We start from the raw sequence: 116118 nt of genomic DNA, 5'->3' as shown, positions 1-116118 counted from the left end.
CTTCTTTATTTCAGATACCTGCTACCTGAAGAGAAAGCTAACTGTCCCGGTACCAAATCAACCCAAAACACACACAAGGACACACGCACACATGCGCGCCTTCTGTATTTACTAAAACAGTCGTGTCCTATCGAGGCTGTTTAGTAAACGGTAGCAGGGGACGTCAGGCCTGAAGACATGTCGTCATGCCCACTGCCACAGCTCCGCATTAGCAGCTCGCTGTTATGTGTAAACATCCACACACACTCCAGACACACGCAGGCAGGTGATGAAAGCAATGAAAAAAAAAAAGGTTTCATTAGTCTTGAAGTCATTGAACAACCTTTCGGTTTTTCCTTGCTCTTTAGAGGTCAGTGGAAAATGCCAGACTCCGTGCAGCTTCTCTGATCGCAAAAGTGCCCTTGGCAAAAGCTTCACACACACACACATGAAACGCTCTTACATTTAAAGTTTTCCCATTTCCAGGTGAAAAATTCTTAGCTATACAGGTCCTCACAGTGCCTTAATACTCATAGACTCCGCAGGTTGACTTCACCAACGTCCAAAAGTATTTGTCCTTAGAAAAAGTCCCATATTCCATCAGTGTTCCAATTTTTTTAGGATAAAGGATAAAAATGCAGCGGCCTCTCCCCTGTAAAACAGTCCATCCTAGTGCCTCAGAGTCCTGAGAATAAGGCAGTGAGTGATCGCTCCTTCCTAAACATGGTTTATATACACGATTTGGGGAAAACTGAAGTTTGAAGACAAACACAGAAGGTACTGAGACTGTGTGTATATATGAATCATTGCTATTTCACCCTAAAATATTTTCCATGTCAACATACGGTAAACATGGCGATATGAACAGGGCTTCGCAGTGAGGGAGGGAGAAGAAGGGGGGAATGAAGTGTATACATCTGCCGAGCTGAATCTAAGAAACTGGAGCTTCTTGTTCCGTAACACCTGTATCTTTTTTTCTTTTTCTCTCTTCTCAGTTATGACTAATGGCTCGCTGAGCATTTTCCTCTGACTCAGTTTATCATGAGCTAGATGCAGGCATGTAGAGGTGGTTAGAGGTGGTATTAATTCTCAGAAAATGGGACTAAGGATTAAGAATAAATGCCTGTGTATGTTCTCAGTCATCCGTCCATCCACCTATTATATATTACTGCTCATCCTCTAAAGGGTCCTGGGGGGCTTGAGCCTATCCCAGCTGACTATGCACAGGTCGCCAGTCTATCATAGAGAGATGAGGAACAATTTATGCTCACATCCATACATCTGGACAGCTTGGAAACCAATTAACCTAAGATGAATGTCTTTGGAATGTGGGAGGAAGCCAAACTCAGTCATTCTGGTTGTTGTATATGCAAAAAAAAACAAAAAAAAACAAAGCTAAAACAAAGGCAACTGGACAAAGGCAAGTGGCTTCTTCAATTTTGGATTTAGAACCAAAGCCCAGATTAGTCTTCCCAGCAGATCAGACCTAGAGATACCAAATTTTGGGCAGATATCCATCTTGGAAGGTCCCATTAAATACAACGGTAAGAACAAAAGCAAAAGTAGTACTGTTTTCTCTCACGCTGTATATCGAGGTACTTCAGTTATTGTCTATATTATGTGTCTCTCCAGCAATTCCTGGCAACCCAGATAAAGGTGTGGAGGAAATACAATAACCACTGTTGCCATTATTATTGTTTCCAGGGAGTTCTGGCTAATATCATTCCTTCTGGAGATAAAATTATTGTCTGAGCTCAAAGCTCGGCTGATTACATTCAGGTCCTGTAGATGCCAGCTGATTCTCACAGACTCTTTGTGGCTGTAGCGTAGCGTGCTGTGTGTGGAAGGTGTCTGTTAAGTAGGCAGTGCGGCCAGAGGAGATTCGCATTTATTTCAATTAGCCACATCTGTAACCGAACCAAGCACCACGACCAGAATCCAGGTCGATTAGATGATAAATGGCACAAAAGAAATCTAAACCGAAAAAAAAAAGAAAAAATGTCACAATTAACCTTTAGACACGAACTCTCCATCGCAAGCAGGTACAGCACATCTATGTGGTTGATTTAGCAGGTAAACACCTGGAAGAAAGGCATCATTAAGGGTGGTAATGCAAAGCCGTAACCTAAACCCCTCTAGACTATTTTTTCTTTTTTTTTCTTTAGATAACTGCCATAGCCACAGCAGATGGCAGTGACATCTCTCTGCTTCCTCCTCCTTAATCTGTATTCAGACATATCACAGTGTATTCAGATATGCGTGTGATACAACTGAGACAAGACATGTTTACAAAAATCTTGCTTTTTAATTTCAGTTGAATTTATGTAACACCAATAAAAAAAAAAAAAATGCTTTTTCTAAAGAATATTTAAACAACCCAGAGAGCGCAGTCCCCAGAGCGAGCACCAAGGTGACAATGGTGAGGGGGAGCTCACTTTTAATTGGAAGAAACCTTGGAAGAAATCATAAGCAGATGGGTAAATTATGCGTAACCGTAGGCAAAATAAGAGCCAGTACTAATGTGCACAGATACAGATTTGTTTTTTGTTTATTTTAAGTTGGCTGAAAGATTATTTTCTGCCGCTGCAGTCACATCAGCAGCCAAGAAGGGGCTACTCAGTTCTGTTTCAGTTTGCTTTACCAATGTTTGTGTTCAGTATCTTCCGCGGAACTATTATAAGGCCCAAATGAGTTGCCAGTCATCTGCACAGGCTGCTTTGTTATTTCTAGTTTTTCCAATTCTTTCAGCATCAGCTTTAAAAAAACATCCTCCTGTATCCTGTCACTTGATCCCTGGCAGTCATACTCATACCGATGCGGTTATAAAGCCTGTGCATGCTGAATGTTTATTGGCATAGACCTGGACTACGGCTCATGACGCAGAGAAATCAAACGACTTACCACAGTGTGCATGAATACCACACACAAAAGCGCACGCTTTTACTTCAACTCGTTCGTTTATAGTACGCCTCACCACCAGAGAGGACATCACTTACAATCATAAAGCCTTCAGAGGGAAGCCATTCCCTTACTGACAGTGCCTGAAGGTTACCTGTCAGGGATTATATTTACTATGTGAATAACAGGAAATGTTCTGGCGAAACTGTTGGTCTCGTCTGCTCAAGAGCAGGTGGGTACGTCTTACAAGCCCTCATGGCCTGTGTGTTATGACACACTGCTCTGACTTCAGGGAGAAAAACAAGGTTCACTCTTTTCCATAGTCCTAAATAAAGAACATCGCTTTGATACTTTTAAATTCAGTGATGAATGATGAAAGATGAATGATTACTGGCAAATATGCTTAGTGCATAATGATTATTGCGTTACGATACTCAAGCTGGAGCCAAGTCCAAATCTTGTTTGACACAGGTGTGAAGGGAATTGTAAAAGACTCGTGGTGCCACTTTTCTTGCTGGAGTTAAATGTTTATCATCTGCCTCCGAGGGTTTGGCTTGGCAAAACAACTGAATTTTTATCATTAGGTTTGTAGGTGCAGACTGACAGTATTTTACAAGCCCATATGAGATCTAACGGGGTGATACAGTCGTTGTCACTCATGCAGGAAGGCTGTTAAATGCTCAGGATGAGTCCGTTGTTCATATTGGGGGAAAGGTGAGCCTGTCTTAACCCTTGTGTGGTGTTCATATTTTTGTCACTCAGCCAGTGTTGGTGGGTCTGGTGGACCCGTTGCATTTTGGGGCTTTTAATTCACCACAATCAAACAATTTTATGTTAAAATACTCAACAGATGTTTACTTCATTCTAATTACAAGCAATATAGACATCTTATATGGTAAATATTTGCTTTTTGCCTTTGTTAGATCACATTTATGAATTAAAGTGCGACTCGTTTGTTTTTTAATAAAATGTAATTAAAAAAAAAGAAACTCAGTTATAATGAAGATATGAGTGGGTAAAGTCAACACGTTTGCAACTGAATCAAGGTTTTCCATAACTATTTTATTTATTTGAACTTCATTAGAAATTTTAATCCACTGAGGTCAGTTTACACAACACATGAGGGTTTCATATTGAGTTCTTCTGTCCATCTTGGGTCCACACACTTCCACAACGTCTCTCTGTTGTTGCTGACCACAACCTAGCATAATGAAAAGATCAGGAATTTTACTTAACACCCCTCTCTCTCACAAGGCATGAGTGTCAGACATATGCTGCAACAGCATTACAAACTTACTTCAGGCTCCGCAGATGGTGGCTCTGTAGGTCGGGTGGATGGGGCACTTTGAAAATATGTGGAAGTTCTCCTTTGAACCTAAAAACTCCAGCAAACTGACATCCATGTTTTTTCACTTGCTAGTTAATGATGGTCATGTTCTGGTCCTGAAGCTGGCTGCTGACGGGCTGGTCCTATGTCTTCATTTTGCAACTAGCCGATGCTCAGTCTCATCCCCTTCTTCAAAGTTACTGTCAGACTTTGACTTTTCAGAAATGCGATCCTCACATTCTGAAACCTCTTCCTCTGCATCATCATAAAAAGTTTCTCTCTCTTCCAAAATAAACTGCAAGGCCCTGTGAGTAGATAATCTTTTGGCCATCTTGATCAGTTGTGATAAGGAACTGGCAAAGCTAAAATAAAGCTATTTATATTTATGTGTCCCGCCTCCAATTTGCAGCTGTGATAGAGTATGAGCAAATAAAGATAGATGGTAAAATGTGAGTGAATGAGAAATGTGAGCAAACAGGCTGCAACAACGCTGCAACCATATGAGGGAACAGCAGAAACACAAACCTTACACACACACACTAACAACAGGCCCAGACAGGAGACAGAAATTAAAGTTACAAAGGACCTACAATGTTCACACTTTCCAGTGACCCGAACATCCTGTGGGGAAAGGCCAAGGCCAATGATTCTGAGTTTGAAAAAAGAATTAATAATTAAATAATTAATAATGAAAATGGGTCCCACAGACCCGAACACCATAGTTCTTGAAATGCTGAATAATAGCATAAGAGTTTTTGCATTTTACTGACTAGAATTCGATTTATGTGAAATATCTGACGTGTCTATCCGTCTAACAATATTATTATTCACCAAAAAGTTCTCGTTAGATCCATGCATTTCTCAGAATGTACTTGTCTTTTCGAGGGAGTGCATTTGTCTCTCGGCTGCAGACTCTTTGCACATGGGTATCTCAAAACACAAACAAATGAATACAGTCAGTGGTTTGGTTTTGCTCAGTTTGGCACATGGAACTCTTTTTAAACAGAGAGCCACACCTACCTGTCTTTCCATGGGTGTGCAGTAACCAGGTGTAGGGACAGGTATATAAAATGGAAAGAGACCATCTAGTGGTTGCTGGAAGAACTTTCACTAAAGGCAATTTAAGGGCACAGCAGCAACTTGGTGTGTGCTTCCCTGAACAGTATATATCGACCTCTGTCATTGTTATTTCTGTGAAATGTTAAAAGGTGGCAATACAGCAAAAAGGTGCCACACTACAGTACTGTAACATCCCTTAATGAATGGAAAGATAAAGCAAGCCAATCTTTTTTAACAAGCCCATTTACTTTTTCATTACTTTGCAGATCTGTAGGGGTCAAAGTGGAAATCAATGGGAAATTAATTGCCTTATTTGTCCTCGTGGAAGGAGCGTTTCACACATGGCTAATCTGGAAAAATAATCAATCCACTGGAAAACTGGGCTCCTTATACGATAGCCATTTCGCTTGTCTGTAAAACCATCACAAACTAGATTTTAACAACAGCAACATGAGGATGTGTTGCTGTAGCTGCTTTTGAGTTTTACCTCTTTGTGCAGGTTGGATTTGAATTCATGGGTAAATTGTCTGATGTTACACAGTAAACTGTTTCATCATAGCGTTTGACTGGACAGCTACGGCCTCCGTTGGAATTGCATACCCCCACGGACTGTACATGTCTTTATTATCCATACCACACCCGGCACTGCTATCACATTCCTCTACCAACTCATTTCCATATAAATAAAGCGCACGAGAACATGCAGAGAACATTGCAACATTGGTGGGCTGTCCCAGGCTCTGGGGGTTTGGAGGCGGAAGATGGGGAAAATTAGGCAAGAGAGGAAGAGCGAGGAAGGAGCCTGGAGGATTAATAAGTGGGAGTGGAGGAAGGAGAATTATTCACAACTGTTCGATAAGGTGCAACTGAGCAAGAAAAAGGGAGCGGGACGATTGGAACACGAAGAAAACGAGAATAAATATTGACGAAGGCCACTGAAGTGTGACCAGCCAGACAAAACACCAGGGGGTACAAGTAGCGCCCAGAACTGGAAATAATTGAATTTCCTTTCCACATGGCAGTTGTTAAATCAAAATATATTTTCCCAAGATCCTAATCCTCCAAGGAGTCCACAACTAAGTAGACATGCAACCACAAAGTGTAAGACAAACTTATCAGTACAATTGCTTCATGTCAGAAGCAGGATGCTGTATATCCACAGAGCTATTCTTTTTAATGTGGGATATGTCAAATCTCTCCCTCTCTCTTATAGATGAGACAGTGTCGACGGCATCTGCACAGGAAATATTTACCATCTACCGTCGTGGAGTTGTGCATAAATAGCATGGCACATACTGCATGTCATGTCAGTGCTTTTTATGCTTTTCATTTAATATCATGAAATCACAGGCGAGAGGGTCAAGAGTAAAGACAGTAGTAGGCGGTTTGTCATAAAGATACCACCACGACATGAAATAACATGCACAAAACCACAAAATGCCCACTGATAGCACGCAACACGACCTGGCGCACTACTAATACGATGTTCGATGATACTAGGCTCTCCGCTAAATTATATAGCAGACATCCAAACACACTAGCTGAGCAACTCTGCAACTCCAATGAAACCACACATATGAATAGCTGTCAGTGACTAGACTATATAGGGGTTGTACAGACTAGTCAACTAGTCGGTTTGACGACTGCAGAATATGTAAGTCAGTCCTAAAATACAACAAAAGTACTACTGCAATGCAAACTCATCTGGTAATGCTTGCAGAGGAACGGTGCAAATCCTCTCAACAGCAGTCAATTAACAACATCACCAAAAGGCCTGCGGTAACAGATAGAAGGAGGCTGCAGTTAAACAATTCCCTGGTGAATTCCATTGTCAAAGTTATTAGACCTTTAGCTGCAGTGCACAGGGAAGGCTTCAGAAATACGCTGTTGTTAAATGCCATTGATGGTGCTGTGTTGCAGCTTGTTTTTATATAGGCTATGCATATCTGCAGCGTGCAGTATGTAGCATTTGAGCTGTCTGGTCTCAGCACATGTATTCAGGTCAAGAATATAGATTTCATTGTTGCAAAGCATTCTTTTCTACTGTGTTTTTACCTCATCAGCAACTAGTACAACCCCTACTACACTGACACTGTTTTTGCCATTATTCCTGACTTGAGATATTCGTGCGTATTGGAATAAACCTGTTGCACTTCAAATCTTTCATAATGTTCAAAAGTGGGACAACACACAAAGAAAGCAACAAAACGATTATGTGTGTCACAAACTGTGGTAAAAAACTGCAATTAAGACACATGTTCTGTATGTGCTCTATAAGGTCCATTATATATCGACTAAAATTGGCATATCACACATTTTAATTGGAAAATACTACGTTCAAAATGGGGTTTAATCCAAGATATCCGTCCGCGTGTCCCGTGTCAAGAATAAGGCTGCGAGTGAATGAGGCTGTTTCTTGATTCCTGAAAAGCTAGTAATTTGGTCACATGCCACATGAAAATGAATCAGCCGTATGACACAGAATTTACATACTCGGTACACTGATGTGGGAGAACCAGCACAGGGTATAATTGATTGCAGCTTCAAAAAGGAGAAAAGGCATGACAATGACAATGTGAGTTTTAACGCCCATTAGCCAGTAATTGGCTATTTAGCCTAAATTCCCTCAGAAGTCGTTTCACATCCGAGAAAAAAAAAACGTGCGTCTAATTATTCTGGATCCAGAGCAACTTTAATCTCTGTCTCGGCTAAGCGCACACAGCCGCGGCCTTCTGAACCTAGATCTTCCCACTGGGCTTTTCCTCCAAGTCTTGAGTAAATCAACTGGTGCATACTAATTGGTGGGCCTTTATCCCCGTGGCAAATGAAAGAACGGTAAGCGGTCGGGGGTTGTATGTGTGTGTGGGGGTGGAGGAAACTACAGCACCATGCAGATGCAGATGAGTTGGGTTCCACGGCTCAGGAAAATGTAACCCACATCAGTATAGTAAATCTATTTAGAAACCAGCTCCTTATATGCACACAAACACACACACACACCCATACACACACACACATTCCAAGAAGGTGAATACCATGCCATTGCTAGTATGGATAAATTCATAAAATACATAATATACATACTTGTGCCTTAAATTGCCCCCCGGGGACAAATAAAGTTTTCTGAATCTGAATCTGAATGAATATACAGTATATGCTCCAGCAGTGGCCTTCCTCTCATATTCCGTTTCCAATTATCAAAACTCATTCTTTTAAAAAATTATCTCAAGAGTGGATGAAACGGGGCGGCACAGTGACGTTGTGGTTACCCACTCACAGCAAGAAGGTTCCTGGTTCGAATCCTACTCGGGATTCGAACCAGGTACCAGTACCAGACGGGTAGTCCAGCTTCCTCCCACCGTCCAAAGACATGCTCGTTAGCTGATGATTCTAAATTGGCCGTAGGTGTGTATGTGAGTGTGAATGGTTGCCCTGCGATAGACTGGCGACCTGTCCAGGGTGTTCTCCATCTCTCACCCGATGACAGCCGTGACAGGCTCCAGAAACGTTGGCCCCGCAGCCCCAGACCCTGAAACTTAAGAATGCAAATGCAAAACAGTGACCACCTTAAATGACAATAAAACACAAAACTCTTGGCCGTGTAATTGCCACAAAATTAAAACAGTTGCCTTAGATTCGATTAGTATCACATTGAGCTCATATAGAAATAGAGAAAAGGCCATTTAGCAGATTCACACAAAAAAATAAAAGGGGAAAAGAAAGGAAAAGAAGGAAACCCATTAAATACACTGCACAATAAACAGAATACAGGTGTCCCGAAGCAATATGTCCTGCTTCTCAGAGCAACTGGTCCATCAGAGTTGGCAGCAGTTGGCGTCTGAGGAATGAATTTCCTGTTCACCAGGCCTTCCTGTGGAATTAAATGAGATGCCACCCAGGTCCAGACGATAACCTGGCCTGACACTCCACTCATCTGAATTTCAAGTGGAAAGGCTAAAGGGACAGGGCTTGCTCCAGGGAGAGGGGGTAATTCTGGAAGAAGAGATCGTATGGGTCAATGGACTGATTTGATCAAGATAAGTGCCACGATAAAGAGAATGAAGTGGGGAAATTACGTGGGAGGACAGTACTGCAGCAAATCCCAAGAATCCAGAGATGGACATCCGGTAAGCTGAGATAACCATAAGGTTTCAACAGTTGTGCAAGCCAGTAGTGTTTAACACCCTTGACCTGCCCTTTTCCCCATTTGTTGCCAAGGTTATAGCTGATTAGGTGACACAAATTAGCTTTAAGTCTCATGAGACTGGCTGGTTGATGGATTCACACTTCAGTTACTCAATAAAAACAAACTAGAGCACTCAGAGTAGGGACACAGGGGAAAAAACATTTCACATGACTGGATAAAGTAGGTTTGACTGAAAATGGAGACAACTGGGACAGACTGACCAAGAGCGAGAGAGAGAGAGAGAGAGAGACTGAGTCAACATGTAGACAGGGGTACTATGTTATGCTTTTTGACACTCAGCGTTGTGGTGCTTGGTGAGTCTCCAGAGAGTTGTAAGGAACCAGATTTTGCTCGCTGATGAAAATCTAACAGCGAATGGTCAGTTTAGCACACAGACTAAAGCAGGAGTAAGGTGGCCCTGGCTGAATTTTCTAACCAGCACAGTTTATATCCCATTTCTGTTTTCACGGAAAATATTAAAGTGTAAAAACAATACATTTTCACCCAGCCAAAAGCATGTTTTTATACCACAACCATGGCAGTAAGTTGATAATGGAAGACAAAAAAATGGAGGCAGGATGCAAATTTGTGGAAACCAAGGTATTGGTAATGGCAAGATTTCCCAGCACGGCTAATAAAGGTACGATTATTTTTCCCAAACCTCCATTCAGGAAGCTCTCACCTCTGGCAGTCCATTATTCAGAGTTCCACCTTTTTCCACATCCACCTACATTTAACAAGTCCCACTGGCGCCATGCAGTTCATCACATCCGTGTGCGTTTAAAAAACGTTCCCCTCAAATGTAAAAACCTTGCTTTGACATTTTCCTCGTGTTTAGGCCCAGCGCTTGGGGATTCAGCCCATGACGGAGGAGATTGATTGATTGAATGAAAGATTTCAAATTCTAATTGGCCCTGAGCTGCTTTAGATTCCCAAGCGGTGGGCAAGTGTGATGGCTTAAGGGAATAATTTAGTCCCAAAGCGATGCAGGGGGGAAGGAAAAATTGAATTTCTGATATGAAGGGCGGACTTTCCATCTTGGTGGGTCTTGATACAGCCTGCCCATAGAGAGGAACATTCAGTCTTCTCCGTTGCTGACATATCTAACGACAACCTGAGCTGACCTTGGGCAGAGAAAGCTTGGCAGATACGTATATTCCCTTGAATTATATATATATAAAAAAAGCTCAACTTCCCCTTCCAAAACATTTAAAATATACTGTACAACAAATGCTGTGTGAGAACATACGAAAAAACTATTAATCAGACTAAACAAATTACCATTATTATCATGGTTTACTACAGCTCTGCAGCTCTGAAGGAACCACTGTTGTGCTATGTGATGCCTTCAGATTGGGTTCCATTGACCATGTTCCTGGGAAGAGTCCATATGATCAGCTCCCTCTTGTGGATTTCACAATCTTGTTAAGTGCAGGTTTTTCAGAATCTTTTTCAAATGCTGGAGCTGGAGCTAATAAATGATGGACAACAGCTACTTCTACCGAGATCATTTAAACGCAGAAGATGCTGCAGTTGATGGTGTGTAGGTGGTAGAAGAAGAGAGAATTTTCTGTCTCTGTTCAGCCACTGATGAGGACAAGGAAATTCATTTCAAGTCAGTCTTGCAGTTTGCATTACTGCGACTTGGAGTTAAATTTCTGAAGAGATGCAAAGAGGTACACTGAGTAGATCTGGTGAAGAAGAATTAATCTATTGCTGCCTTCAAATGGTGTCACGTTTACTTCGTATGAACTCTGTGGAAGTATTTGGAGAGATCTAATTTACAAGTGTGTTTAAAGACATAGCAGTGGAGTATGGTAAATCGATATGGTATATTGTAAATTAGTCACACTGTACAGTGTTTTCTTCATAAGTTTTAAATATGTCTGAGTATGCAGTGGCCTTTTCTTGTCATTACTCCTTTGCATTTCCTACATCATTTTACCCGGCCGTTAGCTTGCTAAACTATTCACCTCAGTGGCTTCTAGGAAATGAAAGTTGTCTAGCAGTGGTGTTTGCAGGACTTTTGGCTCATGATTCGCATTTGAAGGCAGCATATCTTCATGGGGTTAGGATTACCACTAAAACGCCAAGCATTTTGTGTACTTTCAAAAGTACAGAGTAAAACTATAATGTAATATGTGTTTCGCTGTAGATTGTAGTTGTTGATTTTAATGAGAATCATATTTTTATGAATCTCCTAATGATAACTTGTGTTCAAATATTAACTAGCTACCATATATTCTGTGCACTGGCGAGCAAGTGGCCAATATTCAGAGCATATTACACTTGCTAGCTTTGCATAAAATTCGAATGTGTTAGTGTTTCCATCAGCCGAAGCTGGGAAGCAAACTATCAAACAAGTAGGTAGGGGGGTGAGCCTCCTAGGCTTCTTCCCCCGAGCATCCCAATAAAAGCAGTGTGCACAGTGTTAAATCCATTAAATAGGCAAAATTTGCCTATTACTGAATATAAGTTTTGTCCCTGAGGATAAAAGTATCAATGGAGGTTTGATAAAGATAGGATTTGGAGGCAGATGGATAATTGCTTGTTATTATGTGGAAACTGAGATTAACAGTCTGTTAAAATCATGCAAATTCTTCTCTGCCCTAACAGCTACATTTCAGATCAAAGAGCGAATGGCTTACCATTTCACATGGATGCCTGACTTTATAGCATGCCGCAGCGTCAGTTTGCCTTTTCTCAAGATAATTATCTCACATCATTGGCCAGTGGCTTTTGCATGTCCTCAGCACTCTAGATATCTTGCAATTTGGGGGATACCAGAGTTGGATGCTTGAATAACCCATTTCAAGCAGCAGTTGGCCAAAGACAGAAAATAAGACATCGACATTAAGTATTAAGCAGTTTATTTTATTTGGGATGATTACTTTTTTCCTCCCTCCTGGGCTGAAACCCAAATCCCCCAAAGTCTTCACAGCACAGCAGCTCTTCTAAGAAATCCACTAATTTCTAACTTCAGCGCTTCTTCACAGATCAAGTCGTCACTCTTCACTCTATGCTATGGGCAACACAGTAAATCATTTAATGTGTACAGGAGATATAGGCGACAAAACAAGGTGGTATTTCAACAGTTAATTCAAAATTTACTTCACCCTTTTTTTTTTATGTGTGTGTGTGGGGGGGGGGGGTAGGACTTTCAAATTAAGCACTCCTAAACACACACTTTTGTTTGTCACATAAAGTCTTGGCAGTCTTTTATCAACTTATTTTTATTATACACCAATCAGCCACAGCATTAAACCACCGTCAGGAGTTTGACCAGGCCTGTGTTGACCTGGCCTCCAGATTCACTAGATCCCAAAGTGAGCAAGTATCTCTGGGATGCAGTGGAACAAGGCTGATCCACAGAGGCCCCTCCCCTCAACCCTCAGGACTAACACCATTCTGTTGCCAGACACCACAGGACAAACTAACCCTAACCCTAACCTTCAGAAGGCCCATATCCATTCTCTGATGAGTCACAAGGGAGACCTACACAATATTAGGAAGGTGGTCATAATGTTATGCCTGGTGTATTTTATTATGAATTTAATCTGGATTTTTATAAAATTTGCCTTTCCTGCTTCTTGTACACAATACACACAATTGTTTTGTCGTAAAAAAAAAAATCTCTCACACAACAGTAAAGTGTACCCACTTAAATTTGAAGTTCATATATTCAGTTTGTCCATCAAGAAAATCAGCCAGTGTACCTACCATTGGACCCTTACCCGTAGTGATTCATGCATTAGGTAGGGCAAAAAAATTGTGTCAGACTGTTGGAACATTGTGGCACTGTGTGAGACAGAGTTTTACATGTCATACTTTTAATAAGATACTGATCAATCAAATACAGTTGTGGTTAGCTGTGCCGAAGGTTGATTTTTGCTCCCAGTCCCAAACATAATGCTGCGCCATGCTCTGCAAGTACTGTATCCATTTGTGCAAATTTTAATTATACCATTGTGAATACATTGCTCCTGAGAGACACAAGGAGGAAAGGAGAGGAGTGAAATGGATTCAAAAGAATGAAACTTTACCCTCAAAGAGACGAAAGGAGAAATGATGTGGAAATGTTGGGGTAATAATAAAACGGTCTGTTAGATTTCAGTTTTGGAAAATAATACAGGGACTGGAGACTAAAGCGAGTGGATCATTTGAGATCAACAGATGCAGTGGCAGAAAAAGGACCCGAACAGAGTAAGAAACTGTAAAAACATAAAACTGTCATGGAAAGAACTTCCTCAGGCTGTGCCACAGGTGGAACTTATGATACAAGCCAAGAGTGTGGGTGAGAATACTGTAAAGCTTTCACTTGAAAAAATAAAATTTCTTGTTCATATCTGAAGAGGGACAACAGAAAACACTTTATCTGCCTCACAAGCACGAGACATGACATGACATCTGGCTCAGAGCAGAAGAGTCTACTACGCCACATTAATTCATATGTCTTCCTCCTGGACATGGCAGCCGTCACTGTCGTTTTGGAGAGATTTATCTCCGTCCCTCTCATGGAGCAGCCCCATGACATTTCCATTCGTCACATGACAGAAAATCGCTGGGCCAATGTGAGGGCGGCGGCATTCCCATTTTCTGGTGCCTCTGTGCAGATGGGGAGACGAATGTTACCTGAAACGCGCTCTCGTCCAAATGCCGTATGGATTGATGTGGAGAAGAGGCAAGATGAAGGTTGTAAAGGTAACTTGATTAGATACAGGGGGGAAGAACAGAAGACACCAATACAGATGAGTGACAGATGATTGAAGGAAGATCGTTGTGGCAGCGGGGTACTGTCAGCAAGGTTAACCGCTGGTTTTTAATATGAGAAATGAACTCAGGTTGTGAGTAAATTGAGCAGTTATCGACATTTGGACTTTAATGATTGAGGTGGACACTTGAGAGGTGCAGCATTAAACAGAGACTCTATCAAGTCTAATACAACCTTCGATTTTTTATGATGCGGATAACCAAAAGAACCCCTTTTAGCTATTGGCTAATCCTAGCTTGTTTCAGACGTTGGACCGCCTTTAGCAATGTCACAAGACTTATTTCCATCCAGTGGTGCATTAATTTTTCACCAAGATCTTATATTGATGATGGGAGAGTCTGACCACTGCGCAAAGCCTTCTCCAGCACATCCCAAAGATTCTCAATGGGGTTAAGGTCTGGACTCTGTGGTGGCCAATCCATGTGTGAAAATTATGTCTCATGCTCCCTGAACCACTCTTTCACAATTTGAGCCCCATAAATCCTGGCCATCAGGGAAGAAAAAATCCATTCCAGTCATTCAGTATATTCAGGTAGTCAGCTGACCTCATTCTTTGGACACATAATGTTGCTGAACCTAGACCTGACCAACTGCAGCAACCCCAGATCATAGCACTGCCCCCACAGGCTTGTACAGTAGACACTGGGCATGATGGGTGCATCACTTCATCTGCCTCTCTTCTTACCCTGATGCCCCCATCACTCTGGAACAGGGTAAATCTGGACTCATCAGACCACATGACCATCTTCCATTGCTCCAGAGTCCAATCTTTATGCTCCGCAGCAAATTGAAGCCTTTTTTTCCGGTTAGCCTCGCTGATTAGTGGTTTTCTTAAGGCTACACAGCTGTTCAGTCCGAATCCCGTGAGTTCACTTGACAGTGTACGTGTGGAAATGCTCTTACATAGCCCTGAGTTCTACTGCTGTTTTTCTTCGAATTTGTTTTCACCAAATGTTTAAGTGATCGTAGATCACGATCAATCAGGGTTTTTTCCCGACCACATTTCTTTCTCGAAGACGATGGTTCCCCACTATCCTTCCAGTTTTTAATAATGCATTGAACAGTTTTTGACCCAATTTTAGTAGTTTCTGCAATCTCCTTAGATGTTTTCTCTGCTTGATGCATGCCAATGATTTGACCCTTCTCAAACAGACTAACATCTCTTCCACGACCACAGGATGTGCCTTTAGACATGGTTGTTTAAGAAATGAAAAGCTACCCACTGCATCAGTTGGGATTAAATAACTTGTTGCCAGCTGAAAGATAATCACCCATGCAGTAATTATCCAATCGGAGGCTGGTACCTATTGGCTTAGTCAAATCCAGGTGGCGACTTTTTTTTTTTTTTTTGGCCAGGCAGTGTACAAAGTCAAGTTGAGCAATTAACTAAAATATTTTATTCATCTGGTGTCACTCTTATGCTGCCGTACGTTGCTTGCATGACAACCTTTGTCATAACAAACATAACTGCAGTTGCAAAAGCCAGTTACTAGTAATTACTGACACCTGTTCCCTGCAAAAGAAAATGTTTCTGTTTTCTTGTGGCGCTTTAATTGAGTTCTCTCTAAATCCCTTCTTAGAAAACACTAGAAAAGCTTAGAAAACACTGATTGTTTGCACGTACAGCTGGTAGAACCGGCTCCCGGTCTAGGCGCTCATTTGTTTGGCTTCTCAGAATCCTATTTGTGGTGCCATTTGTACCACAGCCAGATTCAGCCCTCATCAGCACCCAATACTCACCTAAAACCATTTGCTTTGTTTGTTGTTGCATTAGTACAACTAAATTGGAAATGGCACATCTCAAACAGTGCAACTTTAAAAGGACCTAAGTGAAACAGGCATCAAGGTTTATAAATAGAACCAATAAATAACACCATTTAAAAAGAAATATTTAAAGGTATTGCTCACTGAATCATGGACATTGCACATGGTAATTACTGCAACCACTATCAGACCTCCCCCCTCGTCTCCTAGATGAGGCATCTGAGGTTTTAGAAAGAAGTCCAAGTTGATTTTAAAGCAGGTTTGATCAAAAGCGGCCTTAGAGGAATGAGAAACTGTCAAATAATTAGTCAGAGGACGCAAGTCGGATCCTGAACAGGCAGTGGCAGAGTGATTAGCTGTCAGAAAAAAAAATGTGTAACACGAGCTGGCAAATAAACAGCAGACAGTCAGCAGGGGCAGGTTATCCAGGGTTTTGGAGACGTATAATTGGTGTGAGGATTAAAATGAATGCATGCATACCTTACCATTGCAGGTAGGATAAAGCCGTCAGCTGGATGCCAACTGAGTTGTCTACCATCACATGACTGCTGATGATTATTCATTAGCCCCCCTAACGCACAGATAAAACATTTACATCCTCCCCTTCAGGAGCTTCACGGACGTCTCCATTGGTGCCTGTCACTGTCAGAGACTGTGCGCACTGCAGTTCTTAAGTTGGATGCAAATCAAATTGCCTTGTGTTCCTTCCACACTTCTCATCACCATCGTCATTAGGAGAATGCAGGCTGTTTATTCATAACATGCAGCCATTAGAGCATAGGACCGAGATAACATTGGTTCACTAAACGAGCTGGGATAGGACTGTATCATGTATTATTGACCATCATTGGCGCTTACTGGGAATACCGACTGAGAGACAAGCGAAGCAGGTCTACGAGCACTACACTGAAATCTCATAAGGACTTGTTAGGCAGTATGCCCTCAAGGCTTTCCTCACACATGCCGCAGCCCTTACCAGCGGGTTCTCGGAGGTCTGGCCAAATAATTAGAGTTAAAGCCGGAGCCAGAGGAGAGCGAGGGATGTATAAAGATTAATCACACAATTTCAGCAGGGCAGGAGATGAAGGACCGAGCGCTTAGCACACAAAGCGCGCGGGTCTTTTGTGCTGCGGCTGCCTGCTGTGTGTGTGGACAAGCCTTCACCAACACCGCCATCGCAGTCATCGTCACCATTACAAGTACCGGGATTGCTGTAATCGCCACCGGCAACATCAGTGTTCACTCAGCAGCTTTTTTTTTTTTTTTTTTTTAGGTTATACTAGTGTCAAATGTATAGTTCATAAATTGTGAGCTGCAGTAAAAATGGACAGACATGGTGACAGGAACAATAAAAAAATAAAAAAAGCCACATTGATATTTTATGGAAGTCAAGACAGAGATAGACCTCAGAAGAAAGTAATACACATGATGACGCTGATGCAAGGGAACATAGTTGGAGGTGAGGATGGAGAGGGCACGGAGGAAGGAGACAGAGGAGAGCCTCTAAGCCCAGAAGGAGGTGCAGTGTCAGTGTAAATTGGAGGAGAGTGAGGTAGATAGAGATTAAGGGCCGAAAGAATGAAGAGAATGAGATAAAAGAGGTGAAATGGGGGATCAAACTGGATGTTAATGTGTGTGTGTGTGTGAGAGAGTGTGTGTGGAGGTCGTGGTTGACTGTGATAAAAGAGAAAAAAGAAAAAAAAATGTTGCACAAATGAGATGCTGAGTGGCACAAACAGAGAGGGAGGGGGTCTTCTGCACGGAGCCTCCGTCGGTAGACGAACACAGCTGCACGGAGAGACGGAGGGAACTGCAAAAACATCCAGCAATAGTCATAGCCACTCACTGGGAGCAGATATCAGAACGCAAGTGTGGTTCATTGGTAGACGGTGGAAGAAACTCTTGGGATATAATTGCAAATAACCGAGGAAGGTGACCAATCTCGTGCCACTGGCAACACTTGCGATAGAGGAAGGCAGAAGAGTGGAGGAGGAAACAAAGGAGAGAGCTGAGCCAGAGGAGGAGTGACCTGAGGTGGGAAGAGAAGAAAACCAGAAGATAAGTGTGCCAAGACCGAGGCAGGTAAGAGAAACAACAGTGAGCCCAAACTTGAAAAGGAGAAATCAGTATATAGATAAATTTTCAGGGCAAAAAGGTAAAATGTAAAATAATAGTAATAAAAAATGTATTTTGGTTTGCATGCACATATGGTTGAAAGCAAAGGGAAGAAAACAAAAGATGTGGTACTGGTCTGTGTGCTGTTCTGCAGCTCAGCATGTGGCTTAAGAGGAGGAGGTGGAGTAGAATAGAAGATGAATGAATAAAATGAAACTTGCATGAAGTAGCAAAATAAAAAATGAGACTCTGCCACGGAGCAGCTAATGTGTGAGAGAAACAAAACAGAAGCTAATATCTTTCTATGGCTGTTTAACTTTCATTGAGGCCATTAGGAATGGCAATCAAGCACGCATGATCATTTAGAATGCATAAATAATACACTGCATATTAAATCCAACTATAAAAGATGCTTTGGTAAAACAGCTCAAACACGCGCCTGACAGTTTTACATAATATGTCCGAAAGTAAGAGGCGAGAGGGTCAAAGTCTGTTGGAGGCAAGGAGATTTATCTCCGAGAGGCGGAGGGAGGGCGGCAGAGCTGGTGAGTAACAACTAGACAACAAGGAATAATGAGTCAGAGGCGGGATCAGGGAGGCTTTGTGAATAAACCATGAGGCAGTGGTCTCATAAATCAGCAGCAGGTGACAGACCAAATGTCATACATGCATGCACGTCACAGGACTAAGTGTAAATAAAGCAGCCTTCCTAGACGCTGTCATTCATTCTTTTTACGCTCTTACGTGAGCGCACGTGAGTGTGTGGAAGCCAAATGAGGCAGCTGTTCATTTATTAGTGGAAGGCAGGGAAGTTTCCAGAGCATATTACACATGCCAGAGCGGGGAGAACACAGGGTTTTGCAAGATCAAACAATGGGAATTGGCATTCTCCTGCAGATTTCCCCAGAGGTTTGTAATCACATTCAGTTTGGTGCTGCCACCCTATGGTGAAACCAGGAGAGAGGCTATTAATGGTTTTTGTGTTTGTGTTTTGTCACATCTCTCCGAGCAGCACTGCTGACCCCTGCCTGCTGATCCACAATGTGTGTGCAGCTGCATGTGCTACTGGTCTTCTTCCTGACCTTCACACAGGGGTGAGATCTTCCATATGTGATATTGATACTGGTACTTGCATCAATTAAAAATGCCGTTCCGATCTCCGCAAAATGACATTCGTGGTCCTCTTCTCCTCTCCCGTCTCATTCCATCTCTCTGCTTTAATCAGCGATTGTATGTTCCCCAGCAACCACTGGGGTGAATGGAACGACTCTCAGCTTCTGCCGACAATTCAGAAGCTCATGAAAGGATACAACCGCTATCTCAGACCCAATTTCAATGGTATTAAAGTAGCTTGCAAAGTCATTTTTGTGCTGAATTTTAAGTTTTCTTCATCAAAGCAGTCGGTGCTTGTGTGCCTCTTGATTGAAAGCTGACCCATTTCCAACTGCATCTGTGTCTCCGTCTTGTACAGAGGGTCCTGTGGAAATTGGAATGAGCCTTGATATCGCCAGCATTGATGCCATCTCTGAAATCAATATGGTATTCCGCTTTTTCTCCTATTTTTGAGACAGTGGGTGAAATGAGGGTGCCGATTGAAGAAATAAAAGCTTCATTTCCTTTGCACCATCTCATTAGGACTACACTGCGACCATCTTCCTCCGTCAGCGCTGGCGCGACTCCAGGCTGGTGTTCCCAGGAAATGAGAGCGTGAGTGTGGACGGCCGCCTGGTGTCACTGCTCTGGATCCCTGACACCTTCATCCCGGACTCCAAGCGCTCCTTCCTGCATGACGTCACCGTGGAAAACCGCCTCATACGCATCTTCAGCAACGGGACCGTTCTCTACGCTCTTCGGTCGGCCTATTGATTTGACATTTACTGACATTTGATACAGCACCTGTTAGAAAACAACTTTTTCACAATCTGCTGAGCTTGAGAAAAGTGATCTGGAAAAATACAAAATCAATCCGTGCTGGTCACAAAATGAAAACACAGAAGGCAAACACATATTTTCTTGTTTTTTTCTTTCTTTTTCATGTGGCTTTCAAGATTGTAATCAACCGTGAACTGGCCTCGGGTTCTACTAAAAAAAGAGTCTTTCTGTAATGTCACATTTTCACACAAGTTTTATTTTTTTTGACTAGACAGCATGGCTGAGGACAGAAAGGTCAACTTTGTGGTGCTGATTGAATATTGCATGAGTCAAGCCCTTGCACCAGCATTACATTAAGACTCCGTGAGTCTTAAAAGTAAATCAGCAGGAGCTTTTCAACTCTGAAGGATAGCACTGAATTCCACTTGTACATAATGAATGAATCAGATACCAAAATAAGATGCTGACTCTTCAGAAATTAGTCTTTGTTCTCTTGATTGTTGCTCAGGGGAACACAGTTGTCTGTCCTCACTAATAATTGATTACCTTTACACAGATCAAAAGAGAAGCCATTTTTAGGGAAGTTTTATGAAGTTTTCTAATGATCTTGCTATAACTACCCAACAGTATCACAGCTACAATCGCCTGCAACATGGACCTGACCAAGTACCCAATGGACAAACAGGTGTGCACCCTGCAGCTGGAGAGCTGTGAGTACTTCCCGTGGGCCCTCCATCAAACCTCCATCAAGTCATGGACATAAATCATCCTCACCCCATCACCACTATCACCATTTTCATCATCATCAGTTTAGTGAGTATCAAGCTGAACGGGGCGACGTTGCTGCTGAGCAGGTCAAATTCGCCACAGCTTAATTACTGTTTCTGTTGCCAGGGGGCTATAACCTGCAGGATGTGGTGTTCTACTGGACTAGAGGGAATGATTCAGTGAAGGGTTTGAACACTCTGCGGCTGGCTCAGTACAGCGTGGAGAGCTACTATACATCAGTGTCGGAGGCTGTGTATGAAACAGGTACCACGCTACCCAGGAGTCCACTTGACTGTGGAGTTACATGATGAAAAAAAATCTTGAAGCGCACAATTGTAATACAACACGTTTGTGTCTTTTTGCATCTCTCCACAGGACAATACCCCAAGCTGGTGCTGCATTTTTCGCTCCGTAGGAACGTGTTGTTCTTCATTTTGGAGACATATGTTCCATCTGTTCTGCTAGTGGTTCTCTCCTGGGTCTCCTTCTGGATCAGCCAGTCATCTGTACCAGCCAGGACCTGCATTGGTCAGTACCAGAGTTTATACTTCATGTTTATGTATAATGGTTTTGAGTTCATATACCAGTATAAGGCTAGTAACATACTGATTTCAAAGTTGTCTCTCTTTCTTTCTCTTTATGTTTGCTAGTGTTATAGCTCATTATTTATTGTACCTTCATCTTGATTGGGTTTAATATTATTGCCTTAAATTTTGTGCTTTTTGAGTGAATTCTAATAGGCGGTTTAGTTTTCTGCGGCACTTTGGCGCTGGTCTGCTTGATAGTAACGTATTTCCAGCTGCTTCTCCGTCTCCGCAATTGTCTAATTGATCGTTTTTGAACAATAAAGATGGAACACATTGAGGAAACTGGGGAGGTATGGAGATACAAACATTTGTATGACTTGTCTTGAAATTTTGGCGAAAGTTTCAGTCGCCATTGTGAAGCAGGAAGTTGAAACAAAAATGAACCCGACTGGCAAAAAAAACCACAGCGCCGACTAGTGTTTGGGTGGTGTTTTTACAGAGCAAGCCAGACTGACAAGCGCACAAGTAAAAATGGCTTGTGTTGGCTACTTAGGTTACGGCATCTAGTCCCGCAGTACCTTAAATGAGACTTGAGTGGCTGATACAAGACCAAAGTTGAGGCTCTAGAAAGATTCTGTTAAAGAGAATTTTTTTTTATTAATATATTTCAAAATTGTTTCAATAAAATCAAAAGGGAGCAAAAGAAAACTGAAATTATGGAAGGTATGTAGAGGGTGTATGGTTGGACAAACACAAACTGCTACAGCTGTACTGATTGCTGATTGACGTAAACCATTACCATACATAAAGAACATTCTGATGTGTCCCTCAGGAGTGACAACGGTCTTGACAATGACCACTCTGATGATGGGTGCCCGCACTTCCCTGCCCAACGCCAACTGTTTCATAAAGGCCATTGATGTTTACCTGGGCATCTGTTTCACCTTCATCTTTGGTGCACTGCTGGAGTACGCCTGCGCTCACTTTTACAGCATGCAGAACCAGACCATAGAGGATTTACACCGGGTGAGCAAAATGCATGCGCTTGAACACTAATTGAAAAGGCAAAATATAGAGCATGTTGTGAGTATCAATCCATTTGTCTATCAGGAGCTTCTGCGGGAGTTCAACGAGTCTAATGGAAACGGCTCGATCCCCATTGTCAGCTCCAGTCAGCCAAACCAGTCAGTGGAGATCGGCTCAACTGCTGAGGAGCCCACGGAGCAGTCAATGAACAGTGACGCTAAGAACCACTCTGGATCGAAAGAGAAGGTGCAAAGCCAGGGCTGCGGTTTGTCATATGTGAGAGATGCATCGCGCAGGGCAGCGTCCGTCTTCGTCGTGGAAAACCCACACAACATTGATCGTCATGCTCGCACCGCTTTCCCCGCGGCATTCCTCTTTGTCAATATCCTATACTGGCTTTACTACCTCTTTCTCTGAGCGCAAGCTGCAGATGAGTTCATGTCACCATCCTGAAGCTGCTCTACCTCCTCATTTGAGACCCAATACCAGTCGTCACTGCCTGGATCTGATATAGCCTTTTTGTACCTTTTTAGGACAACAAATTGGTGAAAAGCCATTGGTCAGGACTGCAAACCATAAATTATTTCTAGGGAGTATATATGCGTGGATGGCTTCCAACATATTAGCATGTAAGAGTGTTGACACAAAGCTTCTTTTATCCATAGATCAAATGAGGATGAGTTAACTACTAGAACTGCACCACATTATTCTTTGCTGCATTTAGTTAAGCCTTTATTAAGTGAGTCAAATGTAGATGTTTTTTTTTCTTGTTTTGGCTGAATCACATTGTTTATATAATGTCAAATTAAAAGGATATATAAATGACTGGGATGTGTTGGTGCATTTAATGCGGAGTAAATTACGTGCACGCACGGTAACAAACGATAAAGGATCAAATGTTTGGAAACAAGACATATTTTATTATTCCCTTATCCAGGTAGGAGAACAGTAAAGTGCAAAAGTCAACCATAGGTTCAGCAGAAAAGGTGTTAAATCAATTTCTCCTCAAAATTTGATTTGTATCACTGAATAGCACCACTTTGTTAGTAACTCACTTATCTATAACAGGAGTGTTCAACTGTGTGCCGATAAAGGTCAAGAGGATTTTGGTCTGACCAAGGAAGTAGCACAGCTTCAATCTAAGAGGAAAAGCAAACAAGTGCAGTCCTAAAAGATAAGTCAGTTTCCTCCGTGGTATCTAGGTGAATACCCATGTCACGTAATGTCATGTAGTAGAGTGATGCACAAAAGTTTTAGGCACTTGAAATATTTAGATTGTCATTCATCACCCAACACCTTCAGGAAGTGATCTGTCCCAAACACAATAAAAGAAGAGTCATGGAGTCTGTTTGTGATTACGTGAACAGGCAGGTGCAACTGAGACATCTACCAAAGAATAGTTGCAAGGTTTCCAAAATACCTGAACAACCCACCTCTCGAGTACCCAGCAAAACAGATTTTCCTTTGGTACTTCGTATGACATAAACCGATATCTTTCTCTTATCTTATGTCTTGTAAGAGATTAAACATTATAGGAACAGAATAAAAGATAGTAACTCCATACAGAACAGTAGTCGTGGCTCATTATGTACAGTTTTTCATATAAAAAGGCACATTAGGTTTTAAACTGCCTCTCATCCTCTAATTTTCCAACACATCACATTACTCAGGTTGTCTTCAACCGCATGGCGCGTCTCTGGCGCCAACGCAATCTCTGCTTTCCAACACTGCATTTGATGCACTTGCTGTGCTTTCAGTACACTTCACTCATTCCTTTCTTTCATAAACTCTGCCTTCTTTCTATTTTTTTTTTTTGTTGTTGTGGATTCCCATATTTTTAACAGAGTCACTCAAGTCCCTCTAATCCGAGTTGTCCTTAAAGGGAGTAAATATATTCAGTATGATGTACCTCCACCTAGTGGCCGATTCATTTAATTACAGTTAATGTATTTCCTCAGTAAGCCAAAATGAAACAAGTCAGGGTTTTTAGGAAGATGTCCTTAGCGGGAGTGAAGGTGCAAATCGTCCCATCCTGATATCCATTTAGTCTCCAGTCATTTACATGAAACTCCTCTTAGGTTCCTTTCTTTGACTCCCATTCCTGTAGAAACAGTCAGGTGATTTAGTAAAAAAAAGTAATTGTACGAAGAAAAATCCACTCATAAAAGCGTAGCACTAGGCAATAATGTTGAAACACAATAAGTGGATATTTGTTAGCCTTAAAGAAATGTCCTCAAACATGCTTTGTATAGTTAGACCAAGACTAAATAATTACATTAATAACAAGAGGTAGCTTTATCAAAGTGTATATATACTGTTATTATCTTGAATCATCAGCACAATTATCATTAGATTATTCAATATTCAAAACATGAAGCATATCAATAAACAGTTTTTGATGCTTCCTCTCAAACATTTGCAAAATTGTTCAGTGCGTATTCATTTAATGTCTAACCAACACAATACACAAAGCTACTTTAGTATTTTAGGTTTATATAACGGTCCACAATAAGGTAGGCCGTCACACAGGCTTCTGTTATATCTGTATGAATATGAATGACCAAGAAAAGACGTGAAGTGAATTATGAATTAGCAATGCCTCGACTAAAGCATCATGTGCAGTGACCAAAACCCATTTGTTAATACTCAAAATACACTAATACATATGTAATTTTCCAAAGCATACAAAGCGTACGAATCATACAAAGACCCTTTGTTTATTTATGTATGGACTGTGAAAACCTATTAGATGACGGCACATGGTGCTGTGATTCTATTAACCCCCCGTGGAGACTAACAGGAAAATCTGTCCTGAGTGACAGGGAGAGGAATTGAGTGTGGGAGGATGGGTTTGATACCTTCGCTTTCTGCATGACAGTTCCGGTAGAAGGCGCGTACACAGATGGAGGTCTCTTACGCATCTCTGCAGCACAGTTTACTGGTAAAGACTCGCTGTAGATATTCTGGATCTTTTTGCTGCATGCCTACACAGGAAGAGGACATAAAGAAGTAAATAAAAAATCTGAATGCAGACTGGTGTCTATCTTACAACATTAATCCACAAATGTACCTTAACAGGGGGTTTAGCCTCCACCGGGGCACCCAGCGCTCCACCTGCCAGACTCTTCTTGAGGTTTTCTTTGACCTGAGTCAGTCGGAGCTCCAGGTCCACCCTTTCTGCCTCTTTAGCTCGGCAGGTTTCCTCCAGCTGGGAGACACGCTTGTTCAGGAAGGGCTTCCTCTTATCTGCTCCACAGAGACACATCAGCACATAAGCAGTCCGCCTTAACATGTCCGCCTTAAGAGTCTCATAATTCAGAAAAACTGAAAGTACACGTACTCAAATAACGCTATGGCCAATACAATTATGGGCCATTACTTACTATATACTTTTATATTTCACTACAGTTTCAAGTTAAAATTTGAAAAGATGTATAAAAGTGAGAAAATATGAAACACATATATAACATATAACATATAAAAACATGAAAACACTGCTTGTACTTCTTGTAAGTCTTTCACATGAAATGGCTATACTATATTGTACAATTAAGATAAAATGCTTTGCTGGCATCATACTACATGCATCAAGAGGAAATTAGTTAGACATAGAGGACATTTTCATAACCTTGTTGTTGGTTTTAATAATAGTTTAATATATCCCCGTGGGGGAATTCTCTTCTCACATGGCCCTCTAATAATGGAGGTCAGAGTGCAGGGTCAAACAAAGAGCAGTGATACAGTATCCACACTAGAGATGTCACTATGTATATTTAAAAAAACAAATACTGAACTTTCCATTGGAAAAACAATATGATTTGATAACTAATATCTTGAGATTGTATTGACTAATTACATTTTCCTGATTCACCAATTCACTTCATTACCAACAATCGTCTGCTCTCTTTTTTCCCATTATCTGCTTACCAGAGGCCGTCTTCAGCTCTTCCTTCAGCTCTCTCTTCTCCTGTCGCAGGGTCACTAGTGCATCTCGTATCCCATCCTTTTCTCTTTCCAGCTCCTCTTTTTCTTTGAGGTAACGCTTGGCATCTTCCTCTGCTCGCGTTTTCCCATACCTTCCGTACTGGTTGGCATCTGGGCAGGAGCAAAGGTGAGAGGTCAGACGTGCAGGGGTTATGGGAAGAAGACAAAACCTCTTGCAGTGATCTGTCTGCCTGCCAGTCGAGTGAATCCCACTCTGTCCATGGGAGTATGTTGAACATGAAAGTGCACCACACTAATCTGATCTTTTTTTTAAAATTATTATTCAAACAAAAAATACTTGGGAAAAACAACGATAAGATTCAAGAATAAAAAAAAACACTACACACTCCTGCAGAGTAAGAGGTCAGGAGGTGAGACAGCAGATCTAATGTGAGTGTCCAATAAATCTCAGGTTACATCCTGGAGCTCTCTGGCCTGGAAAGCTCTGTCTCTTTGATGTGTCAGTGAACGCCACACTGATGACATCAAGAAGCGTCAAGAGGAGCACCGTGCTAGCCCAGCACACTGATATCACTTTCTAAAACCCATGACACTCATCTTATGTACTTGTATAGCAGAACAAATGAAACAAAGGAGCATGTGGGAGAGGCTAGAGAGAGAGAAGAGACTACGGATGAAAAGTGAGAAGATGATCGAGAGGAAAGAGGAAAGGGAATATTGAGCCAGGTGGAAACTCAAGTTTTATGACTGTCAGTAAAGTGAAAGGAGTGTATGAACAGTGTAGGCTTACAGCACTAGATCATTGGAATCTATGATTATAGGGGACATGTGTATTACTTATTGTTTCCCTCGAAAGGCTGCGGCTACCTCTACTCATGCTCTATTGAACGACACAGATGGTAAGTAGGGATGCATGCAATCCTGAGAAACTATATGCCACATAAACCCATCTGCATTAATAAAGGGATTCCGAGCCTTGTGGAATCCCTTTATTAATGCAGATGGGTTTGCAGGTCTTCTTATCTTCTTATCTTAACAAACTATATATCTAAAATGGTGGAAAACAACTGTTTCAACATACATTCATAAAGTCAGAGTGAGATTTGTTTCATCACTGCTGACAACCAGACCACCCAGCAAAGTTTCCTATAGATACTCTCTCCATTCTGACACACGCTGCTTCCATTTAATTCACAAAAAAACTAATTACATACTTCTTAAGTATGGTGATTCCATGTAGACCACATGTGCACAGTGTGAACTTCTGCAATCTGTAGACAATCATACAATTTATACCACGTCTCTAGGATTTGAAAGAGAAATGCATTTTCCCACAGTTTATGTGTCATTAACAGACTAGCACCAGTTGTATGTGAATGTTTTAATTGGTAACATTGCTCTTGCCATTGCAGTTTCTGAATCAGGGCTCTCCTGCAAAAACTGCTTGTGTGCTACGTTTCAAGGTTTCAACCCATCTGTCATGGTAGTTTATGAGGACATGGTCGGCACCACTGGAGGAACTACCTTCAACAACCATCTACACACACTCACTTGAGCCAGTTCGCTTTAGAGAGACCAACGGCTTGGTTCTGTCGGAGTCGCTGCTTGAGAAACTTGAGCGTCGCTTCCCTTGGTTCCCAGACTGCTGCCTGCGGTTCTCCCCTGACTGGGTGGAGCAGAGAAGGTTGGGGGGGAGATGACAGATGTGGGAGGATGAGGGCAGAGGGGAAAAAAGAAAAGCAAAGTTTGTATATAAGGCCAAGCAATAAACTTCTCTCCAGATTTACTGATCCGAGGCCGCTGAGGTGTGTATGTTCATGGCTGTAGGCGGTGAGAGGTTTGTGTTTAAGTGCATGTCAGCGAGGTTAAGGAGGGGTTTTACAGGCTGTAAAACTGCTATGACCTCTTACCTTCTTGTCATCAGTCTGACTGCTTTGTCTTTTTTGGTATTTTTCTCCTCCCAAGCTATCACCCTGCTTTTTTCTAAGACCTACAAAAATGTGGAATGTGATAGTCGTGCGGTGTGTGTTCATTTGGGTGTCATATTCAGACAGTGGCAGTCCCCAACAGCTGCACACACACAGACATACAGCTAATCTCCTCACATCAAAGTAAAGCGTCACACATAAGATTTAATTAAAACTGAATAATGTATGTGCGCATTTGAGCATGCGTCCTCATCCCCCACCTGCATGTCCTCATTAGGGACCTCATCGTATGTTCGGGAATCCGTGGAGGTGCTGCTGGATGAGGTGGCCCACCTAGGATCAGAGAGGAAGCAGAGATTTAGCCTGTGTGAGGTCAAAACATCGCCGTGCTCTGATCCGTGGCCCTGCTTTGACCTCGTCCAAAAGTCCCAACCCCTGCTTTTTTACTCACAAGAAGGAATGCCGCGCAGCGTCGCGAATGTTGGCAATGGTGTCCACGTCGACGTAGTCGTAATGCAAAGACTCTGGGTCTGTTGCAGAGCCTGTTTCTGCCAAGAGGACACCGAGCCACCGTCCAAGTTCGTCAGAGCTGCTGGCCTGATAAAAGAAAAGGGAAAATAATGAGGGCAGTGGAGCTAGCTTTGACACAATATTGACATGTTGTCACTAAGAGTTTAATATTCACAACTTTGTTTTGGTTTCCACCCATTCCCGAGAGACAGCACTAACTCATTAGCTAATAATTGCTTCACAGTTAGTTTATCAGAGATTTCCAAGTGAAAACAGCTGCCTGGTGCGGGCCAAGATAAAGTTGATGAGAAGAATGAGAGCGTATCAAAACATTAACTAAACAATACGCCTAAAATTTCTAAAATGTTCAAAAGAGCAGAGGGGAACTGGAATGTCTCTATTTGTCCTCATGAATGCCTATTTTCTCTAGGGAACACAACGGCACTCTACCTCCAAAGCAGCCACCTCTGCGCTGTTCCGTAGTATGCGGAAGGCGAAGGGGTGCTTGGGTCCGAGCCCTGGAACAACCTCACAGCCAAGGAGTGGAAGGGAAGGGAGGGCAGTCCGAGGGTCTCCTTTGTCGTGGTAGAAGTGCAGGGAGCCCCGGCACACACAACACCACTGTTCCCGCCACACCTGGTTCACTAGCGCTGACAGGTGGCCTGCATGGCGAGGAGGGTGAGGAAAAGAATGACACATCTGCAAACTTGGGGACCGGAAAGAGGGACAGTGAATCTGGCTCTGACCTTGTCGCGGGTTGATGTGGTTCGCCCGGGGATCATCTGGTCGAGGGGGTTTCTTCTTGGAGAAGCTGATGATACGTGTGATCTTACGGCCTGCGGCTAAAGCACCCCGCTTCACTTTACCTTCATCAAAAAATTAAAGGATTAATCAGGTTATTTTTAAGCTCTACTTAACTTTTTTCCACCAGGGCTCTCGTCTCCATCTCAAAACGACAATACAAAGTGGCGGATAACTTAACATTTCTTTGTAATAACAGCAGCAGTAGTGTGTGTCTCACCATTCTCCCTGCAGTTATCTCCAGCTGACACACCCACACTGTCTGAATCCGATGTGTTCCGCTCTGCAGATAACCTCTGTGGAAGAAGCACACAGCAACAGCTGAGGCCCACACTGGACTCTTTGTCTGCAGGGTTCGAAGTTGAGCTAAGCCTGTCTTCACTTGTCTTTGACTAATAAATTGCTTAATAACTATACTTAAGACAATTCTTCCCATATGTGTCCACCTCTCGATTCTTTCACTTTTTGTATTGATACTGTTTCATAGTCATGTAAACATGACACAAAGAGACAACCAGACTCATCCTCTGCTTGTCTCTCCTTTTAATTCTGTTCCACTCTTTCCTCTTCACTTTTGTGTCTTTTACAGTTTATATAACCGAGTGGTTGAGCTCTAAAGAGGATGTGACTCACCGCCGCCCCTGTCATTGTTGCCTTAACACCCAATTACAAAACATAAGTCCTCTTTGTTCTGCAAGCCAAAAGCAGGTATCGTGGTAAACTGTGTTGAGCGTACCAGTTGTTAAGGAAAATTGATGGTGACAGGACAATTCCTGCACGCCGCCAACTTTTCCTCACCTCAGCTGTTAAGAGGAATGACGTACCGAGGACAAAAACAACAGGGAAGTGCAGATGTAAACGTCCTCTGGCCCGCACTCACCTTGTCAAGTTCCTGTTTTCTCGGAACGACGGGAGATGCAGGTTCCTCGGGCCCGGAGCTCTGACCGCTCACCTCTCTGACAACCTGTGGGGATATTTTACACCCATCAAAATGTCCTTTCTTTCCCAATTTCAAATCCACTTCCAGTGATGACTGATGGCTGTCCTGCTAATCTGCATTCTGGAAGAAAATACATTTCTTCTGCACACATTCTGTAGCGTGTTAAACTTACCTTTAGCCATCTGTGAGCCTGCTCCTTGCTTTGTACTGCTAGCACCAGTGTATCTCCATTGGGTAAGGTGAAGCGAAGCTCGTGGTGTTTTCTCTTGCTATCCTTGGGAGCATAGACTACAGTGCATTGGGGCAGCAGCAGGTCCACATAGGGGCATGTGTCCTTAGAACTCTTATAGCACTGTGGAAAGGAGGACACGTGCGGTTAAAGGAGAGAAATAAGTAGGTTAAGAAGATCCTTTAATTAAGTCGAGACTTCTTACCTGCAGTCTGTTCTCCCGTATGACGGTGAGCTGTTTGGCCCACTGGCCAAAGCGTTTCTTACGCAGCAGGAATGCACAGATGCGACAATCTCTGGCAGGAGGCATGGAGCTCTCATCCGAGGGCCACTGATGAGTAAGCTGCACTCCGGGGCTCCTGTCTTCCTCATCCTCCTCGTACGACTCATAGGAGCTGCTCAGAGCATCGGAATCATTGTCTGAAAGAGCCACAACACCTTCATCATAAAGTGTGCATCAGTTGGAGAAAAGAATGTTTTTATTCTGCATTTCTAGGAATTTAAGCGGGTTCTTAGCTCACAGGAGTTTTTGCGGTGGGAAGTTATGCAGGTAGTCGGGTAGTGGTTTTCGGCATCTTCATAACCATCTTCTATGGAGTTGGGAGGGCTGGGCCTGACTGAAAATTGAAGAAAAATAAATCCTAACTATCCTATGTTCCATCGTGAACTTTTATATAAGTTGCACTTTGTAATTATGTTTGGAACTTAGCGAGATGTGTTTATATCGTTCAAGGTCTTAGAGGTTTTCACTGAAAAATTGACATCACCGAAGCGGCAGCATGCTAACCTCGTGTAATTATGTACTCAGGCATCTTTCCAGGGCTGAGGGGCACAGCCTCCTCGTAGTAGTCCTCAGGAGGAGGCGTTGTGGGCAGCGGGGGAGGGGAGTCAGCTGAGTGTGGGGCTGGGGAGTCTGCACAGCTCTGCTGAGGGAGACACATAAACACAAACATCACTCTCAAATGTCCTCCACAACCAAGGTTTTTTTTTTTTTTCTCAAAGCCAATGAACTGCATAATCAAAGAGATACAGAGAATAAACCACTAAATGATTTCCATAAATTAGACATATGGGCTCTGGGCGGATCCCCTAGCCTTCCCTATTCCAACAGCTTGCAGAGTGATGAGCATGAGAGGGGAAGGGAAACCCCCACAACATGGAAGACAGTCTCCGTTTTTCATCGCCTCATCAGTCATTAGTCATTTGAAGGAGGTTTAACAGTCTTTTGCACATTCGGATTGGAACGGTGAAGGAACACAAGAAAGATGGACATGCATGTGTCATTCCCCCTCCAGGATTTAAAGCCAGTATTTCATACTGAAAGTGACAAGCAAGAAATTAACTCTCCACTTGCCTGTTTTGAAGTGTCGGTTTCTGTGTTCTTGTCTTCTCTCAGATCATCTGTAACATCCTTTAGGTCTCCAAGCTCACAATCTGTGAAAGACATGCATTTTAACTCACACTTTGCATACATTAGGAGCAAGATATATGTATCTCATATCTATACATATATACAGTGTGTATATGCACGTACCAAATGTCTCAAAGAGAGACTCCACAAAGCTTGTGCCATTTCTGTACACTGATGAGTTCATGTAGATGTAGTCTGGTCTTGACACTGGAAGAGAGGAAGAAGGAGATGTGAAGTGAATAGATGAAGGGGGTTTGTTGCTTGCATGTTGCATTTCATGACCATAAAGTCTGCAAGTAAATGGATGCTCCCACAATCGCCATGTCTTTACACGTACAAACTATTTTGTGCGAACGGATTAAATGAACGTTTGTTTTTAGTGAGTGGACTAAAACTCTGACTAAAAATACTACTCTGACCTGATGGTTGTATCTGCTGCAGCAGGTTCCACACAGAGGTCTTCTTCTCCTGAGCGGAGGAGCTGAGGTTCTCTTGGTCCAGCATCTTCAGCAGCGCGCCCAGCTCACTCACCAACACCTCCATCGCTGCACAAGAGAGAGGGGCGAAAGGTCAGGGCGACACGGACTCGGTGTATAAGCAGAGAGGTCAAAGGTCAAGCCGACAAGTCTAAACAAACCCCAGGTGTGTTACCATGACCCCTTTTTCTGCTTTGTTTTTCCTATGTCCTTCTTTCATTTTCTGTCACTTTGCTTCACAGTTTGTCATTTTCCTCCTGAGTCTCCCTCCTCTCCAGACTAAACAATGACAAGAGGCTACAGCAACAGGAAGCATGGTAGCTAATTGCCCATTAACCCAGAAAGAAAGTAGATCTGAAGCTACCAAAAATAACAACATCGTATGAAGAGAGCTTCCTGCAGAAAAAAAAAACAGTAGAGGAGCCTCTGAATCCTGCTGGCTCAATGACAGATGGGCACAAACACAAACTGTCGCTCTCAATATGAATAAGATAACTTTGCTGCAAAGACTGCTAAAGATTTTGGCAGAAATATTAGATTATGTCCCATGGCCCTCTAAAAGCATAGCTAATTGTATAGTGCGGTAAGAGATTCTGACAAGAATAACCGAAGGACCACTTTACAGAGCCCAGTATGAGCCAAATGTACCAGCGAGCAGACTCGTTCACAGGGACCTGATCTTTATCAGACTCAAAAAACACAAGCTGACGTAGGGCTCTCCAGGTTCTGTCGTTGTGAGGGCTACGATTATATGACTCACATCATACGTGATGATAGACATGGATACAGTTCACTCCCAATCCTGGGCTGCTGGACGCCCTGTGAAAAGGTCTACCTAGCCAAGCAATTTTGCCTGGAAGCCAGACCAATCTCCCCCCACCCATTTTTTAAATTTTTTTTTGTGGTGGAAAGTTGATCTGGAGTCGCTCTGTTCAGAACTGATTGTGCGCCGGCAAAGATCTGCCCGGCCAAAGAGTGACATAGTTCTTCACGTCATCTGAGTGTCCTGGAGTTGAACACAACACAATCACTGTTCTTGGCGGTAGGACTATCGAACTGCGTGCTGAGGTATTTCTCTTCTGTATCAATTGAAACACGCTCCATAATGAAATCCAAATGGCGTGTTACCAGACACATAAGAATCGAGTGTGGCTATCACATATTTATTTCTGTATCCAAAATGTCACGTATCACTGCACCTCAATGCAAATTTTTCCACATCTTTAATCCTACAGTCCTCAGTCAACCTGACAACTGGCTGAGTCACTGCTGGCACACTTGTCTGCAACCCCCCCACCCCCCCACCCCATCACCACCACTCACTCCACACACATACAAACACTTCCCACTCCTTCCATCTCACTCACTCACTCCCCCGTCGTCACATTTTCACGGTCCAGTCCAGCCCGCTGAACCGTGCGTCTCACTGGGGTCAGCCACGGGACAGCCGCTGAGCCAGAAAACTATTTGTTAGGTGGGCAGTCGCAGGGCAACGAGACCTGCCGCACTAACCACACACGTGGACGTACGCGCAAAAATCTATAACACGCACCCGCCCAGCTTATATGTTGTGTATTCGGCGAGGAGTGTCATCGACAGCGGACTTTGTCTCAAGGAAAGGCACTCGAGCCTTTACCGTGTGTGGGCGTGTGTTTGAAGAGCATATGAATGAGTTCAGACAGAATGTTGGACTCTTGGATGCATTTCTCTAACGTGGACATCTTGTATGCAATCACCACTGACAAGTAGAAAGTCTTGATAAACTGGAAGATTTATCTGTTGGTTGTCAGCGATGTACATTTCACATGTCGTAGGGCTCCCACTCCTTAAAGATAGACATACTTTCCTAAGGTGGGTCTTCCTATGGGATTAACAATGCTCTGCCAAGGCTACAGTCAAGAGCAACAAGAGCTAGAGTAGGTGTGGGTTTGCCCGTGTCTGTTTAACCACTTTGTCTTCCGTGCTTGTGTGGTTTCCTTCCATTGTAACGATAACATAATCGCAACCCAAGAGGTGGGCATGAGGGATCAGTCCATGCAGAGACCTGGAATGTCTCCTTCATTAAGCTCCGATTCACCCTGGGGAAATAAGGAAGTGGAGTTTATGGAATGAGAGGAAACTCATGAGAGTGGGATGTCTTGGCCTGGCGAGTGTTGCCTCTCTGCCAGAGGTTCCAGCTGTTTAGATTCTGGCTCTGGCGCACTGCTGGGCTTCCCCTAACCGAGTGTAAGACAAAACCTTATCCACAGCATGACTCATTCGTTGCAGAGAGAAATTGAAATTTACACCAGTCAGCAGTAAATCAAATATAACACAGAAATCAAGACGGAGCTTTCAAGGAGCTGGCGTGAAGCGGGATGCCGCGCTCATAAAACTATGTCACAATTTTATTTGGATGAGCGCTTTGAAAAGCTGATTATCCAGTTAGATGATTACAGTGTTGTCCTGCGTGTGCCAAAATGAGCGAAGAGGAAATATTTTGTAGTATTTGGCATGATAGGCGCATGAGACCACCCAGTCATGACTTCATAATTAATACCACACTACTCACTTGGGTTATCTAAAACACAATCACTTAAATATAGGCTGCCGTGTGTGCGTGTTTGTGCATGATGCACACCTTTGATGTACTGTAAAGTATGATTATACTAATGTTTAAGCTTAGCACCTGAGATAAACTACACACTAGCCTCCAAACTGTAATGATCCTCAATAAAAACAAGCTGGACACCGTTTAAATAAAGTCAGATTGAAGTGTTTGAAGCGGCAAGAGGGACAAACCATACTATTTTTCTATTACAACTCTATTAAGGAAAGAAACCTTATAAGATAGAAGTCTTAAGTGCGGTGTATACTTCTGTGCGAGCCATTTACACTTGTGCTCTCATCAGTCTGGCTCGCTCTGTAAAAACGAGTCAGCGCTGTGTCTTTTTTATGCCAGTCGGGCTAACTTTTGTTTCTACTTCCTGCTTCACTTCCAACAATGGTGACTGAAACTTTCACAGAAATTTCGCCAAAGACGAGTCATACAAATGTTTGCATCTCCGAATCTCCTCAGTTAACCTTTCCTCGATGTGCTCCATCTTTATTGATCCAAAACAATCAGTTGGAAAATTTGCGAAAACCTCTTGTGACATTTCTGGGGAGGTGCACGTCAGGCTTCGGCAATAGGGTCTGTGTTACCGTAGCTATAACGTCAAATAGACGCAGAAGTATAAACCCCGCATCATGGACCAGAAGAGATGCAGGAATGCGTAAAGCTTGTGAAAGCTTTGAATACACTCACCTTCTCACACTTGCCTGACAATTGCCGTTAAACACCAGACACATTCCTCACGTTGTTAATAGAGCAAGACTCTGCATAGTGCATTTGTGTGAGTGCATGTGTACACTGCAGACTCAGGCCTTTTAAATAAGCTTACACTTGCAGACTCTGAACAAACTCTGTGAAGGATGGGGGGGGGTGATGTCAGTGAGTTGAGCACCTGTGCTAACACGTCCAACAAACTCCGATCTGAAGAATAATGTGACCTCAATCGGGTGCACAGTTTTTCTTTCTTTCTTCTTTTTCTCTCTCTTCACAGCAAACACGTCCTTCGTGCTGAGCTTGGTTTTTCTTGCCACGCAGAGCATGCACACGAACCACTTCTCAGCGTGTGGAAAGTGACAAAATCAAGTCGTTTGGGAGCGGGTCTGTTTCACAACATTATCGCAAGCAGACATTCCGGCTAATTATCCAAGAATCTGCAGCCCACAATAAAGAGTCTTTAGAGGATTAAAATTACAATGTTTCACTATTGAGTCTGGCTGGGAAATAGCTGCTTTCTCAACAATTCAACATGAGACTTGCCTTTCTCCAGCGAGCTGGCATGATGCTTAAGGTATGAAGTAAACATCACCAGATTTCTGCTCTGCTGTGATTGAGAGCGAGACGCCTTCAGTAGCCTTACATCCTCACAACTTGTATGCCCTTCCCCTATATATTTCTATATCCTAACAAATCCCTGCACCTCATTTAGCTTTAGAAACCCGCTCTCTTAACAACTATAATTAACTGACATTCTTCCGTCTCTTTCTTTTACTCATTATATTCATTTCACTTATATTTTATTCTATTTAATCTTTCTCATACTTTTATGAGCAACTAAGCTACTGCGACCAAGCAATTTCTCTTGTGGATCAATAAAGTTTCTCTAAGTCTAAATCCAATCTACATAAAAAAATAAACTTTATTCAAAACTTACCCTCAACAGCAGTGGATGAGAGTCCCACCATTCTCCAGCGTTCAAGAGGAGACAAACCGGTTCATTCATACACAAAAGAGATACTGCAGGAGATATTCCAGAGTCAAAGCCTCCCTGGGAAGTCTTTGTAGTGGAGGTGAGCTGTAGTCTGCTGAATTCACACTCCCTGTACCTCTCCCTTCCTCCATCTGATCTGTTATCTCCCTCCACCTCCCCTCTCACGCCCTGCCTCCCCTCCTCTCTTTCCTCTTTGTGGGGGGGGGGGCAGAGCGCAGGGAGGCGGTGGGGCTCTTTGTGTGTGTTGGTTGGATCCCCCTCCACTGTAATCCTAGGGATCGTATAGCACCTGGGAAAGGCTTGCTGTGTAAACACACACACGTCCACTAGCAGCTATCTCACATTCTTTATTCTTTACACATTCTTTCCCTCGGTTAACATTATTAACCTTTAACTAGCCGTGGACAATGTCGGCCATGGAGAGTATGCCAATGAACCCGCTGACATACCAGCAGTAGAGCAGAGCATATAGAAGAGCACTGCTCTCTCTCTAATTTACATTAAAGCACCTTCTCTATTATTACTTCGTCATGAAGACACCAGTAAAAAGTTCCCCGTGAAGCTGTTGCTGCAAGTGGGATTCTTCTATATTGCATTTATTTGACAATATCATGTAAAAAAATAAAAATAAAAAAATTACAGGATTTGGCAAGATCTGAATTGGAGTTAGGGGCAAGTTGAGACCTTTCAGCGTTTCATGTGGATGACTTGTTGCCTTGAGGCAGACTCATGTGTCTCGACACGATGCAACACGCCGCCTTCAGTCACAATGGTGCGCACACAACCCTCAAACACAAATGGCCTGATTTACAATTGTACGCATGACAATGCAGAAACAAAGACAACCCTCTCTGCTTCTTCTAATTGTAGGTCTTTACTGATTTGCTACAATACCTCACAACAATGTCATCAAAAACTCTTGCATGACCACTTGCTTATTCAACTTCTTCAATACACTTTAGGTAAAGGAATTCTTGTTCATCTTCTTAATGTTCTTGTTCATGATGAAAAGCTCAATACCGCTATCACACTTCTAAGGGACATGGTTGGTTTAGCTTAGCACAAAGACTGGAAGGAGGGTGAAACATCTAGCTTGGCCCTGTCGGATGATAACAAGATCTGCCTAGCAGGAGCATATCTGATCAAAGGGTTAAATCTCTCTTTTTTTTTATTTTCTTTTTTTTTTTTTTAAACCATACAAAAAACAAAGCAGGGAAGACTGCTCATTGTGTGTATTTGTATGTATATTTCATTTACTGGGCAAACAAATATCTGTGTTTGGATGAGAGGGAGATGCTAGAGAGAAGTAAGGGGTGGATCTGACTCAGGATACATCACCATAATAACGTGTGTATTTCACTCTAAACAGGACTATAACAGAGGCGGTTCAGCCTGATTGGATTGTGGACGAACTTTGGTAATGCATACATAGTAGTCTATTATGATAGGTTTGCTCTTCCCCGCTCCCCACTCAGGTGGAACGACCTGAAATGAAAACGCCCCTGTCCTTGCCTCCCACTACGTCTGTGACCGAGATCTTCAGCGAGCAAAAGGCTAACCCACCCATCAGAAAATGTTTAGTGAGTTATTAAGTTGGGAAGTAGGGGTCATTTTATAATTTTTTCTGAAATGGAATTGCCCTCTAGTGGCCATCCCAAATAATGCATTAGCGTCGCTTACCAAACATGGTTACGTACTCATTTTTTATACAGTTGAAACGGACACACAAGCCCCTTTATAAAAATAAATCTTAACACAATTTTGTACAGATTGTCTAAAAAAGAAATCAACAAACTGACAAAAAAAACAAGCTAGTTGGGCTGTGATAAAATTAATAATAGCAATCTTGTTTCCATTTTTATGAAACTCTTGTAAAGAAATCACAAAATTGTGAATCAAGAAATGGTTGAATTTAAGTCTAAACATTTTTTTAAAGATCTGGGCAGCAGGCATGAACATAGTTTTAAAAAACAAACAAGAAAACAACATTTTTTTAAAACGCATACTAACCGAAGTTAGTTTCAAATGTGAAGGGCTGTCAAAACACGAGCACTAATTCAGAGCATTCAATACTTGATGTGATTGATTATGGTTGCTATCCAAAAAACACAAAGAGTCACACTGTACATGCAGACACAGAGAATTTTAAAACGTTCACTCCCAGGAACATCGGTGAAGACGAACGGAAAGTTGCTTGCCTAACGTCGCAGACAGGAACCCCTCCTAAAATCTAATTTGATACAAAAAGACAGACGTTCCCCGAGGCATTTGTAGCCGTTCCCTGCTTTTTTTCCCAAAACCGTCTCTAGCTGTGATAAATGCCACAGACACAAACCACTCCTCACTGTGACTAAATGTGACCTCTGACCTCTCCTGTAAAGCCGTGACCCTATACAGGACCATGGGTGCCAGAGGAGGGATGGGAAAGTCACACTAAGCTATATACTTCACATCACTTTGCCCTTTTTTTTTTGTAGAACTACAGCATTCAGGTCTGAAATATTCATATAAATGATAAAACAAAATCTTTTTAAAGTGAGTAAAGTGAGTCCACGATACAAATCAAAGGTAAAAGTCCTGTTAGACAAAGGTGCTGGGAGAAAAAGGACTGTACCATCTGTGACTCCACAAGAGATCTGTATCTAATGAAAACTGCTGGATTTTTCTTGGAAGTCTCTCCTTCCTTATTGTCTTTGGACATGTTGGACAGAACCATTTCCCAACCTGATCTTACATGAAAGAAGGCAGCAGGTTGAAGACAGTCTTTCTTTGTCAGCTGAACAATATGACCCAGCAACTCTTGAAAGTTAAAGAAAAGCATATTTTTCCTGTGAAACAGCACAATAATATCTCATGTTAAGTGAGTCACAGCTGAGAGTCAGCAGGGTTGACTGTTATCTTCATGCCGTGTGAGGGTTATCTAAATACCACTATCCAGCTCTGTCATCAAAGCTGGGACGTACATGTTGAAAGAAAATAGCTGAATCATAAGATGAGAAAATAGATCTCTGTTCAAAAACCACAGGATTTATGACACCCCTTTGCCTTGTATAGCTCACTTAGGTGTGTGTAACTTACATGCCAACAGAGGTGAGGTAAACCAGATGGCCAGATGTAGTTGAGGTTTTTAATTGGATTAAGAGCTGTGCCAACAATGTCTTCTCTCACCAGCATGTGCCCTATCATGATGAAATCCCCTCCCACCCTACTCCTTAGATTCCAAGCATTTCCCAAGAGTGACGGCTTTCCTCTCCTCTCTCCGGTAGAAAACATGTCTGGGCATTTGTAAACCGATATCGCCGGAGCCCAGCGCAGGTAAACAGAGACAGCGTTGGTGCCGATGATACAAATTGGTATGACGGCTGCAACTGCGCTGCCCTTTTGCATAATTTGTGGCAGGATTTGTGGTGGAGGAACAGATCCACAAACATGCTGCTTGTTTATTTCACATCCACTTATGCTGCAGTTTTTTTTTTTAAATGAGCTATTATTATATTTTTAATTTGACAATTCGTCAAATGACTTAAAATGAATGAATGAATGAAATTAAGTGCTCACAATTACAAACCTACAGCGAGCTTCCTTAAGACATGTGGACATGTCATTTTGATTTTGAGTATGAAAACTGTTTGGTTAACATTGGTTACCATTTCGATGCTTAATGTGTTTCAGGATTTGGCAGACGGCAAAATGTTTTGTGTTTAATACGCGTTTCCACTGAGGTTTAAAGGACCAGTGTGTTGGTTATAGTGACATCTAGCTGCAAGACGGCAGATTACAACCAAATGAAAAACCCTCATCTTCCGAGCATATAGGAGAACCTACAGTGGTCACTGAAAATGTGAAAGTCCCTCATTGAGAATTGACAATATGGTAGACTCTGTGTAAGACGACGCTCTCTTTCTATAGATATGAAGTGTGAATTCTCAACTAAAAGAAATGTGATTATTTTCAGTTGATTATACGAAAACACAATTTAGAAAATTATATTCCATTTCTGCCAACACATCTTACTAAAACCTAGACAGTGGACCGTTGAGTACATTTCATTATTATTGCTGAAACTTTTCCTTATCTGCCAAAGAAAAAAAGAGAAAGCCCATTAAAGTTGATTTCCTCCATTAATTACAGGGAAATTAGAGTAGATTCCCAGGGGAAACAAGAAAATTGACGAACACTGGCAAATGGCCATCCCATGAGGTAGAAAGCCACACAAAAAACATTACCACATACTGGAGTCTTGTCCTACTAAGATAAATATCCAACATAAAATCACCAAAGGGGAAATTTAAAGGTCATGCTAGCACTGATAAGCAAACGGCTGAAGATCCTCAGAGACTGATTTTGATCGTATTCTCAATGCTGCCAACTAAATGCTTTTCCTGTCCTACATTAGGTAATGGACTGACCAGCTGTATGGGGTTGCCCCGTGTGCCCCCTATAGAGATGGACTTCCTCCCTCTGCTGATGACGTCACCTATCACCTCCGGCCTTCTGTTTCCTCTTCCTGTCAGCTGACCCGCTCCCAACTTTTTACTGTACCATCTCTGGTGACCCCTATTCTCATTGCACTGTCTAGATCCTACGCCAGATAAAACTGAATGCGTCTGGCTCGGCAGCCATATTTCAAAGGGGAGACAACATAATGGAGCTCCAGAATGTGCCATTATTACAGACCTTTATTTAGAAACGGCAGATTGACCCCCTGAGAGTGAGAATTCCTTTCACATGGCTTTGACATTTTCAGTACGTTTATTATGTGTCTGGAGCTTGTATAGACTGTATATAGGAAATGCAGGGTACAAAACTGGAGCAGCAGGTGACTACAACATGTGGAAAAGCTTATATGGTTTGGAGGAGTTGTAAAGGTATACAATTTAAGGGGAGAAGGGAGAAAAACATGCCCTCCCCACTGTTTTTATTGCATTCGGGAAGATGCTTCGGGAGATCATAAAATGCAGCAAGGATCCGATACTCTGTGATATTCTGAATTACAGGAACACTAGAGATGGGAAGGATATACAGTGGGTGGGTCGAATTGCTTCTAGCCAAGATGTTTCACCAGGACCTGACTGGTTGACTTAAAGAAGGACATTTCAGAAGCTTAGTTCAAAACACCATTTCACAATCCGTTTGAAGTCCGCGCTCCTTAAAATGAATGACTTCCCAACCTTACCTTTAATGCCCCTTTAGGAGAACAAGGCTTAAAGCGCGACTATCTTTGCAAATATTTGTATACGTCATTTAAATGTAGCTTGTTCTGTAATCAATGCAGTCAATGTCTGCACCAAACATTGCATTCTCGCTCCTTCTAATTAGGCCACCCTAATGAGCTCGTCCCGGAGAGAGAAATCTACGCGAAGTCATTAGGCTGGGGCGTTTCTATGGTGACGGTGTGGGGAGAATTATGGGTTTGTTCACTCCCACCCACCTGTTTAAGCATTAACTGGCTTCTGAAGGCAATCCACGGAGCACCGGAGCTTTTGATGTTCAGACGCAAATGCATGCGCACACACAGACACACACGGACCACGGCTTCAATGCAGTCCTCTGGGAGGCAGGGCTGATAACAGGAGCCGTTATCTCAAAGAGCCAAGAGCCCCAGTTACAGCTCAGGTCTGCTCCAGCATTGGTGCTCATATTCCCATCTGACGTCTACCATAATTGTTCCGTGGCTTTTGGCATTGTTGTAGTAGGCTTAATCCTGGGATGAGATTACTTGACATCAAGGATGTATGCATTTACATGCACCAAAACATCAGTCAGAATGGACATTTTGACATGCGCAAAGTGGTTCTTCCTGCTGTGTAATGTCAAAGATTGAGTCCATTCAATGGAAGAAAATGGCAAAGATGGGACCCAGCCCTGGCTTCGCTCCTATTTTCTCTTTTCTTTTCTTTTTTTTTTGTTACCACCATATTTCCTTCCCCCTTGGAAAGTCGTCACATTCCTTGATGTTTACCTCGGGCAAACATGCTCAGGAATGTATTTATTCCTTCTAGAGCGAAACGTTCGAGTCAACCATTTACATGGTTATTAGGTGATAATATTTTCCTACTGAACAGACTAAACAAGGTTTACACCACCTGCCACAATTTCAACTGAAAACTGCACTGAAGTCTGTTCCATTTCTGTTCGAAACACGGCAACTACTGTATGAAACTGAAATTGTCTGCAACTATTTCTCGTCCTGAAATAAAAACATCACGTTGTTTTGTTTTTTTTAGCGTAGCAGTGTTCTCTTCACCTAAAGAATTCCCGACATCAGATTCATGTAAGACGTTAATACTTGTAATACTTTGAGTCAACACTTCTATTGCGTCTGATGAGCAATCAAATCAACAGATGACGATCAAGTATGTCTCCTTGTGTATTACAACTGTGACACTGGCAAACCCATCCAGGGAATTTCCCTGTCATTCCCTAATGCACTGTGAGCTAGGATAAGTGGTAGAAAATGGACAGATGGCTAGACGTCGTCCGGTAATGGAATAGTAGAACGGACCAGGTGGCAAAACTTGTATCTGGGTATTTTTCAATATGGAGTGAGGTCAAAAGTCAAAGGCCACAGAACTGACCAAGATGTGGGGATGCACGTCTGCTGAACCTCCTCACCCTCGCTCTCATTTTTCATCTTGTGCTCCGATTTATTCAGCTCCGGGATGGCACAGAGGGCTTGACTCAGCCTGCTTCCAGACAAAAGCCCTACAGTGCGGTCTGTATTATTCAGATCCCGTATCTGCCCTGACTCCTATGAGATCACCACAATGCTATGTCTCCCTCACAGAAAAGTATTCACACGCTGAGAAAGATGCTATTTTGCAAGTGGAAGCACCGCTTTACTGATGTTGCACAGACAAGGGTAACATACACAGAACAGGCAGGCTGCAAAATCACACACACACACACACACACACATGCACAACTGGAGAAAAATGGCTGCTTTGTCTCCATTTGGGATTTTACGTGTTAATAGGATTTTGACTAGAGCACTGTCTTCAGCTCTTCACCAGAAAACCGAGGCTGGCTCTCCATATCTCACTCCTCTGTCTCAGTTATCTTCTTTTGCTTAAATCTGTTTGCCGTTAGTAGTCCTTGAGGATTCTTGTTGTATTGTGTTTCTGGAAAGAGGAAATCCTTGTTCAAAAACACTCATGCGGTATGCTGCAGTTTAAGTGGTATCATGAGCCTCAACTAAACACAACACATTCTTTTTATGCACACTGGTTTTATGAGAATACTAAACTAAACAGATTGTAGACTTTACAATCGTTACTCACTGCTAACAATCTTTGTTTCTTTGTCTCCCTAGTCACATCAAATACCAACAAAAATGACTTCAGTCGCGTTTGATTTGGTGACATCTGCAAAACTTGATATGTTGATAAAGAAGTCAGGCAATAACTGGATTTTTTCTTCCATGCATGAATCTGCAAACAGCCGAGTACAGCTGGTTACATCACTGAGAAGTTGGACGTGTGCCGCTGGTTGCCTGCAGCTCTTCATGTAACAGCTCATTGTGGACGCTTCATCGTGTTCCATTACTCCGAGCAATATTTCTAACCGCCCCGCCGTCAAAGAATGACAAGGATGACCATTGTGTTGTTTTGCAGACATCTTAAATGACATGTAATCCTTTTATTGTGAAGCTATAGCAATAGGACATGTTCCATTAGCATTTATCTCCGATCAGTTATCATTTGATGTGGATTCAACATTTTGCATTCACATCTAGAGATGTTTTATGAAGAACACACTGGCAGGACCTTACTACAGCATTTTAGTCTGGGGAACGCCATTACAGAGATTGTGACTTAAAAGACATAGAATTAGACGAAAAATCTTCAAGATTGCCTGTTAAATTTGCCACCTGTGCCATGTGTACAATGCACCTTTTTGGCTTCTACATTTATCCCTCAGGCATTTAGAACTAAATCTATACATGCACGTTAACATAAATCACTCCAAATTGTGACTGTTTTCAAATAAAACACAGAGCCTAACTGATAACAGGCTAGGCAAGTCTTATTCTAATGAAGACATTCTGCCAAGTCTTTCCAATAAATCTGAGCTCTCTCTTTGACGATTGCTTGAACCTCTGTGCTTGCGCACCCCAGGCAAAGTCCCTTTGTACCCTCTGCAGCAGAAGAAAACACATTTCTGGGTGCCATATAAACTCCTCAGTCCCCTGCTGCAGTGTTGTGCAGCGTATCTCCGTGGAAACCCTATATAAACAGCTGTGAGAGAGGATGACCATCGGCGATACACAATGCACATGGGCACGCCCACACGTGCACACGCATACCCTGCACGCACCTCGGCCATATGAATCACAGTGATCTCCTCATCTCCTCGTTTGGGTTAAAGAGGGGAAATTCCACTTCTTAAAGGGCTGGTCTGCAATCACCCGTAATTTACAGTTCTTGCATGATGGAGCAGAGATATGAAACTTCCTGAATGTCTTATTATATATGCCACGTCTTACCGGCAGAATGTCTGAAAATATGGTTTATGTCTAAAATCTTCAGATAAAGTCTTATAGAAAAAACAAAACAAAGAACCTCATGATGCACAAGTGTGTAAATTTAAAAAATGCATGCAAGGGAGATACATTACATGCATTGCAGTATTGTAGAAATAACTGAGGAATGACTGGATACAGATTTACAGCAGGGAATAGAGAACTTCAAACCCTAATCAGAGTGGTTATCTGATCTGAAAATCAAGGCAAACAATTGCTTTTGTTTCCGTCAAATTTGAAATTAATTAAAACTGTCCTTTCCTTGGTTGCGTTGAACCACTAGCTAAACTGGATGAGAAATTGATACTACACAATGTGTTTCATTGTTGTGAAGGTTCCTTGGGCTCAATGGATGCACTTGGAAAGTGCACCACTGAGCAAAATCTCAACACGCCGACAGTAAGACACAGATTTTAAAACAATAGAGCAGTCTTTTTTAAGGACAATAAAACACTGGAGTGTAGTAGCGTCTATAAGCTTCTGTGCAGATCACAGAATGCATAATGAGAGCTACAGCATAAGTGCACACACACAGTGAGGTCCCTGAGCACTGGCCAGATGACGACAGCAGTCTGCATTTTAATCGTGCACTTTTGCTCTTCTAACTTAATCCCGCTGAAGTCGTGATTTAATTCGGCCGCTACCGATTCAAATCTTTGTCGCTTCCCAACAAGCCGAAAGACTCAGCTCTGTGTCAAGACAAAATAAATTGTTACTCATGGCCATTTCTGCTCTATGCAAATAAAGAAAAAAAGTCAAAAGCACAGGCACACTGATGCCCTCCGACACACTGGTTCTGTTTTCAAATATTTCTCGTCGGAATGTGGAAATGCGGTGAACTCTAACATAGTGGAAAGGCATAGATGGAGTAGAGATATGCAGCAGACTTGTTCTTAAATGAGTGATATGTTACATTTATGCATGTTTTTTTAATCCAAAGCAGATTTTTTTTTTTTCCACAAGTTCTTCCATATGCTCCAAAAAACAGTGCTAACAATAACCCGGATTCATTGTATCTGCTGGACTTAATCTCTGACAATCCCACCAGTGCAATGCACCTCTGTGGGGACGGCCTCTCCCCTCTCTCTCTCACACCCACCTGATGCTCCGCTTCTCACAGTGTACACATATGTGGAAACAACAACCTTTATCACAATGCTGCTCCAGCTGGCTCGGATAGAGCGCATTAAGAGGCTCCCACCGTTCAAGCTCCTACCTGCCTCCTGTCAATCTCACCAAGCCTGAACTCATGAAGCTTTGCGTAGAAATCTGCAACAAGAGTCAGATTTCAGTTAATCACTACAAGAGTTATTTGATTAAGTCTGTCATTAGAAAATTAATCAAACCCGACGCCATACCTACTGCTGTATTTTTATATTAATCAGGTCAAGAGACTTGGCAATAAAGGACTCTCCTTGCACCACTCTATAGAGGATTTTAGCATCTTTCAGCTCATTGTTTCGGTTTTACAGCCCACACTCTCACTGCTCTCATCAGGCAGCTGTTTTAAGCAAAGGAACAAAGCTCTTATAAAGTCAAGGTACACGATCTTCCCAGCACAAAACAGCAAACAGGCAATGTTAGTGAACAACTAATGTGGCATTAAGCAGCTAAAGTCAGTAAAAGGTTGGTGGATGGAGACCAAAACAGAGCTGAAAGGGAAGATGTATCAGCTCTATATGCTGTTATAGTGTATGTTGGGCTTGTTGTGTTTGTTCTGTTGCCCCCAAGTGGCCAAAAATCAATGAACACAGCTTTAATAATCCGTTCTTTTATCAAATAAAAACATCAAACATTTGCAAGATGCGGCTTCTGCAATGGGAGTATTTGCAACTTGTATCTGCTGCATGTGAAATCACTTCAAACTAATTCCAGATGTGTCTTCAAACCGGACAAAATGAGCAGCTGCACACTGATGCCTTGAGTTCTGTGCACTTATAATTGTCTTTTTTGCTTGGTATGTTAGAAACTAGATAATCAATTGATCGGTTAACTGTCAGATTACTTGGGAAGGGTAATTTAGCGGCGGTCAATCAGGTTTCAAGACAGTGTAAACAGTGGGGTGATTTCTTGGGCTCACCAGGCATCACAGTTTGTTTATCCAAACAAAAACAAAGCTCAGATAGAAAGTCAGTCAGTCTGGCTACATTCTTGTGTGTGTGTGTGTGTTAGGAAAGACAGGAGTGACAGATGAGGGTTTCACCCAGCATGGATAAGACCTGAAGATGCTTCCTTCCTAAGATACTTTGCAAACTTTGGTAACGGCAACAGAATCCCCATAAATTGACGAGGTGAGGAACGATGGAAAACTGAAGAAGAGAAAGGCAAATTGGATTTTTTTCTTGTTGGCAAAATGTCTGTTAAGGTAAATCAACCGTTTGTCCCATTTAGTTTCAGCTCTAGTAGGTTGAGTGAAAAACTACATTAAGTTATAATCATTATCACATGTTTACCTGCCTGGTGGCTGGCAACGGGTCTAGGAAAAGCACTTTACAGCTTAAGTGTAGAATGAGATCAATCAAACGTACACCAACTATAAACTGAAATCATATTTGAAATGCTGCGCTGGGTCACACCTGGCCTCGCTAATGCTTTCACTTCTATTTCTCTTGTGAAGCCCAGAAGGGGGGTCGTGTGTCTATTTGTTTTTTCGTTGCAATGTGGAAAAATTTTACTGTGCGGGGGGCCAGCTGCACCGCTCCCAGAGAAAACACATGGCGCGGAAACACATTTTGTATTTGTAGCCATTTCGCCCCAAAAGCACTGCATGTCTGCAGGGGTCTCCGCTGGTGGTGTCCAATATCAAACACCCAATCTGTGCATATCTCATCTCCGCGTCCAGATATTTGACTTGACTTGGGATGAATGAGATTCACTTTCTAGAACAACAATCAAACCGTGGATTTGCTCTTGGCTTCTTGGCTTTGAAAGCAGCTGGGAAGGAGACCAAAGCGTGGTTATTTATATTTTAAAGTGCACTGCCATTGTGTTTTCTTAGATGTACAACATTGAGGACAAATTGCAGGTGAAAGGAAGTGTCCCAAGCTTCATGGGTGTTCCCAACTGATTTCTACACCAGTGAAATACATGCAGCCCAGTGAGAGAGTTCTCATATGATTAGGATATGTGCAGCAAGAGCAGAAAATCTCCAGCAGTAATATCCTAGTTCATTAAACCAGTGAGGTACTGCCAGAAGTGAGAGAGGGAGTTAACAGTGTGCTGTGTGTGCACCAGCTGCAAGAAATGATCCATTAACAAACTCAGCAGACATGCATATCTAATTCTGCTCCAACAAACATCTCAACAAAACTGCACAAACTCCCTGTCAAGTCACGGTTCTGCAGCAGTGCCTCATGATTAGAAAAGCAGACTTCACTTACACTTTGTGCCGCTTGAGTCCATCGCCCCGGTGATGCTGTCCATGTGAGAGTTGTTGAAAGTTCAGTGCGGGCCCATATGAGTGACTGAGCGTGTGAAGGCGTGTGCAGGGCAGAGGGAGAGCTACTGCTGCTGACAGATACTGCTCATGCGATACAGGATCCGCAGGTCGGGGACTTGTGGCAGGCTCCTTCTCTGCTGGGTCCTAAAGTCAGCAGGCTTTAGGACGTGTTCCTGAAGTTGAATAGGTTTGACAAGTTGCAAGTGTGCTGAAAGGGTGACACCATTTTTACATTAGTAGTGCAAGTGGCTCAGGAAGGGCAGACAGCATAGCCTGTCAAATGCAACAAAATACACTTGTTGCCTCCAATAAAGAATCAGTAAATTAACATGTAATTATGTTAAAGTTGTATTAAAGATGATATGTATCTACCAGGCAGCAATCTGGGGCTGAAAAACATCAGCAGTGAATGCACCAAAAAGAGGGAAGTGCCAAAAATCTTCTTGAATGGCAACATGAGGCAAAAGTGAATAATCTTCCACAGAGCCCAACGCTCCCCCAACTAAATTATATTGCTTAAAGTTAAGCAATATAATTTAGGACCTCAGTGATCGCTAGCTGTCTACCTAGATATCACATGGACACACCATCTGTACTCAGGATCCACCTCTTGGCTCGTTTTTGAATAAAATGTGATTAAGCCTTGTTTGCCGGTTCTCTTAGCAGACACCGCCTTGTAGCCAACAGCTAGTCACTAGCGGGCGTAAGGTCTGGTTGCCCAGGTAACCTTGTACATTTCTTACCCCGAATGTTTCCTAATGAAACTAGCAAAACGTAAACTGACATTACAGACGCCAAGAACTATCTCTTATTCCATTCACCTCGCTCTCTTTGAAAAGTCAACGAGAACGCAGCTCCATGTGCTCAACTCTCCCAGCCTCAAATCACAAGGTGAATTTGGTGAGAGGAACCAAAGACATGTCTTGCGGTAAACTTTTGGTCGCCTCAAAGTTGACTTCAGTTCGACTTTCTACCTGCCTGCTTTGCTTTGCTTTGCTTAGCCAAAGGTTTATTTGCCTATCATTTCGATGATTCACTTAAGTTTCCGTGGTCTCTTGACGCCGCATTGAGTCACATGCCTCTGACTGAGGGCACTACCAAGATGGCGGAAGCCGCAGACGCAACGCTAAGCATCAAAACCTATGGATGACGTCAACAATGGTTCGTTCATCTTTATATGCAGTCAATGGTTTGTACCTGACCATGTCATTTAAAAAAAAAAATATATATTTCATAGTGAGAAAAAGGTAACTAATTCCCCTAGTTTCTAGCCTTCATGCTAAGCTAATAACTTCTTGTGCTAGCTAGCTACATGACATGGAATCAGCTGAATGAGTAAATGAATAAAAGGGAGGCCGGTGTTCATTTGAAGTTTAATTTTAGTGACAAAATCAAATATAACAGTATTCAAAGGAAGTAAAGTCTTCAACAACCCTGGATCTTTGTCAGTGTGTTAAATACCTTGCAGAGCATGTCTTTGTGAGTGAATATAATCTCTGTAGCTACAAAATTATTGGATTATCATTCTAAAACAATATAAATAATAGTGTATGCAAACGCGTGGATGACTACAACCCTCACCCGAAAACATTTAGTCATCGTTCTATTGCAATGAGAAGGAAATGTGGAGCAGGCGGACAGGATTAGCGCTTCCTTCATCTTCATTAAATCTACTGGATTGCACATTCTTTTAGGTTACCGCACGGCTGCAAAGAGAACTGCATCCTTCGGTACACCTTTAGCCATTTCGCCGGCATTACGTGGAAGTGATCTGCTAAAATGTGTTTTTGCATTCTCACTTTGGTTTTCAGTTTCACACAAATCGATGGAACAACCGGAAAAGGTTTTGTCCCCCTCAGATGGTTTGTTTCTGTCTATGTCAGTTAGTGTAAACTAGGAGGGACACCGTCTTCCGTGTGAAAGAGCTAAAAAAAAAAGCAACAACAGGGAAAGAAAATGCATCCTCAAACCAAATCGAAGTGATGCTGCAGGCCCACACTCACTCCTCTCGTCTAATCATTCGCTCCGATAAAGTGTCATAAACGATATACTGTATCTACATTCTACTCATTCAGATTGCTGGTGCCGCACAGTCATAACTAAGAGAGCGTAACAAATAAGGCAAAGCCAAAAATTCTCCTCATTATGTTCTAGTCCTGCAGCTCTGGACACTCTCACGTGGCCTTACAGGGGCACAGGCATGTCTTAAGAAAACCACAACACTACTGTATGACAGTCTCTATTGCTTACACTCCACTCCCGCACACAGCTGCACCGGCAACCGTGGAACAGTTTATCAGTCCGTCTGTGCATAAAGTCTCTGCGGCCTTCCTGCCGCATCCCAGAAGTCCACTCTGGCGTGACCAGAATTTGGTTTGTCATGCGAGGAGGTCTGGAAAGAGATCTCGGGCATGGCAGTGTAACTGAGAAGAAGCGACTCCAACCTTCTGCATCTCCCACAGTCAGTCTCCGGCTCTGTCGTGGCAGTGTTCAACACAGGTCCGCGTGCTGCTAAAACAGTCGGGCCTGTTTCTTTAGCTCGTTCCTCTTCCACAGGGCCAGACGGTCGAAGTCTTCCACGGTCATACCGAACACTTGGACAAACTCTTCTGGGGACAGGTGGCGCTGAGAACACACGGGATTCAAATAACTCATATTAGAAGAACCACTTACATTCATCTACTATTCATTTGCAGTGACATCCCATTAGTCTAAGTACACTATATATTACACATACTTGCATCAGAGCATACATCTCTGTTTCTGCTCTAACTGGACCACAGACAACCTTCTCCATGTCACATTCATAACTTACTTCCAGTCTGGCTCTGTCTACATCTTTGGGCAGCCTGTTGCGCCCTCTGGTGGTGACAATGAGTGACTCATATGGGTAAATCTGAAGGGACGGAGAGGCAACCATGCTTAGACAAAATCACCAGGATTAATCAACATATGGAATGAATTATTTGAAAAGCGGTTATGTTAGGACCTTACCTTGTATTCTGCTGTGAGAGAAGACCAAGACAATCGGGTCAGTACAATAGATTAAACTATAAAAACATTGAATTAATTTCTCCAATCTAATAAAGGGCAAGTGATTGAATTTCATATTAAATTACCTCTGCTTCCCCAGTTGACCTCGCTGCCAGTGTCGTACTGGTACTGGTAGCAATCTGCACTCTGAGGCTGCAGGTGCAGAGAAGGACAATGAAATTAACTAAAGCAGTAAGCTTTAGGAATCACAGGCTAACAACACAGGAGGAATGTGAAAAGAGGTGAAAGACATAAGAAATGATATATGATACATAGTAAAAGATAACTATGTTCACTGCCGTCTCACCCTCTGGATGCCGTTGCGTCCATATCCTGGTAGTGAAGCCGACTTACAAACAAAATCTGAAATACAGAAAACAGCAACAAATCTGCTTTAAATGCTCAGTGATTTTAATGCGCTCTCTCTGGCACATTAAAATGAAACAGAAGTGGCAGATCAGTGCCAGAAGATGGCGCTCATGACTAAGCAATAAAATTCTACAAAGTTCCAGATGTGAGCACATGATACTGGGGGCTTGGTTAATTTAAGGTCACCGAACACAAAGACATCATTTACGATTACAAACCAGCCTTTACTAAAATAAATAAATAAATAAATAAACTAATAATAGTTTAAATAAAACAGCAACACAAGTAGGAATTTAAAAAAAAAACTCACCACTATCGGTGCTGTACTGAGATCGAGGAGCTGTCAAATAAAAAGGGCACAGAATTAAATGACATGTTTAGGCTACACAGAATCTACATGACATTCCTCAAAGAATATTCAGTAAAAACCGCTGTAGAGATTCGACCGCCATCTGTCTAGTTAGAGGCTTGTTTAGTCTGGTGCTCGTGCAGCCATGAGAGGAACACAAAAACATCAAAGGAGCAACAAGGCAGAAAGAGGCCATGCAAGACTCAGGGAAGATGGGGTAGGAAAAAAAATAAATAAATAAAAAAACATACACACCAGCGCTAAAAACTGCATGCTTTACTATGTAATCATACAGCAGGGCTTGCGTGGTTACAGCGCTTTGTGGCTTTGTTGCCAGCCCATTCAGCTGTGCCCCCTCCCATTTGAGGAACGGCTCTAATGAGAGATCTTACTGCTCATAAATAAAACAGGATATGGGACACCAGCTGTGAGAGCGAGAGGGTGAGAATGATAAACAGATAGATGGATGGATAGATCGAGATTCAGATGAGTAGAGTATAGAGAGCGGGCTAGAAGCTTTAATAAGCATGCAAGGTAAATGGGGTTGTAGCTTGAGAGTACCAATACGCATGCATGAACGGTGAACCTTGGTCCTTACAAACAGAGACAACTCATGTAGCTTCAAGTCTGACTTTTTTTTTACACTTTTGTCTCCTTTGTGCACATCTGGTTGAACAATTTTTTCAAATGTTCAAATGTTCAGAATCAGCGTGATCAGATATCTGTCCGCAACAATGGCAGGCCACATCTGCTGCGGCTTCTGCTGCTGCTGCTGCTGCTGCTGCTGGCCTACCACAGGTTTGGCAGCAGCTGTTCAGCTCACTCATCATCTTTCCATCTCAATAAACCGCCCAGCCCGCAGCAGCCATGACCTTCTGCGACCTGCATCCACAACCTGACTGCCCTCGCCTCAAACCCCAGCGACAGCAGATATTGAGGCTCATAAAAAGGGTTGTGGCATCATATATGATGGCACCGGGAAGGACATGGCTGCTTAGCAATGCGGATCGGAGGTGCGGGCCTTCGTGAACTTGCAGAAAGGACAAAAGAGGGAGGCAGGTAGGGGGGCAGGGTGGATCCTTACAGCCGTTGATGGTGTTGTTGTACGCCGTGGTGCCGTAGCCCGTAGTGTTCAGTGTTTCCTTGCTCCCGCTACGAGAATTCCTCGCACTGCCCCAGGGGTCGTTGTCATAGGAACCCGATCTGGCTTTCATCTCCTCCTTTAGGATCATCCTCCCAATGCCACTCCCAATCTGAGAGGAACGAGGCCGGGGCAAAAGGAGAAGGGGGGAGAAAAATGGAAATGGAGACGTTAGGGAAAACGGATATTTCAATGTACAGCTAAGACGGTAAAGGAAGATATTTTCGGTGGCGTACCATTAAAAAGTACATTATTTATGGGTATGTTTGAGGAGGGGGCTCACTTCAGTCTGATGATGATGAAGAAAGCGAGACAGAAAATAATGAAGCTCTTACTCTTTGAAGACTGTGACTCCAACTCTCTTCATCTCCTCCCGTCGAGAAGCGTCTTCTCGGCGCCCGATAGGCTGAGAGAGGAAAGAGATAAAAGAGATTCCCTTATAGAGTTCCAAGAGGAACACAGTAACAGAGCAAGAGAGTGAATAAATATGACAACACGATTACAAAATGAACTGCACTCCTGTGTCTGCATTTGGTTCAGTGAAAATAAACTTGCTGCTCGCTACAAGGGAGAAGACAGTGTTTCCTACCCTTGGGGGAGCTGGTGTAGGGGTAGTAGTCAGACTCTGACTGGGCGTATGGCTCTGGAGAGTAGGTGGACAGTCTGGAGGACCTGAGGATGTCCTCACTGGTCCTGCTTTTGGTGGCTGCTTCCAAGTGATTGTCTGTGAAAGGAATAGTTTGACATGTTGGAATACACTTTATATACATCGAGTTTCTTGCAGGTAGTTGGATGAGAAATCAGGAGCGGTGTAAGTAAACCTTATTAGTACATTTCAGCCAGGAAGTCAGCCTGAACTTTCCCCGCCCACAAAATGTTTTGTCCGGGTCAATCAAATGGGCATGAATCTGAGCGCTGTGTGAGATGACTGTGTTTACAACAAAATGGCTCTGATTGGACTATCCAGCTGCATGCAGAGGTTATTATTTTCTCTGCATCGGTTGAAAGACGCCCCATAATGAAATACCACGGTAGGTTCACTTTAATTTTACGCTACTTTCTACTTTGACTCGCCTTCATTTCAGAGGGAAATACTGAACTTAAGATATTTTATAGGTGTTTTATAGCAGATTGGGACTCATCAGTGAATTGTGAATGAATTGAAACATTTATAATAACGATCCAGTAGTGGAACATGTTACACGGACAGGAGCCATTTCAGTGTGTAATGAATACAAAATACTTTAGGTGCAATTTGCAGACAAAAACATACTTTTATGGAAGTATGGTTTGCAATACAGGACTTTTACTTTTAAGTGAGTTGTTAATATTTCAGTTGTTTCACTTCTTGAACGACCGGAAATTAGAAAGCATTCCAATTTCTGTTGGTTCAGTGTGAAACTGGAGTCATTAGACGGTTAGCTTAGCTTAGCATAAAGACCAGAAACCTTGCCTCAGTTTATTTTACGGATAGACCCAACAAGTTATTATGTATGAAGCTAAACTGCCTTCTTGTCTCAGCTTCATATCGTCTGTCTCATCTAACTTCCACGAACATAATTATATCTTGTTGATTTCTTCCATAAAAAAACTGAGTGTAAAAGCTAACATGTTCTTCCTCGAGGACAGACAACATGCTAGCTAGCGAGCTTTAGAGGCGTCTGTGGATCTTGCTGTTTCTACTTGCTTCTAGTCTTTTAGCTAAGCCAGCTGTCTCCTGGCTTCATATCGAACACACACGTGCTTCATAAGATTGGTATTGACCTTCTCGTCTTGCTCTCAGTGAGAAAGTAAATTGCCAAATCACAGCGCGAGAGAGAAAGAGAGAGGGAGAGAGAGAGAGAGAGAGTGCATTTATGCCACCAATTCATCCTCATCATATCCTGTCAGAGGAGATCAATATCTCAGGCCAACAGTGGGAAAATAACATTAAAGTGAGTTCAGTTACTGCTCAGCCTAAGGCACGCAGTCATTCCATGAGCGGAGCGAGGCAATGATATTGATGCCACTAAAGCACAGTCAATGGAAGTCAATGGGGGTGACATGCGGTGTAATGTCGCATAGATCGCTCCTCACTCTGTTAGCCATTTACCATGCCAGCCCCGATCCATGAGCCATTGAATTCCTTTGTGCATGTTGCATGACACCGATGCCAGACATTCGCATCACTTTCAACTCAACCGAGAGCCACACACACTTTGCTTTCAGTCACATAAAAATCTGACAGCAGATAGATATTTCTCTTAGAGGACGTATGGCCGTACGTATTGAGACACTTGCACACACACACACAGAGACACACACAGGAGTATGATATATCTATCTACCACTAGTGAGTGAAACAGCGAGACGAGGGAGATACTTACAGTGGCAAGGTCACCGGGTAAAGTGGAGCAGAAGGTGGAGGGAAGTGAATAAAAGTGATAGGATGCAATAAAAAAGAGGCGAAAGAAAAGGGAAACATTATTGGAGCATCCCAGAAGGAGGCGTGAGAATGTAAGAGCTTTGCTACCCATACAGATCACAGGGACAAAGCCAAATGGAAGAAGACGGGGCTTTTAGGTTCAGACGCTCATCCGTACAGGTAGCAAACGTGTCAACTGATTAGTACATAACTGGCCTCCGATGCAGAAATGTGTCTGCTGTGGCTTTTGATTTGCAATAAACTGTGTTTTAGTGCTGAAACAAGAGAAAATGATGATCAATAGCTCTTTAGGAAGATGTAACGCGCAAGGAGGATCAATGTGGCTGATGTAGAGTTAAACGTCAGTATTCTAACAAGGCAAGCTGAAAGCCTGTGGAACTCATTTACAGCATCTGCTGATATGTCCATTAAACTTCTACGTAAAAAAAGAAAGGAACATCATGGCCAGTGATGTAGTAATTTTACAGACGGGTGAAAGTGTCTACACACTGTCCATTAAGTAACCCACACATATACAAGTAGCACAGAGGAGCATGCAGGACGACAACAAGAGATAAACTATCCTCGATCAGAAGCGTCTTGTGACTCTCAGCTGAACAGGCCTTTTGAGAGCGGCTCTTATTCTTATGCTCGTTTGTCCTCAAGCACGACATCCAGATGGCTGAAGCGCGTGTAAGTTTAATGACTTGTAAAAAGAAAAGAAGGGGAAAAATAGCATCTTGTGTTAACCGTGTCGCCGCGCGGTCGTTTGGCCGGATAACAACTTCAATACACGCAATTAAGAAATCGGCCTTCCTCTCTCACATAGTCCATCTGCTTTCTATAATTAGAACAGTGTCTGTCTTTAGGTTCTGTACAGTACAGTAACATCTACTTGAACCAGAGCCCTGACCAGCTAAAGTAGACTACACAGAAAAATATAGATTCCTATCATAACACTGCTTTGTTCCACTGCACTGCTCTATTCTCTTGAATTGTGCGTCCTCAGAGTCCAATGCACTCAACACTCGTCACGCCTGAGCAGCCCTCACTTCATTCAGCGGCCCGTTCCAGCCCTATTTGCCAGCGAGAACCTGCCGGGATCTGCACGCAGAAACCAGGCGCACACATATGCTTGTGGGGCGTACAATTAAATATTTCTCTTTTACATTTAGCGGCTAATGCAATAAGTCACACTGATCCTTTTACTCAAGCTGTGCAAGTCTATCTGCTTTGTGCTTTTCCTAGCACGGCGTCAGTCCTTTCCATCATTTATTTCGCTTCGGTTTCAGCGATAACCGGGGTATTAATACTAATCGATGCAAAATCACGAGGGGCGGCTAAGAACATCAATAAGTCAGCATAAGAAACAAAAACATCTACATCAAGTATCAAACACAGCATGACTAAACTGACAGGAGGACAGGCAGGCTAAGGCGGGGCTAACTGCACTGTACCCGTTCTCCTATAGATGGGAGGCTTCCTGTAGATGTTGGGGTCCCCTGTGGCTGAGGAGAGAAAGAGGAGATGAAGAGGTGAAACATGGAGGAGCAAAGTAGGGGAGGATGTGATGTTGCTGTTGGCGCGATGGGGCGGCGGGAGGAGGAAGAGATGGCTGTAAAGGAAGGCGCAGCGTGAGGGGAAGAATATGCCAGAGCAATTATGTGCTGTATAAAAATACGACTAAGTCACATTTTCACACGTTCTCTTACCCGACTTAAAAATGACCTTTCTGAATGATTTGCATTAGTTAGTAATGGCTGATGAAGTCTCCTCTGTGAAGCGAAGAGTCTAGAGTGAGTAGTGCAGCGAGGAGATGAGGAGTCCTACCTGGCACATGAAAATGTCTAGGGGGCTGGTTTGTGGTGGGCGTGCTTGACCGCCCGTCTTGACCGTAATAAGGTGAACTCCTGCCACTCTCAGAGCCTGCAGCCAGCCGCAGCCAATCACAGCAAAGGAAAGGTGAGCGTGGAGGAACAACACGTGCAGATGAAAAGGTTTCTTCAAATCGCAAAGTAACTTTTCCACTTGTGTAATGACAAAGGCTATTGACCTGACAAAGGGTTATAGTGTCACTGCACATGTGTAAGAGTTGAATGAAATGACAGCCGAGGAGCAACTCCAGCACACGAGACAAACAACTATGTTGATAGCCATTTCTACCCTAATGCAATGAATCTATATGTGACATCTGACATCATATCAGGACTCATTTGTTCTAAGTGTAATATTAGCAATGGCAAAAAAAGGTCATGATAGGTGATATGATTTCGACTAAAGGAACAGTTTGATTGTTTGGGAATAATACAATTGGTACTCTTGGAAATAAATACGAGGCTTCTACTATTACTAGAAGTTGCAATGAAAACCTGAAGTCTCCACTGACAGGTATATACTGTAGAGCTATTTGTTTCCATACTTTACACTGAGCTAAGCCACTCAGTTGCTGGCAGATTGTCACAATAGCATCAATGTTGGCAAGAAAACAAATAGGTGTATATATTACCTAAAGCTCTTATTGAGCCTTGGCTCAGGGACCCATAAGTGTTTAAACATTAAAGACTTAAGTTGTTTTACCCAGTGGATAAGCCCTAAACACTGAGGTCACAAGCAGGCGACTGGAATTAAACGGCACCTGTCTTACCGGGGTAGCCGTAGTGCTGTGGAGATCGGGGCATGATGGGCGACATGCCCTGACGACTATACGTCGGCGAGTCGATATAGCCTGGGCTGGAGCACCGCCTCTGCTTTATGTCCAGGCTGTCATAGTCCTAAGAGACAACGGAGACAAGTTTAACCAGAAGGAGAGAGCAGGAGGAGGCAAATAGCTCAGTGACAGGTCAGAATGGCAACAGTTCACTTGTTTGAACACGTCCCAAACGTGGAAGCTGTTTATATTTGAAGCAGGAATGCTCACCTGAGAATAGGGAGAAAGTGTCCCGAGTGACTGCAGAATTGGCGGAGACAGAAAATTAAGCATTTAGACAAAAAATATTGATGCTCAGTTTACAAATAATTATTTCAAAGTCAGTTTAAGGAATAGTTGGACATTTTGCTTTCTTAGGTGAGAACATAACACTTACGTCTGTTTAAAGCTCATAGTCACTTTTTATTTGCATTTTGTTTGATCTGTAACCAAACCAAACTATAAGAAGATTAAGTTGGGTGTTTTTATGGAGCATTATTTTTTGGTTGGGCTTGCAATTGAGAAAATTTGGAAGATTTCATGGACAAAAATTTGGACAGTTCTCCATGTTTCCGGTCTTTGGGCTGAAATAAACCAGTCACCTGCAGGCTCTGTCTTCACAATGAGCACTTCCATCTAAATGTGGAGAAGAAAGTAATGTCCAGCTATTCCTATAGGTATGGTTTAATAACATATTTGTCAGAATTTGTTTCTTTGTTTTGTTCTTGCCAGATTTTATGGAAAAACAGTCGCAATTTAAAAAGTACTTCTATGAACAGACAGTAAAGAGAAAAGAAGAGTAATCTTATGCACTCTCAAAAAACATTCTCCATCTAAATTTCCAATGTATCCAATCTCTTTTTACCAAATAGTCAAAACCAATTCAAATATATTCCTGAATAGTTTTCTTTTCAAGCAATATAGAGGTCTAATGAAGACCCACACTTTCCTTCCTTCTGAAAAGAGACCTCGGATAAGAACAATGCTGCGTTTGGCCGGGAGTGTGTGGCAGTAGTACCTCCCCATAGCTGTAAGTGTCTAGCCTTTCATCAGAGGTGTATCTGTGGTACGGCTGGTATGAGGAGGATATGAGGTCTGGCTGCTGGACCTCGTATATGGCCTTGACCTTTGGCAGGGCAGCTAGGTCCTTATAATCTAGGATCTCATTCTCCACTGTGGCCTGGAGAGAGGACACACACACACGCACACACCCACCAAGGACAGAGACAATAGCCACAAGAGCCAACATCAACCACGTGGACAACACACAGCAACAAAGTCAAATGGAAACTCCACCAGTGATAGCGAGCGGGTCATGCAACGGTGAGACAAGTGGGGGCGCGGCAGGAGCTGATGAAGCGCGCGCAGATGTGTACATGCAACCCGACAGCAGTGTAAGCTGTTGACCTTCAGGAGATCAGCATGTGTGAGAGGAAAAAGCAGAGGAAGCAAAGGCATAGAGAGAGAGAGAGTAGTGGAGACAGTATGGACGACAAGCGTGCTTACGCTGCATTTCTCCCTCATCCATCACCTTAAACAGAAAGGTCATTGATTATGAGACGAGAGCAGAGTAGGACAGAGAGCTGAGCGGATAGCAGTGACTCCTGCTTGCATGCAGACAACCGCTGACATGCTAATGCCGCCGTCATACAGCAACACTCAGCAGACTGCCAAGCAGCAGGATTCATCCTGGATTTGAAATGGAACTGGTCTACAGTAGATCTGCAGGGCACAACCAGTCACAACCTTTTCAAACAACTGGACGAGTTTGGGCCCGGAAATGGCACGAGGTGAAAAGAGACACGCTGCTGGATTTGCTAAAAATGTTACTTTTCAGCACTTATTTGGGGTGTTTTTTTGGTCCCGGATGACTGGAAATAGACATCACAGATACAACACGTCAGTGCATGTGTTAATCTTGATTTGCTGATGAGAAAGAAATGAGTAAGACATTGCTGTGTTGGCTTAATTTCTTGCTGTAACAGTTGATTATTATGTAACAACAAGAAACATGCCTCTTTTCAACATCTTGCCGCACCATTAATAAACAGGACACAGACAAGTGAACAGGCCAAGGGAGTGAGCAGCCTCTCGCACTGGTGCTTAACCTTTCAAGCCTACGGGTAGTGCTTGTGTTTCTGTTGCAGCAAATGTGCCTTTGAGGGTAAGGTTCAGTGGCAGTGGCGGCCAAAGGTGACTAAAAGTCGCAGACTCATGGATTACTTACACATATAACTCTACTGGGAGAGCCTATGGAGGAGCCAGGCGGAGAGATGGAGGTCTCTGACAGGCGTCTGTGCTGTGAGATACAGTCAAGCAAAGGAGGTAGCACACGGTGAGGATTTATTTTTTTATTATTCTTTTTTTGTGAACATTTACATTTCAAACTCTAACTCACCCTGAGCCTCCTCTCCGCCCTCGCCGCCTGCTTGCATAATGGGTGCCACACCTCACATCCTGAGGAGCAAGAGAAAAGAGGGACATGCCATGCATTTGTCTACAGTGACATATGTGTGTTGTCGGAGCGTGGATGTGGATGTGGCTGCGACGGGCTTCACCTGTCAGGTACATTTCCTCTCCCTCTTTGAACATCATGTTGCAGCGGGCGCACCGAGCGCAGGCCGGGTGGTACTGTTTCCCTCCTGCCTGTGAGGAGGAGTGGAGAGAAAAGAAGAGAAGAGAAGAGAAGAGGAGGTGTGACTGAACATAAAGTATCACCACAAAGATTTTCACACGCCGAGGGGCTAATCTAGAAATTGCGCCCCCGCCTTGAGGAGGTCGGCGTCTCTGTGTGGTTTTTACCTCGTGACCACCAGCGGCCTCATAAAGTATTAAGACATTATTGGATGACCTGTGGCGGTTTCATCACATGCTAGCCACCACCCATTCTCCCCCAAGCCGCAATTAGAGCGAAGATCCCCGCGGGTCAGTCACATGAGGAAAAAAGTGTGTGTGTGTGTGATACAGAAAGAAAGAAGGCGGCCATGTACGCGAAGGACACAAGATTGTGAAGCATGTCCTTGGACATCTGGAGCACCCACAGGGAGCACATCCAAACACGCGGCGCAGGTGAAACGGGCACATAAAACGATGCAGTTCACGGTCCTGATGTTTCTCCCACGTGTCTCTGCGGTGAGGGCGGCCGAGGTGTGGCCCTGTCCTGTCACCTCTGCCTTCACTGACACGCCATTAGAGAGAAGTTCTATTTATGGAAGCAACTGCTGACAAGGAGATCTGAACTGTGTCGAGTGAACACACCCAGCATGCATGTTTTAGAGCGTGTGCTCGGGTGTTATATCATTTTATGCTGCGCTGACTTTTCCTGCTCCCCAAAAAAACCACACAGATGCTTTTATGTGATCTGCAAGCAATCTTTGAGCTCTCCCCAAGAGCTGCCTTCTGCATGGTTCTTAATTCTATCTGCGCTGCATCTTAGCCGATACCCGCGCTCCCTACTGTAGCTGCTCAGGTTACTATGAAAGGAAAGCCAGGAGAGGACGCAGCATTTCCGCCTCCTGCTTTCCGAGCAGCAGAGCGTTTACCGTCTGTGGCCGTACGGTATCAGTTCAGCGCCTGCTGTTGCCGTCTCTAACGAGGCCCCCCATTCTCTCCGGTGGCATTAACAGGGCTGCAAAATTTATTGCGTAACTGAAACGTGAAGTGAAACTCAAGAAAGGAAGGCTTTTTACGAGCTTCTGTCTACAACTTCCTCCCTTTATTTCCTCCCTTCTCCGTCTTCTGTAAAACTGCTCATTAAACTAACAACCTTTGGCTCTGGAAAGTTGGGACTGAAGAGGCACCCTGTGGAACGAGGACTAATCACTGACACGGATGTGGACACAGGCCGATTAGCCTCAGTTTTTGACACAGGATAGAGGAGAAATAATTCAGTATCAGGCCAAGATGAGCCTCATGTGATTTTCTCATCTTTAACAGACTGTATTCTTCAGGTCTAGGTATTAACTCATCTACATTGGGCTTCCCGTGAGTCAGATCAGTTGCGTGCTGCATCATAAAGAGGTGCATCATTATGTCATCGAAAACTGACAGGAATAAAGGGTGAATGCATGCAAGCACATGCAGGTTCACAGAGCGAGCGAGACAGACACGGAGGGAGAAGAAGGAGAGAGAGAGAGACTTGCGTATAAAGGCTGACATGTCCCCATGTCTATAAATAGCCCAGAGAGGCTGACAGTCAGGAACAAAGCACTTTACACCAACCATTCTGACAAGCACAGGAGCACGGGGACAACAGCGCACCGCGCGTGTGTGTGTGTTTGTGTGCATGTCTGACAAAGTTTTACTTGGACTGTTCCCTTTCCACAGGTCCCAAAAGGCGAGAGACGCACTCCAGGGACCCCTCCCTAAACATTTAATTAGCCTTTGCACTTCATCACTTTCATTATTTTGAACCCCAGTCCCTTCATCGTTTTCCCCTGCACTTCTTTCTTAATCTTTTTCTGTCCGCGTCCTTCTCCGCTGTCGCTCTCGCATCACTGTTGACTCCCATCTCCTGTGCAAATGTGCATTTTTATCAGCGCAGAATCTGCTCTCTCTGTCTTTTATCTTTACTTTTTACCCTCTGATCTTTAGATAACCCTCCTTTCCTCTCCACTTGTTACACAATGCTAGGATTCAGTCTTTTTTCTCCTCCCATAAGCGCAGGTAGGCCTGTGTTTTGCCCGACATCGAGATGAAGCTGTGAAAAAGTGAATAAGCTCTGATGTTGGATCAGGCTGAGACAGTACAGCTGAATTTGTTTTGGTTTGATAAAGCAGAACTTTCTTTTATCGCCCCTCGATCTTAAGTCGCTCGCTCCCTAAAGCACGTAGCGGCTTAAACAGAGATGAGGATATAAACCGGCCGTTCAGTTCCGATAATGCCGATTACACTCAGTTACAACAGCCGACTCCCAAACCGGAGTCCTGTGTTTCTGCGGATCTGCGCAGCTACATCTTTGCCGGAGTCATTTCATGTCGAAATCTGGTCTCGCTCTCACCTCCAGGACCCTTCCACTGATGTATCTGCTGCAGGTCTCGCATTTCACCCCGTACTGGGCGTGGTAATCTGCCTCACAGTACGGCACTCCATCCCTGCAACAGAGCAAATATAAAAGAAGCCGCTGTAGTGTGTCAAATGCACCGTTCACCTCATCTGGCAAGCACAGTATGCTTCATCAAAAACAAACTATGTCTGCTTTTTCTGAGTCAGACATGTTGCTTCACTTAATGTTTTTTTTTGTTTGTTTTTTTCCACTCACTTGCTGATGTACTCCCCGGTGAGGACCATGCTGCAGGTCCGACATCTGAAGCAGCTGACGTGCCACTGTTTCTCCAGTGCCAGGAGGGATTGACCCTGCTTGATTTCGGCTCCACATCCGGCACAGTCTGGAGCAAGAGAAAAGAGGACAACGAAAGAGACGGGAGGATGGAGTGATGGAAACAGAGCGGGGATTGTACATCTTTAAACACTTAATGTGAACTGAAGTGTAGTTGTCTACTTCATAACACAGCCACCTCCTCAATAAAAAGCTGCACTGATGTGGGACAGTGTGGATTTATAAGGCCTCTAAACTGTAAGCAGTGTTAAATGTGAATTTAATGCGGGCAGGACGCAGACATCACTAAATAGCCACGGGGCAAAAACAGCTGAATAAGATCTCTCACATGAGACGTGGATGAATCTCCGTCTCTTTTCCTTACACACAAAAACACAGAGCACACACACCGTGTCTACAAGCATTCTGTACATTCTGTATTCTGTTTCCCTCAGCCCAGTGGGAGTTATTGAACACCGCGAAACTGAGCAAAAGAAAAAGAAACAGAGAACCGAGGCTACAAATGATGCATGGCCGCAGAGTGTTTTGAAAAGCCGGAAAAAACAGGGTCACCGCTCCATTTGTTTCCGTTTGGAAGATATTTGGCTTAGCTTAACCTTTTCTGACCCGGTCTACTGCCCCGGAGAGGAGCACGCAAGCAACCACCAGGGACCACTCCACTCTGCCTTGTCAGCCAAGACAAACTGTGTTTTTCAGTAGAAAACTGCAGTGTATTGAGTCGTGCTTCTGCAGAGCAAATAAATCTTAACTGTCATTTGGTGGTGATAGTGCTGAGTGTTAGGGGCCGGGATCTCAACGCCACAGTATCGCCACCCCGTCTGTCAAACGCGGTGGCGCTTTCGCTAAGGCTTGGGAGCAGACACGCTGGCATTTATTGATGATTTTACGGCAGACACGTACACCTACTTAAAATAACAACAGCCGCTGTCATGGGCGCTATCGTTTTGTGCAATGACTGTACTTTAGAGGGGTTGTTCTTTGATTAGCGACACATAAAAACTATTTTACAGCCTTTATTTTATTGAGTGCATAGAGTGGAGAGGTGCCCAGCAAATGCAAGGAGAGAGTGATGAGGATGGCATGTGGAAAAAAGCCAACAGACCGGAGATGTTGCGTTTTTGTGGAGCCCATTGGTCACTGTGATGTCCCCGATAGAAACTTTATATTTTGATGTTGAAAGAGAGGTATTGTTATTTTCCTATGCATTACATTTGGACAGAGACTTACTAAGTCATAATTCAAGGATTAGATCATAAAACTGTGTTTAAGCTGGTTAATAAATAAGCAAACCTCAACAATTAGCACGTCCCTCTGGGGCTACTTTAATACCTGGCATTTGCATTTTCCCCTTAAATAATCATTTTGTACTTGGCAAATGTATATCCGCCACTTCTGCGCGCTGAACACACATTTACATTCTCTAATATTGCGCTCGTTTGAGGCAGCGCGCTCCGTTTAGCGTCTGTCCCGTCTCGCGCTGCATCCTCATAAGGGCAGAGTGATGAACGTGTACCCGGGGAGCCGTTTGGATTTTATTCTCCTGAATGGAGCGATCTGGGGGGGACAGTTATTCACTGCCTCTTCGCCATCTGTTATTACTGCACAGCCAGTGAGCAGCAGTCTGCTGTCTGTATGCCACGCTTAACTAAACGATTCAGTCACTTCGCTCTCTTGTACCATCATAATCTGTCATTTTGTTGCTTCATGCTCAAAAAAAAGTTGGCCTGCGCGCTCTTCCCACACATGCGTGGCTAATGTCTAATAATCTATTTAAGATTAGGTAGATTTATTGAGCTCATTATTTACTTATGTATGTTTGCTACTTTAGCGCTGACGGTAATGAATGAATGATGTGTCTGTTTGCGTAATTCTCAGCCGGAAGATCAACTCGACAGGTCGGACCACTGATCTGACAGACCCTTGATTAGCTAAATTAGCTAAATGGCCTTCATGGACGCATTGCATTAGACTCAGCACACTGTGGCGCCTGGTGGCCCTAAGCAGAACGGACAGAGCGAGGCGGACGCTGGACTTACGGCTGGGCCCGTGGATCTTGATCGGTTCATTTGACTTGACAAGTGTGTGGGAGCACTGCTGGCACACGCAGTCCTTTCCACTGAACGTTACCCTGTCTCCGATCGGGAAGGGCTTACTGAGGAAGAAAAAAAAACACACACAGAGAAAGACAGAGAATTAGGAATCAGAGGACAACAAGAGAAAAACCGCCTGCAGTGAGTTCTGTATGTTTACATCTGAGTGTACTGTACACATGAAAATAACAAATAGGTGGCGGCAGGAACATGGTCGGGCGACAGACAGGCCGTAATCCCGCTGACACGAGCCGAACAGAGTCTGACATCCTCTATGGACCTGAAAATACAATTTGCAAACAGCTGAGATGACGGGTTAATAGGACGCTGATTGCTGCAGTAGCACCGGGCTGCTCTGTGATTAAAGAGGCGATAATGTGACGCTGCCACAGGCCTCTGAAAGGAAAACTGGCTCTCTCGCCGAGAATAAAAACTTATTAGGGAGTCTGCGTGGACTGCATACTGATCTTAACTGCCCATTTTACTCTCAGTCTAGCCATCCAGTTCTTTCAAGCTGCCGCCTCTGGGTCACCGTTTCCTACGTGGCTTTGAAGCCGCACTACAACAGAGTGGGGGAAACACGCAGACCCGCATGCTAACAGGCAGAGAATACGATGACGCCTGTGAAATCAAATTCCCCATGTCACACTTCATGTTTTAACTCTCTTCCCTCTCCTTTCTGAGGAGAAAGATTGATTTCTTTATGACTAGGGAGGATGCGAGAATGAATGAGGAGCTAAAAGGCTTAGGGAAGGCTGTTTAAAAGACATAGACGGCAGTAATCCTTTTACTCCCCTGCCGGGGCTTGGAGCGGGAGCCAAGACCCAGAGGGAGGCTTGAGTCTCCATCAGAGCTCGCAGTCAGCACACATGAGTGCAGTACATCTACGTACTCACTTAGAGATGTTCAGAGGCAGGAATCTTATGCTGTATGGGTCCGGCGAGCTCTAGTAAGTGTGCCTCTATGAAGCTAGAAGTATTTTACTACAGTTTCTGTCTGACAACTCGTGTGTGCGTGGAGCGATCTGGCACACACGCTGTTCTAGATTCGTTCCTTTGTGCCTTTATTTTATTCAAAGAAGGACAATGTCCATACATAAAACAAAACGAAGAAACAAGTGAGCAGAGCAGCTGAGCCGGCAGAGACACTACAGCGCACAAATTATTCAACAAAAGCTATGGTAAAAACCGAAAGGAACACAAGGCCCTGAAATCCGACAACGCAGATTTTTCATTTCGCCATTATTTCACTTTCATCCTCAAGCTGGTCCCAAGGTTAGACACGTCTTTTTAAACCACGTCTTTCATTTTAGTTTAAAGCTGAGCAAATAGCCAGACGGCGCTATAATAAGTCTGATTTCAATCCTGTTTTTTTTTGAGTGTCCAGCTTCAAGTGTGACTCACTGAAACTTCTCCACCTTTAAGTGTCTTGACCATCGCTCTCAGTGCTGAGTCCAGCTAACTAAAAATGCTGTAATGGTGCAAAATAAAAGTATCTCAGTCTGTGCTTGACCTTGTCTTTACCTGTATGTTACTCTCACTCCCTCAAGAAAACTCTTGCCTTGTCAGCCTTTTTCAGCGCTTTAAAAATTTACTCTGTTTACATATTTAATGTGTGGTTTTTTTCTCATTTTTTTTTTTTTTTTTTTAGCTGGCCACAAAAGTAAAGCTATTTCTGGCTTTAGAGATATGCCCCCTGGCTTTGATCACCACTGCTCTTCCTTGTTTTGTTTTTTTTAAACATCAGCACAGAAAAGTTGAAACTTGCAGTCTGCCTTTATTAGAGCTGAGGCCGCCGTGACAGAGAGAAAGAGCGATGATGAAGAAGGCATAAAGGAAGTCGCCGCGACGTGGCAGATGATTAAGAGCACAAAGATGACGAGGGCAATAATGAGAACGATGAAGAGGAGAAGACAGTGGGAGGGGAGTGGTTGTCGGGAAGACAGGCAGGAGTGAAGGATGAGGAAAACACGAGGTACAAGGAGGAACGGTGAGCAATGTGACAGGGGGCAGACGGAGCACGAAAGAAGAGATTCACCCATCGGCTTCTCGCTGTCTCTTCCAGTTGATTCCACAAACACTGACAACACACCCACACACACACACACACACACACACAGAGAGACATCCCTGTCACTGCCAGGACTGCTCCACTGACTGTCTCTGGCCAGTTGGTGTCAGTTAAATATATATTTATTTTTTTGCCTACAGCTGCTGGGCATGACCGTATGTTTATCAGCCAATGCCATGCACATACCCGACTACAGATGAGCATTTCTCTGCTGAATGGAAGTAAGTAAAGATCACCCCCACGTGTAAAACCAATAAGACATCAAAACAGACATGGACGGAAAGTAAATAAGAGATTCGTGTTTGTATCTGCATCTGCAAAGCAAACAGACCAAAGGAGAGCAAAGGTCTTCGTTCAGAACGAAACGCAGCAAAAGAGGGAAAGAGCAAACAGTGATGCTGACGGTTCGTTCTGGAGGAGCTTAACATGAACACTGATGGAGGTCAGGAGAGAGGTGGCCTACTTTTACTAAATCTTAACAGCGTGAAACACCGGGTCAGCTCTCCTATTGGAATCGTGTCTCGACTAAGCAAACTGGCCGACTGCTTGAAACTCCAAAATCAGACGTTTGTTGATTCTCAGAGGCTGACTCACCCTGGCATTAATTATTAAAAGCGCCTTAATAAAAATTAGTCTCCTCGCGATTTGTTATTTTTGAAAATGCAACTTGTGCAGCGTCATTGCACGCGGGACTGCGCGGTCATGAGGCGGAAAACAGTGAGTCACGGCAGAGAAATAGATAACAGTCATGCATTTGATATTCAGATCCCCCACAATTAGTTCCCTGTTCTCCATCCTCTCTCTTTATCACGCTAGTCACTAACAGGCTGCTAATGAATCCTCAAAGAACTGATACAGATAAAGAAGTCAACTGATGTGCACAGGACACACACAATGACATTGTACGATATAAAGCAGAAGGCTGAATGTGTGCAACTAGAAACACTGATCCACTTTACTTGCAATTTCAAGATAATCAAAGATGAGCCAATAATATTGATATTAACAATACATTGTAGGACTGTGTGATACACTATATTGCCAAAAGTATTCGCTCATCTGCCTTTACACGCATATGAACTGGGGAATTACCATTTTTTAAAACCTGGACCTTATTTCTGGCATAAAACACAATCGTTTACTCACCCATATAACTTTGGTGTCATTTGGAGTCGTTCGGACGATATTTAGATCAGCGTATATCCATATAGTGGGAGTGAATGGGGCACCGAAACGAAGCCTCTAAATAACGTATAATCTGCCGTGAAACTCGTTCATTTCACCAATATTTTGTTATGATACGCTAGAGCTATTCCCCGTTGAGTCCAGAGTTACCTGCTATCATCATCCGGGGTCTGTAGATTAACCTACTAACCTCTGACCTGGATGATGTCATCTCAGAGATGTTGTCTCTTGTTTACCTGTAATTTGCTACAGCTAGTTTTTTGCAACATGGCTGAATATTTTTCCGATTTTGAGGTTGTGGACGACGACTTTGTTTATGATGGACGTCCGTACCGTTTTGAGCCAGAGTATACGAATTAGGAGCTCGTTGAAAGGATGATGCGGAAGCAGATAGAGAGGAACAGCTGGCCAAAGAACAACAAACCGCTGCATGTCCGCGAATAGATAACAGGTAACTCAGGACTCAGCAGGGATATAGCACTAGCGTATCATAACAAAATATTGCTGAAATTAACAAGTTTCGCGACAGACAATGCATTATTTAGAGGCTGCGTTTCGGTGCCCCAGTCACTCCCACTATATGGATATACGCAGATCTAAATATCTTCCGAACGACTCCAAATGACACCAAAGTTATATGGGTGAGTAAACGATCGTATTTTTTGCCAGAAATACGGCCCAGGTTGTAAAAAACGGTAATTCCCCTTTAAGTGACATCCCATTCTTAATCCATAGGGTTTAACATGACATCGACCCACCCTTTGCAGCTACAACAGCTTCAACTCTTCTGGGAAGGCTTTCCACAAGGTTTAGGAGTGTGTTTATCTAATCTAATCTATTCTAATCCAATACATGAAACAGCTAACAGATGGCAACAGTTAGCAAATATCTGATAAACATTTTGTCAAAAGAAAAATAATGAAAATAATGTTTCCCCAGTTGCAAAGCCCAACTCAGAATAAAAGCTTTTAAAGTGTCATTCTCACTGGCAACTGTGTACTCGTATATATTAAACACTTTGCCGTGTGTATGTGTCTGGGGGTGCGCGCATACCTGCAGACACTGCAGACAAAGCACTTGGGGTGGTACGTGCGTCCCAGAGCAGAGACCACTTCTCCTGTGATGAAGCTGTCACAGCGGTCACAGCGCGTACCGTACAAACGCTGATAGTCTGCCGTGCAGATGTACTCGCCCTTCTTCTGGAAGAAGCCAGATCGTGCCAGATCACAGTTACACACTGTGGAGAGAACAGGAGAGAAAAAGTGCAATTTAAATGTGCAGTAATGTCTATGAAATAACTTCTGGATATTCGGCTTTCTACTCAATATATTTTCCATTTTCTCTCATGCATGTTTAAAACAGAATCCAATAAAAAACAGGGTAGTATTATTATATGTATGTATATTTTTGTTCCAGTACCTACACTTGTGTGAGGTGTATTTTCCACCTGAACACCCTCCTTTTTAACCTGTTTGTGTGTGCATGTGTGCTTGTTTGTGCCATGTGTATGTTTCTCTTCACACATGGCTGCTGGGGAAGTTATTCAGTTCCAGACAGTGGTGAGCCAATTTGCTCTGATGGGAATATAATGATATAATCAGTGGAAAAGTAATTTTGTGCTAAACAATGTGAAGAAGAAGACAAAACAACAAACCACAAGTTCCCAGCATCCTCAGAACATCAACTGCAGTCTCATTACTGCAGGGCAAGACGGAGAAATTGCTTGTCGTGCGTGCACAAGGTGAGTGTACAGTTCTTGTATGTTTTTGTGTCTCTTTATTGTGTGTCCTGAGCAGATAACATATACAGCGCTTTGCTATGTAACTGAGAAGGAATTCCAGTGGCTGTAACAGTATAGCTAAGTGGCGTTTTCGCAGATCGGTGGCCAGCGTGGTTGCTGGTCTCTGGTTTCTCTAATTGTATGTGGTTTACCAACAGGAAGAGTTGACACTTTTTGGTAGCCTCTGGCGATGGCCTGACGAGCGAAGGTCACGTATAAGCCAAATGCCACGCATTTAAATAATAAAAACTGTTTTAACCACGACACAAAGTTAAAGAAAACAAAAACCTCCACCAACCCGGATCTTCACTTTCTACTTGAGCATCACAGCCCTGACCCAGTGATTACACTGCTGTGACAATGGCACTGTAATTACTATACAACTACAATTATCATGTAACTGCAGCCGTCATGAAACAAGTCAGCTGGTAATGATACATGCACAAACAAACCGGTTCTGTCCATAAGAGGATGGAGTCCAAATGAAAAGAATGGGCTTTGGAAAATACACACATTTTCTTGAGAGACTTGCTTATTGGAAATTAGAATTAAGACTGGACATAAGTAGCTGTTCAGTCTAGTATCAACATCTTCCTACTCTTCTGAGCACATGTCGTGTCATGGGAATCAGAAGCAAGAAAAACAGCAGAGACTCCTGGAAACTAGAAACTACATACAGGAGTTTATCTATGATAAGATATGAGAGTGGTATCAGTCTTCTCCCACTTTTCACAAAATGTCAATAAGCATATTTCCTATTTGCTGTAAACATGAATGAATTACACCAATCAGCCACAACATTAAAACCACTGACAGGAGAAGTGAATAACATTGACCATCTTGTGACAATTCAATGTCCTGCTGGCAAACGTTTGGACCTGGCATTCATGTGGATGTTACTTAGACATGTACCACCCACCCAGACCAGACCAGACCAGACCAGACACTCCTTGATGGCAGCAGCCATCCCCAGCAGGATGCAACCACAAAAACGCTTTAGGAACAACTCAAAAAACAGTGTTGACCTGGCCTCCAAAATTCACTAGATCCCAAACTGATCAAGTATCTGTGGGACAATCCCCAGAGTCCCCTCCCCTCAACCCATAGGACCCAAAGGCCCCCACTAACACTCTGTTGCCAGACACCACAGGACACCCTCAGAAGACCCATGTCCATTCTCTGATAAGTCATAACTGTTCTGGAGGCACGAGGGAGACACAATATTATCAAGATGGTCATAATGTTATGCCTGATCGGTGCATGTGGCTCCCTACAGCCACCTAGTTTTCAGTGTCTGCTGACAGGCTGAGAGTTCACAGACACACACATGCACATAAACCCTTCAAAGGGGCTCATTTAATCTCAAGCTGTTTATGAGTGGAGCGTATTGACTTAATGGTGTAATAAAAGATCAATGGGCTCTCACTTAAAAACAAAACAATCTAAGCTCCCTCAGGAGGATGGAAACACATAAATCCATCCCTGATGAGATGACAGTGTGCGTATGCAGAGGTAGGATGATGAAATGGGACAATGCGTGCGCTCAGACGTGATCATGGATCTCTATTATTGTGACAGGTCACTGAAGGTGGCTGCAGAATTGCAGAAGAAGGAAGAAAAGGGGAAAAGGGGACGCCTCAGGAAGACCAGAGCTCCGAGATTTAAAACAGTCTGTGTATAAAAATGTGTGTGTGCATGAGCTGACCACATTTCCATAACCACTGAACAATGGCACAGACCTTCAAAAAGTGTCCCCTCTGCATTTTGAACCAGACCAAGGCTCTTACCAGAAACCCAAATCACAGGCTATGCAATGCCTTCGTGGAAAATGGGAATGACAGGGTAAATATTTCCACAGCTATTAAGCTCTTCACCTCGGAAAAAATCTTGGTGTTTTAAGAAGGCATTTATTTAACAAAAGCGACGTCTTAATTTTCCAAAACTAAATAGTTGTAAAGTCCCTGCTGTCGTTTTCTCTGGTTCTCTTTTTTCTCTCTTTGGTTTTTCCTCACTCTCTCTCTGTCAAAATGATCTGCTGTTCAGTCTCCGCCCAGGCTGATTCTCAAATGAGTGGAATCTGCTCAATTAGCCCAATGCACTGTATGAATTAGCATACGGACGCCTGACCAAATCACAGCCGGCTGGCTGGGTCTGCTCAGACTGGATTGGATGGCCAGGGTGGATGGTTCACCTGTTGGCTAATCACAATGTTTTCCTCTGACTGGAATGATTGGCTGGATGCACTGCAAAGGACGTCCCCTTTCCTCAGTTGCCATAGGAGAAGTAAACCTTCCACGGTTGCCCTAGAGACAGCTAGGTCCCAGTCTGAATGATGTGCTGGTGGCGGTGGCACATTTGGTGGTTGAACCAGGGGTTGTTGTTAATGCCCAATCTTCTCTGTGATTCTAACCTGAAACCCGCAATGGTGTGTGAAACACGGCTGAATTTTCGCTTGAATGTGACATAAACGAATAATTCTGTTAATGTCCAAGTTGTTTATTTATTACCTCTGAAACAAACTGGGTTAAAATCTCAGCACTGTTAATATTCACATGCACTGTTTGACTGTGAAGTAGGCTATATCCCCGGTGGAAAGTGATAAGATACTGCACCTCTACTCATCTACCATCCAGAAGCACATATTGGAGGTACGTATACTTGAGTATTTGCAGGTTATGTGGATTTATAAGTCCATTACACACCCAAGTCAGAGGGAATTTTCTACTATTACAACATCACATTTGTACTTTACTTCACTTTTAAAAGAAAGACACTGAACAGCTGCACAAATGCCTCACGAATTACAAATACTGATCAAAATTTTAATTTAAATGACACATTTCACACAAAAAATGTGTCAAATACAGTGAAGAATTAACTGTTCGAGGTCATTTTGTGACAGCTTTTTCACATTTGATAAACCACCATTCTTCCAGCCTCCCTAAAGGGGCCTCCACTTTTAATAGCCTGCCTGCTATTTTTCAAGATCTCCCAGTTCAGCCCTAACCATCGAGCAGAGGTTTTTAAACGTAACCCTTCACATGTTAGTTGCCAGCACAGTGGGTGGAGCCGGGAGCGAGCTCGGGGTCTCCGCTGCTGCAGAGTCGTGGCTTAGCTTGGCCCGGAGAAGAAAGGTTTCGGTTACAGCCGCACAACCGGCACCACATGCTGCGGACACGCACTCGTAAAATGCGACAGCCCAATGCAACCAGCCTAGAACCAGCTTGGTCTTTTTATACTGTCCTATGAATGGCCTTGGGGGTTCCTGCTGCAGCCTGTCATGGGAAAGCGCACAGTTGTTGTTCAAAATGCAGAGTAATGCAGAATTCCTAAGTAAATAAAAAACCTTGGTTCATATTATTGCATGGAGATGCATTCAGATATAAACCTAAATCATAGAAACCTAATCAGCTTTGCAGAACTAAACTACATCAAGGACTTCATCTCGTCTATTTGCTCATTTTATGATCTTTCCTTGAAAGGCACTCTAATGAGGAAAACTAAAAGATGCCCCTTCTCTCCTTCATATTCCTTTTTTTTGGTAGTCAGGGAAGTTAGCATCTAAAGATCATAAGTCCAGTGATTAGAGGTTAGCATGTACGCTGGTGTCTGCAGCTGTGGTCATTAGAACTGCACTGATTAGGCATCCACAGGGGGTCTGCCTGATTGGGTATTTATCTCAAGCCAACAGATGCAATTAAAATTCCCTTCTCAAAGTCGGCCCAGGCCGGAACCCCAAAACAGTCCCGGCACCCCCCGCCGCCTCCTCCCCTTCTCTTTCTCTGTCTTTCCGTTTCAAGACCGCTTCCAAATCTTTGTGGCTCTGAGCACAAGGTCCCCACTTTATCTCAATTTGCACCCTCTTCTCACTTCTACAGGACTGCACCTCAATGCAACCTTTCCTTTCCTCTCCCATTTCCCTTCTCTCTCTGATCCCCCTCCAGTCTTTCTCATTGTTAGTCTTCCCTCCAGCTCATTATGCTACTGTTAGGTCTCATAATGTGCTATTAAGTAAATGGATATGCTTTTTACAGTACATCAAAGTAGGCCCATTGCATGTTGTAATTGTTTTAGTGCTGCTGCCAACAACATTTGGATGTCTAAGACCTTTTCAGGATAACACAGGCAGCTGCGGACACAGTTTAGCAAAGGGGCAAGTACGTATTAGTATAGTGACAAGTTTCATCGGGGTAAGCACTCACCTATTCACCCCCACATCTGTGCTACCAACAGAGGGACCAGGCCTCTCTGACCTCTCCCCATTCCCCGGATCTGAGCCCCTTTCACAGGACGAAACACTTGAAGGGTAAATAATGGGTTTTCTCAAGTTGTGCCAATTTTTCTTTGGGGGGGAGGTAGAAGTGGTTAGACTGACAGGAAGAAGAGAGAAACAAAAGTCTACAATTGCACAAACAGCTCTGTGAGGGACTCGATACTACCGTCAGCATGTAAAAAGGAGTAACTTTTACACTTTACACTTTTGCGTCAAATCAGACGCTGTTGAGTCCTGAATGATCACATCAGAAGAGGTCAGCATGAAGTACGTGAACACACCCATGATGCATTAAGGGGACATTTGAGATAAAGTCGCTCAGACAACCTTTGGAGGTGGTCTAGGCTACCTGTTAATGAACATGTATCCTGGACATGTATCCTTGTGAATAACTTATCTGTTTATTAGCAGCCTTTTCATATCTTTTGTCCTTAGATCGGATCACAAGTGGTCACTCAGCGACATATTTCAATGCTAAGTGTGTTCTCAGAGCCGTACACTTGCGATCAGATCACTGAGATCGTAGCCTACCCAAGCTTCCCATGTATACTGTGCTTTTGTGCTTGGGCGCTGGCAAGCCTGCATCACTCCTACAAACTCGTCGATGACGTGACTTCTTTGACACCGCGTTGAGCCTCTTTGTGTAATTGAAACAGTGGCGCCTGGGACTGAGTGGAACATGCCGGAGCCTGAGCTAATAAAGTGTGAACAACAGTTACTTTTGCTGAAATCAATATGGCGGAGTAGACAGTGTGTGTGTGACCACTGAACTCGCTGAGGCAGAGGGAGGGTGAATTTTCTGTGCTTGTCTGGCCACTGAGAGAGAGATGGACGAGGAAATGCATTTCGGACGGTCGCGGCCTGCGTCGACTGCAGCGCACAGATCCAACAGCACAGACGTAGCAGATATTTATCATGGGCAACCGCTCAAGCAGACATTTCAGCATTTTCTCCATTTAGTGAATGTGTTCGTTTGCAAACATTTGCTGATTGGCAATAAAAAAAGCACAGCTGGTGTTGATGGGAAACATGAACAGCACTGGACAAATTGGAATTCTGAGCTGACGGTGGCGCTAGAGGAAAAAATCTTGTAGACACTTGTCTGGGGAGCATGAATGTCAATCAATCAATTAATTTATTTTAATGAATTAGTTAAAAAAACTATGCCACAGCTAACACGTGTGCAAAATATTACGAAAATCCATCCAACAGTTTTTGGGTCGTTTCAGTCCAGACTGTCTGACCAACACTGCCATCCCTAGAGCCATGATGCTAGCATGATTAAAGAAAAACAGTAACAGAAAAGGGCAAGGGGAGAGAGAAACACGAGCAGCTAAAGGCTGAAGCAGAGACAAATCATGCATGAGTGGCAGGATTCCCTTCGTATTTGGCTGCTGTAGTTGATGGAGACAGATGGTTGCCCAGTGGAGTCCCTTCATACCAGCAGACCACGCTGCCGAGGCCTTCAGCTTTTAACCCTCTGAGAGCTGATAAGAGACTCAGCTGAGAGGAAAATAGGTGTGAATGAGATCACAGACACACGGAGATAATCACACGACTCGAGACGAGCCTGAGTAATAAGCAATAAAAATGCTCCGGCTCTCCGAGCAGATGATGCACTGGATTAGTGCAATTATGTGCGAGTGTGTCCAATACAGTGGGGGCTGTCACTTAATGATCTGCTTTATCATTCAGAAAACACTCCTCCTCTGACCCGGACATCCACACATCTATAAGCAGCTCCACCCCACCGTGGACACACACACGCGCATAAACACACCTAGAGACAATAGGGAGCGTCTCAGTGCGCGAAAAACCCCCCAGGACAGTGACGCTCGGAAGAAACAAGCAGAGGAATAATCCCTGTCATCTATCCCGAATCCAGAAGAGTCGCCAGGGAAAAGCGCCGCTTCCTGCCGCGCTCCCTTCTCCCGCTGACAGAATCTCTCCCTAGCAACCACGCAGTGGCGTGGTGATTGGACCAGCGTACCAGTCGTTGCTATAGCTACAGGAAGCTCCCCTTCCCTGTAACCCCCCACGTTTTTTTTTTTTCTGTGCTGTTTCTCTCTTTCTGTTTCTCTTCATAACTGTGCCCTCTTTCTCTGTATTTCTCTCCCCGTTTGTATTTTCCACTTCCCTTGCTTTCCAATAGCAGCACAGTTGATGCATGGATACACAGAGGTTGAGTGATGGCGGCTAATGCCATCCAAAGGGAGGCTTGACTAACTGAGACACCGTCTGCAGAGAAAAAGCCAAAGATGCTGCAATTTATAAGAGCCCTGCTGAGAATACCAGCTAGAAATGGAGCATTAGCACAGGAGTCAAGCATTTATTTGACCTGTCTGTGTAAATCTGCTATTCCCTTTAGCGCTGTTTTATGAGCGAAATCTGTTTTCCCTCCAAAAATAAATAACTACTGGGAGCAGCTTGGCAGTTTATGAGAGAACATGTCTGTGTTTGTGTCTGTGCTTTTATATCTGTGCTTTTATATTTGCTTTTCTGCCTCCGTGCTCTTTGTTAGTAGAGCGAGTTGGCTGTGAGTTGACAAAATGCACCTATTTTGCCTCCGCGTAAGTTAGCTCTGCGCTCGTGCCACTGCGCCCCGCTGTTTTTGTTGGAACGCGAGGGTGCCCATTTTGCTTCGGAGGCTGGGTGAATGTGGTCACTATGTCACTGGGGCAGTATGCACGAGTCAGCCCATAAGGCGGGTAATACAACACCACACCGCCCATACGCCACAGCCCGCCTGCTAGACGGAGAAGTGCCGCTAGATCCACATAATCCACATGTACACCCCCACTGCCTTCTCTTTGTCTGGAGTTGATGCATCAGTCTGCGCTGATTTCTGTCTTTTGCATTTTCCAGACTTATTTTTATTTTTTTTTGAGCTGACTGTGTGGCTGCTCCACCATTGTATAATCAGCTGCTGTATAATGGGTTCAAAGGAGAGGTTAAATGCACATGATTAGTGATCTGTTCCTCCTCTGACTAATGCATGAGAGAGGAATTATGATAATGTGGCATCCAGAAGGTAATGCATCTTCATAAAGTGTGGGCAAAGAAAGAGGGCGGATAAAATGATGGATGGGGCGGCTGAATGTATTTTCACATGCTAAATATGTGGGTGAAAGTAACTTTGAGTGTCTCCGACTGAATTATCATGATCCGTTCACCGGGGCACAGTCAGCCCTTTTGAGGAAAAATGCAACTGAAATAAAGACAGAAAAAAAATAGGAGAAGCTGGAAAAAAAAGGAGGAAATAACTAAGATTGTATGTCATGGTTTTGCAGTGGAAATTAATGTGAACTGAGACGCGCTCAATATCATTCGTCAAGGTCAATAACTGGATACCCAGGCCGATTATCTGGAAAACAAATGCCCAGCAAAGAACAAAATCAAATGTTAAAACACACCCCAGTCACAGAGCTCATAAGCACGTGTGATAGATAAGGCAATCGGCTGCTGGCAGCGGATTGTCACAGTGGTGAAATTGTGTAATACAGTTTAGCCATTAGCGTCCAAATCGCACACCCCGCATGCCAATGTCATCCTGTCCCGAGATGAGAAATTGATTTCATGCTTGGGTGACTGTCATCAGGAAAGACAGGGGGAAAGCAAATTAGAGACGTGGACGGATGTGATGGGAGAATATGTAGTAAGTTATTTGTGCTGTTTCAGAATCGTTCAGCGCCAGGAAATATACAAAGAACCGATGAGGATGAGAGAATATAAACACGGACAACAGAGAGTAGATGGAGTTTATGAAGTTCAAAAGAAAATGCAACATGCTTGTGTGTGAGGGAGGTTTCACACACGGGACAATGACAGCTTTAGAAAACTGCTGGTTGTGCAGAAGCCCATACAGGAGAGCATATTACGGGCAGGGATGTGGCAGATTCTGGCCGCACAATAGTGCCCCACAGCCTCATGGGAAGAGGGAGAACTCTCTGGAACATGAGAGCGGAGGGTGGTCTGTTAGGTGTACTAACACGATAAGATCAATGACAGCTTTCCATTACTGTACCGCCACTGCAAGTGAGAGGGAGAGCAAACGCAAGAAAAGAAGGTGAGACTCAGATTGGCATTATGCTCAAGTGATGATGTAATGTTTAGGCGACACAAACAGCACCCCCATCCCCCCTCTCCTTCTCTTTTCTGCTCGCCTTTTTGGTGCTCCCCCCTTTTTCTCTGGGGCACGGAGCGGAGCCTTCCGATTGGTTGATAGCACCATAGAGATGCTGAGAATATCCACCAACCAGGGCCCGGGTGCCCCTTCACATGGTTACCACAGCAACCCCTCACAACCACAGCGAGCGTGTGCACATGTATAGATGTGTGCATGCTTATATGCACGGGCGCGTGAGTGTGTACGTGCTCACAACAAGGTTGTGTTTTCGCGTGAACGTGTAGCAGCAACCCTCCAAAGAATAGCCTTGAGTGAGTTTATTTACTGTAGAATGTCTGGGCGCTGCGCAGACAGTAGTAAACACAACTACTGCTCGGCTTTTTCCTCTCAGGCTTTAGGTAAGATTTGCATGCACAGTAAAAGCCACTTTAAAAAGATGAATAACATACTATGTGCAAAAACAAAATGAGCAGGCTTGTAAAAAACAAAATTCAAAGATATCAAAACAAGTTCCAAAGGAGAAAAAAATTATTTGTAGGCAAAATAATTTTATGCAAAATGGAAAATGCTGACAGAAACAGCGCCAGGTGTGCCTGTTCTAACTAATGCGGGCTATAACGCTGTGATTCGATTCATTCTCCATTCATCTTGTTGCTTGTTTACCTCAACTCAACTGCGACTGACTTGAAAAGTAACCCATGACTGGCTGTCTTAAGCTTTAGAAATGGGACTATTAACATAATACCGAGCACACTTCCTCCAGGCGGTACAGCGGCATGACAAATAGCATTCCTCGGTTCTTTGATTTCTAATTTGCACATGCACAGACACTCCACCGTCACAAGCCTCTTTCAGAATTGCCCTTAACTCCGCAAATGCTGCCTATTTTACACCCCGCCGTCGCGTTTGAAAAGGGACCCTGAGTCAGTGCGATTTTGCTGAGCCAAACGAACAAGCGCATCCCATTCATCGGGCCGTCAGCATGCCTGCACAGTACCACATGTGACCAACGTAGGCATTAAAAGACAGCAAAAAAAAGTTAGCTTTGATGTATTGTTATTTTTACCTATAGCGTCAAGAACTTCGTTTGTCACTTTGTCATTTCTAATAAATTTAGCCAAGAAGAATAGTTTGGCTTAGTGGTCAATTTCTCAAAATGTTGAACTGTCCCTTTAAACAAATGGCTGCAAAGCGTCTTACACTGTTACCCTAATAGGATGAGTGATTATGTCAACACTGTGTCTACTGTAGGTCACCAGTGCTCACCCGTAGCACTGCCAAGCTAGTTACTATAAGTCAGTCTCATTAGCCCACCGCATACAACCAAATGAAAATCCCCTCCAAGTTGCCTACACAATAACAAGCTAGCTTAGCAGGAGCCTAAGGCCCCTGCAAGGCACCTCTGATCCGTTCCGATCCCCACGGTGGGCTAATAGTAGCACTCAGCAGGAGAGGGATGAAGGAGTGCAAACGGTGTATCTGTTAAAGTGTGTGTGCGTGTGTGTGTGTTCTCTGTGTGCTCGGTGGGTAACGGATGGGATCAAGATAGACGTCTTGTTTCTGGCTTACCGGTGGAATTCCCATCTTATGTAACTTTAACGACTTTTCTGACTTGCCAGGCCCGGGGACTGTGTAAGACAACACCAGCTGTTTGTCTACTCTAACACTTGCAGTTTTGTTTCGCTGTGGATTAGTTTTGCATTTCTTACCGGTGCAGGTGAAACACTTGACATGAAAGTGGGTGTCTTGTACTCGCACCACCTCTCCCTTGCATACTTCCCGACATCGCTGGCACCGGATTGGTCCAGAGCTCCGCTCACCGCCTGTTGATCCTTGGTGATAGGCTGATGAAAACATAAAAAAGTACACTTAATATACCAATATAATATGCCAAACTAAAACAGATATTTTAAACACTATTTTGCAAATTGGGTTGACTCTTCTCTGTCTTTTAGTTAAACCTAAATGGGCAATCTGGATCTGTTAAATACCTATCTACTGCCAGATGAGGAAACATATGGTGCTTGAGCCTACGGCCCATTGTTGAAAGTATTGTAATTTATTCATACATTATTATGAACTAGGGTTTTGTGGCAATATTCCTGGGGAAACTGGTGTATGAAGCTACTGCTAATGTCATATCTATAAACAAATATCTGGATGTCATCGTTAAATCATCATCTAAATCATCTGCCAATGCAAAACAAACATTTCCGATAGCTGCTGCTGCACTGTAAAAGCATGAATGAACTGACTGATTCTGAAGTAGTGATTTTTTTTTTTTAAAGCAGTTCATTTTGAGAAATTTCAGTGGAACGAGAAGGAGCAGCAGCAGTGAGCTATTAGATGAAGAGCTGCAGGTGACAGGCTGCACACCTCCAACAAACTGCTTTTGCCGTGCCCTGCTGGTTGCAGATCCACGCGCCATGTGCAGCATTCAGTCGGATCATGTTTGCACACTGAATGACGGAAAAGGATCAATTATTGCCTGACCTTTGATTAAAACAAGTCTGTAACCTGTTTTATTAAATTGCATTTTCTGCTACCACCAGTGACTTACAAGTGTCACTAAAACAACCAAGACTGAAATGCTTGAGATTTCCACTTTAAGCTTTTCATTCAGCACATTTTTGCACTTCACAAAGATAAAATAAAGTGTAAAATCCGAAGCTTCACAGGCCCGTTGAATGGTAGATTATGTAACCGTCTCAACAGGAATCATATACTCACTCAGACATTATGCAGCCTGAACCAAATATAGCTTAATGGAAACTAACAAGGTTTCATATTGGCACTGTCGGTCATAAATATGATTGCAGGCAGACGTTAATCAGCAGTTTCTGAACACACACACACACACACACACCATCTATTATAAAGGGTATTAGATCTCTGGATTAAACTAATTTAAGATGAATAGTCTTACCGACCAGTCCACCACCAGAACTGCGGGCCTGACTACACTTGAGAGTGTGCTGTGTGCAGTTCACACAATAAGATCAGTGTGGAGCTCTGTCAACACTTGTTCTGAAGCTGTGAGGTCTGACACCTATGTAAGCTGGGTAAGCTCCAGGCTTTTTCTCCCGCTGTCTCTATTTTTCACACACTCATACGGGATGACACGCGCGCAAACACTGCTGCGTCAGTTGAGAGAGTGGATGGATCCCCTTACCTCATTAAGGACAAGATTCCCGCAAGTCCGATACCTATTCCACACAGTCGGGAAAGCAAGTTCTCACGTACAGCCTTCATAGAGCTGGAATAAACACTATCACCAGAAATAAAAGACACATTAAGTCAATTTTAAATGAGTGAGAAAAACTCTATTAAAGGTCCTTCTCCTCCTCTGTGGGCTTATAAACAGATTCTCTTTCATCCACAAGCAAAGACATGGATATTAGACAAACCAGTCTCATGATGCTGAGACTGTGCCACAACAGCTGGGTTCAGTCTTTTATTTATCTCCGTTTCCCTTAAGGAGCACGAGTGGTCTCGCTCTCTGTGGAAGGGGTATAATAGCAGGGTAACCAGCTGGCCTGACTACCTGAATAGCTGACTGAAGAACTTTGCAGCTCCAGTCAGAGAAAAACCAGCATATGGGCTGGCGTGACAGAGCTACTGATTCCATTTCACTGGATGAATCCCGAAGGACCTGCATCACTTAAAGTCTAACAGCCTCACGCATCTTAAAGCACGAGCACTCTTTGCAGGCTCTTTGAATTTGACTGAAGCACAGTGAGAGCATACGTGAGAACGAGGACATGCAGTACATCGATGGGCGTGGGAGAAAATGTATGCATGACTCTTGTTGTTTGTTTTCCTGTTCGGGAGGGGAGTGTGGGCACTGGAAATATGCAAGCGTGATTATATCCCCGCTCCCCATCTCCCACACTCAAGTCTCTATTAGTTCATTGTTTCTTTCACAATGCTGGCAGCGCCACTGAGATCAACTACCCAGCCTGATAAGTGCCCAGCAACTGGTTCGCACACTCCCTTGAAAGTGTATATTTTCCCTCCATAAAACCAAATGAACAACGCTGATTTTATCAAGTGTGAATGGGAGATAATGGGAACTAATGGCAGTTCATGTAATCCATTGCCGACAGCTACTGAAAACACACATTTATTTACAATGCTGGCCGCCTGAAAGTGGGCCAAAACAAACCTCTGGCACAGTATAACATCCTCTGCTTTCACGGTGCTGCCAGGCATAATTGCACAAAAGACACAACATACATCAAAACTGAGCAAAGTGAGGAATGATTATTATCATATACTGACATGGCTGGAATTCTTGTTTTGATGAATGAAATCCGTATTTAACTTGTCGAATGTGAAAGAATCCAGGTATAAAATCAACCCAGACGCTGGAGTATTACGTAACTCTTTCTAATTGTGTCAGCGCGTTCGTTCTCACTGAACGACCCATTACAGAGCTCTCCAACAGTCCTCCATCTTTCGCCATGCTGCCGGTGTTGAGTCATTCTTCGAATGATAGCCACCAGACTACAGGTGTAATCCACCGACTCCAAATGAGTAGAGAGCGCTCCGGGAGGATCCAACCTCCGGCAGACAGGTGATAACAACAGGGCCGCGGTCAGTGAGGCCGACAACGTCCCCGGGGACTGAGAGGTTGCTGCTATTTTTGCCCCTGACCTGACAGCCCTGGGGAAGAACACGCTGGGAGCACAGTCACAAGGGATTGTGGGAGATTGGTGGTGATGAGTGAGAGGAGTGAAGAGCCGGGCAGAATCAGAAGCAACACTAAGAGCGCATGACGTTAAGGAGAGAATTGTTGCTATGCAATACAATTTTACTTTCAAATGTTTTGTGTATTTTCTTTTAGTAACAATACATCATCTAAAATGTATACAGTGGATATGGTGATTTTATATTAACCTCTACAGACCACAGACCTGCACGGTTTATAACAAGTCCAATTCAGCTCAAATAGAAACCTTAAACAGTCCAGTTCCAATTGATTTCATGACATCTGTTCTAATGTGGTTTAATACTCATAACAGCTCATTGAATTCTGAAAGCAGCAAAACAAAAAGGAGTTGGACGTGTGTGGCCTATCACCTAGGCTCTTCATCTAACAGCTCACTTCTTGACCTATGTGATGAACCGTCAGTGCTGATGACACAGGACTGAATTTAAAACCACAACATCCTCCGCGGTTTAGCAACACCTCTGCAGTGGTTACCAAGCAAGAATTTAAAGCACAGATCACCACAGGCTGTGAACATCTCATTCAAGACTTGTAGCATGGATCAGAGCAAATAAACACCCCACAGCAAAAAAAAAAAAAAAAAAAATGCGGATAAGCCAGTCTGAGACACTGCTGGAGAGTTTTTTCAAAATCCAGTTTTTGTCTCTGAAGTGTCAAAAAAAAATCCAAGCGACAACAAGTGCTGTCTAGTGACATGGGCGTGTCACTAGACATTCACTTGTCTCTGTGAAAGACCTTTATTTTCTTAAGGTGTCTGGGTGACAAGTTCAAAATGTATCACTTGATTAGAAATCATATTATTGTCTCAGATCCACCCAAGGTCCACTGTCTTGTCAAAAACCACTCTTTGTCTACACTGACTGCATAGTGAAAGTGGTGAGCAGAAGTTTCAGTCCACCAGCTTCTACTCGGGATGCTTTGCAGCCCAGTATTGTTGTGTACACAGCACTCAGACAGGCTTGAAGAATAGACAAGAACAGATATGGTAGCAGATTTCAAGTAAAACCCATACAAGCCATGTGATCGACTGGTTAAAACAGAAGTGTACATGTTTCCAACCAGACAACTGAACAACTCCTGTACATCCTTACAAGAGAGAGGTAGCGTATTAGTAGTTTTGTCACAATATAGCCTACCTGTCATAGCAGGTTCCCACATTCAAAGGTGATGCTTTTGGGTTTCTTGTTTTGTCTGACCTACAGTCAATTCACTCATTTTCTGTACCCACTTGTCCTCTTGAGGGTCGCGAGCCTTTCCCAACTATCACTGGGTGAGAACTCACACTCACACCAATGAACAGTTCCCAATTAACCTAACGCCCATGTCTTTGGACGGTGGGAGGAAGCCAGAGTACCCAGTGAGAACCCACACAGTATCATCTTTGAGAAAGAAAATCCACACTTCCGGCAAATGGAAGCAATTAATCATTAATTATTTGATACTGATTAATCATCAATTCATTATTTGGACTTCTGTTTAAAAGAATGACCACAATGATTATTGGACTGGTAAAATAATTGATTTGCTATTGACAGAGCAATCATTTAATAGGATAATGCTGCTTTGCACAAGACCACAAAGGAGTATGAAGCAACATCATGTCTTCCTTGTTTGTAGTCTTAAGCAGTCAATGATCAGGGCTCTCCATCCTTTCCCCTACCCCCTCGCTTTATCTCCCTTCATCTCTGTCAGGACCTTGGGTAGGAGAATTCATCAGAGCGCTGGTTGCATCCAGTGGTTTTACAAACATGCTGTCTCTCTGCAAAGAGCGGGAAGGGTCAGACTGCTACTGACAGTCTGAATGATCACTCAATACAACCCGGAGCCAAGGTCGCGGACACAGCCTCCTCGAGGACACACCAGTGCTTTGGCTTTGAACTGCATTAGTACACCAAATAATCAGCTCATTCAAATAAAGATAAATGCTTAGCGCTTAGATTTGAATGAATAAAATATATATTATTTTCCATGCTCCAAAATTTCGTCTCTACAAAGGCTTCTACAAAAATCTATCCAGTTACCAGCAGATTAACGCTTTGTGTAAACGACGAACAACGAAACACATGGTTGGTTTTATGTTGGATAGAAAATGCGCCCCAGTGATGAACAAGTGTACAATGTTCATCAGTCCATCCCTGCATCTGTGTTTGCATCTGCGCCTCTTTGTCTGCTACCTTTGTTCTCTGAGTTATTGAACTATGGCGTCTGGCATTGGCGGTGATAAATGGTGTTTGGCTCTGGTTTGGACTGTTCACCAGATGAGGCAGTAGCGACAGAATCGTATATGATAGCGCTCCCTTCCTTGTTTACCCTTGTTCCAGCTGATTCTCCCCCATAAAACCAGGGAAGCAGAACTGACAGTGAAACAGCATGGAAAACAAATCCATCATTTAATCTGCTTGTAAGTCCTCTGTAGTTGCACATCCATTTATTCAGCCCGTTTTTCAAAGCTGGGCATACGGAGAACACTGTCAGTCAGTGAATCATTTATAGAGGGTATGTAGTGACAAATGAGCCGCTCATGTGTAAAATTATCTTTAACTGCAGGACCTATGTGTCGTATTGTTTGTCTGTTTATTTTTTTACGAACATGATTAAACTTGGCAGAGAGTTTAACTCAATGGTTCCCATAGGATCATTTTGTGTAGACACTGATTTTTTTGCCCTTAATGTACTCTCTGCATGACAAGGTATGCTACTGCAGACCAAATTAGGTTTGCAGAAAACAAAACAAGATTTACAGATTTGTTCCTGAACGAACTGGATCAATGTGCTTGACTCTGCTGTGCTTTAGTATACTGAGGCGTCTCTGGAAAAGTCCTGAAATGAGAGGTTCATGCACTGTATATAAAGATGGATGAACAATCAGTGACGTTTCCTGAAGGCATCTTGGCAGTGCCTGACTCCACTTAACTTCTTTCTAATTCAGTGCGATGGGAAATTTAGCATAGACACCAAAAACAGTACCAGGCTCTAAACTTGTTTGCGTTTGCTATACATTTTCTGCACTTTGCGTTTGCTTTGTTTTCAGCTCCAGATGGCTCAAGCTTGGTGAGATTAGATACATTATATACCAACCCAAGGTTAGCCATGCTAGCTATTCCATGAGTATTAAGAACAGTAATGCTTTGGGTGAAAAAGGCTAACAGACTTTCGTCAGCAATGCTAACGTCCTGATAATTAGCTGGTGTAATGTTTATCATCTTCACATCTTAGCTTAGTACAATGGCGTGCTAAAGAATGATTATTGGTCTGCTGACCACCAATCAAAGGGCCTCTACCCTTTGTCAAGTCCCAACTTTCTATGTTAGTGTTGCTACGCTAGACAAACAACAGGCCATTTCCATAAAATAATAACAGAGTATTATGAGGCGAGACGGAACAGCTAGCTTAGCAACCGTGCTAATGGCAGTCATTGGAAATATTACTAGTTTCAGTGATAATTAAGTCTGATACAGATTTTCAACATTTTTCTGTGAAAATTGCTTTTGTTTGTCTAACCTGGGACCAGTAACCTAGAAAGTTAAATTCGACTTCGTCCTGAGGGGAGTCCTCTGGTTAGTGGTCAGTGGACCAATCAGAAGGCCAACAATGGGTCAATTAGCTGTCATCAGAAAATACAGCTGAGACTGTTGGAGGATAAAATTTAGTTTAACAGTAGTCGATCAATTAGCTATACAATTTAATCTTAACCTGTTGCTGCTACACGAATCATCCCATATTGCTAAATTCCTTAGTATACATTGTCTGGGATAAACAGTATGCAACTAAAATGACTATTGCTGTATTTATTTCACTACAACTATATGTAATAACTGAGAGACAAAAGTTTCTTTCCAAATCAAGACCACCACATTAGAATACTGTGTGTAAGAACATTCACAACATGCTTCGTTAAATTGCTTCGTGCCTTTCGGAAGCAATTTGTCAGATACCTGAGAACTCTGCTGTAGAGACAGAGAGAGAAGCAGAGAGGTGTCAGTGCTGCCTGTGATGTATGGCTCTGCACATTCCCTAAGGTCCCTGAGCTCAATGATCAGTATATTGATCGACGCGTGTTTTTTTCACTCCCCTGAAACACAAATGCAAACATCTGAGAATCTATCATTTAATTGTCATATATTGTGATTTCTTCAGTTTATCCAGGGCCGTCTTCGCTATAAACTGACCTGCTGTACCCACAGTCCTGCCTCGTCTGCCAGCCAGGCAGAAAATTACAGCCCGACCACACGGACACGCACACACATACATGAAACCCGGTGACCATGAGAGATAGAAGGCCCAGAAGATGAAGACAGACAGTCAGAGCTGTGTGTAATTACTCTGTGTGTGTGTGGATGGCCTTTGGGCTCTAACGCCCAATGCAGCGGAAAACGCTGCACACTACAGCACAGCTTAACAGGCCCATTCATGTCCAAACCTTGAGAGTGTTGAAAGCAGAGGGGAACATATGTCTGACTGACTGGAGGCAGAGGAGGAGAGATGTTCTTTCTTCAGCTCAGATGCCCGTTGTGTTTTTATGCCTAAAGCCAGAGTACAGACACATGTCACACCACCAAACGCCTGCTGTGTCAATGCTGACACACACACACACGCATGCATGTTGTGTGTGTGTGTGTGTGTGTTTGCGTGCAGTCCTGTTTGAGCACATGCTTTTGCATCACAAGAGCTTGTGACAGCTCTCCACATGTCCGTTGCATGTGCTCCACCCCTCTGTGTCAGCTGAGAAAAGCATTTTTAAAGCTTAACAAAAGATTTACACTAATTTTCTCAGAACGCTGCAGCTACACTCTCGGCACGCATGGCACAGGGGCCGACCGGCAGGCAAGGCTCAATACCAGAGAGTTAAGAGCACTGGATAAATAATGTAGTGCCACACAATGACAGGATAGATTATGAATGATGCAGTAATACCGGAGGGCGGACAGGAAGCTCCTGGCACCATCAGCGGTCGGAGCACCTGGTGCACGTCAGCTTCAACTGGCCTCGCTGACAGCTAAGGGACAGAGGGGGAGTTTTCCTGAAAAGTTAACCTTACGATCCGCACAGTCTGCCTTGTAAATCAACCTGTGGTGACTTGTAAACACAGCAAAGTGGAGGCGCGCATATGAGCGCACAGGCTCACGCGGCTGACCCGCGAGCCATACAGGGAAAGCCCTGATTCAGCTGACAGAGGATCAGGGTCAGAGTCAGCGGATACAAGGTCAGCTTAGCATCATGGCCGTCCCCAGGCCGTTCTGGGGTAGGTATGACAAGAGGAGTCCTCAGGCTGTCAGACTTATTCGTCATGTGCCGCATCACACACAACTAAACTCCATGACATGAGGCTAATCGGTCAGGCCAGAAACCTCAAACTGAACGTGCTCTTGCACCCTGCAATGAATGTGTTAGAAGACAGGTGGACTTTTAAAAAAAAAAAAAAAAGAAAGAAAGGGGGGCAACAGCTGAAAGCATGGGTGGTCTCCTAAGAGTGGCAGTTGATGAAGAAGGAAAGGGAAAGATGAAAGAAAGTGACATTGTGAGGGTCCAAGCAACAGCTGATACGTGGATGAAGAATCCCAAAAATCTCTATGAACTCTGGGCAAATGCCACTTTAACCTCCAGGTATAATTAGCTCCACTATCCTCTCTAAACCTGCTCCAAGTATATTTTAAGGGCTTGGCACACACTACTGGCAGAGCTTCTCACATCAGTCCCACGTATTTTTGTTCTCTACATAGAAAAACAATTGGTAATTTAATATGACCATGTATTGTAATATATATATGTATCTTGAAAGGAAATCCGTGCACTGATTTGAGTCTGTGTTAAAGTGTTTACAGCCTACAGTGTATTCCAGCAAATATGAGACACTCTGGGCTACTATTGTTCTATTGTAGTTCTCTCTGCTCTCTCCTACATGTATTGTCCTTGCGCTTCAAGTAGAGATAAAGCGCGCAAGAATGGACTTACCGCTGGAACTCATGATGCCCAACGCGTCCTTATCCAAAACAAAGCGGCTTCGTGAAAAAATAATCCCATAAAGCAGGAGGAAACCTTCACGGGGCAGTTTGCTCCTTCCAAATTGTGTAATTAAAAATGAACATCCAGCCAACGCAAATGATGCTCCTCACTCCCAGTCAATTTCTTAGAAGGTGGACATGGACAGAAAAGAGGGGTACAAAAATATATATATAGAGAAAAAGAAACATAAGGGAGGATAAATCCCGGAATTGGATGGGATATCCAAATAAAGCTCTCGCTCCTGCTGTGTAAACGTCGGCTGTGTTTTTTTTTTTTTTTCCTTCTCCGGAGAAACAGTGACAACACAGTGCTGCTCAGTCGGATTCCACCTTCACATTTTCGCTCCCGGCTGATCCCAGCTCCGCCGCGCTGCCCTGGCGTGTCACGGTGCGCCTCAGTCACCGGATGCACTTTCCGGTGGTCGCTTTCAAAATAAAACGAAAAGCGTTTCTAAAGTTCTCTTTTTCTTTGTCAACGTTTCAAAATAAATAAATAAACAAAAATGTGCAATAATGAAATACTGTATTATTCTGCTGCAGTCCAGTGTATATTTTCTACTGCATATATCTGCCAAATAGTAGAATATGTGTGCACATTTACTTATATTAAGACATTTATTTTTGCATTTGCAGGATTTTTACCCATTCACTTATTTATTAATTTTAATGCTAATGTGGACCCAATCTCCACCCAGGAATAAAAACATAAATAAACTAGCGTGTAGCCTTCGTATACTTTAACAATATAAACATTCTTTCCTGTATTCAAATCACCGTGAGGTTAATCATATACGATAACCTCAATTTATTTGTGATTTACCCTGAAAATGTACCTTTATCTGAACCTTATTTTCCCTGAGGCCTTTAGGAAAGACGGCCCACGATCCCCTAATTTGTTCATCATTCTAAACTCAAACTAACCTGCCTAATGACATTCATTTCAAAACTTAACTTAGTCAGCAAATATTTGAAATATGTGAAAATTCATTAATTATTGATTCAAGATGTCAAATAACATTCAGATAATAAAGGAAGTAGATTTAAAAACGATCAAATATTCTCTTTTCTCATTTTTTTTTTATTTTTTATCAGTAGTCCAGTGCTATTAAGAGATAAATCATGTGATATGAACACTGACATAAAATAAAAGTCTTATTATTGTCTCCTATATACAACACGCTGTTTCCTATCAGGAATGACAGTCAAAGGTAATTATATATCTCTAAGTATATATTTTAATGTAATTTTTAGTAGCACTATAGCTGTTGGGCATGTTCAAAATTTTATTGTGGTAAAATGGTCTTATTTCCGGTATTTCTCTGGCTCTCTGTGGGTGACTTGACAGCTCTCTGTTTTCATCCTGGGTGAGCGACGTCACTCTGGGCTGCTGTGTAGACTCGGGGGACGCAGTAGCCTACATCACTGCAAGAAGTGTTAAACGTCCCAAAGTCTTTAGTGGTAATTCATTTTCACACCAGGTGAGGTCTGAGGAAAGGACTCTGTATGACTTAAGCATTTAAAATTAATGTAAGGAATTGGTCGAGCTATTTTTGAATTTAGGCAGAATAATGCAGATAACATCAGACAACTTTTGAGAAAGCCACAGGAAATTCTTGAAATGAACTGATCTGAATGGCCTGGAGATGCTTTAGTAGAAGACTTGTTGGTGTTTACGCAGGGCAGGGCTGGGCTTGTTGCTAAAACTGTTGTGACACCGCCCTCTTCTGGAAAATCGACGTAAGCAAATTAGTTAATTGGATTATTTAACGCTGCCGAGGAGGAGGAAGGCGGGTTAATTTGCGAGACTGTTGACCGACATGTCCCGACGTTTTTTATTGCAGAATCACAGTAATTGCCTTAACTGAGCCTTGGAGTCATGCCAGGCAGAGCTGGTCATGACACTTTTGCAGGATTAGCAGAGTTGTCGTGCATCCAGGGCTCAGTGATGTGTTTCCTTTCTGTATATCCAACACTATATGGAAGGATCTCCATCTAAAGGTGACCGCCCCCACCCTCCTTTCCTACAGTCTCAGTCATTAGTCAAAGGTCATGTGCAACAAAAAGTGGTTGACCTCCAAAGAAAATTCCACAGTGCAGACACAGCCAGTAAACCCAATGGGAAATTTATTTTAAGTGCTAATTAAAAAAAATAAGACAAAACAAAACAGATTGAAACACTCTACTAAAATTAAGATGAAATGCAATGTATGCACCTACTTTCCAGTTCACTGGTGCACTAAATCCCTCTTAATGACTGTTCTAATGTTCAGTTTATGATGAAACAGCGTCAGAGAGGCGGTAATTCAGCTGGGTGATCATTTAAGAGGATGCAGTTTGATCCGCGCTCTGACTAAAATCCGGTTGTCAAAATAATAGAAACGTGCCAGCGCAACACAATACAATTCAACGGTACTGCAAAGCACAGCCTCCGAAATAATGCACAGTTGAATCGACAGCTCTCAGTTTATTTACACAAATGCCGAAGAGGATAGCCATCACAAAGGTATGATTTAGTGCAGGACTGTTATATTAGAACGCATCTGCTTTCACCAGTGTACCTAATGAATTGGCAGTGAGTGTGTATGTATTCATGTATCATTCCAATGTCAATTTATTGGACTTATATTAAGATTAAATGGAAGACTGTCAGGTGAAAATATGCCAAATACACAGAAATATATGCAGAAATATGATGGTCAACTCAATGAACTCTCTGTGTGTGCGTGGGCTGTCTTATTAAGCCGCGTTGTTTTTATTAACTTATCCAACTGCCTCGTCACCGTGTCCTGAGGAAGCCCTGGTTCTGGAGCCTTTAGGAAGCAGGACAATGGCGGGATGTGAGCAGCGCCTTGCTCTTTCTCTCTTTCTGTCTTTCTGTCTTTCTCGGCGTAAGTCTTAACTCTTTGGTTCTGCAGCTCAGTGGCCGTGCAAGACGTTCTCCCTTTGTCCTTTAATCTTCTTTTCACTCCCTCACACGGTTTGGTTCTCATTTCATTATTTCACCGGGGAGCTTTGGTAAAAGTTCACTCAAAGAGAATAGGATTACGAATGATTAAAAAAAAAAAGCATACTTTTCTCATCCACTAGGGTGAAAATCATTTAATTTATCCAGCCAATTTCATTATCAGTACCACGGCTTTGTTTATGACTAAATGAAAGCATGTTTGTTTACGCAAATGAAACTGTGACCTGGATTCCTGTGATGTTACGAGTTTACTAGCCTAGCCCAGGTCAATGCTGATAATGATTGTCGTGGATAATGATTGACTGAAATGATCTTCATCAGGGTGTGTGTGTGTTGTGTATGTAGGTGGCCGAGCTGCAGGCTTGGAGTGTGCCGGGTGCTGATCGTGCTCCTGTGTCAATCCTGCATTGTGCCTTTGTCCTCAAAACTGATGGGGCAGAAAAACAGGAAGCTGGCCTTCCTGCGCAATGAAGGCAGCGGGGCAGGAGTTCATCAGCAGTGTTGTCCCTGGCTGCAAAGGCGCCAGTGCCCCCTAACTGACAATAAAGGCAAACATCCCGTGATGTGTGCTCTTACTGGAATAAACCTGCACACTGTTGACGGCACTCTGTTCCTTCTGGTGGAAACTGTTTCTTTGACCGTGCCAAGGAGTATGGAACGGCCACGGCACGGTCAGCACAGATGACGTTTTATATGAACTGCCGGACACATGACGGAGACGTGACCGTGATTTGGTTGTTGCGGTCCCGATGTATTGCCACATTGTTTTGGCCGGACTATCCCCTGAGTGTTTTTCTATTAGAGGTGATGGGTCTTTTGTTTGTCAATCACACTGACGCCATGTGACCACTATCAGGAGCACCGATCAGCAGTATGCCGCATTCTTCGCTAAGTCCTACAATCCCTGCCCTTTGTCCGTCCACATGCCCAGGGGAAAGTACAAATACAAAAACACACACACACAATTTACCATCCACCCTCTAATTCTACGCAGCTATCTCCACCCATTCCTGTCTATTTGTTGCTATATGATACTCTCTACATTTCCTCTTTTTATAGCACACATACACTTTTGCAAACGGAGCAGAATAAATGGCCTGTGTAGTGCTGCAGCCTTGCATAGCAAATTGCATGATCACATGTGCAGTGCAGGGCTGATATCCTGCATTCAGGGTGACTTTGTCACGGTGTGCTGGGGGCTGGGAGTACACAATCAGTTCCAGAGTTTATATTTAACTTAGCAGAAAAAAGAGAGAGAGAGAAACCAAAGCACGGCTGAACTGGGGATTATTATCTTCCCTAACACAGATAGGAATGGACCTGACACTGAAAGTTAATGACGAGTTGTCGCTGCTGACATGTCGCCTTTTGTGCATTGTCATTCAGAGTAAATACCTCACACTTTGAGGCATGACAGTAGATTTAGAGGAATGCTGGCACTGTGCGTGTAACTTGACTGGCAGGACTGTATGGAGGTGGAACGCCTTGTGGAATGCAGACAGGTGATTTCTCGGATTGAACAATTGCACAAACCAAACAATTGTTTGCGCCTTTAATCTGTTGTCATCACTGGGGGAATGTCAAACCAACTGGTGTGACTGGTGTTGAAGAATGAGGAAATAGTTTGCGTATTTATGCTACTCTAAATGGGAAGAGGTATGGCATGGCAATAAATGTTACGGTTTAACAGCTTTGAAAAGGACTGATTAAAATATCTTTATAACCCTCCCGTTCATTTGGAGGTTGATATGTTCCCAGATTTTGACAGAGAGAGAGGAAGAGTGCATGGGGGGGAAATGGGTGAGAGAGAGAGAGAGAGAGGAGAGGAGGCTGTACCATTGTCCCGGAGAAATGATGGGAGGAGTTACAGCAGAAAACTTCCTCAGTCAGTGACATGCCGTCTTGGATTGCTTCTGAAGCGTTTGGCTCACACACACCCACCCACTCGTAGACTCTCACTCCCTCACAAACTCGTTCTCTTTTTCCTCTCCTGTGCTTTTGACAGCAGAGAATGATAGCAGTTTCAGCAGCTGCCATGACATTCAATTCACCAGTTACGCTGTGAAACTACTCGCACACACACCGGGCGACACACAGACCCATGCAGACCCTGCAACACACATGAGGAATGAATTGAGAGAGAAGAGCTGGCGGCAACACAGAGGTAAGAGTGTATATTCCTGCTTTTAATGCTTTTAACTTTTACCGTGTCGAAAACTCTAGTCTGCTTGAGACACCTTGCTGTACTTTGTACTTTGACACATAACCATAAAGATGCTATCAATCCAGTCGATAGGATAAACAATAAATCTGATTAATGGACAGTGACTGTCAATCTCAGTTCCTTATTCTTTTCACTGGGGGCTGAATAGTACATGTAGAAGTTTCCAAAGGCTCATGAAGAGTTTCTCGTGTCTCTATTTTAGTTCTGAGGAATGAAAGAATGTCAGATTGTGGAAATACAAATCCCTCCACAGAGCCAGATGTATTTGCAATCATACTTCCACAGTGTTTGTTTCAGAGTTGCAAATGCCGCCATGCAACAGTGTGGGAATCTCCCTGCAGGGAGTTCTACCCCAGACACACAGGCATGTGAGTGAGTTAACAGGGGGGCTAGTCTAAACTTAGTGCCCAAAACCCCTGTCTCATGTTACTCTCTGCTAACTCCTCTTCCACACATTCACAATCTACAAACCCACATTGTATACACACGCACACACATAAACACCTCAAACAACCCCTGCTTCTGAGGCAGACACTGCTGACACCATATGTTCCCCATTAGGCTGTATGTTATTGTCATGGACCGCCAAGTGTCACGATTGTAGTGCAGGCTTTTGCTGTGGCTACGACTGTGAGGAGGCTATAAGGTCGTTAATGGTATGTGGTCATTAGACTCCACAACCCCAGTTATTACGGGTGATATATAATATCTCTGGGGTCTGACAAGTCTGTATTCATATGCACTGTTCATAAGCGGTGCCACAGTGAGCAGGCATTCGGAAGAGGAAGGGCTTTGAAACAATAGACAGAGCCACAGGTGTTCAGAAAAGCGGATATTGTGACTTACAGAGCATCGCTAGGAATCAGATGGCACCGTTTTACTGGTAATCAGAATGTACCTATCAGAGTTGCTGAAGACAAACTGCTGACCCCTTGTGCAGCCTTTTTCGTGCTAACAAAGGCCCGTGCATGTGACTGCACAAATCAGCCTTGAGAAGTCTGTGTTTATTAGATCACACAGATACAAGCAGCGCAGTCTAAAGAGCGTCAGGATGTGCCCCGACACGTATTCGACCTGTTTACAGCTTTCTGCTCCACAAGACACACACGCACGGATTCAATCACGACCACATAAACAAGACCAAGGGGCCGGTGTCAGGCAAGGATATCAGCAGTGCAGCAGGTCGGGGCCTCGAAAGGAGGAAGAAACTTTGCGTATTTGTTTTCCATTAGCATCGATTGCGTGCAGCGGCAGCTTTTGACATAAGTCAGTGAAAGAATCAGTTGTTTCCATCACCACATCAGCAGTGTCTGTGCGGCAAGCAACAAATATTTAGATGTGTTTAAAAGATTTACTAGCTGTAACGGTTAAACAGGTTCTTGAAAGTTAAAAGTCTAAGATTTTGTGGCCTCCACTTCATAGACATTATTGGCAGGGTGTTGCAAACCTGAAGCATGGAGTTTGAAAGAAGTTTGCATTTATATTTCTAAAAAGGCTCTGAGAGAAGATGCTATGAGTCTTATCAGTGTAAGTGTGGGGTCCAGAACTTTTAGAGAGCAACTCATACCAGGAGCTAGAAGGCTAAATATCTGGGCTTGAGTCTAACATGATCATAAATCCAAAAAGTTAAAGTTTCTGCTAATATCACAATTCCCGAATTGGCTCAGTATTGCAAATTCCACTATTCTATACAGTATGAATGAATAAACTCTGAATTTCTTTATATTTTAGTGTGCAATATTTATTTTTTTAAAAGTTGTACTATTAAATACAAGTACATTTTGCACAAAATAACATGTATCTAGAGGCCTGCTTTCAAATTTATGTTTGAAAGAAACTTGAAATTGAAATTACTTCATCACAAGCTAAGCTAATATTCTAATACCCTAATCTGATTTATAATAGTTCCAAAAATAACAATAATCGCCGCTCTGTGTACAAATCAACCAGCATTGCGTTTCTAATTTGTAAGTTTTGACACTTTTTTTATCATGACATACAGCAATACATAAGACTGTTAGTTCACTCTACGTATACAGTCAAGCAGACTCATTTAGGTGACAGTGTGGTGCCACTTGTAGTGATGAATCTGCTTCTTAAAGGGGAACTACTGTTTTTTTTACAACCTGGACCTTATTTCTGGCATAAAATACGATCCTTTACTCACCTATATAACGTTTGCGTCATTTGTAGTCGTTCGGGACATATTTAGATCTAGTTTTTTGCAACATGGCTGAATATTTTTCCAGTTCTGAGGTTGTGGACGAACCATAGCAGTAGCAAATTACAGGTAAGCAAGGCGACTGTCGCGGTTGCACACAGCGCTCAGAGATGACATCATCCAGGTCAGAGGTTAGTAGGTCAATCTACAGACCCTGGACGATGATAACAGGTAACTCCAGACTCAACAGGGAAAAGCACTAGTGTATCAGATAATGCGTTATTTCGAGGCTGCGTTTCGGTGTCTCAGTCATTCCCACTATATGGACATACGCAGATCTAAAAATCTCCCGAACGACTCCAAATGACGCAAAAGTCATATGGGTGAGTAAACGGTCGTATTTTATGCCAGAAATAAGGTCCAGGTTGTAAAAAACAGTAGTTCCCCTTTAACCTCACCTTCACTGAGCTTTAAAGAAGTTTCAGCTCACTGTTTTGCTGGTTCTGTGCACTCTGAGTTGTCACTTTCGGTTGCAGCAAGGTTTCACTGTAAAGTCCGTTCAACTGGATGTGACTGGTTCAGCTTTAGAACCAGATATTTCCCGCACGAGTTTAGAGATATAAAGTCAAGGTCAAAATAAAGTAAATACTGATTTATTTGTTTAGCCAGGAGGTTGTAACTTGTCAATGTTTTCTTCACAACTTGTCACCGCTGCCCTCAGTGAACAGAAATCAGCTATTGCGCCTTTAAATAAAGTGGAAGATTTGCTGCTGCTGCTGCTGCGGCTACATGTTTTTAATACATGTTTTAGATATGAACACTGACAGTTATATGTCCGAATGAAACCAAATCCAGGACAGCACACCGATTCTCGAGTTTAAACTTTTGTCTCCGAGTAGATAATTTGTTTCTGCCTGACTGAACACATTGTGGTTGATCTTTAATGGCCAATTACACCAATAAGTTGGAAGGAACATAAGTATAAGTTTTCTAAGAAATCCACGCTCTGAATGAAACCATTGTTGTTTAATAGGCTACTTCCTTCTCTGATAGTAAAGGGTCAGATAAGCTCAATGATTCCGACCTTCCCATGCCAGCATGTTTTGTAGTATACACATCCCTCTTTTATGTCTGCATCATAATTGAGAACAGTGAGAACCTCCACATGCTCCCTCACCATGAAGTCTCCATTTTCAGCAATCTAACCTTTTCTTCACAGCTTAGCACGAGGCTCTCCTACTGTTCTCATGTCGTGTCCGTTTCTCATCCAGTGGCGCACAGCAAGAGTTGAATTCTGTGTGGTAGATAAACTGATCCTCAATCTGTGCCACAAGGCAACTCTCACCCCCACTTTGCCGTGACCTTGCAGCCTGTCCCTCTGTGGCGTTGCCTTACAGTGGATCAGCAATACGTTATCCCAGGCGACACACACACACACAAAAGACACACACATTGTCTTTGTGACGCACATTCTGTGCATATTTTCCCTGACCTGGACACACACACACAACAACACATAGAGAAACTCTGGCTGAGGCCTGCCCCCCCACACACTCATGCCAGTTGCAGAGAGTGCTTTGTGCATTCACAGACTGGCTGGGCAGCAACTGAAGAGAGAGAGAGAGAGAGAGAGAGAGAGAGAGAAAGAGAGAGAGGGACTGGTGGGAGGGGGGAGATGGAGACAGCAAAAGACAGAACCATAACAGAAGCAGACAGATACAGGAGAAGACGAGATAAGGCGCGCAGGGGGGGACAGGCGAGATACACGTCCAGTAGGCTACACACTAAATGTTGGAAAGACAGGGTGAGCGGGGCAGGAAAGGGAGCACAGGAATAGGAAGGGAAAAGGGGCTTGTCCAGCACAGAGGAAGAGAGTGAGTTGTTGTTAAAGAGGCTGAGGGGAACTGATGGGATGGCATTGATCTCTGGGAGCTGCCGGCTCTTGGGCCAGATGGCGTCTTGTTGCTGCAGACCACTCCTCAACTCCTCCTGTTGCGGACCGCTCATCAAAGTCTGCCTCTCCTCCTTCACAGGTCGGTCCCTTCTGTGCTGTACTGTCATGAGACGGACTGCTACGTTCATATAGTCAGGAGCATAGCTCTTTAATATACAACATGGGTAACACACTTAGCCAAGAAGGTAAAATAATGAAAAAGGGCATGGTGTGTTTCTGCACTGTAGCAGCATGACTGTGCTTGTATTGACTCAAGCGGTCCTGTTGCTGCTAACTGTGCTCTGTGTGGTAGGATGGAAAGAATAGCCTCCTGTCCTCTTTGTCATTATGTCACGTCGCATTATTGTGTTGCTAAATTGCGCGCCCCATTGTCTTGCTGTTATTGTGAATGCCTTGCATCAAGATAATAATGTTTTGTTGTGTCTCTTCACTGACAAAGCATGTTGAAAGTGAGGAAAAGTGGCATCCTAATCCAAATGATCTCTGTGTTTGTTTGCGTTTAGTTAACAGTTTCTTCTTTTATTTTTCCACTTTAAATGCCTGACGGCGTGGCCGTACTGTCATGAAAAGTGTGCTCTGAGGAGTCAGAGCACACGCAGGGCAGCTGTGTGAGCCTGGAGGCTTTTCTGATGTCAGTGCAGCTGTGTGTCTGTGCCGGGCCTGTGTGTGTTCTACGTCACGTTATCCCCTGATCACTCCTCAAACTAACCAACAACTCCGACTACAAAGTGCTGCACCCCCCTCCCCCCGAGTGATGTTAACGCCCCTTATCTGGCAACACATTTTCTTTAAAAGAATAGTTGGGCTTTTTGGAGAAACACCCTTATAAGCTTTCTTGCCATTATGAGTAGACTGATCTGCTTTCCCGTCTGTAATGTACAGCCAGAAGACTGCTATTTAACTGGTAACTGCTCCTTGCTAAAAATGGTCTAGCTAACTCCTGTGAAAGGGCGATTTAAGGACACATTAATATACCACATTAATGAGTCTTGCAGGCGCTGATCAGCACATTTTGTTTCGTTTAAATCAAGCAAGGCTAACTTCATATTTACTGCACAGATGTGGGGGCAGAGGGAGCAAGAAAGCGGCATGCATAGTTCCCCAAAATGTCTGACTATTCCTCTAAGATGCACTGGTGTGATATTTTTTGATACTGAGTGTTAAAATGTAGTATTTGATGGTAAAAAAGGAAACATGTGGGGGCTATATCAGGTTATTACCTCTTCAGGCTGTCACTGGTTTGCTTCCCTTATATTAACAGACATCTCCCCTGCTGAGCTGGATGCCCTTTGGAGGGAGCCGCCATACACTCTTGGAACAGATGAACACTTCCCCGGAAATGACATCATGACTCAAGGTATGGCAGCCATATGCTGAACAGATATGCCATGAGCCTCTCTATCAAGCTGAAATCTTAGCACATAGTACAAACGGCCCATTAGGCTCATGTGGGACGGAGCATGCTGTGCGCGCCGTGGTCACAAACTGAGGAAGTGATTGGGATATCCTCCCTGCACAATGGAACAAACCAGGGGAAGCCCGTCACCGCTTTATTGCAACGGCCAGCTATTACAGTGTGTGCATCCATCTGGATGATATTTATAGGATTTAAAGCGAGATCCTGTTTGTGGGCTGAGGTAAAGCAAAGTACAGACACATGCACATTTATCTCAAAACAGCATCTGTCTATCTATCCTTTTGTCTGTCATGTAACGTTCAACCAATGCCTGAGAGCGTGTGATATCAAAATCAAGTGAGCAGAGACTTTTAAAGTCAAAATAGTACAGAAAGCGCTAGATAAATTGTTTAAATAACTAAATGTGGCTGTTAAAGGGTTGGAATAGCCAAAGCTAATAGATAAAACGTTAAAATCATTAGCTAAAGTCAATGGATAAATGTCAGAGTCTGGCTTGTGCCACTCCAAGTAGAAGTACTTAAGTATGAATGCAAACTAAACGGCATAGAGGAAAGACTGTACCAATATTACTTTCATATTATTGGTAGTGAATAAATACCATGCATTTTTCATCTAAAAGAAATGAACATGTCTGGAATATATGACTAGTGGCATCGAGGAAGGAATATTTGGGGGGCGGTAAATCAGAGAATAAGGTTCTGGCGCTCTAATTCATAAGTTCAACCTGCCTGCTGATGTTTTGCTAAGTGATAAGCAGCGATTACCATCTTGTGTCATCTGCTCACATTCCCAGGGTAATCTCCTTGCTAGTCTTGGACTTACATTGCAATTCCAACCTGCTTTAGTCAGCCCTTGTGATGAGCATTTAGATAAAACTGTATCCATGTGCTACACGCCTGTCCTGATCACACACAAAAATCTAAGTAATGCGGTTTAGGAAACACCGGCTCAGACAGTAATGGTAATGGTTTTCTGTGTCACGCTCTCACTTTGGCTTTGAGTCAGAACAGAGCTCAACCCAAACTTGAATTTATTACCTCGTTCAGGTGCAGGAGAAGAAGAGGGCGGTCCGGTAGTGGACTCAGGCGAAGGCGGGGTGGAGCCTGACAACTACTGGAAGAAGAAAGAGGCCTTCCTTCGAAGAAGTACTGTGTCACTGGGAGACAAATTCTCCTCAGGTACATTTCATGATGCTTTAGTCATAATCCGCCGGCCGACTTAAAGTGTCTCTCTACTAGAAAGCTTTTCCATCTGCAAGTCTGGTTCACTTATATTCTACACGCACAAGCAACTTTCCCATGGACGCTATGTTTATGCATACTGATTAAACGCATTACCCTGTCTACTAATGTTTTACTCACTCAGCAGTTTAGTTGCATACATCGCTTTCCCCCAGGTTGTTCCTCTCAAATGGATTTAAATGGCCACACTGAGAGTCCAGCAAGACGCCTAATAGCTTTGTTATTCCTCCAGGGACTCGCATAGTGCTCACAAAGCAGGTCCCTGAAATATGAGCTCTCACAGAAAATCTTTAATAAACTCCTGAAAGTTTTGTCTGTCTCGCTTGTAGAGAACAAAACATTTCATTAATTTAGTTTCTTTATTTTTTTTTACTTTTAATCAGTGACTATAAAAGGGAAAAAAAAACAGAACTACTTATTCGTGATGACTGCTCAGCATCCCTATAAATGCTTATCTGCATGGAATTTACTTTTATTCCACTATTAAAAAAGGGCATTTTGTCTTTTCCTTAGAAATTGTGCTATCGTTCACCGGGCGGAGGCGCTCCAGTGTGGATCCTGACCGGGCCCTGCAAGAGGCACTGCGCACACGGCTCCGAGTCGTGGAGAGCAACAGCCAGGACGTCATCCAGCTCTTTAAAGTGAGTGACAGTCGGACATGACGATGCAGATGTTACACAGACATTACTGCACTTCTGTGAAAGGGATAATTGACACTGATGTGCTTTGTGATATAATATGACCGTGTGCTATCATATTCCTATATTACTTTGTATATGCAGTGCACTCTATAGAGATGGCTGAAAGTTTTTGCGCTGTAACATGAGACGTTGTGTCTGCAGGACTTGTCAGCGCGTCTGGTCTCTGTCCACGCTGAGAAGGACAGCTTTGTACTAACATTCAAGACTGTGGAGGAAATCTGGAAGTTTTCAACGTATTTATCATTAGGTAGGACTCATCAGGATCCCAATGAAACAGTTTCTTTTTCAGATTCGGTGATTTATTAGTGTTATGTTGAATTGTGGTACCAGCGTTTATAGTCTTGCGCTTTGTCCCAGGCTATGTGGCCCGCTGCTTGGAGAACTTCCTGTGCGATCAGCCGTTCTGGCTGGACCCGGAGCTGCTCAGTGACCTGGAGATCAATGTAACGGTGGACGAGGAACATCTGGCCACCCTCTACCTGGGACTTCTGCTCCAGGAGGGTCAGTAGTGTTGAGATGCACAGTGATTTAGATTACAGCAGTATGGCAAATAGTGTCAACACAATACACAATTTGACAAGAGGCCTGAAAGGGGTTATTTCTACTGATATATACATTTATAAATAGAAATCCAGTCAGTTAATCTGAGATCTATAACATGTAAATTTCTTCAGACTCTAAAGCTTGTTCTTGTATTTCATTACATTTAGTGACTATGTACTATACCCCCCATTCTCAGATTCATTTTCTGTGATAATTGGAAATAGTTAAATGAGTTCAGAGGAATCTTGAATCTGTGCACTTAGTGTATATTAACTGTGCTCTTATTTGATCCCATTATATTTAATCCGTATCTTACTGACCCCAATTAACACAGAGAAAGGTTTAATGAAAGGAGTGCCACATGCTGCAACAGTTATATATAATAATGGAAATTACTGCCACTACTATTCAGCAGAGAAGCTTTTGTGCTTTGCTGTGCTAAAGTAATCCCTAAACTATGACAGCTCTTGAGTTATTCTTTTTTTTTCGGTTTTTGCCCAATAAAAAGAAAATTGTATTAAATTTAAAGCAGGCATCAGATTTTTTTTAAATGTACACTACTACACTGCTTGCCTCCATGAAGGTATATTGATTCCCTCCCACTTGGTCTACACATACATCCTCTGTTTCTCTTGAGCATTTCCCCACGGCAAAAAGCTTCACGGAAATGTATAACAGGGCTGCACTGCTGGCAAACGGTGATGAGAATTACATTAACTTAATAGGGAGCGGATATAAAACATCCATCATTTTGCTAGTGACTGAATGAGGGCACGGTAGCTGGAGCATTTTTGCCAATCATTAACTTAAGTCCACTGACTTTTACCAACACGTGCAGTGGCTGAAAACACTTGTTTTTTTGCGTGGGGGTGTTGAAGTGGTCGAGTCCGTCTACTCACAAATCCCTCCCTCCGCAGGATCTTTCTTTGCTAAAGCGCTATTCACAAGAAGGGACCAGGACGAGGACGACGAAGAGCAGCTGTCGTTCAAAAAGAACGACCTGCTGATGGTGAAGGACACGGGGCAGGAGGACATGTGGGAGGGCACCATGCTCTCCACAGGAAACCACGGCCTGGTGCCAGTCAACGGCATGCAGCCGCTGCCCTACCCCTTCTATCAGTGAGTCACTGCATGTTCCTCAAATTAGCCATGTCAGCCATCACTTCCACTTCCTTATGATTGACACATTAACTTGTCAAAACATTTGGCTGAAAATGTGGCTTTACACAGTGGTTTTAGTAAATGACTTCCTGTTTGGTCAGGTGGTTCCTGAGGAAGTACCCAGGCTACGCTGGATGTTCAATGACAGAAAAGGAACCACTGGAACATCCTATTGGTAATGTTATTTTGAAATAACATTCATACAACAAATCACTCTGATACCAGCTGAGATGTACTGCCTGTTATATTGCAGACTAATACTGATTTAGGTGCTTACTGGTTTATAAACAAACTCAAAACGAACTCCCAACTTGTATACAGCTGTCCTTCCCTTAACATATCATAACAAGCTTACATACTGACCTTAAACCTCTCATCATCAGTGATGGGTTCGTGTGTAGCAGTAGCCGACTACAGTCCAGTGGGGCCAGATGAGCTCCAGCTGAGCCAAGGTGACACCGTTGAGATCCAGGGTCTGCTGATCCGAAGCCTGGGCGTATTCATAGGGAGACATGCCTCCACAGGACACACTGGCTTTGTTCACAGGGCCCATGTCAAGCCTCTGAACACCCTACCACTGTAAGAAGTTCCTTTCTTTTTTAGTTGCATATTCAACTATTTATCACTGTCCAAGGCATGTTAATGCAATCAAATCCACATTACGTCTTATTTATAGTCTTGTGCTAATCTGTTATGAAACTGTGCAGTCTGGAGAGGGTGGATCGGGTGGTGAGGCTTGGGGAGATAGCTGAAGTCATAATGCTGCCTTTGTTTCCCTCGCACAGAGATGAACAATTGGTCTTTCTGACTGAGGAGGAGAAGGCCAGCCTGGCTCAGGTTAATCTATGTAGCTCTGAGACAAGCGACGGCAACCTTCTGGAGAGGCTCTTCTCGTCCGACATCAGCTCTGTGTACAGGCTAGGTGAGGCAACGACAGGGCTTCTTGAGAGATCCTGTTCTTTTTATCCGTTAGGGAGAAGGGAGCTGTTGTAATATAGGTCATGTTTGGTTTGATGTGCAGCTTCCGTTTATTTCCTAAACAGAAGTACAGTTTGTGTTGCATTCTGGGACAATAATTCCCCTCTCTGCGCCTTTCTGGGAAACTGATGCATAAATTGTTTCTCCTTTCCAGATAGACTGGATGAGACAGACTTCCTGTACATCAGAAATCGACCAAAACATGGTAGAGTTTCGCACATTTTCTAAAGAAATCATCTCTTTTGATCTGAAGTCATTTATTTTTTAGCAACTCCTCTGTTCTGTACTTCATCTTCTTCACAGATCACAAGGCTTTTATGAGCACCCGTCAGAGCGTCATGTCGGAGAAAAGTGCAGGGACGCCCCCATTCCAGTCCTCCCCCCGTACCTCTGTCTCTTACTCCTCGCCTCGGGTGTCCTTCCATCAGTCTCAAAACCCTCTGCCCCGAGAGGGAGAGCGCCTGTCCTTTACCCTGGATGACACATTCAAAGAACTGGATGAGTTCCAGGAAGATCCGCCTCTCTTCTTGGAAGAGAACAGCTGGGACGGGGACGAGTCCGAGCTCAGTGACCCGACACTGACCCTGCTCAACCAGCAACACTTCCAGGTCGACAGAGTCATGTAGTTCACTCAGTCCTTTCTGTCTTTCTGTCTTTTTTTTGAAAAGAAGATTCACTGCATTGCTTTGAATTTGTAACAGTGCACAGTACTTGCAGAGCCAGTTATAAATAATTAAACAGTAATACCTGTGTGTATGTTTACAAGAATTCCTCCACCACCATGTTCATTCTTATTTTCCAATTTTCATTTCTGTGTCTGTAACTCCAGAACCATTTCCTCAATCCAAACATTCTCCTTTGTTTCCCTGGGTTAGCAGGAGGATTTGGCATGCATTATTTAAATGTTTATTTGAACAGTGTGCCAAAAGACTACTGTATGCACAGCATCAATACAGAGACCTTTCAGCTCAATGATTTGCAGCCAATAGTTTTACCTATCATTGACTCATCACAGCTTCCTGTGTCTGACGTTGATTTGTGTGTGATGGTAATGGATAAGACAAACTCTTGTCTGTGCATCTAAAGTAGGTCAAATTTTAGCTCCATGTGCCAGAATTTAGAATGAGTTTCTAAATGCTAGTGGCGACCCCGCCAACTGTATGCTTACCTAACTGAAACCTTTTGTTTGTTGTCTTCCAGGAGGACTACCTGCCCCTTTACGACCAGCAGGGCTCCTTCCTATGGGTGACCTTCAGTGGTAAGACAGAGGATGAGCTGTCGGGACACCTCGAGAGTGTCAGGGAGTGCGCCAAGAGAATGGGGATGCACTGGGCTCATCGGCGGGCATGCTTTCTCCTGGGGAGACTGTGTGCTAGGAAGCTAAAATTATCCCAGGTATAGTACTTTAATAAATTTACCATCTATGCCGCGTGCATATGAATATATGTTGTGCTTTAGCCCTCTCTAAAGAGACGGTTCAGGGCAAGGGAACCAGTAACAAGACATTACATTAATCTAATCTTAAGGTAATAGTGCTTTTAATGGTTAGGGCAGGATGACTTTCCTTTAAAGGTGCAATAAAGTGGAGATAATGCTAATGATAATAATGATAATAATAATAATAATAATATACTAACCTGCAATAGATCTTTAATAAAAGCAAAAGATTAAAATACCTAAGACCGGTTATTATAGCCTATTTCTTAAATTTTTTTTTACTTCTCCTCAGGCCCGTGTATACTATGAGGAGGCTTTGAGTGTTCAGGTTCAGAGTTTCTCAGACACTCCGCTCCTCATCGCTCTCTTCACAAACCTCACTGCCATCTACCTAAAGCAAAAGATGACGGATAAACTGCCTCAAATTCTGGAGAAGGCCTGCGCCCTGCTCCTCTGCCTTCCCTGCCACACCTTCACGTCCTCAGATGAAGTCGAACTGCTGCAGCTGCTCCTGAGGAGATCGGTGGTAATGGGGGACAAACGCCTGGAGGCTCGCGTCTGCTACCTCATGTCCAGCCTCTTCCTGTCCCTCAGGAAGACTGACGACGCTCTCCCTTTTGTCGAGCGACTCCAGTTTCTCTCTGTGACTCTCTCTGCTGCCGAGGGCCGACCTATAGCTCCTCTGGACCTCAACTGGCTCCTGAGCTGGCTCTATCATCGCAAGTACATGCCTTACTTAGCACTGGCTTCTCTGAGCCTGGACTCAAGAGAAGACCACTTCCTCCCTGATGCCTTCCAGAGGATTGAGCTGTTTATCAGGAACTCTGTTCGTCTGAACCCGTGCTGGAAAGAAGGAACCTCCTTGCTCCCAGCTCAGATTGTGGTTTACTTGCAGCAGGCCTTAGCTATAGCTGAGCGGGGGGATGACATAAAGACCCAGAGGGACCTGTGCATGGGCTTGGCCTCAATTTACCAGCAGTACGGTGCTCTCGATAAAGCAGTGCGCTGTGCTGAACAAGCTGTGAAGACGGGAGGCCACATCAATGAGGAGGAGGGTTTTGAGGCTTCTGTGCAGCTTGGGTGGCTGCTGGTGTTAACAGGGCAGACAGAAGAGGCTCAGAATGTCTTACATCCACTGCTCACATCACTACAGGTACAGAAACCGGTAATGAATATTTAAACTAAATCATCAGCATCAGCAGTTTGTATTTTCCTCATGTCATATGTGATCTGTGCCTCCGTGTGCATCTCTCGGCAGGGTACAGACAGTCCCACTCAGCAAGGCGTGATCCATAACCTCTTGGCCTTGTGCCTGAGGCATCAGGGTCGCATCGCAGAGGCAGGCAGGCATTTCCACTCCGCTTTGGAAATCTCCAGAGAAAGCGGGAACCAGAGAAATCAGGCCCTGGCGCTGGCCAACCTTGGCTGCCTGGCGCTGGACGTGGGGGCACCTCGGGTCGCAGAGCGCTTTCTCGTCAGGTCAGATTTTTATCATTTTGTCAGGGAGCAAAGTCCTGATAGAAAATACGGACATTACAAAGAGGTGTTTATTTGTTTTTACTAGATCCCTGTGCCTTTTTCTGGAGCTCTGGGAAAGCCCAACAGACGAGGAGCACGTTCAGACCTACCTTTGGCTCGGGCGGAGCTACAAAGACAGGGGGAAGAGTAAGGACAGCAGGGCATGTTACGAAATGGGACTACTGATAGCACTACATGCCAAAAACCTGCATAGTAAGTATAAGTTCAACAAATGAAAATGAGGTCATCCAGAGACCTCTGTACCTGGCAGCTGCCCAGTGCCACCAGCAGCAGCCAAAAAACAGAAACTTAAAATTACTATTTCATGGCTTTTAATTAATTAATATCATGCCGTAATAACTGCAAAGAAACGTTGAAAACCTGAATCTTTCAAACCAGGAAAACAGAATGATGCACAGAGAACTATAATAAAACTGAAAATGTGTGAACCTGTGTAAAAACACGCCTGTATTGAGGACTGTAGCTTCCGTTTGTTAGCCTCCGTGCAGTGGTGCATATTCAAGTCCAGCCTGTCCATACCCTGGACATCATCTCCTCTCTCTCACCTGTTATGTCCATCAAACCATTACGCAAGCCTTCACAATTTAGTTTCAGTCTTGCAAAACTTTAATTTTGATTTGACTGCATTCTGTTGAGACTTTTTGCTCAATTTTGAATTATGGCATAAAATAATAATATAAGCCAGTGTAAAGGCCAGACTGCTTCATGTAATTCTTTCTAAATACCATACATTTAGTGTTTTGTTTCAGGACCAGCTGGTGATTTCAGTCTGTATTTTTCATAGGTCAGCTGGTTGTGGCCAAGGTTCTGAGTCGTCTGTACGCTGACATGCTGCTCTACGGTCAAAGTATCGTCTACTATGAGCACTGCGTATCAGTATCCAGAGAGTTGAAGGACAAGAAACTGGAGGGAGAGTATTTGGAAATCCTCAGCAGCATCTATCTCTCACTCAACACCGAGAAGTGAGTGTTTTTACCGCTCTTTTCTACAAACTTGCATTGTCTCTCTGCCTTTATCAAAACATAGGTGTTATTTAGAATTTTTTATTGTGCGTTGCAGATCATCTCGTAAGTCTCTTGACTACAGCAAGCAGAGCCTGAGGATTTCTATCGATCTGGGCAAGAGAGAGGAGGAATCCGAAACCTGGCTGCAGGTGGGACGCATCTATTACCTCATCCACGAGGACGAGCTGGCTGACATGTACCTGCAGGTGAGGAGGAAGGATCGGGGAAAGTGAGGCCATATTTTCCAGTCGCTGTTTTTGCCCTTTCTATTTCCTTGTTCTCTTGTACTCTTTGTTGTTTCCTGTAACTGGCATTCTGTGTATGTTGGTGCACGCCTGTGCTTCACTTTTCTATTTTGATTGGTGAGCCAGTCAAAAAGTAATGTGTATGCAACATATTTTGACTGACAGGCAGCAGTGAAGACGGCACTCAGGATGAACGATCATTGCTTTGCTATGAGCATCTACGAGGAGGCAGGCGACGTCTACTTCAAAGGTGTCAGGAACCGCATGGCTTCGCTGCCTTTCTACAGGGTAAGAAAAAAAACAACAACTTGTTGGTTTCAGTGCATCGCAGAGCTGCATTTTCCATAACAAACTGTGGTTGAATAAAATCTGTTTTTCATCCCAGGCGCCACTAATCTCCACAACATATTTTGTTTTCAGGATGGCAGCCTGCCATTCGCACGGAGCATCAAGGACGTCCACTCAGAGTTCCGCTTGCTGAATAAACTGACGGAGCTGTTGATGAAGCAAGGAGAGCAGGAGGAGGCTCTGCAGTACGCATCGCTGGCCGTCGAGGTCGCCAGCAAAACAGGTACAGAGTAGAAACATTGCCTCGTGTCTGCAATATTCCCCTTATTGAAGGTCTAAAATCAGGTTCAGAGGTCAGGGCCTCCCTACGTTGACAGACACTGTTGTTTCCCCCAGGAGAGCATGTGAACGAGAGGTCAGCCTACCATCGTCTGGCTTCGGTTTACTACAGCCTGCAGCGGTATGAGATGGCAGAAAACTATTATTTGAAGTCTCTGTCTCTGTGTCCGCCTGTCCTGGAGGGCCCCATGGAGGCTCGCTACTACACTAAAGTCTACTGCAGACTGGGAAACATCACTCTACACAAGCTCAAGGTAAAGGAGACGCTGTGACAGTGTTGCATGAACACATAAAATACATGTTTCTAAAAAGGTCCCTTAGCTGAAATCTTCAAGGTTCAGTGCAGAATGAAAATGAACCCCCCCCCCCCCCCCCCTTAAATACAATACTTAAACCTGCAAATATCAAGCTACTCACTATGTTTTAATTATCATAGGTGTTAATGTTTTGTGGTGGCTTTTCTACCATAAGCCACTGTGTGAGACACAAATATTAAAAATGACAGCATGTGAAAAGGTTATTCTCCGAAGTGATTCATTTTTTATCATAATTTGAGGATAAAACACGTCATACTTCAAACTAATTCCAATAATTACCCCTTTCTACAAGTAAAAATGCTACTGTTTTAGTTCTGGCCAGAACACCACATCACCTTTACCTTCCCCTGGTGTCCTTTTAATATCAAATCGGTGCAATCAAACTCCAACTACGAGCGATACGCGTTTAATTTCGATGGCTGCAGCGCTGACCTCTGTTTCTGTGCATTCGTTGCAGGACGCTTTTGATGCAGTGAGCTACTTCCAGCTGGCTCTGGCGGCGGCACTTGAGGACCAAGCTAACCCCGAGGCTCTGTATGTGGTGTACATGAAGTTGGCCGAGATCCACGGCAACCACATGCCCGACGCTCAGCTGTGCCAAGTTTACAGAGACAGAGCCCAGAGTCTGAAGAGAGTTTTGGCCGGGGCGGAAAGCTTTTCTGCTGGAGAGGAAAACGTGGTCGATGCAGACACTGAGCCTGGCCAAAACGAGGGAAAGAACTTGGATGCTGATATGGGATATAGTTTGGTTAGGAGAAACTGCATTTTTGATTCTATACCTGAAGAGGAACCAACTCCAAGAACTTGTACGATCCATGAGGACTCAGACGATGGATGTAGAGTCAATAATCTTAGAGGTGCTAATGGAAAAGATCAACACCCCCATCTTCCTGATACAGATACCCCTTATGTGGATGCGTCTGGCTTTGAGACAGCCAGTCAGTCATACAGTGACAGTATTTTGACTGAGTCTTTTGATACAGCTAAGGAGCACATGTCAGACTCCAGCAGCTCCACTAACACTTTACAAACTCTCCAAAATCCAACAGATGGGAAAGACACAGACTGTGACACAGACCACAGCTTGCCCAGTCAAATACCTGATAATCACAAGAGACACACAGATTCCAGACAAACTGACTCTGACATTCAAGATGAACAAAACATGCCCACGGAAGAACCAGATCCTCCCGCAGGTCCAGTTCAGAAAGAGTCAGATGAAGATGCAAGTGAGGGCAAGGTCTGCAGCTCCACAGAAAAATACAAATCAGAGATCGATGACACACACATGGAATACACGGCCATGTAGTCTCCCAGCGGTACGTCACGTTTTTCACTGACATTTCCTTCACCTGGTCACAAGTCTCTTGGCCAGCAAACGTTCCAACCATGTGGCACTTATTGTACGAATGATGATGATGATGATGATGATGTTGATTATTATGTCAATACTGTAAAGCTGTCAGAGATTTTAGTGAGTTCAAAGCATGTGCCTTTTGTTTAATATATTCTGTGGTCCTTACAGCGCATTGTGCTTGTAATAATGTTTTCTATGTTTTTTATATCTCTGGTAGATATGACACGAATATAAAAAAAAGATGTTATTTTGTTTGCTGGGTATTGTTTTTGTGTCTTTGTCCATTTGAATATGGGATCTGAGAACCAGTAGGACACAATACAACATGACTGAATAAGAACACACAATGAATTAGAAACGGCGGAACAGTGGTGTGGTGGTTAGCACTGATGCCTCACAGCGAGAAGGTTCCGGGTTTGAATGGGCCAACTGGGGCCTCTCTGTGTGGAGCATGTTCTCTCTGTCCAGGGTGTACCCTGCCTCTCACCCAATGACAGCTGGGATAGGCTCTAGCCCCCCCATGACCCTCCAGGTCAACTGGTTACAGAAAATGATGGAATGAATTGGAAAAATGTATTATTAATGTCTTATTGGGCATTACTATTACTATTCTTAGTGTGTTGAAACATAATGGAAAATAATATATAAAAAATGTTTTAATCCATCTCTTAATGCTTTACAGAAGTGTAAAAGTATTATGGGCAAAACGTGCCTGTAGTATTAATAAAAATAGTTCCTGTTATACTTCAGCTTTCTATTTGACAATCTACTGAGGAACTAATTATGTAGTTTGGCAATTTCACTGAAAAAAAAAAACTACATATAAAGTATATCGGTTACAAATATCGGTTTAGTATTTCCTTACCTGAAACTTTATGCACAGTATATGCTGAGTTGTGTACGTATGTAAAATTTCCTTTTACAGGATTTATTTCAGGTACAACAGTCCTGTAAAAAATGTGCTACATTCAATATTTTATAATATCAGAGAAGTCCAAACAAAGGCCCAAATAAAAGAAGCATACACCAATAGCATGAATGTAAACACTATGAGCTGTGGGAGTTCGAGGTTAATGCTTGTGTAACATGAGCTTTTCAGCAGAGGAGTCCGTACTGATTGTGGTCATATCTCAAAAGCACCAAAAGAGGGCAGTGTCATATTGATTTTGTGCTTTGCTGCCCTTTTTCTAAATCCATCAAGATGGTGTGCATTTTAGCCAGAGGAGGGCAGTGAAAGACAGGGCCCTGCTGAGGACCTCCTTGCATCAGCCGTCTTGCAACAGGTAAAAAAGAAAGGGGGGGGGGGGGGGGGAAGCAATCATCTGCCATGAAATGGAGAACAATATAGGGTGAGAATAATGGAAAGTGGTGCATTTTCAGCTGCAGTTCAAATAAAATCCATTGATGATATGCATTTCTAAGACATAACGAGTAAGTAAAACGAAGACTTTATTATTTAACTAAAGCACATTTCCTGCTGAGCGGGAACAGTGGAAGGAGTTATTTCCTCGTCTACTTTTAATAATACTGGTGCAGTCGACATTGAGAGTCCAGGCAAGGGCGGACAAAGAGAAACTGCCAAGGATTAGGTTGCTGTAACCCAACGAGCCAAAGGAAGGAATGTTTGCATACATGATCTGCATGCTGAATAATGCTGCAAGGCTTCTTCCTTCCCCCCACAGGCACAAGTTCACAACAAGTCCAATGGTGCCAAAACAAGCACTGGATTGTTCTTCCTTTTTAAGTATTCCCAGGGATACTTTCAGATGATCTTTAGGGACTTGTACTTAACAAGTTCACACTCCCTTGAATACTTACGCGGAACTACAGAAGCTTATTAATACCTAACGTAGAAAAACACAAGGTTGAATAATCTCGCATGACCCAAAAATTCCATGAGCAAACAACATGTGAAACAATATGTCTTTGGCATGAGAGAGAGAGAGAGAGAGAAGGTTAAACACACCAACACAGCAATTTAGGCGTAGGCTTAGGTTTGAACAACAGATAATTAACACCCCCGAGCTACAAAAAGCAATGACTTTGAGAATAGTCTTTCATAAAATGCCCCTGATGACATCTTCCTGAAACAAAGAGTTTACCACTGCTGTTCGCCGTACAGGACATGCTCAGATTGAGCGATAACAGTTTAGAGAAGTGGTGACCTGCAACTAATTTCGACAACATTAGCGAGACAGACAGACAGCAGTCAGTTATTTCCACTCTGCGGTATTCATGCTACTCAAATCTGACACACCCAACCCTTACCTCATGTACAGTAAACATCAAGCATGAGCAGCTTCTTCTTACTCCATTCTGCATAACCAACTGGTTTAACTATTTATTTTTTTTTTTTAATCTGCTACAGCCTAGAGACTATTTAAGCTCCAGCACTGTACACGTCTGAGTCTAATTTGTGCATAGTTGCCTGGAGATACAAAAGGACCCATGATCCCTAAATAGAGTACACAAGGAACAAGCATTTATGAATTAATAAGACTAAAACTGAATAATCCAAATAAATATAAAGCCTCAACATCAAGTCGGTTGTCTATGAAAATCAACAGGTTGGTGCAATTGGATTACACTAAACTACATTATTGTATTTTTGAAAAGTTGCACAAAAGTGAAACATGGCAGACCTGAGTAGACGGTGATAAAATGAAAGGAAACAACTCATAAAGCTAGTCAGTACTTTTGTGCATGCAAATCATGAAGCTTAGGGAGGTATATAAATAAAGTGAATGACAGATATGCAAATACTGTACCTGCTTTCCAACTCATATCGGCATATATATCATGGTTCCCTAGAGAGCATCGCACCTCTTGGTAATCCTTTAGAAAATATTTTTCCTAAGGGAACACACCATAGGGAAACACTCACGCATCCAGCACTGCCAGGCTTTGATGGTGACCAAGAAGTTGCCCTTTTTAGGGAACTTTGGCCCCACTTCTGTCAGAGTCATGGTCACATGAGTAAAGATGAGTAAAAATGTTAAGTCTGGCTAAATCAAAGTAGTAATTCCCTCATGACGTTGAGGACAATTAGATCTGTTTACAGTTAGGAACAAAAATGTTGGCCGAGTTTGAAGTTTCTTTGAGAGGCACAGCTTTCACACAGTTTATCTGTAACGGATTTCACAGCTCAACTTGGCACACACGGAAAATCCTAAATCAAAAATCTAAAAAAAATATACGTAACTTTGAGGTTAGTTTGTTTGCAGTCCCTAAATAGACCCTAATCCATAGACTGTATATAAATATGGACAGCATGTCCCCACTTCCTTGTACTGGCCAAACTGACACCATTTTCCCGGGGATACGGGCAGCACCATCTTGCAGCTTTGGAGTTTGCCCAGTACGGTCCAAGAGCGGAGCCAAGTCGAGCCGTGTTATGGATAACCCAACCACACTTCCTCCAGACTCACTCGCGTTTTTGTTTAATACTGCACTCTGAAACTATACACTGTACTTCTTTTCAATAAATCTTTTTACAACTCTCACAGTCCCACGTGAGTCACCATCATGTCACATCCTTTTTTCTAAATTGTCAAATGACTAACCAAAACTAAACGTATCTAAAGAATTGACACTTGAACATGCATCAGCATTATATTAACTACATAAGATGACAGAAAACATGATTGAACAAAATTATTTGATGTGTATTTTAGTGTTTTAGTTTGATGCCAAGTCCCATCCACAAACATGGAGGAGGCGGAGCTTATACTGCACCCAGTCACCAGGGGGAGCTCTACCCGCTTTGGCTTTACTCTTGAGGAGCAGTACTCTCTATGCCCTAATCACATGGCGGATGTTTTTCTTCTGATGTCTCCCTTGGGGTAGAAACTCTTCAAATCCATTTAAGGAAAGCCT

At 43.3% G+C, this 116118-nt stretch overlaps 4 protein-coding genes across 6 annotated transcripts; 2 read left to right on the top strand and 2 right to left on the bottom strand.

Moving 5' to 3' along the window:
* The first annotated feature begins 18049 nt into the window (after positions 1-18049).
* On the top strand, positions 18050-22746 carry gabrp (gamma-aminobutyric acid type A receptor subunit pi). Its single transcript, XM_084550499.1, has 9 exons — positions 18050-19193; positions 19325-19437; positions 19571-19638; positions 19735-19952; positions 20599-20681; positions 20866-21003; positions 21115-21267; positions 22099-22292; positions 22377-22746. The coding sequence occupies exons 1-9, from the start codon at positions 19141-19143 to the stop codon at positions 22707-22709; spliced, it is 1353 nt and encodes a 450-aa protein (XP_084406625.1). The 5' UTR covers positions 18050-19140; the 3' UTR covers positions 22710-22746.
* Positions 22747-23191: 445 nt separating this feature from the next.
* Positions 23192-36928, bottom strand: afap1l1a (actin filament associated protein 1-like 1a). 2 transcript variants are annotated; one of them, XM_084550498.1, is made up of 19 exons: positions 36777-36928; positions 32476-32601; positions 32180-32263; positions 32000-32079; positions 31433-31571; positions 31167-31262; positions 30851-31065; positions 30589-30768; positions 30357-30440; positions 29697-29772; positions 29422-29541; positions 29126-29337; positions 28617-28762; positions 28426-28498; positions 27789-27903; positions 26220-26387; positions 25363-25538; positions 25151-25276; positions 23192-24393 (listed from the first exon to the last, which is right to left on the bottom strand). In XM_084550498.1, the coding sequence occupies exons 1-19, from the start codon at positions 36805-36807 to the stop codon at positions 24367-24369; spliced, it is 2274 nt and encodes a 757-aa protein (XP_084406624.1). In that variant the 5' UTR covers positions 36808-36928; the 3' UTR covers positions 23192-24366. The 2 variants fall into 2 exon arrangements, with proteins under 2 accessions (XP_084406624.1, XP_084406623.1); XM_084550497.1 differs by lacking the exon at positions 23192-24393 and having other exon boundaries at positions 24677-25276.
* A 13135-nt stretch (positions 36929-50063) lies between these two features.
* Positions 50064-81852, bottom strand: ablim3 (actin binding LIM protein family, member 3). Its single transcript, XM_084550128.1, has 22 exons — positions 81347-81852; positions 70512-70695; positions 66150-66265; positions 64036-64162; positions 63775-63868; positions 61334-61421; positions 61174-61232; positions 61003-61074; positions 59794-59955; positions 59007-59036; positions 58734-58860; positions 57920-58015; positions 57547-57597; positions 54275-54409; positions 54021-54091; positions 53629-53797; positions 52506-52535; positions 52134-52189; positions 51913-51979; positions 51788-51798; positions 51609-51689; positions 50064-51418 (listed from the first exon to the last, which is right to left on the bottom strand). Exons 1-22 carry the CDS (start codon positions 81492-81494, stop codon positions 51305-51307), a joined length of 2088 nt encoding a protein of 695 aa, XP_084406254.1. The 5' UTR covers positions 81495-81852; the 3' UTR covers positions 50064-51304.
* Positions 81853-94773: 12921 nt separating this feature from the next.
* Positions 94774-112462, top strand: sh3tc2 (SH3 domain and tetratricopeptide repeats 2). 2 transcript variants are annotated; one of them, XM_084549992.1, is made up of 23 exons: positions 94774-95221; positions 95342-95500; positions 100937-101032; positions 102139-102270; positions 102847-102974; positions 103176-103281; positions 103392-103535; positions 104495-104696; positions 104840-104913; positions 105122-105317; positions 105524-105660; positions 105871-105921; positions 106020-106324; positions 106917-107111; positions 107446-108306; positions 108412-108632; positions 108718-108884; positions 109477-109654; positions 109752-109902; positions 110107-110229; positions 110362-110512; positions 110626-110822; positions 111343-112462. In XM_084549992.1, exons 1-23 carry the CDS (start codon positions 95122-95124, stop codon positions 112192-112194), a joined length of 4926 nt encoding a protein of 1641 aa, XP_084406118.1. In that variant the 5' UTR covers positions 94774-95121; the 3' UTR covers positions 112195-112462. The 2 variants fall into 2 exon arrangements, with proteins under 2 accessions (XP_084406118.1, XP_084406117.1); XM_084549991.1 differs by having other exon boundaries at positions 107446-108318.
* The last annotated feature ends 3656 nt before the right edge of the window (positions 112463-116118 follow it).

This window comes from Chelon labrosus (assembly GCF_963514085.1).
Source record: "Chelon labrosus genome assembly, chromosome: 8".
Classification (NCBI taxonomy): domain Eukaryota; kingdom Metazoa; phylum Chordata; class Actinopteri; order Mugiliformes; family Mugilidae; genus Chelon; species Chelon labrosus.
The sequence above is the reverse complement of the archived record's forward strand: the minus strand, read 5'-3'. Positions and strand labels throughout refer to the sequence as shown.

Excerpts from the sequence above, each read along its gene's own strand:
- afap1l1a (XM_084550497.1), bottom strand. The coding sequence starts at position 36,807 with ATGGTGGGACTCTCATCCACTGCTGTTGAGG. Across the intron at positions 30,441-30,588 it reads AGGCTCACAGATGGCTAAAG|GTTGTCAGAGAGGTGAGCGG; the intron begins GTAAGTTTAACA and ends ATATCCCCACAG. Across the intron at positions 26,388-27,788 it reads TCTAAAGCGAACTGGCTCAA|ATGCCAACCAGTACGGAAGG; the intron begins GTGAGTGTGTGT and ends GCTCCTGCCCAG.
- ablim3 (XM_084550128.1), bottom strand. The coding sequence starts at position 81,494 with ATGTTTTCATCAGCCTATCACCAAGGATCAACAGGCGGTGAGCGGAGC. Across the intron at positions 59,956-61,002 it reads CTCCCAGTAGAGTTATATGT|GCCACAGTGGAGAATGAGAT; the intron begins GTAAGTAATCCA and ends TCCTCTCTCCAG. Across the intron at positions 52,536-53,628 it reads CAACAACACCATCAACGGCT|CTCCTCGATCTCAGTACAGC; the intron begins GTAAGGATCCAC and ends TTTATTTGACAG.
- sh3tc2 (XM_084549991.1), top strand. The coding sequence starts at position 95,122 with ATGGGGGGGAAATGGGTGAGAGAGAGAGAGAGAGAGGAGAGGAGGCTG. Across the intron at positions 108,319-108,411 it reads CACTACAGGTACAGAAACCG|GGTACAGACAGTCCCACTCA; the intron begins GTAATGAATATT and ends ATCTCTCGGCAG. Across the intron at positions 110,823-111,342 it reads TCACTCTACACAAGCTCAAG|GACGCTTTTGATGCAGTGAG; the intron begins GTAAAGGAGACG and ends CATTCGTTGCAG.
- gabrp (XM_084550499.1), top strand. The coding sequence starts at position 19,141 with ATGTGTGTGCAGCTGCATGTGCTACTGGTCTTCTTCCTGACCTTCACA. Across the intron at positions 19,639-19,734 it reads CCATCTCTGAAATCAATATG|GACTACACTGCGACCATCTT; the intron begins GTATTCCGCTTT and ends CCATCTCATTAG. Across the intron at positions 21,268-22,098 it reads ACCAGCCAGGACCTGCATTG|GAGTGACAACGGTCTTGACA; the intron begins GTCAGTACCAGA and ends TGTGTCCCTCAG.